The sequence below is a fragment of the Rhinoraja longicauda genome, chromosome 17 (assembly GCF_053455715.1).
Source record: "Rhinoraja longicauda isolate Sanriku21f chromosome 17, sRhiLon1.1, whole genome shotgun sequence".
In the NCBI taxonomy this organism is placed as follows: Eukaryota; Metazoa; Chordata; class Chondrichthyes; order Rajiformes; family Arhynchobatidae; genus Rhinoraja; species Rhinoraja longicauda.
In genome coordinates, this window is record NC_135969.1 from 14,319,005 (window position 1) to 14,463,183 (window position 144,179).

General features: G+C 41.4%; 3 protein-coding genes across 14 annotated transcripts; 1 reads left to right on the forward strand and 2 right to left on the reverse strand.

Annotated features, from left to right (window-relative positions):
- Nucleotides 1-10,024: 10,024 nt before the first annotated feature.
- LOC144601774 (RNA-binding protein 5-like) lies at nucleotides 10,025-40,529 on the reverse strand. Of its 4 annotated transcripts, none has more exons than XM_078414173.1 (25): nucleotides 40,427-40,529; nucleotides 38,725-38,799; nucleotides 35,686-35,857; nucleotides 32,625-32,777; nucleotides 31,454-31,526; nucleotides 30,623-30,696; nucleotides 26,640-26,726; nucleotides 26,186-26,246; nucleotides 25,260-25,322; nucleotides 24,408-24,568; nucleotides 23,282-23,379; nucleotides 22,391-22,478; nucleotides 21,355-21,441; nucleotides 18,848-18,938; nucleotides 16,728-16,810; nucleotides 16,010-16,085; nucleotides 15,777-15,868; nucleotides 14,938-15,102; nucleotides 13,789-13,938; nucleotides 13,615-13,692; nucleotides 12,402-12,596; nucleotides 12,224-12,298; nucleotides 12,035-12,132; nucleotides 11,438-11,570; nucleotides 10,025-10,503 (listed from the first exon to the last, which is right to left on the reverse strand). In XM_078414173.1, exons 2-25 carry the CDS (start codon nucleotides 38,739-38,741, stop codon nucleotides 10,378-10,380), a joined length of 2,496 nt encoding a protein of 831 aa, XP_078270299.1. In that variant the 5' UTR covers nucleotides 38,742-38,799; nucleotides 40,427-40,529; the 3' UTR covers nucleotides 10,025-10,377. The 4 variants fall into 4 exon arrangements, with proteins under 4 accessions (XP_078270299.1, XP_078270300.1, XP_078270297.1 ...); XM_078414174.1 differs by having other exon boundaries at nucleotides 16,770-16,810; nucleotides 35,686-35,866; XM_078414171.1 differs by having other exon boundaries at nucleotides 35,686-35,866.
- A 6,926-nt stretch (nucleotides 40,530-47,455) lies between these two features.
- Nucleotides 47,456-83,808, reverse strand: LOC144601775 (RNA-binding protein 5-like). Of its 5 annotated transcripts, none has more exons than XM_078414178.1 (25): nucleotides 83,726-83,808; nucleotides 77,848-77,924; nucleotides 76,160-76,373; nucleotides 75,148-75,303; nucleotides 73,650-73,722; nucleotides 70,582-70,655; nucleotides 69,087-69,167; nucleotides 66,848-66,908; nucleotides 66,324-66,386; nucleotides 65,289-65,449; nucleotides 64,548-64,645; nucleotides 63,839-63,926; nucleotides 63,313-63,393; nucleotides 62,644-62,737; nucleotides 60,866-60,939; nucleotides 58,681-58,759; nucleotides 58,498-58,589; nucleotides 56,625-56,795; nucleotides 56,172-56,318; nucleotides 53,052-53,138; nucleotides 51,087-51,278; nucleotides 50,543-50,617; nucleotides 50,050-50,147; nucleotides 48,864-48,993; nucleotides 47,456-47,720 (listed from the first exon to the last, which is right to left on the reverse strand). In XM_078414178.1, exons 2-25 carry the CDS (start codon nucleotides 77,871-77,873, stop codon nucleotides 47,595-47,597), a joined length of 2,541 nt encoding a protein of 846 aa, XP_078270304.1. In that variant the 5' UTR covers nucleotides 77,874-77,924; nucleotides 83,726-83,808; the 3' UTR covers nucleotides 47,456-47,594. The 5 variants fall into 5 exon arrangements, with proteins under 5 accessions (XP_078270304.1, XP_078270305.1, XP_078270303.1 ...); XM_078414179.1 differs by lacking the exon at nucleotides 83,726-83,808 and adding an exon at nucleotides 83,322-83,454; XM_078414177.1 differs by lacking the exon at nucleotides 83,726-83,808 and adding an exon at nucleotides 83,202-83,421.
- Nucleotides 83,809-91,944: 8,136 nt separating this feature from the next.
- On the forward strand, nucleotides 91,945-115,199 carry mon1a (MON1 secretory trafficking family member A). Of its 5 annotated transcripts, none has more exons than XM_078414181.1 (7): nucleotides 91,945-92,129; nucleotides 101,976-102,121; nucleotides 103,326-103,388; nucleotides 104,373-104,825; nucleotides 106,729-107,497; nucleotides 110,017-110,164; nucleotides 111,592-115,199. In XM_078414181.1, the coding sequence occupies exons 2-7, from the start codon at nucleotides 101,995-101,997 to the stop codon at nucleotides 111,730-111,732; spliced, it is 1,701 nt and encodes a 566-aa protein (XP_078270307.1). In that variant the 5' UTR covers nucleotides 91,945-92,129; nucleotides 101,976-101,994; the 3' UTR covers nucleotides 111,733-115,199. The 5 variants fall into 5 exon arrangements, with proteins under 5 accessions (XP_078270307.1, XP_078270309.1, XP_078270310.1 ...); XM_078414183.1 differs by having other exon boundaries at nucleotides 106,732-107,497; XM_078414184.1 differs by lacking the exon at nucleotides 103,326-103,388.
- The last annotated feature ends 28,980 nt before the right edge of the window (nucleotides 115,200-144,179 follow it).

Consider the following 144,179-nt stretch of genomic DNA (forward strand, 5'->3'; position numbering starts at 1 on the left):
TTGCTCCAAATGTAAGCGGGTTTCTACTGAAACCTAACCTGCATCTGTGCTGAGTGCTAGGCATATCAATCAGGTCTAAATATGGGCTTGAACTGTTGAAAAGGATAATTGGGTAGCTGGAACAAGCTGCCAGAGGAAGTAGTTGAGGCCAGGACTATCCCAATGTTTAAGAAACAGTTAGACAGGTACACAGATAGGACAAGTTTGGAGGGGTATGGATCAAGCGTAGGCAGGTGGGACTAGTGTAGCTGGGACATATTGGCCGGTGTGGGCAAGTTGGGCTGAAGGGCCTGTTTCCACATTGTATCACTCTATGACTCTAATGCTTCTGAGCCTAAAACTTAAAAACAAACTGCAAAATCTTGAGGAGAATAGACAGGGTGAATGCACAGAGTATTTTACCCAGGGTTGGGGAATCAAGAACCAGAGGACATAGGTTTAAGGTGAGAGGGGCAAGATTTAATAAGAACCTGAGGGGCAACCTTTTGATTCAGAGGGTGGTGGGTATATGGAACAAGCTGCTACAGGGGGTAGTTGAGGCAGGTACTATATTAGCATTTAAAAGATACTCGGGCAGGTACATGGATAGAAACGGTATAGAGGGATATGGGCCAAACATGGGCAAATGGCACAATGGCAAATGGGGCATTTTGGTCAGCCTGGATAAATTGGGCCAAAGGGCCTGCTTCCATGTTGTATGTCTCTATGACTAGAATAGCACAATGAGGCAATTTGGTCCCTCATGCTTAAATTGCCATTCAATAAGATGAAGTCAATCATCGACCTCAGCTCTACATTCCATCACTAACACCAAATCCTTTATTCTTGTTATCATTCTGGAAGCAACTACGATTGCTATGTTTGAGAGGCATTTAGGCCAGGAGGTAAATAATCAAAACATAGAAGGGTTTAATGCTGGCAAATAGGATTGGTGAAGATGGGGAAAAGATTGTCATGGATGCCGTAGACAGAGGAGCTCATTTCTGTGCTCTACAACCCCATGAGAACCCATCATCATAGAGTTGAACATAGATTTAAGGTAGTCGATTTAAAACCAAGTAGACGATGAGAATGTTTTGTGCACTGCGAGTTGTTATAAACTGGAATGCAATGCCTGAAAGGAAAGTGGAAGCAGATTGAGTAGCTTCCAAAGGAGCATGTATCAGTACTTGGTGTAGGGTCAGGATGAAAGATTAGGGAAAATGGAGGATGGAAGTTTAGTTTAGAGATTCTGTGCGGAAACAGGCCCTTCGGCCCACCGGGTCTGTGCCGACCAGTGATCCCCGCACAATAACACTATCCTACACACACTAGGGGCAATTTTTACATTTACCAAGCCAATTATCCTACAAACCTGTACGTCTTTGGAGTGTGGGAGGAAACCGAAGATCTCGGAGAAAGCCCACGCAGGTCACGGGGAGAACGTACAAACTCCGTACAGACAGCAGCCGTAGTCGGGATCGAACCCGGGTCTCCGGCGCTGCATTTGCTGTAAAGCAGCAACTCTACCTCGGCGCCACTCACAGTTCCACCCTCTCACTACATGCAGAGTTCACACACAGGCTTCACCACCTCACCCCATCTGGTTGGTTCCACCAGTCATTCGCGTGACCCCAACCTCCATCATTCCTCCACCTGCCGGTCTCCCGACTCTACCACCATCCCCCCTACCCCCACTTCTCATAACCTGCCCCCACTTCTCATAACCTGCCCATTATCACAACTCTATTCGCCGCTCACCTCTGGCCCTCTCTTATCACTCTCCCTCTCCTCTTCATACTGAGCACACTGCGGGAGCACACTGCAGCACAGCGCCAGAGACCCGGGTTCGATCCCGACTACAGGTGCCGTCTGTACAGAGTTTGGACGTTCTTCCTGTGACCACACGGGTTTTCTCCGGGTGCTCCGGTTTCCTCCCACACTCCAAAGACGTACAAGTTTGTGGGTGAATTGGCTTCAGTAAAAATTGTAAATTGTCCCTAGTGTGTGTAGGATAGTGTTAATGTGCGTGGATCGCTGGTTGGCCTGGACTCGGAGGGCTGAAGGATCTGTTTCCGCGCTGTATCTCTAAACTAAACCAAACTAAAATCTACCACCGCCACTCTGAGTCCTAATGCAGAGTCTTGACCTGAAACACTGACCTGTCCTTTCACCCCAAACCCCTGCTCCTCCTCCTACCATGAGGACCTCCAGCAGATTGTTGCTTTAAAAAGCCTGTGTTGTTCTTTTTGGAGATAACTCTCTTTCTGATGATCGCAATGTACTCTATTCCTGATCATGTTTCTCAATTTAGTTGTTTTCCTTTGCTTCCTTTTATACAAAAATTACATTTCTTGAACAACTTGTTCTGTACTCAAAGGTCAAGTGGAACATTGCTAATGGAAAACCATCTCAGGCTGACGCAAGTGTTGACACGGATCACTCTTTCATTAGTGCGTCATCGATGCTGAAAAAAAAACGTCTTTAGATTAACCCCATCAATAAATGAAGCTCTCTGATGTCTGTAGAAAAGTCATAACTTTGGTAGCCAGGACAGTGGAACCCCCCCCCCCCCCCCCTGTTCTTCAACTGCAATCATAGCAGCGTTCCCTCCTCCCATTCTACCCAACCTCCAGGCCTGATACAAGGCAGTATTGTATGGTAGGAATGCAGTTACCGAGTCATCCAAGTCTCTCTCTGTTGGATGCTTCCTAATAGTATCAACAGCTCCAATGCTTGGGGAACTATCTGCAGGTGGGCCTATGGATAGACTTTGGATTCTTGCAGCAGCACCACAGATATGATAAACAATATCCATTGTGCCATAACTGCCAGAGGTTTATCTTGCTCAAAATGAATCTCAACACCTATTTATAACATCAATGTTTGTACAATGAGGAATAAATAGAGCTATTGAAATGTTCAGATGTACAGATGTACAAGGGCAGCAGAGTGGCGCAGCAGCAGACTTACTGCCATTACAGCGCCAGAGACTTGGGTTTGATCCTGCACAAAGTTTATATGTTCTCCGTGACCGCGTGGGTTTGCTCCCACATTCCAAAGACATACAGGTTCGTAAGTTGATTGGCTTCAGTAAGAATTGTAAATTGTCCCTAGTGTGTAGGATGGTGCTAGTGTACGGCGATCGCAGGTCGGCATGGACTCGGTGGGCTGAAGGGTCTGTTTCCGTGCTGTATCTCTAAAGTCTAAAATTGGGCACTGCGGGCATCCTGCTATTGCCGCATGTTTTGAGATCACAGAGGTATGCTGGTGTGAAAACAGAAGTCATGGCAGTATGATTTTTTTAAAGATTCTGCTGAGTAATTCAGTCGAGCATTACTCTACCACCACAGACTAGACTTTCCATTGATGCACCACCCATTGTCAAAGATTTTGAGGACTTGTACTTTGGTTGATATATTAGAAATAAAAACTAATAATAGGTTAATAATAATATTGGAATACAAGGGAATAGGACATTTTCCTTTTATTGGTGTACAGAGGAACTGCAGATGTTGGTTTACACCAAAGATAGACACAAAATGCTGGGGTAACTCAGTAGGTCAGGCAGCATCTCTGGATAGAAGTGATGGGTGACGTTTCAGGTCGAGACCCTTCTTCAGACACATTTTGTATCTATTTTCCTTTTATTGGTTTTTATTCCAAAGATATCTACCACAGTACAAATCCTCCCACATGTACACTATTCACTCGTATTTAGAGATTTCTTTTAAATTTTACAGTTTAGGCTTGTCTCACTGTCAACAATGGACTTCAAACATGCTGTAAACCTTGTGCTTTTATCTCTTTACCAAGCCTCTATTCAACTCAACACGCTTGTATACGATTTCTCATCCACACTTCTGATTCACCATTCCCCCAGTCACCAGCCCTTCATCAATACAAGCCGGATGTTCCATTTTTCTTTTCAAAGATGCAGAGGAAAACAACTAAATTATCACTGCTCAAGATGAAACATGTCCATAATTTACTTGGCGCTTGTACCCGACATGGATGTAGTTTATCAAAGTATCACAACATCTATTTATAGTGCTGATAATGGCACAATGGGGAATAAAAGGGGAGAGATATTGTGCACTGGAAAGTGAATTGTCAACGTCAACATCAACTCACCAGCAACAGCCTCAGATGCACCTCACGAATAATACTAAGCATCAGAGGCAACAATCAATATTTTCACTTCATAGCCCTTTAACATTACAGAACAACAGACAAGAAGTATTATTCTTCAAGCACAATTTGCACACCTAATAAATGGGTAGGAAGGAACTGCAGATGCTGGTTTAAACCAAAGATAGACACAAAAAGCTGGAGTAACCCTTTGGGACAGGCGGCATCTCTGGAGAAAAGGAATGGGTGACGTTTTGGGTCGAGACCCTTCTTCTTCAGACCCCTCTGAAGGGTCTCAACCCAAAACGTGTCTATCTTCACCCAAAGAATGTGCCAGTGAGTCCATTTTTTGATCATTGGTGGGATACTGAAAGGAATGAGCTTGCTACTTGGAGCATAATCTTTTATACATTAAATTGCAAAGGTTTTATATTGGGGAAATTGCAGAAACAAAGAATACTGTTCATTTTTTCTGTATTTAGGGCTGTAATTCTCTTCATGAAATATTATTTTTGATACAATATTACCCTTTTCCCGAAGGTCAGATAGGACACTGAGAGCTGTGTATTTTTAAACTGTTTACTTTGTTTCCTGCTCCTAACAGCAGATATTCAAGGTTATTCTGTAGAGAATAGGCACTTTTCTGGGGAAATGCCAGAGTCTGCACATGCTGTGAACTTTCCAATGTTTCTCCGTGTTCAGTTCCTGCTAACCACCTCTCCATGCCCTGCTTAAAGAATTCTTAATTGCCACAACCATTTACTATTGCCAGCAATGACAACCCAATCTAATCACCATTGTAGCATTCACAAATTACTTAGATGTTGCAAATGCTATCAGCCATACTTGGGGGAAGATATCTAGACTCTTTCTTACTGAAGCACCCAGTCTCAAAACTGACAATGGTACACTGTATAATGCATCATGATTATAACACAGTGTATACTCAGATCTTAAAGTACATTAACATTCTTGTAAACAAAAGTAATGGTTATGCTATTGCCATTTACATTTCTGCCAAACATTCTGCTATATCAATTCTTGCATCCTTTTTGGTGTGCAATATCACCTCTTGTCATTTTATCCCCCATCCCCAACATGGTCCCTCTAATTCTTTCTTGCTGTACCACCGCCCATCCTTCCCAGCCTCTGTACACCCTTTATCATTAAGCCTCCAACTTTTATATCCAAGAGAGTTAAACTCTGCCTCTCTGCAGGTACTGCCAGATCTTCTGAATATTTTCAGCCATGTTAATATTTATTTCCACTATGCACATTCTGCTTTAATGTTCAAACATGGAATGCACTACATGAAACTAGAATCCGTAATTCCATCTGGATATATGGGGAAAAAAAACTGACATTGGGAATAAGACTGTATACATCGCCTGCAGGCGGCTGGTACTACTTGTGAAATAACGGCAACACAATGTGGAAACTCATTTTAAGTACTTATATTTGCATTTGTTCAACTGCTCTCCAGTCCAATTCATTATTTTAAAGAGTTTGTAATCCTACTTCCCTCAGAAGAGAAATATGTATATTCTTTTTGCACCTATTTAAAAATTCTCTCAACATTGGGATGGCACAGAGTGCACAGCACTGGAGTTGCTGCCTTACAACGTCAAAGATCTGGAATCTGACTACGGGTACTGTCTGTACGAAGCTTGCACGATCTCCCAGTGACCGCGTGAATTTTCTCTGGGTGCACTCCAAAGACGTGCAGGTTTGTCGGTTAATTGGCTTCTGTAAATTGTCCCTAGTGTGTAGGAGGCAAAACTGGGATAACAGAACTAGCGTATGGGTGATCGATGGTCAGTGCAGACACGGTGGGATGAAGGTCCTGTTGTCATGCTGTATCTCTAAGTTAAACTAATTAGAAATGACAAGAGTGAAATTTGAGGAATGAAGCACTGTGAATAAAGCTTGTTTCTGTAACCTAAAGAATTACACCTATCCTTAATAGCTCACAATCCCAACTACCTTTTAAAAAAATATTTTAAAGTTGGAGCACAAATTGTTCCTTACTAACACAAGTGCATTGGAAATGGCAAAGCACTGTGACTAGAGGTGACATTGCACCTGCAGTCAGATCTTTGTGAAAATTACTGTAAGTGTACAGTATTGTCTTCAAACCCTTGAAATCAATACTAACCTAATTTAAAAGGAATGCCTGCTGTGTAATGGGTAATTTATGAAAGCTGCAGCTGATATACTTCAAGCGAGAGGAATAATGTCAGGTTAGTAAACAGAGCACCACAATCTTATTAATATTCCATTTAATAAAATATTGACCATACGTTACTCAACAGGAAGACCACAGCAAGAGACATTGGGTGCTGGAGTAACTCAGTGGGTCGGGCATCTCAAGAGAACATGGATAGACGATGTTTCAGGTCGAGACTCTTCTTCAGGCTGATAGTAGGAAAGTTAGAAGAATGGAGGAGTAGCATTACAATTGAAGCACAGATTGCTACAGTAGCTCATTGAGTCAGGTAGCTTCTCAGGCGATCAAGGGTAGGCAATAATTTGGGTCGGGACCCTTCTTCAGACTGATTGTAAGGGGGAAGAAAGCTGGAAGAGGGGAAGGGCAGGATTACAAAAGATGACACAGTGCTGGAGTAACTCAGCAGGTCAGGCAGCATCTCAAGAGAACATGGATAGTTGACGTTGAGTCGGGACCCTTCTTCCAACTTTCTTCTGTTTCTTCTAGTCAGAAACATTATCTTTGGGTTAGGGGACAAGGAGAAAGGGTGTTCATCCAAATGCTATGCTTGTTGAGATCAGTGTCATAACCTCAGTGCAAATAACGAGTTTAATTATTTTAAGGTTACAAAGGAGAGTGCCTTATGCAGCTAACCACCAAGTCTTTCAAAAATTTTAAGATAATGAAAAGGAACAGCAGATGTCCTTTTGACCTGAGCTAGCAGGGAAAATGACACAGGTTCTGATTGGAAGTTTAGTTTAGTTTAGTGTGTAAAGAGGCCCTTCAGCCCACCGAGTCCATGGCGACCAGCGATCCACGCACTTCCGACAAACTATCCGACACACATTAGGGACAATTTACAATTTTACCAAGCCAATTAGCCTACAAACCTGTACATCATTGGAATGTGGGTGGAAACCGGAGCTCCTGGTGAAAACCCATGCAGATCACGGGGAGAGCGTGCAAACTCCATACAGACAGCACCTGTGGTAAGGATCGAACCTGGGTCTCCGGCGCTAAGGCAGCACTCTACCGCTGCACCACTGAGCCGTCCCAAAAGTAGTTACTACATCTATTATTTCATTAATTTGAAACTTGTATTTCCAAGATTGAAGATGATTCATTAAGGGTATCCTTTGCTATTTCCTCCTTTGGCAGCTATTCAGGGACAAGGACAATATGTTTCCACTCCAGATTTGAGCAGTGATAAACAGCCTTATATGAATTGCTATAGTTTGGGATGGGCATTGCTCCTAGCTATCGCATGGTCTTGATGAAACAAGAGCTTGGTCCAGTCATAAGGTCCAAGACATCATAAAGCTTCACCTTTATGACCTTCTGAACGATATCTTCCATTCACGAACCCAAGTCTGAAGTTCAGCCGTCAACACAAACTTGAAGAGCGTGGACAGATTAACGATGGCAAAAAGGTCAATATGGGCAAGTAGTTAATCCTATTTTAAATCCAAAAATAAGTGACAAGAGTGAGACCGTAAAAAAAGGGCTAATTGAAGTTAATGCATTTTATACTGTCCAAATATTCAGTATATATTTTCCCTCTTTACGTGATTTCTAGACCAGCTGAATTTACACTTCACTTTCAATGGAAATGAACATCCAGAATAGTCTGTAGCAACAAAGAACTGCAGATGCTGGTTTATTCCAAATATAGACACAAAATGCTGGAGTAACACAGGTCTAAAGAAAAAGGATGGGTAATGGTTTGGGTTGTGACCCTTCTTCAGACTGAAAGTAGGGGGAGGGGGAAGAGCTGGAGGCGAGAAAAGACCAGGACCAATCAGGGCCAGGTCTTTTCTCGCCTCCAGCTCTTCACCTGCTCCATACTTTCACTCTGAAGGGTCCCAACCTGAAATGTCACCCATCCTTTTTCTAAAGTAATCCTGCCTGACCTAATGCGTTACTCCTGTACTTTGTCTATCCAAAAAGTTTGTACAAATACTAACAGCTAAAAAAAGCCTAATTACGCTAACTATGAATAGAAAAGCAGATTGATAAAATTTCAAGCTCCATATCCAATGTGTTTCATAAAATAATGCTGTTGCCATACGATTGTAGATCAACAGGTCCATAATTTACATCACTTCTTTCTATTGTAAGTGGGTCCTTTGTGCTACAAATTGGATAGCAACTGAGTAAGCGACATATACATCAAGCTGTAACTCCATAGATAGGAGCAGCTCACAGTATTTGGTTCCTCATGTGCTGCGCCCAACAAGTTCATATTCCATGAACAAATTAATAAATTACATCTCTTCCATGTCATGGTACAACTAGGATCAAACCAGAAGAATAACATGACGACTAAATTCTTTGACACAAAGCAGATGATATTAAGGAGCTACTTGAATGCTACGTTTAAGTTGTGACTTTGCAACCGCTTTGAAATGCACTCTGCATAATGTTCAGTGCAAATAGTGATTTACTAATCTCATTGTTTTTCCATGTTGTGCATATTTTAAACCCAAAACCATTTGCTTTCCCTTTTATCTCCTCTTCCAGTTATATCAAAAGTTGAACATTGCTCATTTATCTGGAAGATTTCTTCCATGTCGTTTACTGGCCTGACATCAGTCAGATGTCCCACTCAAATGCAAAATTTTCACATTCCCTGACAATACAGGTATTATTTGCGCCATGCTTATATCTATTATATCTATACCAGCTCAGACCCATCCTATCAGTTCCATCCCCGCATCCATTTCCCTGAATACATATTTGCACACACATGCCCATTAGCACCCCACCTCATACCAATCATTTTATCACTCACCAACACTAGGCAATTCATCTACCAACCTCTTTGGTGTGGGGGAAACCAGACCACCCAGTCACAGGGAGAATGTGCAAACTCTAGAGCACTGGAGGGCAGAATGAAACCCAGGTCACAGGAGCCCTGAGGCAGCTACACTAACTGTAGCATCACTGTGTCCGAAAGCATGGCCATGCAAATGACTCCATAAGAGCTTCCACAAGTACCAAGTGGTTCACCACTGTGCTTACTCCAAGGAGATTCAAAGTTGTTCTTAGTACCACGCAGCTCAAAATTATATTTTTTATTAGCTGAAATATTTTAAGCTATAAATTTATTCAATTATCCATCGCACTCCCACACTAATCCCTATGCTTCTAACTACATTGAACATGACCCCAATGTTATTCCTTTTGTAACACCCACAAACATCCATTTTATCCTGCCTCTATATATGTGCATAGACAAATCTCAAATTCATTCCCATACTGATGATCAATCTGAAATGCAAGTGGTAAAAATCTCTAAACAAATGTTGCATGGCCTGTGGGAATAAAAATTTGAACTGCTTTTTTCAAGTTTCTCTTGTCTCTCTCTGATCCTTTGTTATCTCTTTACCCAACCCCTCACATTTCGCAACTCTGCAGGAACTATTTGTCCTAGAATCTATGCCAGCTCTGACGTATCCTATCAACTGCACTTTCACATCATTCCCCTGACAAATATTCTCAAGCACATCCCCATTAACACCCCACCTCATATCAAACCTCTTACCACCCTTCAACAATAGAGACTTTACATCGGCTAATTCACCTACAAACCCACACGTGCTTAGGATGTGTTAGGGAACTTGGACTTAAAAATCAATCCTGCAATTTAAGGCTGTGTTTCTCTCTTATTCAGAACTCCAAAATAAACCAGCAGTTTTATTAGCACCGAGGAATTTATTTAGGGAACAAGAGAAAAGTAGAAAGAATTATTCAAAATAATCGGGTTTACAGCTACTATCTCAGAATCTGTACAAAGGCAGATGATTATAATACAGAATGTACAATTAGCCGATTTTGTATCAAAATCCATAACGCAACAAATCTTCCCCTCGTATGTCATGCCCACCAGCATTTCATAATCTCCAGTTTTACAAGGTCATAATTTAAAAGACTAAATTGCGGATTTTTTTGTTGGAACTTAGAAATATAACAAAAGCAGGAAGTGAAAAAAATGACACATATTCTTCCTTGGTACAACAAAACAGTAACAATATTTATAATATTTACACCACCAAGAAATATTATTCCATTTCCGAGAATCTGGCAAACATGGCTTTTCGAACAGCATCTTTGTAGGTGTCTGCAGTGTTGACTCCATAAGAGCCTCCACGTGTTCCAAGTCCGGCTCCTTTCATTCGCAACTGAGCCTGTTCCAAGGAGATTCAAAATTGTTCTTAGTACCATGCAGCTCAAAAAGGCACAAAATTATAATCTTAAGTGGCAGAAATATTTTAAGCTGTATAGACAGTTCTATTTTAAAATAATATTCATGCTGCTATTGGCTCAGTGCCTTCCTTGCCATTGGTCAGGTCACTGGGCTGGAAGCTTTTCACTCTATCATATCATATCATATATATACAGCGCGGAAACAGGCCTTTTCGGCCCACCAAGTCCGCGCCGCCCAGCGATCCCCGCACACTAACATTATCCTACACACTAGGGACAATTTTTACATTTACCCAGCCAATTTACCTACATACCTGTACGTCTTTGGAGTATATTTGGAGTATACGTCTACCTCAGTATATTTGACAATAACCTAAACTAAGAGCAGCGGATATTCCTCTGACAGCATAATAAGCTAACTTAGTACAATGGAGCAACTTGGTTAGAAATGATCTCTCAATGTCTTGCACTTGTTCTCCACTTCCTCCTCCCCAATTACATCATGGCTGCCAGCCATACAAGTATTTGCAACCTAATCTGTAGTCTCTTTTTTGCTCTGGTTTATTTTCACCCACATGTTTAGACCGTAATGTTGTATCCTTATTGTTTTGATGTGTTTATGCTTTATTCTTAATTGTTAACTGTATGGTTGTGTTGTCATTTGAGAGCAGAGCACCAAGGCACATTCCTTGTATTGCACATACTTGTCCAATAAACTTATTCATTCATTAATACCCTGTCTGCTTCACAACGAACCCACTGAAGTCAATGCACTGTACTGCCTTTTAGAATTATTTTAATTCTTAAAATCAAAATGTAGTCCTATATCAAACTCAATCCGTCCTCCAATAATGTAGTTGTTGAAGTTCAAGCTTCTACGTGGCTAAGTTCATGAATAGTCAAAAACAAACAAACCTCGATTGGTGCAACAATGCCTTGTTGATTTCGACCAAGTCCTGAACCTTCTTTCCAGCCCATGGCTTGTAACATTCTGCTTCCAATATTATCACTACCGATGCCATCTTTGGTTGGTTGTTCAAAATCACTGCTAAAAAAGACATTCACAGCACAAGAAAACTTATTTTCTACTTTTCATGCTGCTATTTGTACAGAGAACGTTTTTCAAATATCAAAAAGGTTGAAACGTGACACAAGGTCAGCATAGGAAACAGAAAGTTGTAAGATCATTGATCTATAGGAAACTAGATTCCCCAGTGAAGAATAAGAATGAGCAAGCTAGCAGAGTAGCTGCAGTTAGTGGGAATCTAATGACAAATACCCTAACAGCGAGGATGCACATGGCATCAAGTAACCATCACTAATGGCATAGCGGAAGTATTGGAACAATTGATATTGTCTATCACTGTGGATGGTGGGAGAAGTGCATAGGCCCAATGATATCCAATGGATCATAGCAAAGTATAACTGACCAAAAAATGCTAAACAAATCAAGTTTCAGTGATATGGGAGTGATGGAAATGGCTTCATACATGGAGGAACATCATCACTCACACAACTTGTGGTGCAAATAACTTCTTCCTCTTGGGCTCGGGAGGCTCTGGGATCCCATATTTCTCTCTCCTTTCTGCTGCCCTGTCTCTGTACTTCATCTGTGGAAAGAGTTAAGATTCAGTGATACCAAATTTTCAAAATAAAAGTACTACAGGCAAATGCTCCAATTTGTAGAAAAGAAGATCATACCTCTCTCTCTGTCTTCTCCAAAGCTTCAAGATCCATATCACTCATCTTTGCTCTTTTGTGAATCTCTAAATTTTGCTTTATGGTAAAAAGAAACAAATTGTAATTGCATAATTTAAGGAAGGGCTATTGTAAAAAATTTCAAATGTACACTAATTTTTCTTTTGCTAGATCTATATACCTTGTGCAATTCTGAGAGCTGCTGGTGTCTGATGAGTGTCTCTTTACTTGGAAACTGTCGTCGACATAAAAGGCAGGCCATTTTCTTCCAATCTGTCAGCTTCTCCTCTCCATCCTCGGCCTTTTCCTGCTCTTCTTCTGTATCACTTTCTCCGCTGTAAGCTGCCACAAGTCCTTGCGGAGGACTTGCTTTTCTCTGAATTAAAGAAACAAAGGTTTATGTAGGTATCACAAGCTAAACAGTACATGTACATGCACGATCCTTGTAAATATAGTTGCCTCTTAAATTGGTAATTCAGTGTACAAATAATTCTTAGCAATTCTGCATCTCTTGTTTCTTTTACAGTGGATACAATCATTCTACCATAAATTATGTTCAATTAATAAAGAGACAAAGTGCTGGAACAACTCAACGGATCCAGTAAATCCAGCACTTTGCGTCTCTTTATGTAAACCAGCATGTCCAGTGCCTTGCTTCTTCAATTAACCTAAAATTTATATCAGACTGGACATTGCTGGTAAACCATTTAATGGTTGGTATCTTTAAAAGAATTCAAAATAATTTTTAAAAACTACCCAATATTGCCCAGGCTGCTTCAAAGGAACGAAAAGAAATAGTTCCTTCAGACTCAATATTCTGAAGTTACTTTAAGGAATGCATGATTCTACTTTGACTTGCTGCAGTAATGTCCGCTAGAATGCACTCTTAAGTAGCAAACTACAATAATTTCACTCTAATGTCATATGTAGAGTAAGAAAGTACAACACATTACAATTGAGCAAAATGAATCCCTTTGCAAAGATTTTGGAATTCTCAAACAAGCCCTAAAACAAACTGTGGTCAGGCAGAGTATGCAGAAATGCTAGTGCCAGCAACCAATTCAAATGGGGCTTTTCATGCCCACATGTTCATCTGATTTTCAATGTGCAAATTCAGTGTGTGCCACATCAAGTTGCACATGAAAACAATATTCAGTAACGAAGAGTTACCAAAAGCCACATGTCAATCTTGACATTTGCAAACATGTTTACACATAAACGCTGGAAATATTCATCAGGCAGCATCTGTGACACAAGAACATCATGTTTAAGTTCGTGACCTTTCATTAAAACTACACAGATGCTACCTGACCTGATAATTTCAAGCATTTTTTGTTGGTTGGTTTATATTTCCATCGCTTGCAGTATTTACACGCATCAGTTTACAGTCTAACCTTCAGCGTGTAGTCCTCTTCATCAGCAGACCTCTTCAGCATCTCTATTCTTGTTGGCGACCTCTCTGCTGACATAGCCTGTAATAGCAGTGCCACACAGAATTAAAGTGATATATTCCTGTATAAGATCTTTTGAACAACAAACTTGTACTCAAAGTCAATGAAAATTTGCACCTTTTTCTCAAACAAAGCAAAGCCCGCATCTGCTGCTGCAGATTCCTTCTTCTCATCTTCTCTTTGTGTACCAAAAGGCTGAAAGCTGGTTTTGACATTTTCTTTCTGTTTGTTCAAACTCTTGGCCCATCGTTCCATGTCCTTGGCAATCTAAAGGGCCATAATCACATTATTGGTTATTTGGGAGTAACACAACAACTCAACCTAAAACGTCACTCACTCCTTCGCTCCAGAGATGCCCCCTGTCCCGCTGAGTTGCTCCAGCATTTTGTGTCTATCTTCGATTTAAACCAACATCTGCAGTTCTTTCCCACACAAAACCTGATTTGAAACATACTAAGTAGTGAGTGTTAATAAAATATATATTGAACCCACTTGTAGAGTGAACTGAAAGTTTGAGGATGGCATGGGACAATACTTTGTCTTTGTATTTTCAAATCCTCTTTCTGCCCAGAAGTACACTCAATTTCATAGAAAGACAATGGAGATGAAAGGAAAAAAGCAGCGGGCATGTCAAAATGGCCCATGGTTGATAAAAGAGTTGGTTTAGAAAAAGGGAAGTTACAATTGTACAAGGTACTGGTGAAGCCACACCTCAACTACGGTACACAATTTAGATCCCCTTAAAAATATATAGACATTGGAGACAGTTCAAAGGAGATTCACCAGGCAAATTCCCAGGCTCTTGTCACTGGCAGTGAGAAAAAAAACGAACATTATTCTTTGCAGTCTCGAAAACTGAGGAATGTTCCGATTGAACCATAAAATCCTGAGTGGGCACAATAACATAGATGCTGAGATGTTTCAACTGGAATTGAATCTTAAATATGGGAGAGAAAAAAAAAAAATTACAGACCTATTATTTAAAAGAGGTCTGTTGGAACTTTTCATAGAGTGCCAATTCCCGACCCAGCAAGTTTGTGGAGATTATATCATAACGTTTTGAAAGGTCAAGCAATTGAGGGTTATGGGAACAGGCACCAGATACAAGGCAGATCAGCCGTGATCACATTGAATGACGGGGATAGGCTTGAGAAGGGTGGCGTTCTAGGTAGTATTGATACCCATTTGCACATGGATATCAATACTACCTAGAAAATAGATCTATTTTAACAATACTTTGTATGAAGCATTCGTTTTCCTTTTTACCTGTTGTGCTGTTTTGCTCTTTGGTTTCTCTTTCTTCTCTTTGCCATCTTTATTAGATGCACTAGCAGCAGAGTTCTGCTGTGCAGTATATTCTGACGCAGGCAAGTACTTCTGCTTCTCTCCATCCCAGTACAGATATTGCTGAGTTTGTGCATTGTAGTAGTACTGGAATGAATTTTTTTAAAAGTTAGTCTTCAATACACTTTGGATTCTAAAGGAATAGCAATAAGCAAGCTACTGGAAAAGTGACAGTAAACCAAATGAAAGATGTGGGAATATTCCATTAACGACAATTTATCTACTATGTTTTGCCGAGGGAGTGGGGTATAGCCGAGGGAGTGGGGTATTGCCAAGGGAGTGATTACCGAGGGTGGAGTGATTACCGAGGGTGTGGAGTGATTACCGAGGGAGCGGGGTGATTACTGAGGGAGTGGGTTATTACTGAGGGAGTGGGTTATTACTGAGGGAGTGGGGTATTACTGAAGGAGTGTGGTATTACTGAGGGAGTGGGGTATTACTGAGGGAGTGGGTATTACTGAGGGAGTGGGGTATTACTGGAGCCTGGTCTGTCAGGCGAACCCAGATAAATATATCAATACATCATGAAGCTCTTTCTGCTTCCAAGCCAATAATTATTCCTGTGAAACATCAATAAAGAAAATCATTTGGTCATTTATCTCATTGACATATGTGGGAACATGCTCTATTGAAACCATACTTCTGAAGTAATTTTGCAAACTGCTTTGAAACAAACTAATAATTTATTAAGTAATGGATACGTTAACTTGCTCTTTCTTACAATATATTTGCACAGCTAACGATTTCAAGAGTCTTCGTACCTGAGAATTAGGATCATAGTAAAGTCCAGACTGCTGATCATAGTAAAATCCGGAAGAATCGTCATACTGGTAATTGGAAACATCAGGTACAGCTGCAAACAAGCATCAATACATTTAAAGAGATCACGATTCTTATCAACATGTATAAACCAAACAGCTAGCTGGACTTCAGTTTCTAAAGGCATCTAAATTACAATACTAGGTATGTATTTATTTTAATCTAAACCACTTACAGAATTTGGAGTCTGTAGATGCAGCATTTGAACTTGTACTCTGTTGACTTGTTGATGTTTGCTGTGCAGCATCTCCCTGTAGCGTACAAAAAAAGCCACATCACTTTGGTAATTTAAATATGCACCCAGTTCAATAGATTAATATATATTCACATAACACCTCGACAAATAGTCAAATATCATGGTGAACAAGGCATCCAAGAATGTGGGGAGGTCTCTGGGACTAGATCCACTCTTTAAAGTCAATAAACGATTTTAGACAAATGGCCTAACTGGGAGGAAAGGGAAATAATGCTCTCTAAAAACTAAATGGATTTTTTTTTGCATTTATTTGCAGAAATCTGAGAAAGGAATTAGGTATTACTTTGTCATGGCCATCTTGGAAATGCACATTAAGTAGATACAAGTTAAAGTCTATAGATACAGGAGTGGGGTGAAGCTTTTTTTTTTAGGCAAATTTACATAAGATGTACTGGGAGAACAAGATCTGTGCACTGAAGTTTACTTTCATCAATTTAAAGAATCATCGACCCACGTTCACAATCAGGAAAAAAAGACAGCTTTATCAACATAAATACCAAGAGTGCATGATTCAACATTCAGAATACCCCAAAAATACCAAATGGGTCTCTGAAACAGCCAATAAACTTAATGCTAATCTTTCGATATGACAAAGTAACTTTGAAAGAACCATCAGTTCCAGATAAAATAATGTTACCCGAGTATTTTGCGTGTAGGTTTGAGCATGACTTGAATATACCTGGGATGCAGGTGTGTTTAATGAAGTGCTGACAGGAGGACCTGCAAAAAAATAAAATTGTTTTTGTTTTAAAAGCTGTACACATTAACACATCAATTAAAAAAATGAAACATTGGGTCTAAAATAGTTGCTTAATTCAAACTTATATAGATTTTTTTTAATTGCCCTTTGGGATTACATACGATTTTGCCATTTTATAATTTGGATTCCATATTCCACCTAACATTCAATCTGCTGCTCATCTGATGGAAGTGCAAAAAAAGCATAATGTAAATCTGTTCCCTATTGGCAAATTAAATCCTCAAACTTCCTCTGTAAGAGAGCAATGGCTTAAGGCGGTGGCACACCAGCATCTTTTGACAATAAATTCTGGCCTTCCCAGCAATGTACACATTCCATCAATAAAGAAAAGGCACCAACTACATTCTGTAAAGCTTTAAACTGGCCCTTTGCTTTAATTTGGCTTCCACTACAGAATAAATTACAAATGCCAAATAGGGATGCAATTAAAATGTCAAACCTAACTCAATGTAACATTTTGGCGCAATTTCAACTACCAAACATAAGAAATACAATTTTAAGTTAGGAAAGATCACAATCTGCACTAAATTCACTCTTGTAAATTAGTTAATATAAATGAAATTCTAACCATTTCCTAGCTTTTAATTTTCCAATGCTCAAGTCTGCATTACACAGTAACCAACGTTTAAACCTGGATAAAATTCAACTTTTAAAACTGGATAAAACAGGCCACTGCTCGCTCTTTGCACATAACCACAAGACTTAATTTAACCCAAATTTTGATTTAGGAGCCAACTTTAAAAGTATGGTTCAAAATTAAGATTAATGAACTATGAATCCAATGATTCTACAATAAAACATGCCAAAAGATAGCAGAGCTGAATACTTGACAACCTCATCTGGAGCTAATCAATTCAACATTATTTATCCAGACAAGATTACTGTGTATTGTTCTACTGTGTATTCTTCTAGTCAAGTGAACACAGTACAACAATTACAAGCATCGACCACTGGGTCTCCCAAAATACTGACGGCATTAAAACTATAACAGAAAAACTTATTTTACAAAGCAACATATATACACAACCCTGAATGTGTGGGGAGTACATAATACCACGGGAATGCATTTCAATGTTTCATTGCCAAACTACAGGCGACCACTGCCTTACAGCCATTCGGGTTACGGAAATTCACCCTTGAATAGTTCACAAATCACTTCCCAAAAATTAAAGATATAGAATAAAATTTAAGCTAATAAATTTATGTGGAGATAAACAAACACAAAAGAAACACATTTTGTCAATTTTCATTTTTAGTCAGTACTGTGGGGCAACGAGATTTGGAGACGATGTCACTGCATCGATTAGGCTGTCAGTCACAGCCAAATCCCTCATCACCCATAGGTGAAGAGCACGGCAACTCTCTAATTTGAGACATCTGTTCATGTTATCGGACAGGAGAGGCCATGGCAAAGGAGTGTCCCGGCTGCAATTGATAACACAATCAAAGTCACGCCATGTCCAAACCCTATTGCTCTACAGCATTGAGTAAAAATAGACATTTGTTGTTTCTTTCATGAGCCTTGTTCATTCTCTCCCCCCCCACCAACAGTCTAATTTAGTTCTCAGCTGTCATCGCCAATAAAATGGTTTACTATAAGGGGAAAACATCCCATTAGAATGCATCATCGCATATAACAGTGGGAAAAGGAGGTTTGCATTTGAGAAAATCTCAATACTGTTAAGTTTTCCAGGAATGCAACTCCTCTGTAATGCGAGGTCGCCTGTATGGCATAAGTGATGTAACTTTTACTAGTTAGGCTTGAGCTGATATTTAGATACTGTTGAATTGCTGTAGATGAATGGAGACTGACAAGTTGGCAAGTTTAAAACTGAAGTTTACATAAAAAATGACCTGTGCATTTCCGAGGATATAAAGTAACCACACGCGTAATTTGTTCTTCTGCTAAACCTGATTGACTGGTTTAGTAAAGGAATAACTTTGCACCAACCTCTCAATTCAGTCTTTCTTTCTGAAAGAGAACGCTGACACCCTACCTGTGAGAGTAGCTGCTGCCTGGTATGTGACAGGAGGCTGTTGACTGGGGTCCACAGAGCCTTGTTGAAAGTACTGGTATTCCTGCGAGTACTGTGCCGATTGCACATATTTCATAGTTAGTGTGGTGCACACAGAAGAACTAATTAAGACTGCACTTTAGAATATCCGTACAAAAAATACATACAAGGCACGGTCCTGTGTTTCCAACTGAAGTAAAACTCAAAATGTTGCGGCAGTTAGGAATGCGTAGGTTTATTTTCTATTTCCGTTTCCTTCTTTAATGGGGCACATATGGCAGCTGCCAATTCTTGGACAAGCCAACCAAACAATAACCTGTTTCCAGGTTTTTGTTAGTGTTGCTCTGTAGCTGGCAACTAAGCCCACAAGTGCAGACCAGATGTACATTTTCCTTTTTGCAAGGAAGCAGCTGAATTCTACAACTGCTCCACTACTCTGCTCCTCATCCTCACCCCCCCCCGTTGAAAATGCAAGTGTCTGCTAAAACTATACTTCATGCATTACAAATGCCTCAAATTTCCAAGATTGCATATCCCAGAATTGCAGACACATCCATAAAATATTGAAGTACTGCTTTTGCAGACCAAGGATTAGGATCCCAGAAATATTCAGACACATTGGTCTGATACTTGCATGTTATTATTAACACTGGAGAATATGCAAAGTTTATAGTACATCTTGCATGTTTATATACATCAATTCATGAAGCAAATGCTGTCATTTCTATGCATGCGAGAAGAATTATAAATGGCAGGCTGTGAAGTGGAACACAAAGCATGCTATGTATTTATAAATTAAGACCAATATACTTGGTGGTGCGTTGGTACAGCATTATATGTTACGATTAAAATCGTGGCTCAGATTGAGTAAATAACCATGTTTTCATTGGGAGGGGATGAAAAAAATAATGCATGAGCAGCATAATCCCTCGCCTGATTGGCAGGAGCCTAGAAATCTAGGAGCGAGGGAATCTGATTCACATCCTACAACTAAACGATCCTGCTCAATATGGCAGACATAGTGTTAACAGAAACCTATTCGAAAATCCCTCACCATTGCCATACCTCACTTTCAACAAAGAAAATGCATATTTTTATTTAATAAAGTCCCAGATGAGGCTAAGCATATAATCTATTGGAGATCTTACACACATCAAGGTTGCATCTCAAGAGTTCCTCAAACAGTGCAAACATGTGCTGTTCTCTAAATGACAAATTCATGAATATTCCTATAGGAAATAGTGCAGTTGGGCTACAAGCCACCAGCCACATTAAAATATAACTACTGTTGAGTAATTATACCAATATAAACTGTAACACTAATCAATTCAGGATAAATTCTTGATCAGGGAAGTAGCTTGGAAGCTTCTGCTAAAAACGAAATTAAGCATGTTTTGAAATATGCTTTTTGGATAATACCATGGCACAACATGCTCACTTTTCATTCTTGTTTTCAGGAAATGGTGGGAAAAGTGGGTGTCTCCTAAACTTTTTTACACCACTCCCTACACCATAATCAAAACACCTCCAGTAAGGTAATGAAATTTTGGTTATGTCATAATGATACGTGTTCACATTTTAGTACAGGAGCAGGAGAAACTTGCTCCACAGGACTGCTGATTTGTACTCTAGTATAGATACAAGCATGGTTGCCTGTTTTAAAACCTTGACAGTTGGCAGTGAGGTGGGAAATATTCCAAATCTTGGACAAATGTAATATTTTATCAATAAAACATTAATGCAGAATTGCTCTTCCAGGTCTACTAAAGCTCTCTGTAATAGTTACTTGAGACAATACTTCAAACATTCCTGGTACAATACTTCTCCAACTTAACATCTTCCATTGCAGGTTTAATCAAGGTAAAAAAAAATACTGGGAAGGCGACAGGCCAAGCAAATGGGGAAGGATGTGAAACTAGACTAAGCACAATTAAAACTATACAATATATCTAAAATTATAAACTTTTGCTTTTAAAATGAGAATGCAAGATTCATGGCAGTCATTACAAATATGGCATCCTTTCCAGATACCAACTTCAACACTCTCAACATTACTGATTTATAAGATGCAAGTAATGAATCAGTTTATTGGACCAGGAATGATTTCACAGGCAGAATGGACTATCTGATGTTGCATTTGAAAAAGTGCTTTCATTCTTAAGGCAACTTAACAGTAGGATTAATTACCAGAATTAGAACAAAGTTTAAATATATAGAACAAAAATGATGTAAAATAACTAACTTTACATGGATTTGATAATTACGGGCAACACAGATTACGCATATAAGCTCGATCCTTTAAAATGTGCTTTGTGAGACGTTTACTTAAACAGTTACACATATTCCCCTCTGCCATATGACTCTTCAGCATAACGTCAAGTTTAACACCTGACACTTTGTTCGAGGAATAGACATCTACCTTTGCTGTTCTGCTAAATCTACTATAAAATTACTTAGTGTATTCTTATTGCCGCTGATCAACTACCAACCTGTGAATAGTGCTGATTGTAGTTATCTGAACCAGACTGTGAAGGGTAACCGTAATCCTGGTTCACTGGATCCGAAATTTGTTGAGACTTTATAAAAGGGAAGTAGATAACAGTTCAAGAATTAAAATTTAAAATCTAAAATACAAATTTACAGTTACAGCCACATTATGCAACTGTGCAATCATGGTTCTATACTTGGAGGGGGGGGGATCTGAAAACTAGAAGTGTCTCCCCACCCCATCACAATAAGTCTGAAGAAGGGTTCCGACACAAAATGTCACTTATCCACATTCTCCAAAGATGCTGCTTGACCGGCTGAGTTACTCCAGCACTTTATGACTTTTTTTGTAAACAGGCCTCTGCAGTTTCATGTATCTAAGGTACTTAAATGCGCTCCTCCAATCTACAATTTTAGCTATGGGAAACAATTCTGATGGACATTTCAGCATTCACAATTCTGGGACAGGAATTGCTATATTTCAAATGTCTCCATTTTTTCCCCCCATACACATATAGATATCCCCATACACATATAGATAGCTATATAACAATTTGAGAACCAAATTAATGACCGTATATAAATACCAATCACAACAGTTATATCTACTATGTATTAGCAAGATGTCCAAAAATAACCAACAGAATGAACAAAAGCAGCTTAGTATAATTTATTCACCCACTTCTCTTCAAGGGATAGCAAAACTATTAGCTCACTTATGTGTGCAAGATATCATAGCTAACCTTAAAGCAATTACAACTTTCTTTAAAATCTCAGGCTATTAATCATATACCAACATTAATATGAATGAATACTTTATGAATTAATGAATTCATTCATTTCAAATATGCTATTAATCATATATCAACATTAATATGAAAGTCAGTCATTTACTTTCAACTGGACTGTCACATTCCAATTTCACAGCACATTATTGATTTGTCATTTGTTTCTCAAAGTTTGTAATTATTCAATTGGAGAAAATCCTTAAAGAATTTTACAGTGCAAAATGTTTTACTTGAAACCATATGGCTTTACCTGACTTGATGACCACTGAGCTGCAGCAATGGCTGTACTTGCAACAGTCATTGCATTGATCCGATTTCCATCACCAAGAAAGAGATCCCTAACAGGAAAGCAAATTGACCATTAATAGTTCAAATTAAACCACATTATCATATTTCAGCCAAAGGCACTGAAAATCAAGTCCAAGTCCAAAGGTCTTGTAGCGTTTATTGTCATACACTAATAAGCCACCTTTCTCATAAATTTGTATACTTAGTGCTCAAAATGTGCTAAATCGGTCAGGGTGATCAAGTGACCTCGCAGACAGAAATGGATGCTGCAGTTCACTAACACAATGAAACAGTAATTCATTTCAGCTAGATTGTGGAGATGATGCCAACAAAATTTCCAAAATAAAAAGGAAGAAATGATGGAGGACAATAACAACTTCCATTGTTGTGCTCTTATCTTACTGCTTTTGTTCAAGGTAGATATAGCTTTAAAAGTCATTCTCAAAAAGCTAGAATGTTTACATGTAGCTCCACATAGTGGCAGGATGTGAAATTGACTTGGGAATTTCCCAAGTCTTCAAATGTGCAATCATAGGAAGGAGTAGAAATTATAAGGAGACAGGAAAGGTCCGTGCCTATTATTCCATCGTGTTTCTCCAATGCTATCTCCAACACTTGGCAAAGAGCTGCAACATAGGCTTTCTGTTTATCATTTCAGGTTTAGACATAAAGACTAAATTTCGCAGAGAGAAAACTTACAATTTACAGTCACCTGGTTTCCCAAATTAATAACTGATCCATAGCAACCCAGTAGAAATCTGAAATAGATTTACAAACTCAAAATGTCTTTAGTGGAAGCATTTTTTGCTGTAAATCTGTGCCAGTCATAAAATTTAACAGTTCAGTTACTTACTTCCTTGCACTCTTTGCAAAATCAACACCAATAGTTTTGCCATCAACGCTTAGTGGTGGATGTAAGGACTGCAGGATCTGAAGAAGTTGAGATGCCTCCTGTGAATTTCAGAAGACAGTGAGTGGTCAATTTAATAACTAACATATTTTCAACTGCATTCATCAAATGTAGCATGACTTTTTAAGACAGTGGTGGGCTGCACGCAAGATTTCAGTTTAATTGTAATTTACATTCAGAGGTTGCAATTGGAAACTAAACATTTTGCAGTTCATCATTTAAACTTAATTGGCACCAATACACCTTGTGTTGTGCAGAACCTGTTGTTAATATTGTTCCATTAAAAATTAATTATGGTTCCTTCAGAAGTAGAACGTTGGGCTAATTCTGGAATGTTGAGAGCCAACTTCAATTTGCCTGGTTTTATAAAATTAAATCTAGTCCAAATTCAAGTAAACTTAAAAGCGCTTGAAAATTGTCATGTGCTCAAAGAAAATGTACAATAAATCATTCTGCCTACAACAGTGGCAGCCCTTCTTCCCTTGCATATGTAAAAGCTATGTTTTCATAGCTTTTATCTGTTTTCCAAGAACCAAGACTAGTGACAAAATTAACTCAGTGACTGGTGGGATAAAAACATTTGTACTAGAAAGGTCAGAGAAATTTTTGTTCAGTTCCTGTTGTGCACAAGCCCAAAGCTGTCAATTTATTAAATTCGGCTGGAGTAACTTAGCAGGTCAGGCAGCATCTCTGGAGAAATGGAGTAGGTGACATTTCAGGTAGAGACCCTTCAAACTAAGTGTAAGAGGAAAAGGGCAGTTTGTTATTTGCACGGGTATGCAAAAGGAAATATGATGTGCAGTGGGGCATTTTAGAAGTGGGGTTTTTACATTATCGGACACTAGCATACTCTTCTCCATCCAAACATCCCTCAATTCGATAACATTTGATTTGTAAAATCTCTGTTCAGATTGTGGATTGTTTTCCTGCAAACAATGTATTATGGGCCTGTCCGAGCCCAATACCCTTCAGTTTAAGAAAACATACGGTATGTAATTTAAAAAGAAATCAAAGAGCACTAGATGCACTTTATCACTAATATTGTAATAAATGCTTAACTAAAACTCACCACAATAGAAGCTAGCTGCACAAAAGCAAAGCCCCTGTTCAGCTGGGTCTGCTTGTCCTTAATCAGCCGGATATTGGAGAGAGCCAATGCAGCATATGGAGATAGAGCACTTAAGATGGACTCCACCGAGGTGTGAGAACTAATATTTCTTAAAATGATAGCTGTTAAAATATAATGAAGATGTTTGTAAATCTGCTGAACATTTAGAAAGCATAGACCAACAAGACTTGCATCCAATTCGTGCATCCGATCCCACTTATAAGAGAAGGTATAAACTGACCCCACTGCTGCAGAATAATTTTAGGGAAGTATTTAGAGTAGATTACCATTATTCAATGACTGTCGCTATAAACATTCACAGGTTGGGATTAAAATATTACAAAACAGTTATGGGACTTAACTGATGGAACAGACTATAGGCTTCACTCAAATTCAGCTTGAGTGTTCTTGTATTTGGCATTTGTTACTCTAGTCTGTTACCCATAACTAATACCTCAATTTCATATTTCCACATGGAAAAAAACAATTCACCTAGCAATACCTCTACAGCCGATATACAATACCTATTGCCATATTGCAATCGCATTCAATGACAAATGCAGCACAAAGTGCATTTACCCTCTGCATGACTCCTCTGCTTTTATACTCTGTCTGTTGTATTATTATTATTCCTAGAATTACGCATGCATTCGCATAAACAGAGCATCATTGTGCAAAGTTACTGGAAAATTACTTCAAAATTAAACTGCAAAAATTGATGGGATTTTCAGCATTCACTGTAAAACTGATAGTATATTATAGAAATGTTGTTAACAGACCACAGAATGCAAGTAGAAATTTAATTTAACTTACTATCGCTGTAGTAATCAGGTGACTGTTGAACCTCCATTGCAGGTTGCTGATCCTGTTCTGACTCTGAGCATAAGAAAAATGGACAATACACATTATTAAATAGGGAAACCAGTGATGGAATTATTTTAGTAAACAAAATTATTCAAAATTTAGAAAGATCATTCAAGGTTTTAGGTATAGAAACCATTTTCTTCCTTTATGCATATATTTGTGAAGTTTGCAGTGTCAACTATGTTCACAGGGTAAACTCTATATAGGCCAAATGCAACTTATCGGGTCGAAACATTTTAAACTAATACAGGTACTCCTCAGCTTCCGATGGGGTTCTGTTCCGAGAAACCCATCGGAAATCGAAAGTATTGTACGTCGAAGTGCCCGGAAGAGAGCGGCAGCTAGCTGCCATTTGCACCATCACAAAGTCGAACTATCGCAAGTCAAACCATCGTAACCTGGGGAGTACCTGTACAACAATGGAAGTCTTTGCATTGAAGTTACCTTTGGATACAGTTGTGTCAACCTGTGGGATTTGTGTATGCAGGAATTGGTGCAAGAGAAAAATTAACAAGTGAAAGGGATGGAGAAAAATGGGTGAATGATAACTTTAATTTTAAAATAACAGAGTCGAAAATTAGGGCTTTGCCTGTAGAGGTTGCACGCCAAAAACAGAAGACTTGACAAAGTAAGCATTAGACCTGTACGTAATTCCAGAAATAGCCTTAAAGGGAAAAATTAATGTGATACAAGGCATCGGAGTTAGAACCATAAAACCATATAGCCAGAATTTAGTAGGGTGTTGTATGCACATGTGGCGATTGGCCTCGTTGGTAAATAATAATGAGAACGAGTCTGCGCCACAATGCATGCAGGCATGGACCGAGGGCTCAACTCTTTAGCAACAGTGAAGCCAAACTGCAATATCTCCTTACCAGACTTTGAAGCACCACACTTGAAACATTTTTCTCGCCTCTTGAAATTATAAATGCCGCACTGTATTTGAGTTTATAAAATATAAAGTCAGCAAAATATCAAATTGATTTACACATGTTCAAAAGCTTAATTTAGATACATTTAAAAAGTGCTGGCAACATTTTATTAAGACATTAAGTTGTCCAAGTACACAATCTTTCATATTTTCCATTATAAAGTGAACCATAAATATTCAGTGTTTTCAGTTAACATGCAAGAGAACATTTAACTATATGGATATGAGGTTTACTGAAAAATATTCCAACAATTATTCTAAAATGTAATTACAGATCCAATTATATACACGCTCCAAATAAAATAGCAAACTTAAATCCACCACATTTTCAAATGTGATTCATAAAGCTACCCAACACAATAAAAATCTTTTACATACTCAGTGTGAAATCAAAATACCTTGCCACAAAGCCAATCTTCATAAGCCTTTGGACGTGGATTACTGTAATGCATGGTGACATACTTCCCCTGTATAGTCAGATATTTCTGTAAAAAATAAACCATCATTTAGTATTATTTCAAGACAAAATATCAATTATTCCCATGGCAGTGTGCTCAAGTAGGAAGGGAGTAGTTTCTCCCAAATTAGTGCATGGATATATGCATATATATGGGAACAGGGACCTTAGGGGACTAGGTTACCTACGCTTAGTCCATCCTAGTCTTCAGTAAGATGGAAGCAGGCCAAGTGACAAACGGTCCAATAAGAAGAGCAATATCAGAAGCAGTCTGGAGTGAGACACACCCTAAGTGTTAATGCTTGCAGAAAAAAAATTATGCTTTAAAATTAGAAGAGATTTCCTTTTAAGTCATGCTTTAGCAATAGGAATATTCTCTTTTTCCATTTTTATATGTGCTGACTTTAGTGGAATCTGCCACAGGATCTAGCATCAATAATAGATACATAATTTTCTGACCCATGAATTTGAACAAAGTTCAGGAAGCAGCATATAAAGGTGCTGCAAAAATGCTCTACAATCTGTAACTGCTTTGTGCTGGTCCAGGTACTTCTTCCTATATACTAGCATTTAAAAAAAAAAAATCAACATGCACCCCCATAATTTTTGAAAATTCATCTGTACTGTGAAGCTTGTGTGTATATGTATATATATATATATATAGATGTATGGAGTACAATAAAATTGGTAATGCATGTTTCGTTCTTGGCAATAAAACGGAAGGAAAACAAACCCTACATTTCGTAAAAGTTTGTTGCCATTACTGAAAGCCGATGTTACTGAATAGAAACACCACGAGCATAAAATTAATTTGATGTGCAAAGGATTTATAAATTTTATATTAAAACACAAGTTTTGATCTATGGACTTCACAATCTAAATGAGTCATCTAAATCAGAATCAGGAACAGCAAGTACTATCATCAATTTCTCAATTTGGGCTGCCATCCTAACAGATAACATATGCCAGGATACTAGAAGGTGTTTAACCACATGCCAAAATATCATTGCAACACAAAAGTCAAAAATAGACTTTAGCGATTAAATATCATACCATCATAAATTCTGGGGTATTCAATTTCAATTAAAAATTGTATTTCTATGCACTTTCAAATCTAATGAATTCACAACTATACACTAACATGCTTAGTTGGTCGAACAACGGAAAGTTACCTGAAAACAAGTCGCAATTTCTGAAACATTTCAAAGTGTCAGGTCAACAGCAGTTTTAAGGAATCAAATTATTAAATTCAAGTAAAATCAACTGATTTTGTTTTCTTTTTGGATTTATCATCACTACTTCAAACTGCACCCAGTAAAAACACAAATGCTACAAGAAATCGTCAAATTAGATATGTGCATAGCAAACTCCCTGAACTCTGAAGGCTTCTCTCTGAACATTGTGCTCACACTCCAATTAGGGAAAGGCCCAACAATAACAAAAAATTAGAAAAAGTGAGAAAAAACTGGGAGGTAAAATTGGATAAACATGCCACCTTTTCACTTCTGATGAAAGTTCCTGCTCTGCATCTTAAACAAAGTATCTAAGTTGACTCAATTTATTTCCCAAGCACGGTAAATGTCATGTGTAAACTTGGTATTTTGATACCTCTGCTAGACAATATTTAAGTCTCCATTTGTATAAATGCCACCATTTCCAGTGCAAATGAGGTGTAAAGTGCTTGCTGTCAATTCCTTTCAGAAATCATAAATATGAATTAAAGTGAGAGAAACTAATATTTCTGTGATAATCAATCTGGGGTAAAAAGAGAGCAAAATAGCATTGCTATTAGACGGTCAACTTCCCTGAACACTATCAATTGTTTTCTACACAATATCAAAAGTCCTTTTAGACCAGACTTAGGATGCCTTCTTATCAAACATACTACAGAAAAGTAAGATCTGGAGCCATCTAATGTAACTCAATGTAATCCACCAAGATTGCAATTTATGCTAGAAAGGAAATTCTGAAAACTGACTAATTTGGCCAACTGTCAATGTCCCTTTTGGTACACCACCATCAACATTCCTACTTGTCACACAACCATACATGCACTCCAACAAACCTGAATAGAACAGTTATCAAAAGTCTGATAACAAACAAAAACCTAGCAGCTATCAACAAAATGTGACAACAGTACTTCACCACCTGTAGTTGCATTAGCTGGAATCAAACAATGGGCAAACTATAATGCAAGTAATGCAGTTTAGCACTACTACACTGCCACACAACACTGCCACACAAATTAAGAGATGTAACAATTTTAAATGCACCATTGTTCAAATTGTAATATTTTGCACTCCTCACAGACATTTGACAGGTTGCATCTGAATATCGTCAATATATTTAATTCCCAAATCACAAGCATCAATTTCCTACAATGTCTTTCCTTTTATCATCTCAAACACCTCAAAACCATGAGAAATTTACTGTTACAAATACACATCTATTTTGTGCTGGATTCCACCTAGCCAAATACATCTTATTATATTTGTTACAAGAGGCACTCATTCAAAATGCTGGCCAAGTCATAAATGTGAAGAGACTCTGCTAAAATATAAACCACCCAACCCTGCCAGGATACATGAAATACAATTTCAGGTAGCAAATAAAACTTAACTTGTGTCGGAACTGATCTCACATGGTGACTGGTTTTACAGCAGGTGAATGAGGCCAGAGAGTGAATCACTCCGTTGCCTCCATCAATGGTAGAATGCGAAAATGGAATAGGATAGAAACTGGTAAATAAAACTTCTCTAATTTCAGGCTAATACCTTATTCCTACCAATGCTTGTTCCTGACATTCTGATACTCAGTAATGATTTTCTTGGCGCTTTGCTCATTGGGGTGGGGTGTTCATGACCTTGACTGGATGTTAAAATCAACTTGTATTTTAATAAAAACACCTTTAGCACACTATATCTTCTGCATAAAGAACAAACACACGGAGTTGATAACTAGCACAAAATGTAGTAACTTAGAACCCAGTAAGTGCAAAGTATCACCCTGGGCAATGGGCTTCAGCTTCTGTTGCTCTTTCCCAGGAAGATCTAGTCCCAATTAGATTACAAAATGCAATGGCATTTTAGCAGTGTTAACACTTCAATATGTGAATCTGGTTTTCCCTGCTTGATCTGTACAAGCACAAAAATCCAACAGTAAAGCAAACAATGTCTTTGCCCTGTACCTTCCAGCAAATGGTTCAGAAGCACTGGGCATCTGGATCAGGTTATTTCCTCATCTCTTGATAGGGAAACAATGTGCAAATTAAAAGACACTGCACAATCATTGCTATGCCTGTATGTGGTAAACCACTTTCCTATGCTCAAGTTACTCACCACATACAACTCAGCAGTTTTACATTGTTGCCGTACATTGCTGTCTTACATTGTCACTTTTAAGAAAAAGCACAATTAAGCAACCTGGTCGCTCAAGCATGCTCCAAAGTTCATGGTCGATCTACTATCCCAGTCCCACTTTCCTTGTCTTTTGATTCCCACAAAATTTAAAAATCATTGTCATAAGAAAATTAGCTTGTTTTCTGGCCATTGAAGAATATTATACAGATTAAGGATATTACCAAAACATATTATTGAATTGAATGAAAAAGTTTCTCCAAAGTGAACAAATTATTTTGCTAGGAACTGATGGGAAATACATTTAGATTTCATTACTGCTCTTTTCAATTATTTTCACCATTATCTTTGATGCCCCATGCCATTTGAAACAATGCTCTAGCAGCTGTTTCTATTTATAAACATGTTGTACTTGTAATCATCTGTTGCAGTTTGTAGTTTATGCAGAATCCTGCAAAAAATCCACTTATTTTGGGGAAAGCCCTCGTGTCTCGTTGCATCAGTTTTCAATACAGACAACTTGACCCTTTTTTTTTCTCCAAGAAATCTAGACTTGTGATGAAGCAACCTGATTGGCTTCCATCCATCTTGTTGCGTCCTGCAAGTGATTAAACTCCACGAAGGCGAAACCACGGCTTTGACCTAGAGACAGCATTCGGATATAGACGGGATTGTGTTAGTCAATGGGTTTTAAAGCAGCCATTCTCAGATGAATCTCTCATGTCACCCTCCTGCTTCAAAGCGTCTCCATTTACAATTTTGTGAAGCAATGTTTCAGTGTGATCTCACTTTGTCCTTTACTTTGCCATGGCAAGGAACTGAACAGTGCAAAATGTCAATGCCTAGGAGTAACAATCTCTCTACAAAAAAAACAAAGGTTCCAATAAAAAGCTTCTTTCATGCAGACCATGACAAATTGGAAATAAGAGATTTATTTTGTAGTACCCACCTGTAATCGAGTTTTCAATGGCATTACATTTTTTTTTGTATATCACATACCACTACCATTCTTGTGTATAACACATGAAGAAAGTGCAGTGGAAATAGTGTACAATGTTAAAGAAAAATAAAATTGACAAATAAATGAAGTTGGATATTATATTTTGGGAATGAAATATGGCTTTGCTCACTCAACTATTAAATCATGGGACTGTATTTGAATCCTGGACCTTTACCATTAGTCTACGACATTCAAAAGGGAGAAAATACAATGATTGGTGCTGTCACTGCATTGTTGAGGGGTTACATTTTGCTTTCCATTAAACTATCAATGTTACTTTTCACATTCCTCAGCCATGGCAAATTCTTGTGCTCTATTTCTGACCGCTCGGCCACTGGGTAAACCAGCTGTGTTCTTTCTTTGTTTTGGGGAAGCAGTGAGCTGGAACACAAATCTCACCTGACATTTTGCTCCTCATTAGTCGCACATCTCTAGGCTGAACCCCATCATAAGTTTCTAAAACAGTTCGAATCTAGAAGAAAAAAATAACGATTACAATTTAAACTCAAATCTATCTCAAAGCAAACTTGATCAAATTACACTGTTCAAAAACAGCTTTCCACTTGTTCCATAGGGTTTGCAGGTTGCAAAATGCAATCACACCTGTACCAGAAACATCAACAGCATTATGCACCTCAGGATAAATAATTAAACAAAAAGGTTTGTTTAAAATGAATGAATCATGTAATGAAGCCAGGTTCATACTTCAATTATTCTTTACAGACATACTTTGTCCCATAATTCTTAGCAGTTTTAAGAAAGATGCCTAGACTGCCCTAATTCTCTTTTGTATACCTTTCCTTCATAATCAGGCACAATTTCATTTCCAGTCATGGTTAATCTACTGCCATCTAATGTCTTAGATTACATTTCACCTCCTCCCCAAATTTCTTTCAGATTACAGTACATACAAATTATGAATCCAGATAACTTATTTAATACACAAAGTAACAATGTCCCATCACCCTACAATATCCCAAAACCCAAATATTGTGGAGACAAGTGAACATTTTCTTTTTCTGAGCTGCAACGTATTATGATTTTGAAAGTCAAATATGTTTTTAAAATATACATACACTTCATGACCATAGAGCATCCTGAAATACATTAACTGCAATGAAAACTTGTGGGCAATCAATGGGATAATCTGTGCAGGTATTTCTGCTATAATATAGTTGCACTCCAAAGAAACACTACATTATAGAAGATTATGTTATAAAATAGTATCAGTGGGGAAAAGAGGTTAGGGGCTAGAAATTTCAGACTTGTAACAACCATGTTATTTTCCCCATATGATCTTCAATAATAAACATATTTGAACTTTGTTCATTTTTTGTTACTTCAAGCTAAAAATACTAAAGACTGTATGTTAAATTATTTAATAGAGTATTTTTGCACAATTGTCAACTGGAATGGCCACTTGCGGTGAAACTGTGATCTTATGATGTCTTATTACTGCAAGGAGGTTACGTGGAAGCATTTATTTTTCCCAGACTGTTCTTTTGCCAGACAGCAAGAATCATAGTCATTTCCACAATGCAAATATTGAGGGAGAACGTAAAAGACTTACATCATCCTCTGTCGATGATGAGGGAAGTCCTCGTAACATAATAGTTTTACTTTCTTGCTCATTATTTAGGTCATTCCGGTCTGTATCCCTGTAGTCACCATCAGAATGGTAACCACCATCTGATCTGTCACTGTTTCTTCTTTCCTGATATCTCTAAAGTAAAAAAAAGTACCAAAATCATGAGCGCATTAAAACCAAAGAATATTCTCAGAACTAAAGTTTTAAACATGGTCTCGAAAGATACTGACTAAATTGTACTGAGAAGACATTGCACCAAGGAGAATGCAGGTTTTCAGGTATGATTAATTGACCATGCTTAGCAGAGGCTACGTAACTTCCAGATAATGAATACAAATTAATTATTAGCACCCTTTACTTGGAAAAGAACACTTTCTAGGTGAAAAATGTCTCATTCCCTTGAGCCCATGCATGATCAGAGTGAAGATTCCATTTTAATATATTGCAGTAATCACAATCAGTCTCTCACTTTGTTTGCGAATGTAACCATGCAAACTGGCTTTAGATGGCCGAGTTTAATACCAAAAATAAGCAAGATGTTAAGGGCACAGTTAGGGAAACATTATGAAATAATGGATAAACACGGTGAAAAAGTTAAGAGGTAACAGGTGGGTAATTTAATTAAATGATTTCTCAAAAACAACAGCTTTTACCAAAGATGATAGGAAGTGATCAAAACGTCAATAAGACCCCATTGACTGTAATATTCTCCAGAGTAATCTGCCATCCTTAAAGTGTCTGGCTCCAGAGCACTGGGAGCCCTCTGCTTTGATCTAACCAACCACATTAAGGCTTATATCATAAATAGAACATTCGGCCCATCAAGTCTACTCCGTCATTCAATCATGGCTGATCTATCTCTCCCTCCTAACCCCATTCTCCTGCCTTCTCCCCATAACCTGACAGCTGCACTAATCAAAAATCTATCTCTGCCGTAACATTATCCACTGATTCACCACCCCCTGATTAAAGAAATTTCTCATCTCCTTCCCAAAATAACGTTCTTTAATTCTGAGGCTATGACCTCTAGTGCTAGATTCTCCCACTAGTGGAAACATCCTCTCCACATCGAAGCGTTTCACTATTCTGTATGTTTTAATTAGATCCCCCCTCATTCTTCTAACTCCAGCGAGTACAGGTCCAGTACCAACAAACGCTCATCATAGGTTCCTGAGATCATTCTTGTAAACTTCTCTGGACCCTGTCCAGAGCCAGTACATCCTTCCTCAGATACGGTGCCCATAATTGCTCACAATATCTCAAATGTGGCCTTTACCAGCATCTTATAGAGCCTCAGCACTACATCCCTGTTTTTGTGCACAAGTCCTCTTGAAATAAACGCTAGCATTTAGTTTGCTTTCTTTACTACCGATTCGACTTGCAGATTAGCTTTTTGGGAATCTTGCACCAGCACTCCCAAGTCCCTTTGCACTGCCGATTTCTGGATTCTCACCCCATTTAGAAAATAGCCCATGCCTTTATTCCTACTACCAAAATGCATGAATCCACTTTGCTACACAATATGCCATCTGCCACTTCTCTGCCCACTCTGTCCAAATCCTTCTGCAGTGTCCCTGGTTTCTCTACTCTACCTGCCCCTCCACCTATTTTCGTATCATCCGCAAACTTTACCACAAAGCCTTCAATCCCCTCATTAATATACAACGTGAAGAGTAGCGGCCCCAGCACAGACACTTGCGGAACTCAATTAGTCACTGGCAGCCGACCAGAAAAAGCCCTTTATTGCCAATCTTTGTCTTCTGCCATCCAGCCAACCTGCTATCCATGCTAGTTTCTACCCTTTGATACCATGGGCTCTCATAGGCAGCCTAACGTGTGGCACCTCATCAAAGGCTTTCAGAAAATCTAAGTAAACAACATCTACTGCCTCTCCTTTGTCCGTCCTGCTATTTACTTCTTCAAAGAATTCCAGCAAATTTGTCAAGCAAGACTTCCCCTTCACAAAGCCATGCTGACTTTGGCCAATTTTGTTGCGATTGAATTTCACAACATTTCTTTAAAGTGTATTTTCTGTGGAAAACTGAGCTTATTAACAGCTCATCTAATGCACTGATCATTTTGGAGGAAAAGGCGCATTTACTGAAGAGAGTGGGCCCTGCATTAAATATTGAACACATGAAAAGTTCAAAGGTTTATTTATTGTCATGTGCACCAATTAAGGTACAGTGAAACTCGGATTACCGTACAGCCATACTAAAAAAAGCAACAAGACACACAACCACATTAAATTAACATAAACATCCAACACAGCGGATTCCCTACATTCCTCACTGTGATGGAAGGCAATAAAGTCTAATGTTCTTCCTCTTTATTCTCCCGCGCACGGGGCAGTCGAACCATCCGCAGTCAGGGCAGTCAAAGCTCCCGCGTCGGGGAGCTCCTGCGGCCTGGAGCTCCCGAAGTCAGTCTCTAACCAGGGACCACGAGCTCTACGATGTTAAAGTCCGCATGCTCCCGCGGTTGGAGCTTCAAAGTCGATCTCCGACGGGGTTCCTGACCCCCATGATGTTAAGTCCTGCAAGCTCCCGCGCGCGGCCAGAGCTCCCGAAGTCGGTCTCCAGCAGAGGCCGCCAACTCCACGATGTTAGGCCGCAGTGGAGACGGGTTATGATACAGGAAAAAAATCGCATCTCCATCGAGGTAAGAGATTAAAGTCCGTCCCCCCACCCCCCACATAAAACAAGCTAAAGAACATACATTCAACAGACTATAAAACAACAAAGGAAGGGACAAGGCTGACTGTTGGCAAGGTGGCCATTGCAGGCACCACCCGGTGGTCAGGAAAAGTAAAACAAATGTGGTATCTCACCAAATAAATCAGAATATTTTCAATACCAATTCTGATTTATGGTATAAGCAGTATTTAGCCGAGTTCATGAGTACATTATTTGATTCATTAATAAAGTACAAAAGAGCCAATACACAAGAATTTCATAAAAGCACCAAGTCATCAAATTGACGAAGTATCATAACACATCTTCTCTGAAGATTAAAAATCAAAATCCATTAAATGTACACTTACACCAATTTCAGAATTCTCAGAATTCCAGTGGTCTTGATGTCGCCGCCGCCGATCATCACCAGAACTTCGGTGATCATAGTCTCGATCACCTCTTGAACTTCGTTCCCGCCGATCTCTCAGATCAACCCTGTCTTTAATCTGATCAGATCCATATCTGCCATTCCTTTCAGTTCTGCTTACTCTGCAAACACAGAGAGAAATAAAAGCATACCCATACATAACAATCCTTTGTAAACCCTGCACTGATCACCGGAGAAATAGGAACAATTAGTCAACAGCATCATTCTGTTTCTTGGGGAAAAACTATGTTTATCCCATCTAAACTAACAGATGATAAAGTATAATGCATCCAAGTTACACAAACCAAGATGTTCAAGGCTTATTTTCTATATCTTGTCCTAGTTAATAAAAAAATATGGCCATGAGGAATAGTAGAATTAGACCATTCGGCCCATCAATCATGGCTGATCTATCTCTCCCTCCTAACCCCATCCTCCTGCCTTCTCCCCATAACCTCTAACACCTGTACTAATCAAGAATCTATCTATCTCTGCCACAGATACTGTCTTTGCACTCATTTACACCATTTGTGTTTAACCTGCATACTTAAACCCCTTGATGACTTTGGCAGCTTCCTGTGTGATTGAGATAAATCAATTAAAAAGAAAAAAGATACAATCTAAACTTACTGCAATCAGGGAAAAGACACAACTGCAGTAGAGCTAGGGGCTTTCTGTCAGATGCAAAAAGACAAGATACAAAACTAAGCTCATGAATGCCACATGAAGAAATATGGAAAATATCCTTCAGTAATGATGACGTGGGAATTTTTAAACAGGTAGGTGGCATCAGATAAGAAAATAATACGAATACAATAAACATTAATATTAGAAAACTGAACAAAAATAGCAGTGGTTCAGTGGTCTGCTTAGAACCAAATTTAACTTCCCACTATATTCGTGACTTTCTTTTAACCTATCCCCCAGAATAAAATAACCTCCATGCATTTCAAACAGTCAACCTCGTCAAAAGGTAACAAACATCAATAGTTAGGTAAAACCAGAAAGCCCTAATGATTACTATAATTTAAAAGTTAATTTTGAAGGCAACTTTTCCCATGTGCTGGGAAATAGAACTCATCTCCATCTCACATCCAACCTCCACATTTGGTTTAGGTTTATTATTGCCACGTGTACCGAGGTACGGTGATAAGCTTTGTTTTTGCATGATATCCAAACATATCAGATACACCATACATAAATACGATCAGTCAAACTCAAGTACTAAGGGAAAGATACTGTGCAGAATACAGCAGTATACATTGGAGGCCCTTACCTTGCATGATACTCTACCTATCTATATCTATATAAACATAGCACAAAAAGTAAGGAAATTTGTGTTTGGTAGATTGTTTCTTTGTTGTAACAATGCTTCTTGGCAATAAATCTTATACCTTTGGAAAGCCTGTTTATTTCCCTTTTAAATGGTGCCACATTTGTAAGGAACATGCATTTGTGGGATGAGCAGCAGAGCTGAGTATATGGGTTGCGCCCATGAAAAATGTGCCAAATCTTCTCTGCCAAGGCCAAACAGCTTATTCTGCTGTTGCTATTGACTCTTGTTTTGAGCTTCTGGTACCCCCAGGTGCTGACAATCAGGTGCCTCGTTGGCTGACTTGCGACAAATGCTGGTTGAAGAATGGGATGCCATCCCACAACAGTGTGTGGCCAGGCTGGTGACCGGCATGAGGAGGTGCCAGGCTGTTGTGGCTGTGTATGGTTCTTCCACACGCTACTAAGGCTCCTGTTTATTAAATGAATAAATTGTTAAATTGCCAATATGTCTTGTTTCTTCAGACTTCAATCATCCAATCCACCAAACAACACCGAACAAGAGTCAATGGCAGAATAAGCTGTTTGGCATTGGCAGAGAAGATTTGGCAGATTTTTCATGGGTGCAACCCACATACTCAGCTCTGCTGCTCATCCCACAAATGCATGTTCCTTACAAATGTGGCACCATTTAAAAGGGAAATAAACAGGCTTTCCAACGGTATAAGATTTATTGCCAAGAAGCATTGTTACAACAAAGAAATAATCTACCAAACACAAATTTCCTTACTTTTTGTGCTATGTTTATATATATATTACTAAAACTCTCATCTTTATATTTGTGGGTTTGTGGATATACTGGTTCCCGAAATGCAGCCAAAACAGTATACGACAGCGCAACAATTTTAGGTCCACCCTACTCACCATTCACATGTGGTCTCAATTGAGTTTTCTTACATTTTAAACGCGATTAACTTAATAAACTTTAATAAATGTGTTCCCCCCGCACCTGACCTTCCTCCAGTGGTGCAGTGCGGCGGCAGAGGGTCAAAGGAGATGGCCGTTGCCGTTGAGCTGCCACTGCAGGAGGCAGTGGAGGCCAATTCTCTGAATGCATTCAAGAGAGAGCTGGATAGAGCTCTTAACGATAGCGGAGTCAGGGGGTATGGGGAGAAGGCAGGAACGGGGTACTGATTGAGAATGATCAGCCATGATCACATTGAATGGCGGTGCTGGCTCGAAGGGCCGAATGGCCTCCTCCTGCACCTATTGTCTATTGTTTGCACCCAACGGGTCCACGGGTCGCTCTGGCCGCCGCAATGGCCGTCCGGGGCCAGGGTGAGTGGCTCCCTCTCCAGCCCACGGTCCCGGGGGAGACTCCCCAGCCGTCAATGGGTCCATGGGTTGTCAGTTGGGGGAGGGTTGCCAGGCCCACAGGAGGTTTGGACCCTTTATTATGTATCCGTACACTGTGGACGGTTCGATTGTAATCATGTATTGTCATTCTTGCTGACTGGTTAACATGCAACAAAAGCTTTTCACTGTACACGTACACGCGACAATAAACTAAAGTATAGTAAAAGCAGTCTCTTACTCCCACCCTCAAACTGGATATTAAAGTCCTTGGAACATTGTTCAAATGTTAGAACCGTCACCGCACTTCTACATGTTCTATTTTCCACATAAAGTATTAGGAAAATTGACTCACCGTTTATTAGAACCCATACTTCAAAAGGATTTGCTTGCGAGGATTATTCAAAATTAAGACCTTGATTTATAACGCCTAGGAAAAATACATCAGGCCTGATATTACATTATGATAAACTGATTTCTAACATGAAAAACATTATTGGTTTGCACATAGAACACACTGTTAATGATCATTGCCGTTTCTTTAATAAAAGTAAAAATAATCCATGGGAAGGTTCTTTCCATTCTCTGATTTCGCAGGTCGAATTATCCATAATTTAAAATTTCACCCACAGTTGTAATTCTAGCTTGCTGTTTTCTTTTAGTTTTGACATGGCTTATTTTGGCAATTAGCTCTCACCTATAATGGATATAAATCAGAAATTTGTTTCTTTTTCATCTTCCCACAGATCTTTTTGTTTTATTAAAATAACTGGCAATCCCATTACAATTGGTTTTGAATCAAGGTACAGAATCTCATGTATTCACACACCATCAATCAGTTAATTAAAAGAACAATTGTTTACAATCCTCAAGGTTCAGAAAACATGCAACTGATGCTTCATATTCGTGCAAATTGAAAACAATCAGCCCACAGTTTTTAACATCACCCAAGGAGAACTTGGAAGATAAATTTGGCCTTCAGACCACACATAGGATTCTCAGAAGATAAATAACTTCTGAGACGTTAAGCTTTATTCTGCTCCAAAAAAGGATATCTGGTCATGCGAAAAGCCATTAAAACATGGGATCTCACCTCCCCAACCACACCAAAAAAAATCATAGGAACAATCTGAAAACAGAGTTTGATTTTTTGGGCAGCAGTTTAACGTCAGTTTCCTCCCCCCACGCACTCTGGCCCCTCCACTTTCACCCTCCCACTCCCCCCCATCTGCCGCCTCCCCCCCCCCCCCCCCCCCATCTGCACTCCCTCTCCGCCCGCCATCTGCCTTCCCTCTCCCCGCCTCCCCCCAATCTGTACTCCCTCTCCCCACCTCCCCCCCCATCTGCACTCCCTCCCCGCCATCTGCCTTCCCTCTCCCCGCCTCCCCCCAATCTGTACTCCCTCTCCCCACGTCCCCCCATCCGCCTTCCCTCTCCCCGCCTCCCCCCCATCTGCACTCCCTTCCCCCCCCCCATCTGCACTCCCTCTCCCCGTCTCCCCCTCCATCTGCACTCCCTCTCCCCGCCTTCCCCCCCCCCCATCTGCCCTCCCTCTCCCCATCTCCCCCCCCCCCCATCTGCACTCCTTCACCCCGAACCCATCCGTGCCCCTTTCACCTCCACCCCCTCCCTCCCCACACCTTCACCCACCGGACCCCTTGCACCCCCCCCCCTCTCCTCCCGGCCCCATTTACCCCCACCACTCTCCCCGAATCCAATCACCACCACCCACCCCTCTCGGCTCCCTTCACCCCACCGCCTTCAACCCCGTCATCCCCATAAGGTCCCTCCACCCTGCCCCCGTCACCACCTCCCGGCCGCGTTCACCCCCCACCCCACTGCTCCCCTCCTCTGACCCCCCCCCCCCTCTTCATCGTCCTCCCCCCACCCCTCCCTTCTCCCTGTCCGCAGGCTCTCCAGATCCGCCGCTGCGCTGTATCCGGGCGGGCCTCCGCTGCCACCTCACCGTCGGACTCGCTCTCTCAAAACGGATGCGGCTAATCCCAACCCGTCAGTCTGACACTCGGACCACGTTGCATGATCGTCAGCGCACTTACCGTTCGGTAGCAAAGACACCGCGCTATTCGGGGAGAACCCGCTTCCCCTAAAATCCTTCTCCGCCACCTGTCAAGAACCAACCGCCATTACAGACACACACACACAAGATGGCGCCGGGCTCGGAGACTACCCAGCGAGCTCCGCGCAGATCCGCCGTCTCTGATTGGTTGAAAGTGCAATTCACCCCCAACGGCATTCTGGGAGTTGTAGGCTCTTCCCACCCCCATCGTCCCACTCAACACAACAATGGCGCTGAAGCCAGAACAAGATCATAAGTGATAAGAGCAGAATTAGGCCGTTCGTCCCATCGAGTCTACTCCACAATTTAATCATGTCTGTCTTTCCCTTTCAACCCCATTCTTCTCCCCATAACGTAAATACTAATCAAGAATTAGTCAATCTTTGCCTTAAAAAGATCCAGTGACATGGTCTCCACAGCGGTCTGTGGCAATGGATCCACCCTCTATCGTTAGAAATTCCTCCACATCCCCTTCCAAAAAGTACGTTCTTTTATTCTGAGGCTGTGGCCTATGGTCTGAGACTCTTCCACGACTAGTGGAAACATCCGCTCCACATCCACTCTATACATGGATCCTGCGCTGTTACTGTGATAAAATCTCATATGGGAAGCTTCAGTCAATGGGTAAATCAATTTAACCTCTGCGTTTGAAGATTTCAGAAAAATATCACTCCAAGGCTTTTGGGAATTATTGTAGTGCGACAGTGGTTGACAAGTACTCAATGGGTCCCTTCAGGGCCATAAGAGTGCTATTGTAGTAGGTCTGGACGCAGTAGGAATCAGGCAAGACGCCAGGTAAGTATTAACAGTAATTTAATCCAGCAACAGAACACCCACACTCTCTGCAGTCTCACGCACGAGTTAACTCTCTAGCCCCTTCAGGTAAACCCCGTAGCACTAGTCCCTTCCCCAGCCCTGTCCAACCCGTGCTGAGGGGGATGATCCAGGGAGTGGCCTAATCCCCGGGTACCGCCACACTATCATCAATCGTTACATTTGGAAAGCTTCAAGTCAATCTTAAGAGATTTTTAAATCAACCTCACAGTTTCACTTAGTGTAAGAAAATAACTGCAGATGCTGGTACAAATCAAAGGTATTTATTTCACAAAATGCTGGGGTAACTCAGCAGGTCAGGCAGCATCTCAGGAGAGAAGGAATGGGTGACGTTTCGGGTGGAGAGCCTTCTTCAGACTGAAGTTTCAGAGTGAAACTTCAGTTTCACTTAATTTTTTTTAAAATGTGTCATAAAACAAGAGTAGGGTAATCGATCCCTTGAATCCATTCCAATATTTAATCAGATCAGGTGTAGGAAGGAACTGCAGATGCTGGTTTCTACCCAAAATAGACACGCACAAAATGCTGGAGTAACCCAGTGGGTCAGGCAGCATCTATAGAGAAGAGGAATAGGTGGTGTTAAGTCGGAACCCTTCTTCAACCTAATCAGATCATGGCTGATCTAAAAAGGGCACTAAATGCTATAGAACATGGATAGGTGTTGTTTTGCATTTTTTTCTGTAAACTGGTCTCTGCGGTTCCTTGTTTCTACATGGCTAATTTAATTGTGGCTTCAACACCACAATAACACTATTCAAAATCTGCCTCTCTTGTAGTCTTAAAGACCGCAAATTGCACCTGGAATTTATTCAATGAGTGCCTATACAGCACTTATGAATGGAGAACTCCAAAGTCACATCCCCTTGAGAGACTAAATTCTCCACATCCCCACCGTGAATTGGCAACCCCTTATTCTAAAACTATGCTTGCTAATTCCAGATACCTGTGCAATGTCCTCTCAGCAATTTGGCCCATCAATAAATACTCCTCCGAATCCAGTATGTGTCACTCATATCACCTCCCATTCTTTTAAAATGCAGTGAGTAAAGGCTCAACTTTTCTTTATAAAACAACACCTTCAATCCAGGAATCAGGTCATTCAAATTGCTTCTTCCAATACAAATATGCAATTCCTTAAATATGGGGACTATATCTCCACATCTATTATAGACTTTGATTTGGTTGTACTACACTTTGATTTCACACTATTCTGAGCAGGTTACCTGGTCTTACCGACTTTTAATTTATTAAGTATTTGTGTGCTATTGCGATAATGGGCTTGCAGCAATTAGAAATGTCATTGCTCCATTGCTGGTACATACGATTCCATATCATAAGTTTGTGATAATAGAATTAGGCCATACAGCCTATCAAGTCTACGCCATTCAATCATGGCTGATCTATCTCTTCCTCCTAACCCCATTCTCCTGCCTTCTCCCCGCAACCTCTGACACCCGTACTATATCTGTATACAGTACTCTAGAACCAGCCTCACCAGCAGCCTGCAGTTACATCAAATATCCCTACTTTTTTTAAATGCCATACTCCTTGAAGTAGAGGCCAATATTCCATTAACCTTCCAAGAGTCCAAGTAAATGAAAAACACCAGGGCTTTAATGAGCATGGTGCTCCCGATTACAAGACTTGTGTTTCATGTACGAGGAGCCATAAATCCCTTTGTGCTGCCAGTTAATAATCTAAATCTTTCAAATAATTTTCATATTATTTACTTTCTCAATTCTGCACAAAAAGAAACAAGGATATTAACTCTACAATTTATATGCAACAAAACTGGTCAACACCAACATTTTGCAGAACTTCCTCTTTGCTCTTTCCACATATTCTGCCTCTCACATAACTTGTACATATCACTTTTCAAATGCCTTGCTATCCTTAATACTAACTTTCCCCACTTGGCAGTGTAGTCAGCAAACACATATATAATGACACTTGGTCCCTTTCCGAAATCATAGATATTTTTATTGCGCAAGAGGTGGCCATCTGGGTCATTTAGTATATCATTAGCTCCAGGTACACTACCTTGCAGATTACCTGATATATCAAGTGCATTTGCCACACATTATTTGTGCACAAATATTAATACACCCTTCTGCAAATATACCATTCCCTATGCAAGGAGATAGGAAAGTTTACATTTCCTTTTAGGTACCGAGTTCCAGACTTTTATGACTCAATTTCCCTCTTACCTTAGTCACGTTTCTTAACTACTTTTCTTAGGAAAATAGTTTTTATTTTCACCACTTCTAGGTGTCTATTTATCAGTCTCAGTTAAATTTTCCCTTGGCCTCCTCATAACTTTTCAGTAATCTCATCATACTTTTCCTGTTTGTAGTGACAAAATAATGCAGTACTCTAGTTGTCACCTACTGTTTACTCATCAAAATCAGGTTATAAATAGCAGAGGCCCACAGACTTTTTACCATGGAATTTAAAAACACATTTAAGAAGATCTCACCTCAGGTTTCTATCAGATAACAGTGATGTGGAGTTTTAACAATGAAGACATCACAATGTAAAATGACATCATAAAGAATTTGTAACTGATTTTGCTGAAAAAGTGAAAACCAAGGTTGGATATGCAGCTCAAGGACCCCAGTAAAGCATCTTTGAAAAGGATATCTTGCTTGTGTAAACAAAGAACTGCAAATGCTATTTATACGCAAAGTGCTGGGGTATCTCAGCAGGTCTTCAACATCTCTGGAGAACACGGATAGGTGAAGGTTTGCGTTGAGACCCTTCTTCAGACTGACTCAACCCAAAATGTCACCCATCCATGTTCTTCAGAAATATTGCCTGACCTGCTGAGTTACTCCAGCATTCTGTGTCCTTTGATAACATCTTGCATATTGGATAGATTTTAAAAATTTGCCTAACTATGAAGCGACCTGCAGCTTGCAAACATTGATCTGAAAAATTACAGTAGTGCCAATGACTGGTGTGCATATAACCTCAAAGGGGGCCGACAAAGGCTTACTCTATTTTTGATGCATCTTTGATCTGTAGGGATTCCAAATCATTGGAATCGGTTGTCGGACGGAAGAAAGCTGAGGTTGGGCAGGCTAGGACTTTATTCCTTGTAGTGCAGGAGGCTGATGTGTGATCTTGAGATGTATAAAATTACGAGGGGAATAGATAAAGTGAATGCAGTCTTTTACCCCAAGGTAGGATAACCACCAACTAGAGGGTGTTTGTTTATGGTGAGGGGGGGGAGAAAGATTTAATAGTAAGCCAAGGGGCAACTTTTTCCACTCAGAAGGTGAGAGGTATATAGAATGAGCTGCCAGAGAATGTAGTTGAGGCAGGTAAAATAACATTTAAAAGATATTTAGACAGGTACATGGATAGGAAACGTTTAGAGTGACATAGGTGAAATGGGATGAGCTCACTTCATGAACAAATTCTTGATCGTCATGAACAAATTCAGATATTCACCAGCAAGAGAATATGGATGTGTGGTCCTACAAAGAAAGATTAAATAACTTGGGACAGAAGAAAACACATGCTGAGCAAAAATACAAGTGCTAGCTAAACGTAGCCGGCCCCCCAAATTCCTTCAGCACTTTAAATTCGGACTGTATTGTGAAGTTTGTGTTTCTTAGTGAAACACATGTCTTCAGGGATATAAAAAGGAAAAATAAGAGAATGAGAATCGGTGTGGTCTCAGAATAAGGGGGTGCCCACATAAATCTGGGATGAAGAATTTCTTCTGAAGCTTGAGTGTCTTTGGAATTCCTTGCCACAGAATTATGGGAACATCCCTGCTATTGTGTCATTGTTAGATCAGTTTGGAACTTTCTCTGGCTATAAACTAAATCTCCAAAAAAGTGAATGCTTCCCCATCAACCCAGCCCTACAGATCCGACAGGAATCCTTGCCTTTTCCCTTATCTCAAGATGGTTTTGTATATCTAGGAATACGCATTACCCGCTCTTTTACATCTCTGTTTGAAGCTAATTATACGCCTCAAGTTAGCCAAATGAAGGCTGACTTTGAGAAATGGCGTAGTCTACCACTTACTATGGCTGGGAGAGTAGTCGGTGAAGATGACTGTACTTCCCAGATTTCTTTATTTGTTCCAGTGTTTGCCGGTCTTCCTATCGAAGTCATTTTTTAACAAAGTTAACCATTTTATAACCTCCTTTATATGGGGCAATAAGGTTCCAAGGGTTAATAAGTGTACTCTCCAAAGAGGTCGTGAAGTAGGTGGACTGGGCCTTCCCAGTTTTATTCATTATTATTGGGCATCTAATATCCAAAAGATATTATTCTGGCTCCACCGACCAGATGCAGACTGGTGTCTGCTTGAGTCACAGTCTTGTTAGTCCTCGTCACTTCCAGCTTTAGTATATTCCTCCCTGCCATTGAAATCCTCTCGATTCACATCCTATCCTGTCGTACTATCCACCCTCAAAATTTTTATTCAATTTCGCTGTCACTATAAGTTCACATCAGCTTCAGTTCTGGGTCCCGTTCACAGTAACCATTTATTCCCCCCTTCTACACTTGACTCAACCTTTAGACAATGGGGTTTGAATGGTCTTAAGTGCATTAAGGATTTATACACACAACATATTTGATAGTTTTGAAAACCTGTGCAGAAAATATGACCTCCCACATAATCATTTCTTTAAATATCTTCAGATCCGCCACTTTGCCATGAAAACATTTCCTTCTTTTCCTGATCTCCCGTCTGTCACAGGGTTGGATAAACTCACTCTTACCTTTGCAAATAAAGGACTGATCTCTGCATTATATTCTCAATTGATGTCGTTAGGGGATCAAAACCTGAACAAAATTAAAACTAGGTGGGAGGATGACCTTGGTATGGATCTGTCTGAGGAACGCTGGACAGAAGCACTGAAAAGAGTTAATTCCTCGTCATCATGTGCAAAATTGGGGCTCATACAATTCAAAGTTTTACACAGGGCTCATTTAAGCAAAGCTAGGCTTGCCGACATATATCCGGGGACAGACGCTGGCTGTGACAGGTGCTCCTTCTCTCCAGCCAATCTAGCTCACGCATTCTGGTCATGCCCCAAACTTGGTGACTACTGGACAGTGGTTTTTAAAACCATCAGTGAAGTCCTTGGAGTGACAGTGAGGCTTTGCCCACTTGTAGCTGTATTCGGCGTAACGGATGGAACTTTGGGTTTAAATGCATACCAATCTGACATCATTGCATTCACATCACTTTTGGCCCGTAGGAGAATTTTGCTGGTCTGGAAATTTACAACTCCTCCATCTGCTGCCACTTGGCTAGAGGACGTAATGTTTTTTCTAAAACTAGAAAAGATCAAATTTACACTGTGTCTGTGAAAAAGTTTTATTCAGAATGGGAACCTTTTCTGTCATACTTTGAGAATCTAAAAGAACTACCCACTGACTGAGGGCACTTCATTGCAGTTGGGGATCTGCCTTTAATTATGTTTTACTTTTATTTATTTACTTATTTTTGTTTACACAATTGCCGATTACCTCACAGGATGGCTGATGCATAATGAATGAGAGAATCCTGAACCATCTGACATGTTGTAGATATGTATGGGCCTGCGCCTTGGAAGAATGTAGAGGTTTTGCTGTCAAATTGTGCATTTGCATTTGTGATATGATATATTGTGAACACATCAGCTGCAAAGGGGTGTCCAGGGAGGGTGGGTGAGGGTTATTTTTGTTATTATATATAAAGAACAAAATGGAGGGGAATGTAATGCATTACGTTTTTTCGTATTGTATCTTTCCTTCAATAAAAATATTTTAAAAAAAAGAATTATGGGAACAGAATCCTCCAGTATGTTTAAGTCTGAGATAGTTTTCTAATTGATAACGTGATCAAGCATTATGGGAAAAGAGCAAGAAAGTAAATTTGAAGGCTGGATTAACCGTATTGAATGGCAGAGTAGCCTCAATGGACTGACTCCTGTACTTAAGGCTTATACAAATATTTGCAGGATTCCTCCAGATGAGTCTCTGTAACGTTCCTTATATTTCCATTTATAATCAGCAAAAAACAAAACATATAATCTACATAAGACTTGGTATTGTACATTTCAGAACATAACAGATTTAAAGAAAAACTCATTCTTTTCAAAATTTATTCTGAAAAAAGAAACAGTAGATACATTATTGTACACTTGATTGACAATACAAAATGTACATTGTACATTTAACATAAATAAAATTTAACCAAAGTGTCAAAAAATTACATTTCCTACAGACAAATTACACTGTTTACTTAAGTATATACCCGGTAGCAAAAATTAGGAAAAATTATTTACATATTTACAACCGTTAAGTTACTCCAATTCATTAAACCTTGTAAACATTGCCTTTTTAACCGCGTCTTTGTAGGAATCAGAAGTAGTGACACCATATGAACTTCCTCGGGCGCCTAAACCAGCACCTTTCATCCTTGTTTGAGCCTGAAATAAAAAATTGTTAGAACACTGAATCATGCAGCATTTACATTGGCACGAAACATAAATATGTCTTGTTACATTACCCACATTAAAAATCAAAAAGTACAACATGCACCTAGCATTCTAATGCTAATGGAATTAATCATCAATATAACTCCCAGATTCAGAATAAAGGATCACTAATTTAAGCAGACCAGAAATAATTGAACTGTGGCCCATTTCTACTCGAGAGCTATGGAAGCTGAATCACTGATAGACAATTCACTTTTGTGAAATTGCACAATTACCTCTAAATAATTATTTCACTCTATTTGATAAGGCCAGAAATTACCTAGAATTTACAAGATTCCAAAAACTGTTTAGTCTTTTCCTTGATGCCATGGGTTAGTCAATCCTATGTTTCCATCCTTTCACCTTATAACAAAGTAATTGGGACAACTAAAAGCTACGTTCTCTGATCATCTTGATTAAAGGCTATTGGCTCCCTGGCCTATATGTGCCATTCGTAAGCTGGCAATCATGAAGTGTACCAGGGAATCCTTTGCAGCTTGTGTCCAGAATAAAGTAGCTAACTTCCACAATCAGTCGCCAAAATATACCATATTCAGTGTGCAGTATATTTATTACCACTTGAAGATGCGGCAGAAAGCAGTGAGCAAATACCATGTTATACAAAGCAATAAATGGCTGCAGATAATATTCCATGTCCTAAAAGAAAAATCGAACTGAAACTCCAGTTGGATTTATACTAATGTAATAATTTTAGTGATTTTAATGACAGCACTTAGATTCAGTCCTTGAATTAAATTTTCAGGGAAACAGTTTTAGATTTCTTATTCCTTCCCTAAAGCATGAAGTGAATGATTGGCAGGCATCTTTATGATATGTTAAATGCTGGCCTATTCTTATCAGCACGCAAAACAAATGTGGCACTTGGAGCAATAATCAAAAGTAGCACCTCTGAATTCCTCCGTGTAATTATAGAAATGCCAAAATAAAAGCAAATTTAAGACTAAGAAAAGCACTGTTTAACAAGGGATCAATTGAGAAACTACTTTATTGAAATCAGGTTATCAATATCCAAATCAAATTAATTGTGAATTCGATAGTGACAGCCAAATTGGGAAAATGCATTGAATACCATACCTGTATAGGTGCTGTAATGCCTTGCCGATTTCTTCCCAATCCTGAGCCTTCCTTCCAGCCCATCGCCTGAAGCATTCGACTCCCAATATTATCACTGTTAATACCGTTCTTTGTTGGTTGCTCAAAATCACTGTTGCAAGGAAAATATCTTATCTTATTTTCTAATTAAAAAAATTAGAAATGCCAAACACTTTACTGCAATGGCAAGGATATTAGAGATCAATTCAATTTGTCCCAGAGAAAACATGGAGATTCACAAAGGATTTCATTGAGCTTGTTTGGGTAAGTTTAAGTTGATACTTTCAACCACTGATGATGCTCATCAGATCCATAACAATAATGTAACTTCACCATACTGTGATCTAGTCTGTGATGGAGGAACAAGGGCTGACACTGTTACAATCAATATTGATTTCAATTTTGTGCATCAAGAAGAAATCACCACAGAATATCAGACATAGAATAAAAAGCTCAATGGGTCAATAGAAGTCATTCTTTTCACTACGTAATCCACGTTATTAAATGGACAGAATCTAATTATTCTTGCATTCCTAAACATTGCTCCTCTCAATTAGCATCATTTACCGAGAGGATTTGCTGTAGTTTAAATTGTTTTAGAAAAAGCTACTGCAATTATTCTTTCTTTGAAGCTTAAACGAGGAAAAATAAGTTGATCACTCATCCCAGCTGGGTGTAGAATAGATCATAACTAATCATTTGTGTCACCATTATTTAAGCCTCCTTCATATTTATTTAATATCCAATATTCTATTGATTTAAACTGCATGTTTAACAACGGAACATAAATGACTTTTTGGGGCAGAGATTTTTAAAGATTTGTTAGGTGAATAAATTTCTCAGATCTAACGGCTAGCCTCACAGTTCTGGTTCAACAGCCAGATTCACTATCCATTTTACACATCAACAGAATGTTTCAATTATCACATTTTACTCTAGGGAAAATAAATTAATGTTTTATAGACTTAAAAGCTTCAACTGAATCAATATCTGTAGTTAACCCAGAAAAAGATATTGATAGATCGTTAACTGAAGATATTGCGGGAATGTGGGAAACTGTATGCAATTAGATCATATCAGTTACGAGTCATAATTTCACTTCATGATAAGAATGTATTTGAGGGGTAAATGGCCTAATCAAGTTCCCTTGTTTATTGCTTGCACTTACATCACTGCAGCATTATTAAATCTCTTCCTTTTGGGTTCTGGAGGCTCTGGGATCCCATACTTTTCTCTTCTTTCTGCTGCCCTGTCTCTGTACTTCATCTGTGAGGGGAGGAAGGCATAATTAAAGTACAAAACCATGCAAACCATGAAATGCTAATAAAATAATTTGGTCTAAAACTAGATCTCTTATCCATTAATGTACAGCCCTATCACTAACGACAGGTTCTACCTTTTAAAATGATATTTGAGCAAGCCATAGAGACACGATTAAAGGCAAGTAAAAGTTTGATCCGTGATCCAAAGTTTAATCCAAAATTGTAATTTTTCAAATCAGATGCAGCGAAGGGTCCTAGAGAAGTTAGTGGAGTAACTTTTATTCCAGTGTATACACGCTCAGTGTATATATTGAGGCCAAGCTGAAGACCAAAAGATTGCTGAGAAACAGAAGAGCCCTTATAACTAACTTTACAATTATACCATTTAAATTAGCTTACCTCTATTTCTGTTTTTTCTAATGCTTCAAGTTCACGGTCGGACATTCTTGATCGTCTCCTGATCTCTAAATTTTGCTGCAATGATACATAAATATAATTACTATGTTCGCCATAAAGCACACACCATCCTCACCATGCAGAAGGTACGCATCCAGTTATTTTAACTGGAGTACCTACTGAATAATTTGTCACAAAATGAACTAATCAACCCAACAGTTACAAGAAATATTTAGCCAAAAGCATCACTGCATCTTCACATTTTGTGTGGCAAGCATTTCCGCACTTATAAATATTAATTTTATTGCAGATGGACACAAAAACTGGAGTAACTCAGCAAGCCAGATAGCATCTCTGGAGAAAAGGAATAGGTGACGTTTCGAATCAAGACCCTTCATCAGACGTAGTCTGAAACCAAAACGTCACCTATTCCTTTTCTCCAGAGATGCTGTCTGACCAGCTGAGTTACTCCAGCTTTTTGTGCTCATCTTCGGTATAAACCAGCATCTGCAGTTCCTACTACGCATATTAATTTTACTGCAGTTACCCTGTGCAGGTCAGACAGTTGCTGATGGCGAGTAAGGGCCTCTTTATTAGGAAACTGTCTTCTGCACAGCAGACAGGCCATTTTGCTCCAATCTGTCATTTTTTCTTCCAGATCTTGAGATGTTTCTTGTTCTTCGTCATCACTCTCTCCACTATAGGATGCCACAAGACCCTGGAGCGGACTCGACTTTCTCTGCAAAGACGACAAAGTTCAGTTTAATCAATGTATTTTGAGGTGAGCAGCTCCAACTTTTAATATAAACCTCTATTATTCACCTTAGAGATGTACGAATTGTCAAAATAAACAATTGTTACCAGATTATCATTTTACAAATATAGCACAGAGGTGCTTTAGTCGTAGAAATGAAAACAAGGTTCAAAAGTATAATTTTCACTACTGTGAAGCAGATCAAATATAAGATAATGATGAAGTTTATACCTCACCTAAAATGTATTGAAGAAATGGGCGGCACAGTGGTGCAGAGGTAGAACTGCTGCCTCACAGTGCCAGAGACCAGGGTTCAATCCTGACCCCGGGTGGTGTCTGTGTGGAGTTTGCATGTTCTCCCTGTGACCGCTTGGGTTTCCTTTGAGTGCTCTGGATTCCTCCCCCATCCCAAAGAAGTGCAAGTTTCTCGGTTAATTGGCCACTGTAACTTGCCCCCAGTACGTAATGGGATAGCCAGTGTGAACTGGTAATCAATGGTCAGCGTCGACAGTGGGCTAAAGGGCCTGCTTCCATGCAGTGTCTCTAAACTAAACGTCTGAGAGATAACTGAATGTCCATTTATTAAATTCGGGACAGAAACCTCAATAAAATCAGCCAAGTTGATTTCACAATCAAATGTTCAGATTTGTTCAAAAATGTTTTTCCTTAATTTGGCATAACTTCATACTTAAAGTTAAACTATTATCCTTCTGCACTCACTTGCAATGTGGAGCCAACTATTCAACAGTGTCTCCACATTCAGTAAAGTAACAAGTTTGACGGCAGTATTAAAAGGAATAGGAATAAAACCAGACTTTTTAATCTGTTGCTGCTTATTTTTATTTCTAAATTTCAGTTTGCATTCATTGCATCAAATCTATATGACCATTTTCATGCAAGCCACTTAAAGCGGTGGGACGAAAGATAGAAAATAGGTGCAGGAGTAGGCCATATGGCGCTTGGAGCCAGCACCGCCATTCAATATGATCATGGCTGATCATCCAAAATCAGTATCCCGTTCCTGATTTTTCCCATATCCCATGATTACGTTAGCCCTAAGAGCTAAATCTAACTCTCTTGAAAATGACCAGTGAATTGGCCTCCACTGCCTTATGTACCAGAGAATTCCAGATTCACAACTCTCTGGGTGAAAAAGCTTTTCCTCACCTCAGTCCTAAATGGCCTACCCCTTATTCTGAAACTGTCACCCCTGGTTCTGGACTCCACCAACATGGGGAACATTTTTCCTGCATCTAGCCTGTCCAAAAAATTACGTTTCTATAAGATCCCCTCTCATCCTTCTAAACTCTAGTGAATACAAGCCCAGTCGACCCATTCTTTCATCATATCAGTCCTGCCATCCCGGGAATTAACATGGTGAATCGATGCTGCACTCCCTCAATAGCAATAATGCCCTTCCTCAAATTAAGACACTGCACACAATACTCAGGTGTGGTCTCACCAGGGCCCTGTACAACTGCAGTAGGACCTCCTTGCTTCTAAACTCAAATCCTCTCGCAATGAAGGCCAACATGCCATTAGCTTTCTTCACTGCCTGCTGTACCTGCATGCTTGAAGTCTGCAGTTCTGTACAACACATTTACAGTTATGAAAACGCTTTCCCATTTCCATTGTTGAAAAGTAGTGGGAATTCACCTGATCTAAACGTGGCAACACTGCAAGTTCCTCAACCCATAATATTTGAGGTAAATGAAAATACACCAAAAAAAAGCAAGCTTGAAAGAAAGACATTCAAACCTTCAGTGGACTTTCATCATCATCTCGCAATTGTTCCGACAGACCACTAAATGGTTCCAATACCATTGGCTGGCGCTCAACCATCCCCTATAACAGATGTGTTCAATATCCATTAATTTAATGCACATTTAAATAACACAAACCATTTGAGAGGCGACAGATGCGAGGAAATGCAAAGACAAATGCAGCAACTAAGATAAATATGGGGTTTCCAGAGAACGAGGCTGGTGTAAATTAATTAGAGCAAACGAAAAATTGGCAGATGTATTGAATACATTTTTTACATCAGTCTTCACCATGGAAGACGTTGCTAATATTCCAGATATCAGACGGGATAAAGTATTGGAGAAACTCGGGGGGTGGGGGGCTAGAGGCAGATAAGTCGCCAGTGCCCCATGAACAACATGTTGGGATTTTAAAGGAAATGGGTGCAGAGATATAGTGGAACCAGTGGTTACATTTTTGACAACTCACTAAATTCCCGGAGGGTACCAGGAAATTCCAGAAGATCGGAAAACAGTCAATGCTGTTCAAATAAGGAGAAAGGCAGGGGACTACAGGTCAGTCTGGTTATCAGCTATTATTGACAAATACAAGAGTCAACCAAAGAAATAGCTAATCATTTGGGAATCTTGTTGCATTGGTTTTATTATAGAGATTATGGGGCAATGACACAGAAGAGTAGAGGCCAGCATGGATAGCCATGGTTGGGCAGGCATGAGGAGCCCGATGGCCTACTTCTGCTCCTATTTTCTGATGTATTTTTCCAATTTAATGTACTGCAATGTTCATAACATAGTCTACATTTGTAACCCCAAGTGCAGAAAGTGCCAAGTTTACAAAATATGTGATCAATCTGCAAGGGCGACGGGATTCTAATTTCCTTCAAAAACTATCCCACGCTGACCTGTCTTTGACCTCTTACATTGTTTCCTATAATACCCAACATCTCCATTGGGTTCGGATCGGGTGATTGACTTGGCCACTCAAGAATTGACCATTTTTTAGCTTTGAAAAACTCCTTTGTTGCTTTAGCAGTATGTTTGGGATCATTGTCTTGCTGTAGAATGAACCGCCGGCCAATGCGTTTTGAGGCATTTGTTTGAACTTGAGCAGATAGGATGTGTCCAGACACTTCAGAATTCATTATGCTACTACAATCATCAGTTGTATCATCAATGACGACAAATGAGCCAGTACCTTTAGCAGCAATATAAGCCCAGGCCATAACACTCCCACCACTGTGTTTCACAGATGAGGTGGTATGCTTTGGATCTTGGGCAGTTCCTTCTCTCCTCCATACTTTGCTCTTGCCATCACTCAGATACAAGTTAATCTTCGTCTCATCTGTCCACAAGACCTTTTTCCAGAACTGTGGTTGCTCTTTGAAGTACTTATTGGCAAATTGTAATCTGGCCATCCTATTTTTTCAGTTAACCAGTGGTTTGTATCTTGCAGTGCAGCCTCTGTATTTCTGTTCATGAAGTCTTCTGCAGACAGTGGTCATTGACAAACCCACATCTGACTCCTGAAGAGTGTTTCTGATCTGTCGGACAAGTGTTTGGGGATTTTTCTTTATTATAGAGAGAATTCTTGTCATCAGCTGTGGAGGTCTTCCTTGGCCTGCCAGTCCCTTTGCGATTAGGAAGCTCACCAGTGCTCTCCTTCTTCTTAATGATGTTCTAAACAGTTGATTTTGGTAAGCCCAAGGTTTGGCTGATGTCTCTAACAGTTTTATTCTTGTTTCTCAGTCTCATAATGGCTTCTTTGACTTTCATTGGCACAACTTTGGTCCTCATGTTGATAAACAGCAATAAAAGTTTCCAAAGGTGATAGAAAGGCTGAAAGCTCTCATACCTGCCTGAAGGAGGCATTTAGCTTGAGCAATGAGCAATTACAAATACCCGTGAAGCCATGTGTCCCAAACATTATGGTGCCCTGAAATGGGGGATTATGTATAATAAACACAGCTGTAACTTCTACATGGTGAAACCAAAATGTATAAAAATGGCCTTTAATAAAATCTGACAATGTGCACTTTAACCATGCGATTTTTTCTATTAAAAATCTCAATTTATTTTTCTATTACAAATCTCAAATTGTATACTGTCCTCATTCTAGATGCCTCAACTACAGAAAAGCTTATTTTTATCTTGTCACACAGATTTTTAAACTAATGGACCCAGCTTAACCAAGGTATATTCTCAAGTTTCCACCGTCTATCATTGCCCAATTTCGATTTGTTTTATTTCCAATATTTATTTTTAAATTTTAATTATGGATTTAAAAACCTCGATTGTTTACAAAATATTCCTTAATTCATTTGTCCCTTAAAGTTCACATTTCACCTAATTATCCTTGTGCACCCAAAATTGTAGACAACCTTAATACTTGTTAACATGAGCTTCTGCTCACAATCATTCCTGTAACTCTTGAATTTAACTCCTCCAACCTCATCTACTGTATCCGCTGTTCCAGGTGTCAACTTTTCTACATCAGCGAGACCAAGTGCAGGCTTGGCGATTGTTTCGCTGAACACCTCCGCTCAGTCCGTCTTAACCTACCTGATTTCCCAGTGGCTCTGCACTTCAACTCCCCCTCCCATTCCCAATCTGACCTTTCTGTCCTGGGCCTCCTCCATTGTCAGAGTGACGCCCAGTGCAAATTGGAGGAACAGCACCTCATATTTCCCTTGGGTAGGTTCCACCCTACAGTTTAAATTCCATTTGGAATATTTTGGAGGATCAAGAACCAAGAACCCCAGCGGTATGAACATTGATTTCTCTAACTTCAGATAGTCCTTGCTTTCCCTCTCTATCCCGTCCCCCTTCCCAGTTCGCCCACTAGTCCTCCTGTCTCCGACAACATTCTATCTTTGTCCCGCCCCCTCCCGACATCAGTCTGAAGAAGGGTCTCGACCCGAAACGTCACCCATTTCTTCTCTCCAGAGATGCTGCCTGACCCGCTGAGTTACTCCAGCATTTTGTGTCTATCTTGAATCCTTTCCTCATTTAGCTAATATCTTCTCCATTTCAATATAAAATTAGTGTCCTTTTGAAAGTCCACATAATTCAAGTGCTCCACTACACCCAATAAGACCTTTTGACTGCATTAACATACCCTTTTCTCAAATAGAGCAAATCCTGCATCTGCAGCAGCAGACTCTCTCCTCTCCTCTTCTTTAGCAGCTATCATCTGCATGGTAGTTTTGACATTATCTTTCTGTTTATTTAGACTTTTAGCCCACCGCTCCATGTCCTTGGCAATCTATGGAGAAAAAAAAATTCACATTAAGTTCCCATGTACCCAATATAGAATGGAACATGATCACTGACAATAGATCGGCTTTTTTTAAATGTCCAACAGGCAATGAATTGTCAACATGAAATGATATCCAAACAGAAAACCTCAAAGGAGAAGTAAAAATCATACAATACATTCTCATGCACCTTAAGAATGTCCATAATATTTATCTAACAACAATCCACTTGCAGGTTTCAGCTGCAAAGGTTCATTAATGGGGCAATGGAAGCCAAACCACTTGCGTTTAGTAAATCATGCCATAATTCTCACTTGTTGTGCTGTCCTGCTCTTTGGTTTCTCCTTTTTCTCCTTCCCATCTTTGTTTTTTGCTCCAGTGGCTGATTTCATATTTTGCTGCATAGATTGATCTGGAGCAGGCAAGTAAGTTTGTTTTTCTCCATCCCAATACATGTACTGCTGAGTCTGTGCATTGAAATAGTACTGAAACAACATTTTGAAACGCATTATTGTTTTATAACACAATAAGTCAAGAGTTTAAACATTTATCACAGGACCTCTTAAATTATTCGATGATGGGTAAGAAAAGTGTAATCGATATCTTTAACTCAAGTATGGATCAAGAAGGGCAGAATCACTTAATGTGGATTCATTCAATTGCCTCCTTAAGTTTTCATATATCCAACTTGACAAGTATCTTATACAAGGAAAACAAAAATATATCAGTAGATTAACTACTTATCAGTACATTCTTGACTTCTTTATCACATCTTAACCTTCAGTCTCAGATTTATTCCATTTTATCCATCAAATGTTTATCAGAGTGGTGCATGGTACTTTTCATCACAGACCAAGGTTGTGATAATGTCAATTTGCTTAAAATCAAAATATATACCTTTTAAAACGCATGTTTCTCTTCGTACTATGGAATACCTACTATAAGAGCAGGACCTAATTTCTTGAGCCCTCACAACAGTTGTGCTCAGGACTGCAACGTGGCATAGCTGGTAGTGTCTCGCACAAGGCAAGAGACCCAGGTTCAATTCTAACCTCGGACACTATGTGAAGTTTGCATGTCCTCCCTGTGACCACATGGGTTTCCTTCCACATCTCAAAGAGGTGTAGGTTTGTAAGTTAAATGGCCACTGCAAATTGCCACTGAGTGGATGCAATAGTGGGATAACATGGAGAATGTTGAACAGACAATCGATGGTTGGCATGGACAGTGGGCCAAACAGCCATTTTTTAAATGCTATATCTTTTAATCAAATAGCCCAGCATTACATTACACTAGTTCAGAGCATAGCAACAATTCAGATTTTCCTCTTTTGGATGAAAAACACAGAAGTCCCTTCTGAATAGTATCGTTTGAAATAGGCATATTATTTACACCCACTACCTGTTCAGCACTGCCTTCAACCACCACTGAAGGTCACCTCACCTTCTGTCTAACTTTTTCTGTTCTGTACTTATTTATCTATTTATTCACTTCTCTATGTTCTAGAAATCCCTGTAAAGCGTCTTTGAGTGTTTGAAAAGCGCTATATAAATGTAATGCGTTATTATTATTATTATTATTACATGTTGTTTATCCACAGAGCAACACACTGGGCATGAGACTTCAGGGAAAATAATTTTAACTTCATGTACTGCTGGCAACCCAATTAAAAGTGGGCTGTGGCATTAATAAGAGGAATGCCGCATAGATTGGAAAATCCAGTTTTACCTGAAAAACAAACTTGTCTGTTTAAGAATGCTGAAATTTTCAGGGAAAGTTTGGCTACATCTTAATGGAACAGGCAAGTATAACTGCAACAGATTAAAAATCTCCCTGGATTCAGAAACCATCATTGTTAATTTCATAAGTTACTACAGTAATGAGACTTTTGATCAAGCTACCCAAGGTTCTGATAATATAAATTTGTTTTAAAACAAAAAATATCCCTTTTGAAGGATGTAGTTGAGGTAGGTACAACAACAATATTTAAAATACATTTGATCAGATACATGGATAGGTACGGGATGACGGGCCAAATGAAGAGAACGAGCTTAGATGGGGCATCTTGATCAGCACGGACAAGCTGGGCCAATGTGCCTGCTTTCGTACTGTATGACCATGTGAAGATACCCAAGCAAATCAGTACATAGCAAGCTTTTAAAATGTGCACTGTTGATAAGTGAGTACCTGCGAATTTGGGTCATAGTAGAATCCAGTCTGCGCATCATAGTAATATCCTGATGATTCATCATATTGGTAAGTGGACACATCTGGTACAGCTGGAACAGAAAAACAAAATGACTTCTCAGCAACATCTAAATAGAGTGCATCTGGGTAAAGCACAAAGAAACACCTGGGTAAAACACTCACGATAGTTTGAATCCTTTGAATCTGAAGAACCATTAGGTGGGGAAGAATCTGTGTGCTGAGATTGACCTGACTGTAATGCCTGGGAAAAAAAGTTACCTTTTGTTAAAATACTCCAAAGTAAATCATTAAATGTCCACCATGCCAACTATTAATATGTAGACAATTTCTCAAAACTGATTGATGCAACATGTAACCAATAACTGCACAATGCAGATGAAAACAATCCTGCACAGCACTTTATTTTATAGAGGGTATATAGTCTGTGTCCTTTGTCTTAATCAAGGTGTAACAAAAAAGAATGCACATTCGAGACATCTGAAAGGCAAATAAAATCACTCAACAGGTCAGACAGGGCCTGTGCAGAAAGATGATCAGATCTATGTTCTTTCATCTGACTTAACTCTACCTCTTCAGAGTGAAATTAATCATTTTTACATATATGTCCTTTCATCTGAATGTTAACTTACTATCTGCACAGATCCTGCCTGACCTGCTGAGTGTTCGATTTAATTGCTTTACAGATGTCTCAAGCATCTACATTTCTTTTTATACCTTGATTAAGACAAATGACTCAGACTGCAACATGCCATAAAATATGCTGAACAAAATATTTTTTCTCATCTGCATTATCCAGACTTCTGCCTAGACAAATGCTGTCTACTCTTGCCTTACGAGATTTTTCTGCATTTTATTTTTATTTCAACCAAGATCTAACTGAATGCTGGAGTAAGTCTGTAGCTGAAGATCTGCAACCATTCCTAAATATCCCCAGGTCAAAATCCATATCCAAGACATGCTTTGAGAGCCATTACAAACTAACTAGCAGTGAATTGATAAGTGCATAATAAACAGTCAAACACATTGAAAGTATTTTAGAAACAGAAAATTGATGCAGGAGTAAGCCATTCGGCCCTTCGAGCCAGCACCACCATTCAATATGATCATGGCTGATCATCCAGTTCCTGTTTTCTTCCCATATCCCTTGATTCTGTTAGCCCTAAGAACTATATAATTTCTCTTGAATACATCCAGTGAATTGGCCTCCACTGCCTTTGGTGGCAGAGAATTCCAGATTCAAAACTGTCTGGCTGAAAATGTTTTTTCTCATCTCAGTCCTAAATGGCCTACCCCTCAACATCAGGAACATTTTTCCTACATCTAACCTGTCCAATCCCTTAAGAATTTTATGTTTCTATAAGATCCCCTCTCATCCTAAATTCCAGTGAATATAAGCCCAGTCGATCCATTCTTTCATCATATGTCAGTCCCGCCATCCTGGGAATTAACCTGGTGAACCTACGCTGCACTACCTCAATAGCACGAATGTCCATCCTCAAAACTGCACACAATACTCCAGGGACAGTTTGGCATCAAAACACATCACTATCTCAAAAATAAAACGGATGCATCGAAATTACAGTATGGAATGAAAAGGGGAACTGTTCAAGACTGTTCATGCCAGCTGTATTAATGCAAAATGTTTAAGCTCAATAAACTTAGTTTTTCTGAATGCAGTAACAAAGAGGCTCCACAAGGCCCTCTGCCACCATCCGATTGCCCAAGATGTCAAATTAAAACTTTTACTCTTTCCCCCCCCCCCCCCCGAGATATCAAAGAATATTTGGAAATTGATTTTTTTCCTCTTAATCAACAAGCTCTTCAGTTTCCTAATGGAAACTATTCCACTAACACCTGCAACAAACCACCTTCATATATTTTGTAATCTGCTGCCAGAAGTCAACTAACATAAATGGAGTCTGCAAAAAAAAATCAGTGCTTTCAGCTTAATGCCAATATGTAGATGTAGTTCAAAGCTACAAAATGCAGCAAGCAGGTGTCTAATTTTATTTTCTTGTTTTTGCGTCTTACTGGCAGGTTCAGCTTCAACATTTGGCAGAAAGGTTGCTGCAACATTTACATTTTTTAAAAATTGTACAGCAAATAATTCGTAGCGTTATTTTGGATTTCTGGAATGACCCTTGAGAGAGTATATTTCTGTAATCTAACTCAAGGGGGTGAACAATTCTGAAGAAGGGTTTCGACCCAAAACATCACGCACTCCTTCTCTCCAGAGATGCTGCCTCTCCCGTTGAGTTACTCCAGCATTTTGCATCTATCTTCGGGCTGAACAATTCAGTACTCTCAAAAATCTCAAACGTGAGCATACTGAAAAGTCCCCACATACCTCAGGTTGATTCTGTAACTGGTAGGTTTGACCATCTTGGGAAACTGTTGCAGGTTTAGAAACCGTTGGAGGAGCTATCAATGAGAAAATATAAACTTGAGAAATATAGCAAGGGAGGGACCAATAAACAAGTAGTATAGTCCAGGAGGATCCACATTTACATAGGTTAATGTACTATGCATTAGTCAAGCCAACATTACAAATGACCTGTTTTAAAGTCACACAAGTTTACTACCCAAGTTTCACCCGCAACTATTGCAGGACGACGACCGGTTTTATTCTTATAGAGATATAGTTTACAAATATTCTGTGAGTAGTGAACTGTGATGCAATTCATTATGGAATCCATCATCAATCCATGAGCACAGTCTTCATCAACTGGAAATAACCTACTCTACTGGTAATATGGAAAGAAAACAAACAAAACTGTCAGGAATAGAAATAATGAAAAGTATCAGTACTGCAGTGACATCAGAACCATTTTCTTGGCCAACCCCTCAGAATCTAGTGCAACTTGTATTGACTTTAGTTTTATGGATCCCAAATTGGCATAATTGGCTGCCACAGATGGATGACAGTGGCTATCAGTGCCCGCTGATTGGTAGTTTGTGCAAGATGGTCTGCTGTTTCTGTAAGGCCAAGATGTGCTCAAAATGCATGGTACTGAGGTTGACTGATTCCGAGGCGTAATTTAGGGATGAAGCATGTCTTCATAGAACCTTTGAACATGTCTTTGATAATTTTCCTCTGTCCACTTGGTAATCTCTCATGCCAGCGTTAAAAAAAGTGATGTGATACAGCAGTAGAAACAACCATCCCAGAACAGACAGCACTTCCAGTTTGAAGTATTTGGAGCTTACCACATCCAGAGTGGCATAAAATTCTCCAAGAACATTAAAAATATGTAAAGAAATAGAGATGTAAGAAAATGTAAAATTGATGGAATAAATCTCCAGTATTAATTTGAGTACAGAATTATAAGCCAGGAATTGTTTTGAGATGTCATCCATAGAAACATTTAAAAAATAGGTGCAGGAGTAGGCCACTCGGACCTTCAAGCCAGCACCGCCATTCAATATGATCATGGCTGATCATCTAAAATCAGTACTCCGTTTCTGGTTTTTCCCCATGTCCCTTGATTCCTTTAGCCCCAAGAGCTAAATCTAACTCTCTTGAAAACATCCAGTGAATTGGCCTCCACTGCCTTCTGTGGCTGAGAAATCCACAGATTCACAACTCTGTTGGAATTAAACCATGAAATTAACATAATTAGTGACTGAATTTAGAACAGAATGATTCGAGGGACAGTATAGAAATGTTACATTCTAATCAAACAGCAATGATAAATTAGGATGTTAGCACAGTCCATTAAGACTAAAGGTCTCAGATACTAATACATTAGAAGCCACATAGTTGGGGCATTGTTTTACTCTTAAAACACCTCCAATAGCATCCAAAGCCTCAATGGCAGGCAGAAAAGCCAACTAATAACCCCCGGATAACAAATTCCATATGGAATACTAATAATGGGCCACACGTTGTAAGATTCAGGTCCCCACCCATATCTCATCAGAGAATGCTCATTTCTTCATTAAATTTAGAGCAGCAAATTTCCTATTAAGGGAACAAGGAAATTTTCAGGATTTTTCAGTTATTATAGAGTATATTCTCAGGTACAGATGTAATTCTTTAACAAATAATCTGTGCAGTTACAAAGACCAGCAGTTAAGTAATAAACAGTATTAATAAAATAATCTGTGAAAATCTAGACACCCCACCTGTGATTACAGCAGGTGCCTGGTAAGTTGCCACACCTTGTTGTGTGGAATCCAAAGAGCCACTTTGGTGACCATAATCTTGTGAATACGACACCTGAAGCAGATATAACAGTAAAATCACTAATATGTTTCTTATCTGGGCATTACTCTATCACAATGCAGCATTATATTGCAACTTCACATAGAAATATGTGTAGGCTGGTGCAGGCTGCGATTTACTGAAACCACATCTGACATCCAGGATCAAATTGAAGATTGTCAAAAGCTATTTACTATTTTTAAAAATAACTAATGGAACAAGCCCACTCAACTGCCCTGGAGAATATGATGGCAAGCTGCCTTCTTGAACTGCTGCAGTTCATGTGAAATTACTTCCACAGAGCTTTTAAAATCATTTGGATCTTGTTAAAAAAGGCAATTGGATTACATTTCTAGAAACACGGAAAATGTAGCAATCAGGAGAATATACTCGGAATAAATATCCTTTAACCGAATTCATTCCATGGATTAACGGCCATCAGTGGTGATGCTCAAAGGAGAGTCCTTAAAATCAATGCATTGCTAAGCAGCACAAAATAAAAGTGGTCTTAACTTTTGCCTTTTCCCATCTCCACATTAAGCACAAAAAATGCCTACAACTAGGCACTGCAATCATTTTTCTAAACATACTTGATCATATTGATTGTAGCCATCTTGTCCTGGCTGGAAGAAGTTATAGTCAATATTTCCATCTTCTGATCCTTGTTGCACCTACAGCAGGTAAAAATACATGCGACTGAAGCAACAGTAATACCATTTTCAAACGTTTACAATTACACAGGAGCTGGTTCAAGTTTGTTGCAGCGAAGTAGCCAGTTGGCACTCAAGGCTCACACTGAAGAACCCCTATGGTCAAGAGAGCAGAAGAGCAATGCCTGTTTGGAACTGTAACCTAAATCAGGATTAGTACTCAAGGAAAATAGAGAAAACATTGTAAAATGCAGCAACCTTGACAGCCTACAGCTTTTGACTGGTCCACATTTATGACCAACTCAGGCAAATTGCATCCACATTATGCAGGATTAATATGGATTATAAGTAGACGAGTACTTTTAAGCGAGGTGACGATCATCATCTTAAATGTAAATAATACTAAATAACTAAATAGACAGTACAACTAACATATGTAGGAAAACCACATAAAAGAGACCATTACCTGGCTCGACGACCACTGGGCAGCAGCTATAGCTGTGATTGCAACAGCTGATGAACTGATCTTATTGCCATCAGAAAGGATATGGTCCCTAAGATAAACAGTCAATTACGGATTGATGAGGACATCAAAATGAGTACAGGAGCAACCAGTTTTTATTTAGAAAGGGGAATCTATGTCAGAGTCCACACCCAATTTTCAGGGCACAACAGGTGTGCTTTTCCATTTAATAAACCAAACCTTCCTATTACTCTGGAAATGTGCTATTATCAGAATCGGTAAAGTATCCATTAAGCGAGTTGCCAAAAAAGAATTGGCACTATGGACAGGACGCAACATTGGAGAGTTATGTGATTCCAAAGTATCTTCCAGCCAGTTAACCACTTTAGCCACACTGTTCTAGCTTGTGGCATGCACGTTTCTAGACAGCAAACGACATTTTTTTCGGTGCAATGTGCATGGGAGAGACACACTGTTCAATCTTAAAATGTAAAACATGGGAAAGGAAAAACAAAATGAGAAGTGTAGCTTCAACCCATTTCCCATCAGTTCAAATTGACCATGATGGAATGGAGTACTTCATCACGTATGCAATTAGGTACAGATAACACATTTTAGGTTTGCAAGCTTTAGAAAACCTTTCAGAAAAAGGAATCTATATCAAAATATTGCAGCCATACTTAAAAGGTTTTTACATTCGGAGACAACCTACTTTTTTAAAGATTTGGCAAAATCAACATTAATAGTCCGACCATCAATATTTAATGGAGGTTGTAGTGCAAGTAGTATCTGAATAAGATGAGAAGCTTCCTGTAAAAGGAAAAAAGAAATCACAATTTTCAAGAATACATTCCATTTTTTTTTTAAAGTATCTCCTGGCTCAGTAGGGCAGAATGAACAGCTTCCTAAAAACAAACTACAAGAATCTAATAAGTTGACAAAACTAGTAAAATAAGGCTTAGGACATAATGGAACTTGGTAGCCCACCAAGTATTATACTTAATATTGCAAATTCCATTGTCTTGTGAAAGCTGAGCCATGACATCAATGAATAGGCGTCAATGTGCATGTAGATCAGTGAACAATTACATAAAAGATCAAGTTTTCTATGAAATCCTTCAAAAAAATTGCATCTCTATTGAGCACATCATCCATAAAATTGACTTTAAATTCCTTCAGAAGACGTGATCTCCAAAATTTCTCCACCCCACTAATAATAAACTGGCTTCTTAATAAACATGCCAATGCTCATCATATCCCAAATTACTTCCTGCAGAGCAATAATTACTTGAACGTCTTGCTATCTCTATTTACATAAAACATTCAAGCAAAAGGTTGGTTACAATGCTTTCACAGAGCATGAATTGACTCAATATCTTAGTCACAATAACCCTGTGCCAATATGATCACTTTATGATATTAGTCATTATGTAAGAGGGAATATAAAACTTACAAAAGACGAATCCAGCTGAACAAAGGCGAACCCCCTGTTTAATTGGGTCTGTTTGTCCTTGATCAACCTTACATTTGCAGTGGAAAGCACAGCATATGGAGCCAATGCACTCAGGATAGATTCCATTGGCGTGTGTGGGCCTATGTTTCTTAAAATAATGGCTGTTGACAATTAAAATGATATTAGAATACAATGGCAACTTTTATATGTAAGGTCAAATGACTACGGTTTCAATCTTGCTCCATACATAATTTAAGTTGTAACCTGGTCATTGGAATATTGACCAAATTAGTTTGGAGCCAATCAGATAAAAAAAATTAGATAGCAGCCAGTTCACACAAAATCCCAGTCCAAAAATGTAAAAATATTCTGTTGTGATTGGAATGTAGAAGCAGTTCTACCAAGCAACAGATGACGAACGTGAAAAGCATCATATTCTGCTATCAATATATCCCACCTCTAACAAAATTAAAATGAACACGCAACTTCCATTTAAAAACAGAAGATGACTGTACAATACCTTTCCTCCCTTGGTTTCAAATACCCAAATGTACAAGGATTTTATTTCCTTTACTCTCGTTTCCTTTACTGACACCTAGCAGGATATTGAAATTTTGGTTTTAACAGCCAACTGCTTTGATCAAGTTTCCTTCACATAGAAAGGCAGTCCTAAGTCATTTCAACGAAACAACACTGGCTTCAAAGTTCCAAGTGCCTTCAATGTTTTTAACAACCATAGCTTTAAATTTAGAACTAAAGGCGCTCTGCTAGTTAATTCCAAATTTCCCCAATGAATTCCTGTAAATAAATTAAAGATGTTTGAAACCATATACAATTTAACAGACACACTGACATCAGTTTGTCATATATATTGGCTAGTGAGTGGATACAAAGACAAAACCACTTTACCATATCAAGATTGAATCTTATGTTGATAAGATTAATACATATTAATACACCTTGTGGGGGCAAATAAAGCCAACTTCAAAATATTATACTAAGCAATAAATTTGCTTTTTTATTAAAAAAACTTACTGTCATTTGCATAGTCAGACATAAATGGCTCTCCTTGCACACGAACTTGTTCTTCTTCAGTTTCTGGAAGAAATTAAGAAATACCATTCATCCAAAGAATGATAGAACAAGGTGAATAAGAAGAGGTAAGATGGCGAGAACCAAGGCACTTGCTAATTATTTTCAGATGCAATATCCTCAACATGAAAAGAACAGAACTATTAAAAATTGTGTTTGCTCATTGAGATTAAACTGTCAATAAATAATATAGTTACTAACAGGTCATACTGCAAAGATACAGAATGTTCACAGTTTTACCAATATCAAAAACCTTATGAACAACACCTATTCTTTAGCACTCAACAACATCACTTCATGTTAATTTTGATGGGCAAATCAAAATGTGATCACCCCTCCGATTCCCTCCACATATTTCTTTAGGAGGTGCACTGAAAGAGCAGAAACAACTTCAAGCCCACTGTGGTGTGAAATAACATTTTTTAAACCATACCAACCAAATGTTGTAATCTCTCAGCACTGCTTACCAGGCTTCTGAGCATCACATTTAAAGCATCTTTCACGTCGCTTGAAATTAGTCACTCCACACTAGTAAACAAAATAGAAAGATGTATGTAGCAACATTATCTATACAATAATCCTTGTTTTCTTTATCTCTTCAACATGAAATATAGGACAGATTGCAAACAAAAATCCAAATTTTGGGATTGGCAGCTAGATTCAAAATTTGTAAAACAGACAAAACTTAAAAACTGTGGTAAAACACGAAGTGCTTGAGGAACCCTGCAAGTCAGGCAACATCTGTAGAGGGAATTTGAAAGAGGACTGATCAGTTGGAGGTCATCTATCCATCCCGCTGAGTTCCTCCAGCAATATATTCTTCCACAGTTTTTAGATTATTTTCTCAAGATTCCAGCATTTGCAGCTTCTTGTGCAAAACATTACAGCTTGTCACCGCCAACTAATAAGTTCTAAAAGGGATGTGTTTTCTCATAATAGTAGTATAACACAGTCCCTTGCTACCATCCCTAATTTACCTGCCGATTTAAACTTTCCAAAGGGAAATCATGAGATGGTATAAGCACGTAATATTACACAATTAACAGAACTTTCACAACACAGTAACTTTGCAATCTTAGCAAAGTTATATGGTGAAAGAGAAACACACGGAATAAATTTTGTGTTTGTGCATAAATTGTTAAGCCTTTCCAAGACAACAAATTAATGAAAAGAGCAAACTACATAATCCCTCACTGTCCTACCATTCATTTAAAGCACGACAGATCCAAATCTCAAATTCATTTATTCCATGGTCACATCTCTGTCAATTAATCTGCATCTTGGCCCTAAACCCCCAAATACCCCCAACATCCATAACTATTGTTCAATGAGAACAAGAATTTCTTCTTTTTTTTTTGTTGTTTTCCAAATTCTCTATAGACCCAGCATTCATGTTAAGAATGTGTTATAATAGACAGAGAGACAAGTTTAGTTTAACATTAAAAAACTTAAATAGCTCAATCCAAACACCCAACTTTCTATTTTAACAAAATACAAAGTGGGAAGGAAGGCAAAACTACACCCTCAACACAATTGCTCTACTCATGCACCTCACCTGCTCCAAAAGGAACAACACTTTGACACAGTGCATGCACTTTCTGAAGCTCATGGCCAGTTGAAACAAAATAAACAAACAATTGACCTAGGCACAAAATGCTGGAGTAACTCAGCAGGTCAGGCAGCAACTCTGGAGAGAAGGAATGGGCGACGTTTCGGGTCGAGATCCTTCTTCAGACTAAAGGGTCTCGACCCGAAACGTCATCTGTTCCTTCTCTCCAGAGATGCTGCCTGACCCGCTGAGTTACTCCAGTATTTTGTCTCTACCTTCGATTTAAACCAGCATCTGCAGTTTTCTTTCCTAAACTATTGACTTTCTCCATTGATGTATACTGATTTATTAGAAATGGCCCACAGATAATCTGTTAATGGCTAAAGGGTAAAATTCCAGATCACAAGTAAACAGAGCGAAAAGACTTTCTCAAACTCTGCTCCACTAATCGATACCACAATGCCCAGGTGCAACAATAAATCAGTAACGGTTCTAAATGCTTGCATCCAAAATAACTAGTTTTGAGTAACAGTTTTCATAACACAGTTTTGAGTAACATTTTCATAACACAAATTGGATAAAGTGCAACTGATGAATTAGGAACACTATTTATGTTATGCAAGCCAAATTGGTTATAACTCGATTTCAGACTAGAGCACCACTTAAATGTTCCCTTGGAAATCGAAAAGCAAAGAACCAAAAGCTATCTTGGGAAAAATAGCCGTTACAGGAAAAAAACTTTCCATATAATCTCGCCGCAGTATTCACACACCGTCTCTTAAGAACACAGCAGCTACTTCAACTTGTGGCCACTGAAATTGACAAGCAATCACATCAATTGACAGATATGCAATGATAGTATAACATGCTGCCATTAGTGTTTTTAGCTCGCAGGAACTAAAATAAATGTAGTTATTTAAAAAGATTTAGTTTCAAAAGAGCAGCAGGAAAAATAACTTTGTTATGGCAAGTTTGAAACTCTCTAGCCCCTAACCCCCTTTTTTGCATTGACAGAAATGTCTTTGTGGTATTCTACAATGTGAGATTTCTTCAGAATTCATCTATTGGGTTTTTGCAGACAACTTTCAAATTTAATTTGTTCACGCACGAGACAAAATTTCAATAAGCATGAGTTTGCTGCAGTTAATTTTTACTACCTTGTTGCAGCCCCAGTCTTCAAAAGGCTTTGTGCTGTAATGCATCGAGACGGACTTCCCAAGAATTGTAAGATACCGCTGCTATAAACGAAAAGGCAAGTCAAAATCTACATAAAGTAACAGATTTCCTTTAGACACAGATCACACCGGTTGCGAGTTCAAGAAATTTGAGTCGCCTGGAAGCAGATGGTTTAGTCTCCTAGATAATGTTCTACTTCAGAGCTGAAAGTGGGTCACAACTCTTGAAAATAGAGGGACACATATGATTTCCATCCCCCCTCCCCCTTACCAGCTAAAATGCCAATCTAATGCTGGTTTGAAGGTAAATTGTTGATTCTTCACTGATACAACAAACATTAATTGTTGCATTTTGTTTGCCTTCTACGCATTCTTCACTTACTCTGCAAAATTAAACTTCACCCTGAGACTATTGCTTTAATTTACAATATGACTTAACACTCCCTCAAATCAAGTATTGTGTTATCTAAGTTATTAGAAATATAGATTTTGTCATCTGAAAAAATTAGGACATTTCCACAAAACATGCAGCTTCTTGTTTACAGTACAGAAGCTGGACGTTCGATTCAACAAGATACTGTACCTGCAAGTATGCTGCCAATTGTCATCAACCTTTCGTGACATGACACAATTAATTACACCTAATTCCATGACTAGCACATGTCTCAAGCTTCAAATGAACAGCAGCCAAGAAATGCTTACTCAGCTGCTCAGATGTCATCACTAATTTTAAGGTATCTGAGGTTCTCGAAAACAGCTTAGTGTATGAAAAACAAAGCGTATTGAACATTTGTTCCCCCTTAGTTCCAGAACGTGTATATACATTTCAGGCCTTGACTATGTATACAACAAGCTACAAACACAGAGCACTAACAAATCAGTGCCTCCCCTTAAATACAAGCTGGTTTGAATGGACTGTAAATGATCGCGGCTCCAATTTCCTTCTCCCTCCCAATATTTTTTTTTTTTAAACAGAAACTAGAAGTCACATTCATGAAAATCAGACCAACAAAGCAAGCATGAACTGCATTTTACTGGAATTTAAAACAGAACATAGCACTGAAGACTCTGCATCACTGGAGTTCGTTTGCATGTGGAAGAGGGAAAGACCCAAAAAGCAAGCACTTATGACGTACAACGTTTGCACATGTACGAGGACAACAAAATAAATGGTGCAGTATTGTATAATACAGGCATCCTTAAAATGTACTTGGGAACGTGTTGTATGATACAGGGCATTAAAATGAGCAACTAATCACAACTAGTTTATCCTTTTTACTGCAAGCAGTTAAGCCCATGACCACAAAAGCTGATAAAAATATAACCACCCATAAAATAACTTGTGTCTGTTCGATTAATGTAATAGAAGGGCAATGGTATTTGAGGGAAAGGGTAGTATTTGGTGCCTCTAGGTCTTTTCTGCAGCATAAATACTTGATCTTTCCCCCTCCAATAAAGCTAGACGTGATGAAGCAACCTGGTTGGCTTCCATCCATCTTGTTGCGTCCTGCAAGTGATTAAACTCCACGAAGGCGAAACCACGGCTTTGACCTAGAGACAGCATTCAGATATAGACGGGATTGTGTTAGTCAGTGGGTTTAAAGCAGCCATTCATCATGTCGCCACGTGTTATGTAAAAATGTCTATATTTGTGTGGCTTCATAAGTAGGCTTATTGGTTTTTGTTGTCATAAAAGTAAACAAATACATTTAAAGACATTTTCAAGAATGTACTTGAAATTTTACACATTCTGTAGCATTTTTATGTCCCATTAACAGCCTGTCCTCTTCCAACTTTAGATTTAGACGCAGTTATAATTTAAAATTAAACACTCTTAGTTATAACCTACCTGCATTAAAATACTTCACCATTCAAACAAATTAGCTAACTTCCTATATCTCAGTATTTTGCAATGTTCCTCCCAACTAGATTAAAACTTGGGCACCCAGTAATGCACCATTTCATGGTTGGACCAATCTCCACCAGGATATAATCAACAACCGTCAAGTGCTTTGCTGCAAATTCACACCCTCAAAAGACCCAACTCATGATGTCTCAATTCCAGAAATTCTTCACAAATGAAGAATCTTTTTGGTGCTGCAAAATTCATTCTACTTTATACAATGCAGGGCTATGCATCATGATATCAAATTTAAATGTTTTTCTCAAGGCAGTTTAACAAACAAATATGCTTGTAGATAAATCAAATTACTGTCACAATACTTTGCTATGGGCAGCCAGGATATAACGTTTTATCCACAAACCTTCCTCACTCTCCTGTCTTAATTATGTCAAGGAAGATCAGTCTAATGACAAAAAGAACGTTTACAGCCCACAATTTAAAGTAGAACAAACACATCAATAGACAACACTGCAGCCACTAGGCAAAAGGCTAGTTCTAAATGTTTAGGTCTCAGTGGTAGTATTTCTAAATACAATTCTCACCACTCCCAAAGAAATGTATCAGAAAACACTTGCCATGTGCAAGCGGTCATGTAAATGCGGTGCTTGAAGGGTCAATAACATTCCCATGGTCTAAATTGCACAAACTCTCTGAGCAATGCCCTTTCAAGGTGAAGTACAATAGGCTGCCTTCCTAACAATAATACTGCTCAAGAACATCTCATGGGAATTGCACAATTTGACATTATAAATCAGGAAAAATTTGTAATTGATTGTAGCTCTCAGCACTTAATAGGAATTACTCGAGATTAAGGAAATTTGACAATTTCATTGCCTGGGTGTCATTACAACATCATTTAATTATTTCTCTACTTGTTCGACAGAATCTTTATGGAGAATATTCAGATTATGTTAACATTAACAAATTTGTAACATGTGCAAAGTCCAAAATTGATTTTACCTGTAATCAAATGTATAAATGCCAAATGAAAAGGGACAGCTAATTAAGTGTCACTTCTTAATTATTATATTCTGACCATAACTGTACACTTCTATACTTCCAAAGACTCTACGGGGATAATTTTTGAATATTTAATACAGCAGATATAGATGAGAAATTTGGAGTGGGTTTTTATTTTAGAATTCTGCTTGTGTGATCAACCATTAAGAATGTGAAATTCTGAACTTCTGCTTTTTCCATGATTGTTTAAGAGTAGTTAGAATGGCACACATACCTCAAATATACCATAGGCACATCTAATTTCCCTGTTGTCACAATATAACATATAAACAACTGGCACACTTTCACAGCAAAGCTCACACAGACCTAGTTTTAATATGAATTGGGAGGGCACCCAGAGCGAATGCTTATATACTACATAGTTCTGTTCCTATCAGAGCTCTGATCAAAGTTGCTTCAGCTCATTTTTCAAAACAAAAGCAATGCCTTGCTATCACTACCAGACCCCGCCTCTCCATTTTTACAAAGAAAATATTTAGTCAAAAGGTATTTTTCATAACAAATAGAAATGCTTATTATTGCGCTTGGCAAACATGCATTACAAGAAAATACTAGTCTGTTTAGATTGGTTTCTCCCCAAAGAGTATAGCATAATGTTTGTAATTTTTCCCAGGTATTCCTTAATACCGTCTGTCAAGACTCACTGGTAGCAGAAAAAAATATTTAAATGCAAGAAGCTTTTAATAAAATGTGTGCAGATAGGAAACAGCACAGATTTTTGGCAAAAAAGGAAAAAGTATTATTCAAAAAGATTTTGCTGCACTTCATGAATTTCTGACAATTAAATTCCTCACTGTCCTCACTACTTTCCTTCCATCTTCCGTGCCATAAACTTAGTCCTGCTTAATTTCGGCCAGAATACAAAATATACAATGATCATACTGGACTGATATTATGTGGCAATTAAAGGGTTGCCAAGTCAACTCCCCCAACCCCCACCACTTATTGCATTAGTGGATATTGCATTATCCATGTAGTTCGTCTGTTGGCCTCTACAGGAAATTGTCTTAAAACCAGTTCAGCAAACAGGTAATAAAACTCCTTAAGGCATTGAAAGGAAAGGACCAAAACCTATTTGTAGATGATGTATTATCGAAAATGAGTAATACACTTGATACTTCAGAATAATTTTTCTTCTTCTCTTCTAAAAGTAACATTAAATTGCTTTGGAATTCATCAAGAGTTGAAGGGAAATCAGAATTAATATGATCCAACTTTTTGCAGTTTAAAAGGTTATGAAAATAATTGAAATGGCTTGAGAAATCGAAAAAGGTAATCCAGTAAACATGAGTGAAGATTGTGTGGAACATACTAATGTTTGAAGAGTGAGTCACTGGCAGAAACACAACCTCAGTGCCGACGTAGTTAAAACATTTATCAGTTTGCTCAAGAGACGTTTCTTGGGAAATAGTTAGGGACTGCTTTTGTTCTAATGACAATTTCAAATAGTTTCAACAAATTTCATTCAAGTTACCCTTATCTGCCCGATGCACTAATAACATTTGCATGAACTCAATTTTATAGCATGTGTTCCCCAGTCAAAATCTGTGCTTTTCTCATTAAAAACAGGAGTACAATATTTATATTTTCATGTACACCTGCAAAACCTGCGAAAATCTCACCTGAAACTTTACATTTCATCACTCGCACATCCTTGGGCTGAAACTCATCACTATCCTGAAATATTTCAAGAATCTGAAAGGAATATTTTAAAATTTGTTGTTTTAATTTCTTGAATTTTTAAAAACAGCTTCTGAAAATATTCTAGTTTATATTTATTTTTAATTAGTTCATAAAAACATTCATTGTTAACTGATACAGGGAAGTCACAGTTTCAACTGTTCCACTGTCAGGATGGCAGATGAGTATATCATAATATCTTAAACCAGCTCTGGCTTCCATTCCTTGGTTGGTTGTACACTGGAACAACACAGATTCTGGCACTCAAATGACATAAATGAACACCATTAGAAAGGCAGGAAAAACAATTGTGGACAAGAGATTTTAGATCTTGCATTACATCTAACTTTGCAAGGTAATCTATATCTAACCTTACTAAAAATTCAAACTGACAGCACAAAATTGGTGTATATCAGAAATATCTCATTTAATCATGGATGGTGAGAAAAAAGTGGAATGACCATAGTCATAGTGAGAGCTGCCCATCCATCTCATCATATTTGACTCACTTCCCTTGGGATTCAGATCCAATGACAATGCAGGAAGAACAAATCCTTCAGACAACAGAGAGGAACCTGCATTCCCAAGTGCCCTAAGTTGCCTTCCTTCTTAGCAATTGAAGTTGCATCTTTTTGGCACTCAAAGAAAATAACTAGTCCATTTTGTGCATAGTACACAATTGAACCACTGGGTATTAGTATTGGAAAGAATCAATGTTTGGAACTTTGATTAAAATAGCAAACTGCTTCGTCCTTGAGAGTACTAAGCATTAATATTGTTGGAGTTGTGCTCATTAACAGAGATAATGAACAAACTCTCATGCTTCCGATAGTTGTCTTGTAGATCACGGAAAGGATCAAGACGTTGGTCACCAACTGCAGAATGCCAACACTGTTCTAAGACCACAATACTTATGTGGTTGATCAATGTGTTTCGAGTCAATGGCAGTTAAAAATGAAAATACTATTGTAAGTCAAGAATAGGTTTGTGCAAGTTTACACCATTGAATTACCATTTGGTTATTCATTCACAATCAAACGCAAACTTCACCATTCTGACTAAAGTCTTGTATTAGCGCAAGTTTGCATCTCTCAACTTCTTGCATTTTGCAAATTACTTTGATATGCCAATTACCCATAGGTTTACTGCTTACTTTCTTGCTTCCTGGTGATCATATCCTGGATATGAATATATCCTGGATGGGCAAAGACCAATACAATAGCTCTTCCAGATTATCTTAACATTCCCATTCTATCCTCCCAAATCATATGAAGTTATTTGATACCATTTCACACCAGATCATCCACTGTTACACAAAGTTTCAACTAGTTACATATACAGTAATTTTATATTTTGTTTCCAATCTCTCCCCAAATAATTCAATGGTTCTTTCGTACCCTATCAAATGACAATAAACCAAAATTTTAACAATATACGTACATCTTCCCTCGTTGTTGATGGTAAAAGACCTCTTAACATAATTGTTTTGTTCTCCCTCTCTTCAGAACCATCATTTCTATAATCATGGTCCTTGTAGTCACCATCACAGTACTGGTTTCCCTCGGGTCTCTCATATCTGCCATCATCGTCATAATTCTGGAAGCAAAGACATTGTTAATGTTCCAAACATCGATTCCCAATTCAAATTTCACTCCATTTAGGTGCTGATTTTCTAGTACTATAATGCCTAATGGCGGGCAGAACAATTTGTTTACAATGGAAGGCATGAAGCAGAAGTTGCAGTTGCTTCCTCGCAATAGCTTCAATTCATAACACGCACTTTTAGAACGACTATGGGTGGCATAGAAGTGCTGTTGTTGCCTCATAGCCTCAGCAACCCAAGATATGCTATTCGGCAGATGAACTCATTCCCAGGGTAAGTCGATGGGAGGAGAATCAGGGGGATGAATAGTTAAAGGGAATAAGCAGGGCAATGAAGGATTAATTATGACCTGTCATTCATATGGTACCAATTTTTAAACAATTTGAACACTTGGCGGGCCAAAGGGTCTGTCTCCACGCTGCACTTCTAAATGGAGTTTTTACAGTACAATGCAAAAAACTGAGGCACACAAAATACATTGCTCTAGAAATGCCTCCAAGAAATGTGCTTGACCTTTGTGCTTCTTCTCAGATACCAGCTTTACAAGCTTTTAATTAATGACCTGTGTTTAGCTCCATTAATCTTTATAATTAACCCAAGAGAACTTGATAATTGAATTTTAAGGCCTAACTAACATGGTAATTTTTTGCAACAAAAATGTCAGACAACTACCATCCTGAATAAGGCTCAGCACTTTCCTCTCATCCATGACTATTCCATCCACCTAGTCTTCTATTGACAAGAGATGGGGAGCAGCCATATTCCATTCTTTTGGACTCCAAAAAAACAGCCGCAGCAAAAAGCTAATGGGAGTGATATTAAATATTGCGGCTAAGGAAGGGCGCATACCTCAGAATTTTCATAGTTCCTATAGTCTTGATGGCGTTCATTATTTCGATAATCACCGCGACGTCTATCACGATCGTAGTCCCTGCCGTGATTTGGTGGAGCACGATAGTCAACGTCTTTATAGTCGTAGTCTCGTCTACCTCGCGATTCTCTGTGCTCATCTCTGTTCCATTCAGAACCATAACGTCCACTTCGTTCACTTCGACTAGTTTCACTGAAGAGAGTGGAGAAAATGAAATTGATTACATTGTGGATTTTGCATTATCCTAATAATCGCCCCATGAAGGAAATGTACTTTCCAATATATCCCCAGCACCATAAAAGTATACAAATTATGGGACAAAATTGTTGTTCCCCATTGTCAAGACATTAAAGGCTCGACCATCATAATCAGTGAATGATTGAGCTAAACCAGCAACGAAAGCCCCAGGTTCACGTTAGCCAAGTCTGGCACTAGATGTGGAATAGACCACTTAGCTATTATCTCCTTAAATGTTTGGAACCACAGATTCAACAGGTTTCAAATTGCCTCATGCAGTATTAAGCCTGCTGAAAAAATTCTATGCACAAATTATCTGGTCACTGTCCATAATTTTAAAATGATTTCAATTCGACTTTGAATATTAGCAACTTCACCAATTTCCAAGAGAATAAGATACATTTTACAACCCTTTTTATATTTATATTTAAAATGCAAACACACACGCCATAAAATTAAATTTAACTTTGAATCTCATTTCTCCAAGGTGGTACTATTTTATATAACTCAAACATCCTCCCCTTTTCACCCATATACCAATGATGTGCAGGTTTCTAGATTAATTGATCTCTTTAAAATTGCCCCTAGTGTGTTGGGAAGTCAATGAGAAGTTGGTATTGTAAAGAACTAACGTATATGGGTGAGCAGTGGTCGGCGAGGGATAAGATGGGCCTAAGGGGCTGTTTCCATGCGATATTTCTAAACTAAACTAATACCAGGTAAGATTGTGCACAACATTGGGCTCACTGATTTTGTGTTAATTTTGACAATGTAGGTGTCTTAATGTGCACTTTCAATGTTAAAACACGTAATCTCTAAAAAGAGACAGCAAAATTATATAACTGACAAGCAAATTATTTTCAATTTGAAGAATACGATCATTGGCAAGAAAATACTACATTTTAACAACGGGAAAAGACTAAAGTCAAACCGAGGGATCTAAATGTTTTAAATGAACAAAGACTGCTCAGTAAACGTGATGGGATAAGAAAAATCAAAATTACTTTTCTATTAATGCCATCAGAAGAACCATTTCCAAAAGATGTTTTAAAGATTTTAAATTATGTTTTAACAGAACAGGCGCAAAGTCAAGAAAGTTCATTAGCAAATGTATCCCCTTTTGAAGTCAATATATCAAAATCTCAAAACAGCCTCCTTCATGTGACTGCAATAACAGTAAAAAGCCCAAAATTAAATTCTTAAAAACATAAACTGAAAATACATGGGCATCTGTGGTGAAAGAAACTAAGTCAATGTATCTGTGAAATGACTATAACATAGCATTCTGCCAATTCTGAATAAGAATTTAGATCTGAATGTAATCACTGCTTCACACTCTGAAAACTACCTGACCATTTGAGTACTTCCAGAATGTTGTTTTTGTATCAGATTTACAGCAGTATTTTAGTTATCTCTAAAAATGTCTTACCGTTTGTCATATTTATCGTAGCCCATTGTTACTGATTATCCTGAAGTCAGTTTTTCCAAACCGTTTTGAGTAACAATCTTCAATAAAAAAGAAAAATATTCTGAATGCAAGCATGGAAATTAACAAAGTAAACAATGATTTTTTGAAACTTACAGCTCCATTTCTTCCCAATCCAGTCTCCCAAGAGCAATGTCTTTTAAACACCTCAAGATCTTAAACTGCAAAAGTCCAGACAAAATCTCAATGTCTCCAATATGGCAGAAACAAGACGTGGATCAGACATGCCACAAAGGGAAGAGCATGAATAAGTTGAATTCCAATCTAAATTTCTCATCTGTAACTTAACTCAGCTAAATCGTGTGAAGTTGCCAGTGGATTCACATAATTACAATACTGCCCCCCAAAAATTGTTAAATAATAAAACTAATTATTCTGCATTAGTATTGCATGTTCTGAAGAAAATTGTGGTACTTTCTAATCATGACCAGTAGTCAGTCTGCAACACTTTGGGGACTCCCATTTTAACAGCTGTAATGCAGTAACTATACAAAGTTGCTGTGCGTGTGTTTCCAAGAAAAGTGACAATTCATACAACTCTGAAATACTGTTGTGCATTACTGAGACCGAGAAAAAAATGTTACTGCCTGTCATTCTAAAATGTAAATGTGAAACATTCAAGAACATGCCACAATTCAGGCAGAGTTATTAAATGACACAAAGGCACGACAACGTCATTCTCCCTCGTAACATCATTCTTTGGGTTTGGAAGCTGTCAACTTGAACGACCAAAAGTTACAAGAATTGATCCAAGGAAATCCAAATTCCAGCATAATAAATGCAGTGCAATCAGTAGTGAGGACATTTATGATAATTTTCCTTTTGAATAGACTCTTAACAATTTTAAGCTACTGGGTACAATTTGCACTCTTCACATTAAGTTGGAAAGAGCGCAGAAAAGATTTACGAGGATGTGGCCAGAACTCGTGTGCCTCAGTGATGGGAAGAGGTTGGGCAGACTTGGACTTTATTCTCTGGAATGTAGGAGGCCAAGGGTAATCATATAATTGTGTATAAAATCACAAGAACCATAGATCGAGTGAATAAAATATTTTCCCCCCAGGATTGGCCAAAAAAAGAACTAGAGGGTATTGGTTTATGGTGAGAGGGGAGGAGGAAGTGGAGGTGATGGAGGTGGAGAGGGTGCTGCACCAATGCAGATGTTTTGGCCCAATGGGTCCACTTGTAACTCAAACTCTCAGACCTGGTAACATTCTCAAATTTCTTTTTGCACCCTTTCCAGGTCAATATCCTTCCTCTTGCAGTGTGACCAGGAATGACTATAAATGTTGCCTTAGTGTTATCTTAATTAGCTGTAACATGACATCATCTACTCAATACACTCACGAATGTACACACAACTGTTTCGCTATGCATTGGCATTGTTATAGAACAACGAACTTCCACCCTTGGAATTCTGTTCATCATTAATCTGGAATGTCCTACCATTTTACTGTGCAAGTCCTGCCCTGTTTTATTTCACCAAAATGCACACTACACATTTATGGAAAACTTCCATTTCCCATAACTCAGCCTATTTGATCAAGATCCAATATGTAATCTTAGATAACCTTCTTCACTGCCCACTATATCTGCAGGGTCATCTGCAAATTTACCAATATGCCACTTGCGCTCACATCCAAACTTTTAATATAGTGAACAGCACACCACTTGGTTGAGACTTCCGTCCAGTCTGAAAAACTAAACCACTACCACCCTTACCTTCAAATTAATATTGTATTTAATTGGCTAGCTCACACCAGATCCCAAGTGATCTAACCTAGACCGATCACCCATACTGTACCTCATCAGGGAAATTGAGATAATAGAATCTGAAAGTAAGTAGGGTGGGATGAGACATAAGCAAGAACTATGTCGTCCTGTGGGCGTGTAAAGGGCTGACATCACTAACATACGAGCATGGACAACAAAAAATTCCTTCCAGCTCTTTCTTCCCCCCAACCCCCCCCCCCACAATCAGTCTGAAGGGTCTCAACCTAACACCGCCTATCCATGTTCTCCACAGTCACTGAGTTAGTCCATCAGTGTTTTTTTGTAAATCAGTATCTGCAGTACTTTGTTTCAATTACATTTAAGCAACCTTTAAGTGTTTGAAGAACAAGCACACGCGGAGATGTACTTTCAAATAAAACCTCTACCAAGGTGTCACAGAAGACACCTTGTTAGATGTTTTATTTGAAACTGGCACAGTGGCATTACTAGCAGAGCCAGTGCCTCACATTGCAAGAAACCCAGGTTCAATCCTGACCTCTGGTGCTGCATAGAATCTGCATGTTCCTTCTACAACAGTCTGCATGTCCTCTGCATATTCCCACATCCCAAAGACTTGCAGATTAGCTGGCTAAATGCCCACTGTATATTGTCCCTCATGTGTAGGTGAGTAATAGAATCTGGGGGAATGAGAATATTGTAGAGAATAAAAATGGGATTGATGTGGGATTAATGTAAATATGTGGTTGATTTTCAGTGCAAACTGAGTGGGTAAAGGTCCTACTTAAAAGATCTATAACTCAGAAGAAATCTCAAGGCAAAATCGGATTATTTGGAAACCAAGGACCAAGCAGGAGACTTCTTAGAGATGCAAAATGAAAAGATCACTGCTGTTTATTAAATTTATAAACGACCCATGGTATTTAAATATTCAGTTGATACCTAACCAGAAAAAGATTTGGGTTTTGACTGTTTTTTCAGTACATTTCATGATGAACCCAAATACTTCACTGCCAATGAAGCACTTATTCACAAAGGGTGGTGAATCTGTGGAATTCTTTGCCACAGAAGGCCGTCAGTGGATATTTTTAAGGCAGAGATAGATTCTTGATTAGTGCAGGTGTCAGAGGTTATGGGGAGAAGGCAGGAGAATGGGGTTAAGAGGGAGAGATAGATCAGCAATGATTGAATGGCAGAGTAGACTCAATGGGTCGAATGGCCTAATTCTACTCTTATCACATATGGCCTTACCAAAGCAATAACAATGTTGCAACAAGGGGAACGCAGCCAACAATGTGGGCGCAACTAACTCCAACAGTGGGAAATTTTCAGATAATCTGTTTCAGCAACAATCCTTTAAAGAACTCATGAGACATAAGAGACCACACATACTGGAATCACGAGGGGGGAAAAAAAACTGCTTGAGGAACCCAGCGGGTCAGGCAGCATTTATGGAGGGAAATGGACAGATGACATTTCAAAGCAGCCCCATGTGAAAATATCATCTGTCCACGGTGCTGTCTGACCCACTCAGTTATTTCAGCTGTCCATGCTCTCTTTATGCTGCTATCATCAGGTAGGAGGTATGGAAGCCAGAAATTGCACACCTCTAGGTTTAGTTTCTTCCAACTACCAGGATCTTGAACCAATCTACAACCCTAATTCTACCTTGACAACAGAAAGCACAGACCACCTCTTACACTGACATAGACTAGATTTTTATCCTAATTGTATTTTGGACTGATGTGTTTTTGTCTTTTTACTGTCATGCTGATTTTTGTATGCAATTTATATTTGTGTATTTGTCCAGATCAATGCGCCTGCGGTAAGCTGTAAGAATTTCATTGTACCTTTACCTCGCTGTACTTGTGGACGTGGCAATAAACTCAAATTGACCTGACCCAAAGTTTCTCCAACAGCTTTTTTGCTGAAGGAATGTATATTCCTTGGCAATAGCACTTCTTTTTTGCTGTACTTCAAAATAGTGTCTGACATCCATTTGAAGGATGGCACTTTTGAAGAGCAGTACTCCCTCACTGCCTGGAAATCTTAACTTTCGTGCTCAAGTAGTTACAATGGGTTTTAGCTAATATATCAAAAGATATATAATCTTTCAAAAAAGCTTAATATTGTATATACGAGGTTCCTCATTTTGAGAGAAGAAAGAAGAAAGACACGGTCCAAGAAAGTAGTAAACGAAGGCAGAGATCTAGGAATACAAATACATAAATGGTTAAATATAGAAAAACAAATTGAATACAAGTCAAAAGGATGTTTATAGGCAAAGAACACAAAGGCTGAGAGGCAATGTTCAATATAGGTACACAATGTTGGAATAATTGGTCAGACAGCATCCCTGGAGAGTATGGATAGGTGACGTTTCTGGTCGCACCCATCTTGACTGATGGAGGGTCCTGACCCGAAATGTCACCTATCCATTTTCTCCACGGATGCTGCCTGACCTGCTAAATTATGCCAGCATTTTTTGTCTTTGCTTGGTAAACCAGCATCTGCAGTCCCTTGTTTCAATGATTCAAGTCTTGGTTAAGCTGTTCCTGCCACAGACCATGCAGAAAATACTGAATAAAATGCATAAGACAATATTTTAATTTGATTTTGTAGGATGTAACCAATGAAATAAAGTCTGTAGTTCTCAGATGAAGAAACCCAAAAGACGACATTTAAAACATAGACGGCTGGAGGCCGGGTCAATGGATATTTGAAGGCAGAGATTGATAAGATTCTTGATTAGTACAGGTGTAAGGGGTTATGGGGAGGAGGCAGAAGGGTTGCGAGGGAAATGTAGTGTAAGAAAATTACTGCAGATGCTGGTACAAATCGAAGGTATTTATTCACAAAATGTTGGAGTAACTCAGCAGGTCAGGCAGCATCTCATGAGAGAAGGAATGAGTGACGTTTCGGGTAGAGACCCTTCTTCAGACATGAAGTTCAACATGGTGGATTTGGAAGTTATACATTCGAAAGTTTAAAACCAGGCTGAATATGTACTAACATAAATAATATAGGACATTTGAGGAAAATGGGGAAAATGTACAATTACTACTGACAGATGAAAGTGGTAAGAGAGGCCCAGATTCAAAAGGTTAATTGTATTTTCAGCTGGGAGGGTTGTGAAGTATTGCAGACCAGTTGTGCCAAATCGCCCGGCTGTTATGTTACAGCCTTTATATAATTCACAGCTTTCGGTTGATAAAACATGGGCATATACTTTATTTTTACAAAAAAAACTATTTTATAACGTCTTTTAACATGTTTACAAAATATATATCAGGTGTTTTTGGACAACACAAAGAAAATTCGAACAGGAAAATAAAATTTGAACGTTAAAAACATACAATTGTGTACACGTGTAGTATTAAAATCTTCTCACCCCCGTCCCCGTACCGATTTAAAGCACTAAGCGTGTGGGCCTGGTTTCTGGGAATCGCTGCCCTGGGCTTGACGCTGTGCCCCAGGCTCTGCCTCGGCGGCCTCCAACTGGCTACACCTACAGTCGCCAACCTCACACTCCCACCTCGCCGAAAACACTTACTTTATTCCCTCACCAGAATATACCCGACAGACGCCAGGAAATACACTCTGCTATCCGATGTCGTCGACGCCGCGTCGCAACGGCCGGGGTTTTATCCAACAGAGCGGACAAGCACCTCTGGCTTCTGCTCTACCTTTTCCCCCTTGCAGCCAACGCCGACAAAATGGCGCCGGTTCTCTTTCGCCGTCGGACAGGAACCGAAGCGGGCGCGCAGCACGCTGGGAGAGAGAAGGTCCGCCCACAGGCTTCAACGCATCGTCAGCCAAGCGGCCATCACGTGACAGACCGGGGGAGGGGGAGCGATCGCTCCGCCTTTCGCTTCAATGCGTGGACGCCGCGTGGCACGCCGGGAGAGAGAAGGTCTCTTCTCCTCTCTCCGACCCCTCATCTGAGTCACAGGACTCCGCTGCGTCGCACTCCAGGATAAAAGGCCATCCCCATTAAATTCAACCCAGTGTGACCGAATGAACGGCAGAGGCTGGTTGACACAGAAGATTAAGACAAAAAAAATAAAAATGGAGAAAAGGAATAGGTGACCTTTCAGGTCGAGACCTTCCTTCAGTCTGAGAAAGGGCTTTTCAACCCAGTATTGAGTAAGGGGACGCCTCGAGGAAGAAAGTAATTCCCACTCCTGCAGTCTTCAACGCAGTATTGAGTGGGGCCGGCGCGGCACGCCGGGAGAAAGAAGGTTTTCTTCTCCCACCCATGGCATTCAACGCTTTATTGTGCAAAGATAATAGAGGAGCAAGATAGACCACTCGACCCTAAAAACCGTAGTAGGTTATGGGTAAATTTCAGCGCCATTTTAGTAAGCAGATTCTGTGTGTTAGACTGGGCAGTGTTCACAACTGCTATTTCTTCGTATATAAAATGTTTGCAAACTTCTTGGGATAAGTTGACATTTATAACTATTTCGCGAAGAGTTGCTGCTTCGTGATCTTTGAACTTTGGATGTTACTGATTGAATATTTGCACTAGCTATCTCATGTATCTCGTTCTGTCTGCATCAGGCCAATTGATTTATCGATGCCTGTTTCTCCAATTGCAAGAAGCAAATGTAAAGCTGCACCACTGCGTAAGCAAGTGTTGCATCCTTACAATATTGGTTCTTTGATCATATTTAATGAACTGTTCTTTTTTGTTTTACCTGTCTTCTGCATCTTTCTTTGCTTTCTCTGTTCATTTTAATTTCTCCTCCACGAGCTGTATCTCTTTTTGTTTATCGTACATTTTAAAAAGTCATGGAAGCAGAGATTAGGCATTTGCAAACAATAGAATTCTACTGTATCCAAAATATAATTGAAAAGACATTTAACTTTATACTTGGAGCCAAGACATTTTGAATTGGTGAATTGATTAGTTAAAAACCCTTGACAGCCACTAAAATGACCAATGCTGCCTGATGTGGTCGAGAAGCATGAATCCAATTCAAATAGACACAGTGGTGGAGAAAATCACCAGGTCAGGCAGCATCTCTGGAGAAAAAGGTTGGGGTGATGTTTCAGGTAGGGACCCTTCTTCAGACAAGGGGGAGGTGAAGGTGAAGAGCTGGTATAAATCAGGACCTGATCTTTTCATTGGTTAGCTGATATGCGAAACAATGCAACCCTGTATATCTCGCACACAAAATGATGTAAATCTTACCATGAATGACAGAAATAAAAAGTTATCCTTGTTTATGAAGTTCACTTTTGAATTATTTAAAATTGAGGGGGTTGGTGCAATATACTGCTAACCCACAAATGTGTCGTTGTGAGATATTCACATTTGAAAAATCCACAAATCACAAAAAAATAAGGTGCCTATGTTATTTGACCAACTTATCGGTTGAATTTAAATATGAAATGTTTACAGGTTGTAGGGTAGTGGGTAAGGATTGTGTTAATGCATGTAACTCATTTTTCACAAAAGTGAGGAAGTGAGGGTGAGCACTATATTGCTCCAACCCCCTCAATTATATGTTAAATTCAAAATTAAACTGCGGTAGCAATGTACATTATGCATATCTAAAGCTAGCATTTCTGTATCAGTGTAGGTATGTATGCATTACATTTTATTACGCTAATATAGAATGAAAAGAATGAAAAAAATATCTTGACATGTGTTCATAGTTATTTTATTCACAATATTAGGATTTCAGGAAATAAGTTTGATGTCACTGATTGCAAGTGTGTATGTGTAGGCCCTAATGAAATGTATGTGAGAAAACAGTGATCATGATAGGGAGAACAATGTGCTGAGAAGTGTGTACATGACTGATGATTGATAGAGAGATTGAAAGAAAAAGGTTGCTAAACAAATAATTAGAGGAAATCACAAGAAAGAAACTAGAGCTATATATATATATGTGTGTGTGTGTGTGTGTATGTATGTGTGTGTGTATAATATATATACAAACCATAAAGGTTGAATCGCCTTTATGGTTTATGTACATCATGTGAAAAATAAGATAAAGAGAGAAATAGTGTGTTGCTTTAAATCAAAGTTGCTTCTGATCCATGAGAAGGAACTTTGAGATCTATTTATCACTATCTTGCCTCACACACATTTATTTATATATATCTAAAGTTAAATTTGTGCAGAGTGTGTGTTAGAGCAATACAAGGGAAACTGCACAAAAGAGGGGGCTGGGGAGGATGGATGGGAGGGAAATGGGCAGAAATAATAAGAAATAAAATCAGATTAAACAGGGGAAAAAAATTTAAAAGAAAAAGAATAAAAAACTGTGAATTGATAGATAAGATATATCACACATACTGTTCCCCTACAACACTGATTACTCTGCGAGAGATAATGAATGGCGAGTTTTGCTTCCTAAAATGGCGGACATTCCGCTCCATTGCGTACTACATTTCAGTATATGTGATTTTGCAGGAGTGGTCTATCTTGCTCCTCTTTTATCCTTGATTGTGTGAGATGATTCTGCGGTGCATGCTGGGAGAGAGAATGTAATTTGCAATTAGTCTGACGCAATGTTGACTGAGGGGACGCCGGGGGAGAGAAGGTCAACCTCCCTATTGGCATCAAGGCAGCACTGAGGAACGGAGATGAAGAAGAATGATAGGCCCTGTAAATCAGGCAGCATCTGTGGAAGGAGACACAGAGTTGATATTTCATTTTAAGTTTTAAAGAGAGTGGAGGATGGATAGAGAGAGTTATTCCCATGGATGATTGCCAGGAAGGTCATCTGGTTAATGCGAGTGAAAGAGGGAAATGAACAAGTCATGAAATAAGGGCAGTTTTTGTGAAAGAAAAAGCAAAAGTTGCAAAATGTAGGACTATGGCCATGGGTACCAAGCCAGGTATCCAGTGTACTTGTATTTTACGTTAAGGATGTGATCCTCTCACCAGTGGCAAAAACAAATGTAGATTGGGTGACCACTTGTCTGCCACTTTAATTCTCCATCCCACCTCCCTGGCCTATCTGTGATGTGGAATGAGTTTTGGTGGAAATATTGAGGTGCAGGGAAAAGGAGACGATAATATGCACTGTACATTTGTTAATATTCTCGTATGGCACTTGTTAAAAAGCTTTCTGAGAGTCCATTTACACCACATCAATGGAATCCCACTTATCTATTTTGTTATCTATTAATCCAACCTCAAAAACTACCCGATTAGTTGTTTCCCAATGACAAATCCATTGATTTTGCCCAATCCTGTTATTTCTATGTGTTTTGATACCAGTTCCTTAATAGATTCCAGCATTTTCCCTATTGCTGATGTCCGGCTTCATGGTCCACCTTATTTTCTCGTAAATCATGAAATTATATTTGCTTCCTTCCCATTTATGGAAGCAATACAAGAGTTTATGAAATTTTGGAAGATGCCAAACACACATAACCATCTCCAACAAAGTCCACGGATGCAGATCATCAGATCCATTGAATCAATCACCTTTCTATCCATTCATTTTGCCAGGTTATTCAACTGCATCATTCCAAATTCTCCACCTCCATCCATGTTGAGCAGCTGTGGTTCAATTATTCCCATGTGTGGCTGTTTTGTTATTCTCTATCAAGGAAACTTTGAAGCCATCTATTTTCTCTGCCCACTGAGTAATCTGTTGCCATGGCAGAGCTCATATTAGAGTGCCTGTTTCAGGAATCTGTTGTCAAGCATGTAACATATGTGGCCGACCTAACAACTCATTGAGTGCAATTAGGGTCCAGAGGCTGGCATGGGAGAGGATACTGATATTGGTTTGCTTTGCCAATAGAGGTGATGCAGATTGAATAGTCTCCCATATGTCATGTGGGTTAGTTCCATTGTAGAAAGAAACTTGTTGGAGGTGAGTTGCAGCATTGTGCCAAACAGACTGAGAAAAGCATTGGGGCATTGGGACACTGACTTGTTTGACATTACTCTGCAGTGAGACTGGTTCTTTCGTGGACTGGGTTAAGATAATAACATCGTGCAGGAAATGGGGATGAATTTCTGAGGGCTGCCAATTTTGAGAAGCCCTCTCATTTGACAGAGTCAAAGCATCTGTACGGTCATGAAGAGTTGTTCATGCTTCCTGGATTGACGGAATCCACACTGCGATTCAAGGAGCAATTTTTCAGTCACTGCGGGTATTGAGGAGGACTCTACCGATGTTCAGATGTAGGAAAACCCTTCTGCAGTTATCGCAGTTGGCTTGGCATCCTTTCTTAAAGGATTCAGAGGAAGAAATATTGGTCAGAACAAGGATTGTTCTCAAAATAGAGCCAGGGAATTTTCTAGAGCCTCCTTGAAAGCAAACTGCGAGAATAGACCTTGGTTTGATGTCTCGCCTGAGAGATGGCACTGGAGACAGCTCAGCACTTCATCACTATTGCACATGACTGGAAGCTACGATTTCTGTCACGTCTCCAGAACGTGATTAGGTCCAAAAATGTTCTGGTGATCTACTTTGTTCTACTCTTCTCTGTCAACATGCTCAAGGGTCTTCCGTAGGACAGTGAGTTTGGAGGTGGTTTTCCCATCTTTGGGCTTTAGACTTAGGAGATACAGCATGGAAATGGTCCACTGAGTCTGCACCGATCAGCAATCACCCTGTACACTAGCTCTATCCTACACAAGAGACAATTTACATTTTTCTTTACCAGAGCCAATCAACCTACAAACCTATACATCTTTGGAGTGTGGAAGGAAACCGAAGCACCAGGAGCAAACCCACGCGGTCACACGGAGAATGTACAAACTCTGTACAGACAGCACCGGTAGCCATGTCTCTGTAAGGCAGCAACTTTACCGCTGTGCGACTGTGCTGCCCATCTGCAATGACAGTGAATCATGTGTATATTGAGGGGCGGGCAAAAAGGTAATGGTGAGAAACAATACCTGAAGGAATATTTTGAACAAAAGCTGGTACGGTAAGATGGCTGGTCAGAATTTTACTAGGCTTGGATTTAAATGTCAAGTTGGTCATTGTTTTAGTTCACTGGGATGAATCAAACTTGAAGGTTTTTAACAGAGGATTGTGCCTGTAACATCCTAATGTAAAAAGATAGAGGTTGAGTTGTTTAGAAAGTATGTTTTTTTCAAACCATCAATATCTGGCCTTACAGAAATCAACCAAACTGAACTCTACCAAACATTAAAAAGCTGTTTTGAGAAGTCTATTCATGGCACAGGAACTTTAGACTTTAGAGATACAGTGCAGAAACTTCTGCAATCCACCGACGAGCGATCACACCGTACACTAACCTACACATTAGGGACAATTTTACAACTTACCGAAGCCAATTAACCTGCAAACATGTACATCTTTGGAGAGTGGAAGGAAACTGGAGCACCCGGAGAAAACCCACATGGTCACAGGGAGAACATACAAACTGTACAGACAGCACCCGTAGTCAGGATCGAACCCGAGTCTGGCGCTGTGGGACAGCAACTGTCGCGTTGCCCCACTATGCCGCCCTAACTGATTTCAATTCATTGAACGGGATTGCTAGGGGTTTGTGGATCAGTGTAAATGCTGAAGTGACATCTATAAATGCACTTATATAAATGCAAAGTGAACTCTTTACTCTGCTGTTGTCAATGTTCTGGACGTAACCCCTCCTGTTATTTCTGACCCATCTTCTGATTAATGGGACACCTGAGCAATAATACCATAAGGTAATGTATCACAAGATCATATTACCTCTGTTCAACGGACCAGCATATCAGCAGACAGTTACAATGATTGAAATGCACAAAAGAATGTTCATGAGTTTCGCCCCCCACCTCACTTCCTTTTGTAGCAATTTGTGCAATGGACGTAAGAATATTGCTATATTTAGCAAGAATTTATCACGTCCGTTCAACTTCACGTTCTGTGCCAAGGAAGTACACTCCTAAAAAGCTAAGCAGAGCGGGAAAGGTAGGCCAACACTTCCAAACTCCGCAGGTATTTGCCTACCAAGCCTATCATAATTAGGATATTATCTGAGTATGCAGAAACCCTGGGAACACCTTAGAGCAACAGCTCCATTGTAGTTATCTGAAAGGCAACAAGTGCAAGCGAAGCTGCAAAAGCCAGTTGGTGAAACATGAACAAGCCCTTGTATGTAATCTTGTAGACTGTCCCTCCAACGGTTTCTGTTGTCATCCAACTGAGTGCACTGCTGCTGTCCAGCCAAAACTGCAAATATGTCATCATTGGGATACAGTTGCAATGGGATACAGATTCAGGAAAGAAACTCAAACTCAAGTGTACATCTCTGTCACTGAGACCTTTATGAATTCAAAGGAAAACCATTTAATGCACTGATTTCATTGTAAACTCTACCTCTCTATCACCATTTTTACATGCTTCCTTCACTTGGTGAGAGAAGTGAAAACTTCAGAAAATTTTGAGTGCCTTTCTTTAATTTCTTACTTTCATTTTGTTTGCTCAGTGCACCTCCATGTTGATGCCAACTGGCTCTGGTAATGTGGCCTTTTAAATCACATCCGTCTGAACCGGCATTCTGAGGGCATATGTTTCGCCCCACAGTGTTAACTACATTTATGAGTTCATAAGTTATAGGAGCAGAATTATCATTGAACTATATCAAGGGAGTCCCATCACATTAATATGAATAGTCCTCAATTTATCTTCATCAATGTTGTTTGTGATGAACAAATACATTTCTCATTATTCTCCCCTATATCTTGATTTTAAAAGCACTTTGCCTATTATCGCACATAGGGCCTATTTCATTTTCCTGATTTTATTTGCAAACAATTGCTAGATGTGCTTTCAATTTTTTTGTGCAAGAAATAAGTTTCCTCTTTGGTTGAAACTGAGTTTGGAAACAATTTTCTTCATTGGCAATGGTAAATCTTAACAGTGATATTATTCACTGAAAGGAATCATCTTTTATTATCGCTTCAATTCATGTTTTTTACAGGAAATATTTATACGCACGGGAACCTTTAACCACACAGAGTGGTGAACTCTGCCCAGTCCATCACGGACACAGCCCTCCCCAACATCGACAACATCAATATGAGGCACTTCCACAAGCCTGCAGCATCTATCAAACAAACCCACCATCCAGGCCATGTCCTGCTACTGCTGGACAAGAGGTATAGAGGTCTGAAGTCCCACACCACCAGGTGTAGTAAACAGATAATTTCCTAAAAACATCAGGTTCTTGAACCAAACTGCACAACCGTAATCCTATCTAGGCAACAGAACACTACAAACCACCTCTTGCATAACGATAGGCTTGTTCTCTCTAATTGTGTCTTGTTTTTGGCTGTCTTTTTCTTTTCACTGTCTTATAGAATTTATGACAAATGGATATGTATGTTTTTGGGTCTGACAAGGTTCTAAGAAAGCCAATGATCTGAAGGGTCAATGTGCTGTTTCCGTACTGATACTGTTGAGAGATTGGCTTGCATTTGCACCAGGAACTTCCAGCCATTTCAGGTATAGAAAGGGTTGTGACCTGAACAAATGTTATTTTGCTTTACGTGCTGCAAGTGAGAAAACTACCCTCAAGTCGTCAGGTATTATGTGACTACAATGTTTCATTTGTCGAACAGTGTGCTCCATTAAAGGTGTCAAATCAATGGACTTTACGGGACTATCGTAGGTATGGGATAGATTGCAGAACAGATTAAAGAAAATAATCCCTCCAGCAGTTTGTTCTTCGGTCACGATTTCCAACATCTGCAGTCACTTACTTGTGTGTCTCTTTCTTAAAAAAAACCAACAATGTCTGGGTTCAGAAAGCCAGAAATATGGGCTGTCAATTAGATTTGAAATGATCGGACTGTGAGAAAATTAGGAATAGAGCTGATTAGCTCGTTGGCATCTCAATTCTCTTTCCTAATTTTATTTCGTATCCGTGTTCAACCAGAAGCCCATTTAGGCTCAGAGCTTTTGGAGAAGGGATTTCCCAATTTTCAAACATTGTTTGTGCGAAGAAGCTTTTATATGACACGGGGTCAATGCAGTGATATATTAAACCTACAGTGCAAGAAAATAACTGCAGATGCTGGTACAAATTGAAGGTATTTATTTCACAAAATGCTGGAGTAACTAATGCAGGTCAGGCAGCATCTCAGGAGAGAGGGGATGGGTGACGTTTGGGGTCGAGACCCTCCTTTAGACTGGGCGGTGGAGAACAGAACGCCCCTTGATGTTCCGAGTGAATGGCGTGCGGTTGTGAACTACAAGTCCCAGCTAACCGCTGCTGCAGAGGGAGGGAGGGAGGGAGGGAGGAGAGGCTCTTGGTGGTGTTGACCTCTGATGCAAGGAGGAAGTTTCCCGACGGTGGGGTGGGAGGGAGGAAAGATACGTCACTCTGGACGCATTGCAAAGGAAGGAGCGAGGAGGTGCAATAAACAGCCCGAGTAACCGCAGCAAGGCGAGGAAGGGGCAACATTGTACTGCACTGCACAGCACAGGAGCAGAGCGAATAGCAACAGCAACACTCTCTGCCCTTCGCAGCACAAAGCGAGAGGCCTGAAGATTGAGCAGGTTAGTGTATCGTCTAATTAAATGCTCTCATCAGGAATTAATGGGGACGGAGGAGGTAGGGACTTCCTTTAAAAACATAATTACCGTGTGTGCTTTTTGTTGTTTCCTGTTCTGAAATCGATTCGTCACTCACTGAAGATATAATCCCATCAGCACAAATCACCAAAACAACAAAAAAACGAACCCTAATAATTATCCGCATGCTTTGAATAAAATGTGATTCTGCACGTGTGGTGAGAAGCCAAAGAGGGGAGGAATTGGTGAAGTCAGAGAACCAGGCAGTGATTGTACATCTACCCACCAGCCTGATTGTGCTTCTTGTATGGAGGTGAGAACCAATGTTGGCCATTGTCAGGTTTAGGGGGACAGATTGGATAGAGGGGGGAATAGATAGAGAGCAACGATAACCTTCAAACAAAAGTTATGCGTGGGTGATTCAGCTCTAACCTTACATTTTTCACTCACTGGCTTCCTGCGTGTGAGGGAAATACCCAAATTGAAAATTTGGCTAGACAGCTGAAGTCGAGATAGGTTCTTAATCCAGTAACCCCATGTAGTAATCCATTAGAGGGTAGAATTGAATCCTTACACCAGTGTGTAGGATCTTGAACACATTACTGGTATGGGATTGGTCTGATTTCCCCATCCACTGATCAGGGAAGCATCATGTTCAGCACAGACATTGTGGGTTGAAGGGCCCGATCCTGATGATAGACACATGGTGCTGGAGTAATTTGAGGAAGGACATCCTTGTAATTGAGGCAGTGCAGCGTAGGTTCATGAGATTGATCCCTGGGATGGCGGGACTGTCATATGAGGAAAGACTGAAAAGACTAGGCTTGTATTCATTGGAGTTTAGAAGGATGAGAGGGGATCTTATAGAAACTTATAAAAGGACTGGACATGCTAGATGCAGGAAAAATGTTCCCAATGTTGGGGAGTCCAGAACCAGGGGCCACAGTCTTAGAATAAACGGGAGGCCATTTAAAACTGAGGTGAGAAAAAACTTTTTCACCCAGAGAGTTGTAAATTTGTGGAATTCTCTGCCACAGAGGGCAGTGGAAGCCAAATCACTGGATGGATTTAAGAGAGTTAGATAGAGCTCTAGGGGCTAGTGGAATCAAGGTATATGGGGAGAAGGCAGGCACGGGGTATTGATTGGGGATGATCAGCCATGATCACAATGAATGGCGGTGCTGGCTCAAAGGGCTGAATGGCCTCCTCCTGCACCTATTTTCTGTTTCTATGTAACTCAGCGAGATGGGCAACATCTCTGGATAGAAGTAATGGGTGATGTTTCAGGCTGAGACCCTTCAGGCCTGATCCTGATGGGCTGTCCTGTTGTTCTATGCTCTTTGGCTTGGCACCATTTCTCCTTTTCATTGGACCTCCCCTCCCACCTCTTGCCTACAGTTATGAAAATCTTTTTGAAAGTTACAATTGGTTCTGCCCTTTTTCTGGCAGTGTATTCTAAATCACACCAACTTACTATGCTTTTAAAGTAAAATTCCCCTTCCTCCCCATTCCACTTTTATCTGCCAATGAATGTAAATGTGTGACTTCTATTGATGGACTTGGGTGCCTATGGAAACGGGTTTTTCCTGTCAAAATGATAAACTTTACATTGGTGTATTTTATTTTTTTAAAGTAATGTGTGCTCAAAATAACAAGTTGGTTATATGCTAATTTAAGCAGGTGTTGATCTTTATATAATCCATGTACACTACTCCTTTCATGCTCTCAATTCCTGCTACCACCAAGGTTTTTGTCTGTATGAGGTGGTATTTTTAATGACATGGGAAGAGCATGGCAAGCAGGGCATTAAATTGAGAGTATTAATACGCTTCCATTGATAGCAACACAAGAAAGTGTGCAAGAGTGTCGGAGTGTTAAGTAAAACACACAGTGCAGGAGTAACTCAATGGATCAATAGCACATGTGGACGGAATGGATAGGCGACATTTTGGGTTGGGACCCTTTTACATTATTCTCCAAATCTGAAGAAGGGTGTCGACCTGAAATGCAGCCTCTCCATTCCTTTCTCAGATTCTGTCTGATCTGCTGAGTTCCACCAGCATTTTGTGTACTAGTATATTTTGAGTCCTGTCTTGCATGTTGTTTTGGTAGACTTCAGGCACTATGATTCTGTGGCCCTGCAGGGTAGAGATTGCCTTTTACTTTTTATAGACGTGGTTATGGGACCTCCTATACATTGCTGTCTTTGCAACTAACTTGGGAAAGAAGAGTGAAGTTGGAATAAATAGATTTTATTTGATTTATTCAAAATTAATTCATTACGTGAGGTACAGTGAAAAGCTTTTTGTTGCATGCTATCCAATCAGCATAAAGATTATACATGATTTCATTGCACAGATACAGGATAAAGGGAATAACGTATAGTGCAAAATAAAGTCCAGGGTAGCATCAGTGGAGAGAACCAGTTAATGTTTTGAACCAATTAAATTTTTGTCAGAATGCTGTATAATCACCATAGTTAGCTGGAAATAGACACAAAAAGCTGGAGCAACTCAGCAGGTCAGACAGCATCTCTGGAGAAAGGGAATAGGTGACGTTTCGGGTCAAGACCCTTCTTCAGACTAAGAGTCAGGGCTAACTCTCTGAAGAAAGGTATTGACCCGAAACGTCTGCTATTCCTTTTCTCCAGAGATGCTGTCTGACCTGCTGAGTTGCTCCAGCTTTTTGTATCTATCTTCAGTTTAAACCAGCATCTGCAGTTCCTTCATATATAGTTAGCTGGAAAGGCAAGAGATTGGTCGCAATAATAAAGGTGCTAGAAATAAAGTGACCTGTGGTGGAATTTCGCCAAAATGTAATATTGGGGATTTATATTACGTTATATAATAATGTAATTATTATATTAGATATTATATTATATATATATATGAGCAATACAGATCCACTACCGATTTTTCGGCAACTGATGAACCGGCACCACCTTTAATCCGGACAAATTTACGAGAGCATTACATGTGGCACACGTTCTTTCAGAACGTGTGCTTCCACCCTGAAGGAGTTAATTGTTTACTTTTTTGTTCATTGTTAATTCTTTATTTAGGTTTCTAGCAGTCCATGGTGCTTTCAAGACACGGGAGGGGGATAATTCGTGGGGAATTCTCTGCCTCAGAAGGCAGTGGAGGCCAATTCTCTGAATGCATTCAAGTGAGAGCTGGCTAGAGCTCTTAAGGATAGCGGAGTCAGGGGTATGGGGAGAAGGCAGGAACGGGGTACTGATTGAGAATGATCAGCCATGATCACATTGAATGATGGTGCTGGCTCAAAGGGCCGAATGGCCTCCTCCTGCACCTATTGTCTATTGTCAGAGGTGTATTGTTGAATTATTATTACATGACTTCTCTTGGTCCGTCTAAATGGATAATCCGGCAAGGCTCTGGAACCAAGGGTGTCGGAAAATCAATGTTGTACCTGTCATTTCCTTACGCAAATGCCAAGCTGAGGTGATGTATACCTTTCAAATGAGAAGACATAGCCTCATGGAGTGGGATGATTAGCTCTGAGATGAAGTGGAAATTTATTTAGTCAATGGATTTTGAATGTTTGGCTTTTAGTCCTTTAGTCAGAATGTTAGAGCTGAGAAACAGGCCCTTTGGCTCACTATATCTGTGTCGATCGTCCTACACCAATCTACATTAATCTCACCCCCACCCACCTCCACCCAAACACTTATTCCCATCCACCCCACAGCAGCAATTAACCTGCCAACCAGCATTTTGTGGTGTGGGAGAAAACCTGAGCGCTGAAGAAAACCCATTCAGTCACAGGGAAAAGATGCCAACTCCACGCAGCCGGTCCCCAAGATCAGTGTTAAATCCAGCTGTCTGAAGTAGCAACACTAATCATTGCCCATCTGTGCTGTGGGCTATCGTGATCAGTCATGGAGGGCTTTCAAGGCCAAACCTTTGGACTTGAAGGGATATAAATCAGGTGGAAAAAAAAAAATTGGTGTACTGGGAAATTTATGACACTTGTTCTATTGTGTCCGAGTCAGCAGAAAAAGAGCTTTGTGTTGTAATCCAACCTTTCTGCACTTGATCCATAATCCTGCAAGTCACGGCTCTTTGTGTTTGTATTCAGCCGCTTTTAAAATGTTGTGAACATTTCTGTTTCTCCCACCTTTCCAGGCAGTGTTCTAGACCCCAACCATCCTCATCTAACCCTCTTCGTCACAACGTCAAAACTATGGAAATAAAATAAAATACGGCAGATTCTAGAAATCTAAAATAAAAACAGAAAATGCTTGAAGTACTCAGCAGCTTGGGCTGCATCTGTGGGAAGGGAAGCAGAGTGAACATTTCACCCATTTAGTTTCAGTTTAGAGATACAGTGGGGAAACAGGCTCATCGGCCCACTTGAATCTGTGCGATCAGCGACCCTCCCCCTCCCAAACACTAACACTATCCTACACACTAGGGACTATTTACAATTTTACTGGCCAATTAACCGACAAGCCATTGCGTCTTTGGGGTGTGAGAGGAAACTGCCGTTTCCGGGAAAACCCACGCGGGTCACAGGGAGAACGTACAAACTCCATACAGAGAGCATTCTTCAGAACCGGGAAGGAGACAAAAGTAGCTTGTTAAACACCAGGGAGGGTGGGGATAGAATAGGGTGTCTTATAGAGTAAAGCTGGGTGACCAGAGGGATAAGCTGCAAAACAGTATTATCTGGTCAGTGAGTGAATTGGAGCAGTTAGAGAGTGAGAACAAAGATAAAAGAACATAGATAAATGACTGGAAACTCATGAAACCGCAGATACTGGAACCCTGAGCAAAAAAGATAAGACTTGTGGAGTTCCAAACTGCAGAGCAGGAAGCTATGCAGAGCAGGTTAGGCTGAGCACGGCATCTACTCCCAGAGGGGGAAGAAAGCTGAGCCAATATCATAGATGGTCATCCAACACAGACAATTAAATTAACTTTCTATGCTGTTAACGTTTCTGTGCTGCACAACTCTGTGACCCACCACAATGTGGCATTGGTCCCTATTGATTAATGTCTCAATGGACAGAGTATAAGTGATCTTGCTGTACCTAACCTCATCAACATTTACTTATCAATCACGATAAAACTCATTGTAATAATTGATTCATTTCTCTTTTAGTAATCCAAAAAATCCCTTATCGCATCCAAAGGTCAAAAGTTTGCACCCTTTACTTCCTTGTAACACTTCTTTGTAACAGAGGTCTTCTCAACAGTTAGTGACATTGACTGTTTTTCACCTGTGAGTAATATCAAAGACTAGACCAAGAGGACCCATTGGGCCCAAACCTCTCCTGCATTGGTGCAGCACTCTCCCCCTCCCCCCTCCCCCCCCCCCCCCCCCACTCCATCCCCCTCAACCCCCCTTATCCTCCCTCCCTCCTTCCGAGATAGATTTAAACTTTAAAATGTGAATAACTTTTAAAATTTAACACCGATTTCAATGAAACTTCTTCCATTAGCACCAAAGGGACGACAGTGAGTAAGGTGGGCCTAAAATTATCGTGTACTGTTTTGGTTGTAGTTCAGGAACAAACAAACAAACAAACAAACAAGAGTTTTAGTATATAGATATCTCCTCAGTTACAGCTGAGGGTGTTCTCGCAAGCAAACATTTCTTGGATGCCAATATCTTTAAATGATTGGGCCAAAAGCAACTTTCTGGTACCGTCACAACACTGTGGAAAACGTCCATGGGACAAGACCAGGATTACATTGACTGCATCGTGTAGATAGTAGAAAAGTAGCATTGCCATCACTCATCCATCTGCTTTCTGTAAATCGCAATTTATAACCCTGTGGATGGAAATGACTTCAGCTGGCTTTAACATCTATTAATTGAAATGAATAGATGCTAAATGAAATGTGTATGTGTCATACGAGTCGTACAGCAGGGAAACAGGCCCATCGGCCCAACTCATTCATGCCGACCAAGCCCATCTAAGCTAGTCCCACTGACCTGTGTTTGGCCCAGATGCATGTTAACCTTTGCTATTCATGTACCTGTCCAAATGTCTTTTAAAGGTTGTTGTTATAAAATTAACACACCTTCTTGTCTTTTGTATCTATGTCTTTTGTTTAATCATCTTTTCTATTTTTAACACAGATTCCATTTCAAGTGAACTTGTTTCATCCTTTGTCCATCTGAGTGAATGTTGCCTGCAAATAAATCCCGCTTTCTGTCCAGAATTACAAATGCAGGAACATATCCTCCATCAATAGATAATAATAACACTGCCCATGTTGAAGTATCTACAGAATTTTGTCGCTATTGTTTTGTTATTAGCTTTTCAATTTGAAAAGAGGCCCTTCTGCATTTGTACAGGGCCTTAGTGAGACCACACCTGCAGTACTGTGTGCAGTTTTGGTCTCCAATTTTGAGGAAGGACATTCTTGCTATTGAGGGAGTGCAGCATAGGTTCACTGGGTTAATTCCCAGAATGGCAGGACTGTCGTATGTTGAAAGACTAGAAGGATGAAAGGGGATCTTATTGAAACATATAAGATTATTAAGAGATTGGGCACGCTAGAAGCAGGAAACATGTTCCCAATGTTGGGGGAGTCCAGAACCAGGGGCTACAGTTTAAGAATAAGGGGTAGGCCATTTAGAACGGAGATGAGGAAAAACTTTTTCGCTCAGAGAGTTGTAAATCTGTGGAATTCTCTGCCTCAGAAGGCAGTGGAGGCCAATTCTCTGGATGCTTTCAAGAGAAAGTTAGATAGAGCTCTAACTAATGATAGCGGAGTCAGGGGGTTTGGGGAGAAGGCAGGAACGGGGTACTGATTGAGAATGATCAGCCATGATCACATTGAATGGCGGTGCTGGCTCGAAGGGCCGAATGGCCTACTCCCACATCTATTGTCTATTAAAATTATTTATTAAAAGTGCACACAAAATACACATAAATAGAAGTTATGCCATGGGAACAGTGAGATGTGATAACAGCTTGTCAGAAGCAAGCTCTGCCTTTCCTGAGTGGCTCTGCATTGTTCAGGGAGTGATCTGGGATTTATCTGCAGAGTTTAGTTTAGAGGTGCAGCGCAGAAACATGCCCATCGGCCCACCAAGTCTGTGCCGACCATCGATCCCTGTTCACTAACACTACCCTACATCAGGATTGAACCCGGGTCTCCAGCGCTGTAAGGCAGCAAATCTACCGCTGGGCCACCATGCCGCGTCTCAAAGTCAACATTCTCAAAAGCACCAGTTAGTGTTGTATTTTGTTAATCAACCTAGGAACTTATCACCTCCAATCTCTGGCTGGTGTTAAGATCCTGATCTTAGATGTAACACACCTTGAATGTTCTTGCATTCTGGAGCAGGAAGGGACAAATCAATTAGTGTCCCTGGTGGAGGCCACAATCCAGGGAGAGTTGGAACCTGAGATTGCGTTCTCCGGATTGCTTGTCTTCTTCATTATATGGGCAACTTATTCAACTACATTGCAATACCAAAGATAGACACAAAATGCTGGAGTAAATCAGTGGGAGGAGGCAGCATCTCTGGAGAGAAGGAATGGGTGATGCTTTGGATCGAGAGCATTCAGTCTCTGAAGAAGGGTTTCGATCTGAAACGTCACCCATTCCTTCTCTCCAGAGATGCTGCCTGTCCCGCTGAGTTACTCCAGCATTTTGTGTCTGTCTTCAATGTAAACCAGCATCTGCAGTTCCTTTCTGCACATCACAATAACACACTACAGATATCTCGTGTTTATATAATCCAGATCAAAAAAATTATTTAAAATGCAATAGGAACCAGTTTAATAGTTTCACTTTGTGGTAATATTATGGCACTAATTGTCCTTCTCAAGCAAGATGTAACTAGAGTCAATTATTCACTAACCAAAATTTAAGCAGATGTATTTTCCTAAGTGAATGTGAGGTACATTAATGTTTTACAAAGGAAGTATGGTGGCTACCGAATATTCTTAATTTCTCCCACAAATGAGCATCTTCAAATCAAAACTCTAACTTATTTGAGGTTCTCCAATTAACATAGCTGATGGGATAACCTCTTGGAATTGTGGAAAATTTACAAGACAGATGGAGACCAATCGGCCAATTGTTTTTGTGCTCATTATTTATTTTGGTTTATTGAATTTTGTGTATTTTTATCTGTGTGTGTTACATTTACAAGCCTGTTTCGCTGCAGCTAGTAAGAATGTTATTGTTTTGTTGGCAGTTTGTATGACTATTAAACTATGAAATAATTTACAGCGCTATTAGTGTAGATATACAGCATGGAAACAGGCCCTTCGGCCCACTGAGTCCATGCCGACCATTGATCACCCGCACATTATTTCCATGTCATCCCACTTTCGCATCCTACACACCAGGGACATTTTACAGAAGCCAATGAACCTACAAACCTTCACATCTTTGGAATGTGGGAGCGCCCGGAAATAACCCATGCGGTCATAGGGAGAATGTACAAACTCTGCACAGACAGCACCCATAGTCAGGATTGAACCCGGGTCTCTGACGGTGTGAGTCAGCAGCTCTACCGCTGTCATGCCAAATCTGGCCATCCTAATTTAACATCGCAGAACTGGGTCATAACTTGCTCTGTTTTCTCAAGTTCCAGTTGATACAAGCCTAGAATGGTCCAACCTTTTCTCGTAAACAAACGGTCCATTCCCGTTTTAGTTGTGTAACACTTCTTTCACCGGAGCACCTATGTGAGAAAACTATGAGGTTGCCGGGGGAAACGTCCAAAACTCCACATGGACAGCATCCTAGGCCAGAATTGAACTGGGGTCTCTGAAGCTGTGAGGCAGCAGCACCACTAGCTGTGCCACTGTGCCATCCTGATTCAATTTCCCTCTTAATAACTACCATTCTGTTATACCATTCATTTTCTTACAGCTTAAATCTTTTGTTCTCACGAACAAAAACATGTCAAGAAAGATTCTTTATCGTACCCCCTACATTTAAGTTTAAATCATCATTATTTTTATCACAAAAAACAATGGTGTGATTACTGAGCCCTATGGAACTCTACGGTTAGCTGCCTATTTGTCATAAATTGCCCATCAACAATGATCCGTTACTTCAGCTAAGGAGCCAGTTTTGGATCTACTCTCCTTGGATCCCATGGGATTTAACTTCATTGATCAGTCTGTCATACCTAATTTTGTCAAAAAAAAGCCTTGTTATAATCCACAGAGGGCATCAAGCACATACTCCTCATCAATTCTTGTTACTGTAGGAGTTAATTAAATGTTTGTCTATTAACATAACTAATGTAATACCCAATCTCAATGAAAACTAATGTAAAGCCAGACATTAGTTATTGGGGCCTTGTATCTCAATACCCCAAGGCATTTAAATGGAAATGAGGAGAAATTTCTTTAGCCAGAGGGTGGCAAATTTATTCCCACAGGCGGCTGTGAAGGGCAAGTCATTGGGTATTTTTAAAGCAGAGATTGTTCGAATCTTGATTAGTGAGGGTGTCACAGTTTACGGGCAAAAGACAGGAGAATGGGATTGAAAGGGAAAGACTGATCGGCCATGATTGAATGGTGGAGCAGACTCGATGGGCCGAATGGCCTAATTCTCCTCCTATGTCTTATGGTATTTAACCTCCAATTAATTACATTGGATTGCATTTGCCAGGCTCAGGAGGAAATGTATCAGAAAATCTACACAGCAAATTTAATCTCTGGTATAATGCTGAGTTATAGTGAAGTTTAAAGTGGTATAAGATGCTCTTCAGTCATTTCCATGGTCCATTGTGCTAATCTTCCAACTCAGGAGGCCTGACTTCTCCATTATTTCGTTTGAATAGATTCTTCCCTTAACACCTAATTGTCTATTTGCATACTTACAGTCATCCAAGGAGTGAGAATATGGAGGCCGATGTTCACAACCGGAAAGTGTCTTGGGAGGTCAATGGCCCCTTGGTCCCAGTTGAGCTGCAACATGGTAACAGATCGGAGAGTCCCACCCCAGGGCTGGTGGAAGGCACGGAGCCAGGTAAGAACAATGGTTCAATGGTACTTTATTTGTTCCATGTGCCAGGGTACAGTGAAATTTGCTTTTATATAAAGTTCACAGTACAAGTATTACTATACATAAGCACTTAGATACATCTTAGATAAGCATCTCAGCTACGGTATAAATATACAGCAGTAGTGCACTGATACAGTATACAGAGTCGCTAGTTTTTGGCGCCATTTTCAGGTCCCATTTGTTGTAAGTGCAGGGTTTTTGACCTGACCACAAAGGCCTCTTATCCTGGCAACGTTGCAGGGTCAGCCTGGCCTAGTGCACCCATGGTGTCCTCTCCCGCTGTTGGCCACGTGCTATTCACACGTTCAGCCTCTTGGAGCGAAGTCCGGTCCAGCCGAGCCCCAGGTTGTTGCAGGGCCTCCAGCGGCCCACTCCACGTTGAGGCCGTGCACTCCCTCCCACAGACGGTCTGTTTACTGGCCCTCCGTCCGATTCCTTCAACTCTGGGTGGGCCGGTGGGCCTCCTGGGCTGGTCCCGTCCTCCTTAGCTGGAGTTAGGAAAAGGTGTGAAACGGAGAATTTACAAGTGGGTAGAGTTAAAAATCTGTTTTTCAACTATGGAAACTGTCTAGCAACTGAAAACTCTCCACATGTTGTGGTGCAATAATCCCTGATTCTTAAGGCTATGTTGATTTATGCCATGCTGTGCTGCCACCTCATCAAAGGCCAATGAAACAATCTGTGGTTGAGTTGTGAATCCGGGTGAACCATTCTTACCTCCAGCTGCTGGTATGTCATGGACTTTTATGCTTTGATGCAGGTTTTAAAATGGCCAAAGGCCAAAACACCTTAAACTTTACCTCTTTCCCTTTATAGCTGTACCCTATAGTCTTTGACAATTCCACCGTGAGGAAATAGGTTCTGACTTACGACCCTGTTTAGTTTAGTTGAGAGATACAGCGATCCCCGTACACTAGCACTATCCCACACACTAAGGCCAATTTACGATCATTACCAAAACTTACAAACCTGTAAGTCTTTGGAGTGTGGAAGGAAACCAGAGGACCTGGGGAAAACCCACACGGACACAGGGAGAACGTACCAACTCTGTACAGACAGCACCTGTACTTGGGACGGAGAACGGGTCTCTGGTGCTGTAAGACAACCACTCTACAGCTGCGCCACCTTGCCGCCTCATTAATGCCTCTCATAATTTTATATATTTCAGGACTCCCCTCAACCTCCGATGCTCCAGAGAAACCAATCCAAGTTTGGAGGACAAACAATCCAAGTTTGTCCAACCTCTCTTTATAGCTGTAAGGGGAGGGTCTCGACCCGAAACGTCACCCATTCCTTCTCTCCCGAGATGCTGCCTGACCTGCTGAGTTACTCCAGCATTTTGTGAATAAATCGATTTGTACCAGCATCTGCAGTTATTTTCTTATACTCTCTTTATAGCTAACTCCTTCCAATCTGAGCAGCAATCTGGAAAACCCCTTCTGCGCCTTCACCAAGCCTCCACATCCTTCCTGTAGTGGGGCGATCAGAACTGCACACAATACTCCAAATGTGACCTAACAAAAGTCCTCTAAATTTGCAACAGACTTCCTGACTTTTATACTCAATGGCCTGACCTAGGCTTAAGTTAATTTTTCCACAATCCCTTGCAAAGCACCTTACAACCTCCCCATCAACACGTTTTCTCTTCATTTAAAAAAAATACAGGTGCATCAAATTGTGATGGATGAGGCTCCTGTGAAATGCCCTGGGCACTAACGGCACTATGTAAATGCAGGATGTTGTTGTTAATGTGAAGTCCCCTTTAACAGGAGCTTTTCTCCAGCCATGGAACTTACTCCAAAACATTCAGTAGCAGTCAAATCCACAGTTGCATTGCAAATTATTAACTTAATCCTACATACACTTAGATTTTTGATGCATATGCATTGCTGCATTATTTTATGCATTGTTTCCTGGGCCCTGCTTTTAGGATCTAAACAAGACGTGTAGAATCATGCGAGTGTCTGGTGGGCCGAAGGGCCTTTATCTCTGGTCTAAAGTCTAGAGACTTATCAATGCATTATTATGAAACAATTTCTTGTTCCATGTGTCTATTTTTCTATACAAATCATATAAACCATGATAAGATCACTATCATTCCTGGGGAGGTTATTCTATAGTTAACAAACCTTTGAACCGTCTCATGCGGTCATTATTCATGCTGTCACGTGTCATCGGTGATAGGAGAATGGTTCATTTTCATATACTTATCTAGGTGCAGGACAGGAGAGTGCAATGTTTGTCCACACAAGGTCCTACGAAGACCTAACGGCGGACGGTGAGGTGAAGGGGTGCCTGGACAGCACCGACCAGGGAGGCGCTGAGCAATCCCAAATCGAAGAGATCAGCAAAGATTTCAACGAGCTGAGCACGCAGCTGACGGGCGTGGCGATGGACGTCAACAAGGAGATGAGCGAGAATGATGCAGAGGGCGAGGTTTCGTCTGGGCCACCGCGCAGAGAGCCGGTGCTGAGTGACAAAGAGGAGGACATAACGAGCGACTCGTGGAAGCAGCACCGCAAACACATCTTCGTCTTCAGCGACGCTGGAAAGCCAATCTATACCCGTTATGGGACAGAGGAAGCTCTTTCTTCCTTGACAGGAGTGATGATGGCTCTTGTGGCTTTCATTGAGGCAAGCAAAGACATGATCAAGTCCATCCATGCAGGTGAGTTTGGTTTCATTCATCTTTATGTTAGTTTTGCCTTGTCCAGGTGAAGTCATATCCCACCCATAGCAACGGGGATGACTGGGAATTTGGTTTTGATATGTATTCATTCGTGAGGTGCGGCTGTTTAATTTTTGTAGGTTAATTGGCTTATCTAGATTGCCTCTAATGTGCAGGATGCAAAAATGGGATAACATGGGATTTGTGTACGGGTGATCGATGGTCAGCGTGGATTCGGTGGGCTGAAGGGCCTGTTTCCACGCTGTATCTCTAAACTAAAACTAAAAAAAACGGACTTGCCAATGAAATGATTGTTGTAGAGAATGTTCTCTAATCTTTGAGTCATATAACTGTCGAAACAAAAAACTGCAGATGCTGGTTTACACAAATGACACAAAGTGCTGGAGTAACTCAGGTAGCATGTCTAGAGAACATGGAAAGGTAATGTTTCGAGTCAGGATCATTCTTCCGACAGATTATAGTTGGGGTGGAGGAGAAAGCTGAAAGAGGTAAGGGCTGGGCAAAATGATAGGTGGATACAGTTGAGGGGGAGCAGTTTGACTGCAGGAGGATGGTTGGACAAAGATCAGAGACAAAAAGCCAAACGGTATGAGATGAGGAGAAAAGAGGCATGTAATGTGAAGCCACAGGAAGAAATACAGGTGGAAGGGGATGGGGGGGATGAAGGGGAATGTGTACACAGAAGAGAGGGGTGAAATAAAGGGGGGGGCTGGTGGTTGTAAGTTAGTTGCCTAAAATAGGAGAATTCAATGTTCATACCGTTGGGTTGAAAATAATAGGATTGTTATTGTGTAGGAGGCCAGTCAGCCCATTGAGATTATGCCAACTCCTGGTAGAGCAATCCCAACCCCCAGTTTTTTCCCCCGCAGCGCTCAAATTCTCTCTTGTGCCGCCCTTTCAAAAAGCAGTTGTTGCTTCTTTTTGCATTGCCCTCACAGGCAATGAAATCAGACCGTAACCACTCTCCGAGTAAAAACAGTTTCTCCTCGTATCTCCAGTTGTCCTCTCTGTGTTCCCAGTCCTTGAGCCATCTGTTAATGGGAGCACCTCAGCCAAGGTGCTATCAGCTCCCGGATCCTTGGAGTTTTTCTACTGCCACGTCTCAAAGACGTGCAGGATTGGTAGTTTAGTTTATTGTCACGTGTACCGAGGTACCGCAAAAAGCTTTTCTTGTGTGCTAACCAGTCAGCGGAAAGACTGTACATGATTACAATCGAGCCATCCACAGGTACAGATTCCTGATGAAGGGAATAACATTTAGTGCAAGATAAAGTCCAGTAAAATTTGATTAAAGATAGTTCGAGGGTCTCCAATGAGGTAGATAGTAGCTCAGGAACTATTGTTGATAGAATGTTTCAGTTGCCTGATAACAGCTGGGAAGAAACTGTTCCTGATTCTGGAGGTGTGCGTTTTCACACTTCTACACCTCTTGCCCCGATGGGAGAGGGGAGAAGAGGGAGTGACCGGGGTTGAGACTGGTCCTTGATTATGCTGGTGGCCTTGCCGAAGCAGCGTGAGGTGTAGATGTCAGGGAGTCAATGGAAGGGAGGTTGGTTTGTGTGAAGGTGACTATGGAAATCTGGGATTGTTCTTGTGAATCTAGAGAGAATAAAAAAAGAATGGGGTTAAAGTAGGATTGATGTGTTTGAGCGGTTGATGGTGAGCGATGATTCAGTGGGCCGAAAGACTTGTTTCTGTGCTGTATCTCTCCAGGACTCGATGACTAAGTGTTTTAGTTATGGGCAGCTGGTAAACAGTTGGGATGATGGTGAGCAGTCTTTTTAATCCATCTGACATATTTATACTATGGCCCTGGACTGATAATCCTCCTCTTCCTTTGACTTTCTCAGAAGGTGTTGACTAAGTCTATCTTTCCCTTTAGCAGAGGGCTACAAGGTGGTTTTTATCCGTCGAAGTCCTCTGATCCTGGTGGCAGTCACACACACCCGCCAATCAGAGCAGGAAGTGGCCAAAGAACTTCTGTACGTTTACTACCAAATAGTCAGTCTCCTGACTTTAACACAGCTCAACAGAATCTTTGAGCAGAAGATGAACTACGATCTGCGCCGCTTGCTCTCGGGGTCAGAGAGGATAACGGATAACCTCCTCAATCTGATGGACAAGGATCCCAGCTTCCTTATGTGTGCCGTGCGATGTCTACCATTGAGTTCTTCTGTGAGGGACATGATCAGCAGCAGCCTCCAGCAAGCCAAAGACAAAAGCCTTGTCTTCTCCATTCTGGTTGCCCAGAACCAACTTGTATCGTTGGTGAGGAAAAAGGACCAGTTTCTACATCCCATCGATCTCCATCTTCTGTTCAACCTCATCAGTGCATCTACCTCCTTCCGAGATGGGGAGGTCTGGACACCGATATGTCTACCCAAGTTCAACTCCAATGGTTTCTTTCATGTCCACATCTCCTACCTTGATCAGGCCAACAGCCTGTGCTTGCTCCTCATCTCCACAGACAGGGAGCACTTTTTTCCCATCTCAAACTGCAAAAGTAAATTCCTGGAGCGGCTGAAGAAGAGGAATACTTTCCAGATGCTGCTGGAGGAGCTGCAGACTCCATCTTATAGCATTTCTCAAGTGGGGATACCAGACCTGAGGCACTTCATCTACAAGTCAAGAAGCTCGGGTTTATTCACGAGGTAAGAATGCTCTGAGCTTATGCACTATTCACCCAGTTATTCAAGTTGTAAAAGACTAACTTGGAATTATACAGTGCCTTTTGTGATCTCAAATGCTTTACAGCCATGGAAACAGATTCTCTTGTAATGTATGCATTGTGACCACCAGCTTGATGGTCTAAGGCTTCTAATTTATAGGGCGGCACAGTGGTGCAGCTGGTAGAGCCGCTGCCTCACGGTGAACTTTAGGTTCAAGGCAAGGCTGCTGACTAATTGTGTATTGAGGTGTAAAAGAGAGAATAGCGGACACTTTCACACTGTTGCACACTGGCACAGCTGTGGAGCCGCTGCCTTGCAGTGCCAAAGACCAGAGTTCAATCCTGACTTCTGGTGCTGTCTGTGTGGAGTTTGCACATTCTCCCTGTGTAGCCCTGATTGTAAGATGCGATTGTACGGGATAAATATTGGTTAGACAATGGATAACAAGGCACACAGGATCTTTGGGGGTGTATGTCAGTTCGTGAATTACTCTCAAGTCCCTGTGCAATTCTCTTTTACGGTCACTGACTGAATCTGTCTCAATCACTCCTCCTTGCATTCAATTTTAAATCTCTTTTCCTTGGTCATTGTATCACCATCTGATGAGAAACCTTTCCTCTGTTTACTCCAGTTAAACCAGTAACAATTCTGTGCACCAATCAAACCTCATTTCAACCATACAAAATCAAAATACTGTAAATGCTGCAAATCTAAAATAAAGGCAAAACAGCAATTTATTAATTTTAAACATAATGTCTGGTTCTGCCTCCACTGATCACCACTGATCTGCTGAGTGGTTCCAGCATTAGCTGTTCGGATTTGGTCACGGTGGAATTTTAACCCAGAGCTCTGGCCAGAGATGTGATGTCTACCTATTGAACCATTGTTTATTGTGAAGGAAGGAACTGCAGATGCTGGTTTAAACTGAAGATTGACTCAAAAAGCTGGAGTAACTCAGCGGGACAGGCAGCATCTCTGGAGAGAAGGAATGGATGACATTTCGGGTCGAGACCCTTCTTCTTTCTATCCAGAGATGCTGCCTGTCCCGCTGAGTTACTCCAGCTTTTTGTGTCCATCTGCCATTATTTATTGGTTGGCCCAATGACACAGCTAGTAGAGCTGCTTCCTTCCATCTGCTCCTAACTGAGCAGCCCTACTCAACTTTCCTGCTGTTTCCTCATAGCACTGCAAATTATTCTCAAGTGCCTGTGCATTTTTCTTTTATGGCACTGACTGAGTCTCTCCCCATCACTTCTCCTTGCATTCAATTTTACATCTGTTTTCCCCGGCCTCTGTATCACCCTCTGAGAAGTAATTCCTCTGTTTACTCCAGTTAAACCAGTACAATTGTTTACACTGATCAAACGTAGCCTCAAAATGCTGGAGTAACTCAGCGGGACAGGCAGCATCTCTGGAGAGAAGGAATGGGTGACGTTTCGGGTCGAGACCCCTCTTTAGTCTTGACCCGAAACGTCACCCATTCCTTCTAAACAGAGATGCTGCCTGACCCGCTGAGTTACTCCAGCATTGTGTGTCCACCATCAATTTAAACCAGCATCTGCAGTTCCATCTTACACCCATGCACACTGATCAAACCTCATATGGGCCGTACAAAAGCAAAATACTGTAGGTGCTGGAGATCCAAAATTAAAGCAATTTACCAACTTTAGATCACTGTCTGCCTCCACAGATGCTGCCTGACCCGCTGAGCATTCCCAGTATTGTCCAAACTCCCCTGAACCTTCTTTACCCCAATAAGAACAACCTAATTTTATCCAGTCTAAACTTAAAGCTCAAGGCCATCATTCCTGCAGCTATTTGAATAGATATTTTTGTATGTAATGGGAAGGAACAAAGATTAAATAACCATTCCACACAAATGGATGGGACGCAAAATTGTCCAGTAAAGGGAAGATGCTGAAATTTGTCGGAAAAAAGAATTGGTCTTCAACTTCAGTATGCTGCCTGGATTAGAGGGTTTCAGGAGAGGGGAGAGGTTGGATAGATTTGGATTGTTTTCTCTGGAACGTCACAGGTTGAGAGGAGATTTGATGGAAGTATATAAAATTATAAGAGGCATGGATGGAGTAGACAGTCAGAACCTTTTTTCCCGGGGGGGGAAATGTCCAACACTAGAGGGCATACCCAGAAGGTGAGAGGGGGAACGTTTAATGGAGATGTGTGGGGCAAGTTTTATACACACGAGTGGTGGGGGCCTGGAACGCATTGCCAGGGGTGGTGGTGGAAGCAGATACAATCGTGGCGTTTAAGAGGCTTTTAGATAGGCACATGGAATTGCAGGGAATAGAGGGATAAGGATCATATATCGGCAGATAAGATCAGTTTAATTTGGCACCATGTTCAGCACAAACATGTTCAGCAGTGCTGTTCTATGGTCAGACAGACCAAGAGAAATCTCATTGTTTCCCATCCTGATCTTAATCTAGCTCAATGATTTTATATATTTAGCGATGACATCTGTTTTTTGTTTCCTCTTCCAGTCCTGAAGTAGAGGCTCCTTACACAAGTGAGCAGCAGCAGGAACGTCTCCTGGAGCTGTATCAGTATTTGTACAGCCGCATCCACAACTCTGCAAGGCCTCTGAAGTACATCTATTACGCAGGCGAGCGGGAGAATCTCTTGGCGTGGGTAAGAAATGAAACATCCCTCGGAGAGAAGCAGATGACTTGCCACAGCGCTTCACAAGATACTCATCCCCACTTAAATAAGACCATCCCTCCAGATACCTGTTGGAATCTCCTAATTGTGCTGGACAACAGTAATCCAAATAGTAATTAAATGAAGTGATGGGTCAGGGAGCAACAGAGCAGTCCAACAGGATAACATCAGTCCTCCCTGGTCCTAGAGATTATTGAACTGTCCAAGAAACTGTTCTGTTATTTCCAGACCTCTGGCATTATCAACATTTTTTAAGGTGCTGGATCTAGACCCCTTAAAAACATATTGATAATGCCAAAGATTTGGAAATAACAAATGGAGATTTAACCATCATTCCGCATAAATGGATGACGCACAAGATTGTCGAGTAAAGATATTTTACTGAAATTTGTCCGGCTGTTAATTGAAATAACTTTTCTTAAACTTCAGGCAAAGCAAGAGAAATCCCATTCTTTCCCCACCTGATCTCAAGGATTTTGTATTTAACAATGACACAAGTTTTGTTTCCCGTAAGTAGTGCAACTATTGCCACACCAGACCTTCTGCCAAATAGCTTTAAGCATCTCTTGAGTGGCTACATGAATTTCTGATGAATGCAGTGTTTGACGTTGGATGGATACTGCAATTGTCTATCGCACATCTTGAATCCACGGGAAAGATTTAAGTTACATCTGAAGTTCCGTGCGACGCAGTGACAGGGCGGTAGTGCGGCTGCCTCACAGTGCCAGAGACTTGGGTTCAATCCTGTCCTCGGGTGCTGTTTGTGTGGAGTTTGCATGTTCTCCCTGTGACTGCGTGGGTTTCTTTCGGGTACTCCAGTTTCCTCTCACATCCCAAAGACGTGTGGGTTTGTAGGTTAATTGGCCTCTGTGACTTGTCCCAAGTGTGTAGTGGAATAACCAGTGTAAATGGGTGATCAGTGGTCGTCGTGGATTCAGTGGGCCGAAGTGCCTGTTTCCATGCTGTATCTCTAAACTGAAAGTTTTCTGGCAACTGGTGGAATCTGACATCTCCTATTATCCAGACCAATTTACGAGAGCGCACTTGAAACTCCCCTCTGAAAATGTTGCACCTAAGTCGAGTGAGGCGGCCCGGCAAAATGGATTTTGGGACTTCGGGACTTCCGCAGCGTATCGGCAGTTCTATTTGCCCCCTGCTGCCAGCGCTGTGGAGCTGTGGAAACCGACTTCCGAGGCTGGTATCTCAGCTCCTGGGTGGCCTAAACGGACCGTTCAGGCACCGCTCAACTCCTCTCGGAGGCCATGACCTCTGTCGACCTGGCAAAATGGATAATTCAGAAAGGCTGTGGAACCAAGGGTGCCGGAAAATCGGTGGTGGAAATGTATTGAGAAAAGTTTGTATTCTAACTCCGACCTTGTGTTTTGCTCACTGTACAGGTGACGAATGGATTTGAACTCTACATGTGTTTTACCCCAATGGGAACCAAAGTAGCTGCGGTCAATGCTATCACCAAACTCATGAAATGGATTAGGAAGGAAGAGGACAAGCTTTTCATCCTCAACCCAGTGACATACTGACACTGGCTGACCTTGTGTCTCTCTCACTCCCCACAGTGAAAGACAGACTAACTACTGACATCATGTGTGGCAGGTGATTGAAAGCCTACAGACCGTCACGATCGACTTGATACCAAGGGTGAGAAACGTGCCGGTAACCCTTTGTAAAAACACCATTTCATTTAAAAACCAACCTTAGATTCCCCCTTTCACATGTCGCAAACCTCTGTCTTCTTGTCCAGTGTTGAATTCCGGACGTATGTTTGTATTATAGGAACAATAAATAAACCTATAGGATCCAACGCACTGAGATAAAATGGTCACTGCTGGAAACTGGTGAGGGGTTCCCCGGGATAGTGCACCTCGCCAGCAATGAGAAATCTCATATTGAATCTTAATTCATTTATCCCGAATAGGAGTTTCCATTTTTTTTTAAACAAATTGTATAAACTGTTGTTCAAATGTCACACTGGTCTTACCTTCGGATGGAAGGTCCTGCTTCTTCACCAGAGTGTTGAGTGCAAAGATCCTGACTGTCACTCCTCTTGAGCACTGCCCGCTCTGATCTCAAGGCCCTTGGGAGGTGAGGGGTTCTCCTCAGTGTCGCCAATTTACCCTATGGTCTGCATCACAGTACCACAGTTGATCCGATCTTTTGCTGTTCACAAGGGTTTGCGATCCAAGTTGGCTGCCACGTTACCTGCAAGATACCAGTGTTTGCTTATAGGACATGTATTCCAAAGGCAGACACAAAGTGCAGGAATAACTCAGCAGGTCAGGCAGCATCTCTGGAGAAAAAGGATGGGTGATGTTTCAGGTCGCGGGACCCTTCTTCAGACTCGATCTTCAGCCTGAAGAAGGGTCCTGTCCCGAAACGTCATCCATCCTTTTTCTCCAGATATGCTGACTGACCATTGATTTACTCCTGACGTGTAGGAAAGAACTGCAGATGCTGGTTTAAAATGAAGGTGGACACGAAATACTGGAGTAACTCAGCGGGACAGGTAGCATCTCTGGAGAGAAGGAATGGGTGACGTTTTGGGTCGAGAACCTTCTTCAGACCCATTCCTTCTCTCCAGATGTGCTGCCTGTCCCACTGATTTACTCCAGCACTTTGTGCCAATCTTTTGGTATAAGCCACCATCTGCAGTTGTTTCTATATTCCAAAAGTATTTTGGGGTATCCTTCAATTATCCGACATAGAAAGTATCTATTTTTTATTTGTTGCATAAACTGTCATGCATCTGACATGATTTTGGAATCTGGTTGGTCATAATCTTCGGGGACTCCCGGACAGACTGAGCAGACACATCCTGCTTGAAGAAGAGTTCCCACCTGAAACGTCACCTATTCCTTTCCTGCAGAGATTTTACAGCGAAGGTTCATTTGCAAGATAAATTATGGGTTGTGCTGTATATAGAAGCCTGACTTTTGTCTTTCAGCTGCCTCTGATGGAGGTAGACATTTGGTGGAAATTGTTTTTCGGTAGCAAGTAGATTGCTAATAAGCATTGTAATTTTATCCAGTTCTACAGCTTCCCTGGCAGCTCCTCTATATACCCACCCCTCTCTGTGTGGATATGCCCCACATATCCTTTTTTAATCTTCCCTATCTCACCTTAACTCTACGCCCTCTAATTTTGGACTCCCATTCCCTTAGAAAAATACCATGACCATCCACCCTATCTTTCTCCCTCATTATCTTAGAAATGTCTTATAAGGTCACCTTTGGGGGGGCGCCACGATGATGTAGTGGTAAAGTTGCTGCCTCACAGCGCCAGAGACCCAGGTTTGATCCTGACCACGGATGCTGTCTGTACTGAGTTTGTACGTTCACCTCGTGACCACGCAGGTTTTCCCTGGATCCTCCGGTTTCCTCCCATATTCTAAAGATGTACAGGTTTGTAAGCTAAGTGGCTTCGGTAAAGATTAAGTTGTCCCTAGCATGTAGGATAGTGCTAGCGTACAGGGATCGCTGGTTGGTGCAGACTCGGTGGGCCGAAGAGCCTGTTTCTGCGCTATATCTCTAAACTAAACTAAACCCCTCAGCTCAGCGATCAGAACTGTGCACAATAATTCCCAGTGTGGTCTCACCAGCAACCAGTATAGTTGTTACACGACATCCCAGCACATGTTCTGAGTTCCCTGACAGATGAGGACAAGCTTGCCGAACACCAACATCACCACCCTGTCTACCTGAGTGTGATAAGTTGAAATAAAGTTTGCAACAAACTTCATGCCTCCAACTCTGTTTACCTCACGGTAGAAGCAGGTCTTAAAACATCCATCCTGTCGCACTCTAGGCTGGCTCATTGTATAAGTGATATTTTTTCATGCAGAGTAGCTGTGTGAGAAGCTTACATGGGGTGACAAGGTTGTGCAGCGGTAGAGTTGCTGCCTTACTGCGCCAGAGACCCGGGTTCAATCCTGACTACGGGTGCTGTCTGCACAGAGTTTTTACGTTCACCCCATGACCTGCGTGGGTTTTCTCCGGGTGCTCCGGTTTCCTCCCACATCCGAATGACATACAGGTTTATAGGTTAAATTATAAATTGTCCCCAGTGTGTCGGGGATCGCTGGTCGGCACGGACTCAGTGGGCCGAAGGACCTGTTTCCTCACTGTACCTCTAAACTAAACTGCCTAAAAGTGTTTGTGAAACGGAACCAATCGGTACCTTCAACTGGACTGCGGGAACTGGGCTTGAGGAGTCTCTCAGTTTGAGGAACAGCTGCTCGAGTGGGAGGAAATCGTCAAATGGAAAGACAATATTTAAGGATGAACAAAATGTTCCTTCGGAGGATTTCAATTTTTATTGCATTGATTTTTCAAGCCAATAAGCATTGATGGAAAATGTGAAGCTTCGAAACTATGGCGTTGGATTTGGTTTAACCAGAGATGCTGCCTGAGTTACTCCAGCTTTTTGAGTTACTCCCGCTGAGTTACTCCAGCTTTTTGTGCCTATCTTCGGTTTCAACCAGTACCTGCAGTTTCTTCACATTGTATCAGGGGTTTCCCTGCTCTCTACTGCCACACGATGAGGAAAGTTGGCATTACAGCATCACGGCAGCTTCATTTTTAAACTCAAAAACTAGAGCTGGTGGGGGTGGGGGACGACGATGACGAATTTAACACTGACTGTTAACTGACAACTTATTTTATCTTCAATTATAAACGTCTGTGAAATCGATTGATGTAGAACCGATCCAGGCAGCATGTGTTGTGGTGGTGGGCAATGGGACCAGAACCTAATCTGTTCGTAGGCTATTAAAATACACATTGTTGTTGTTGTACACATTGCCTCCGGATTAATACAAAATAACTGAGTGGCATCTTACTCTGAGGCAGTTTGTCTGCTACTGGAGTCACCTCCCTCAAGTGGCAGGTGAGTTTAAAGAGAATGAAAATACTTAAATGTTGAAAATCACTGAAATTAAACAACATGGAAATAAATTTACAATTTTCCTTGAATTTGCATAATTAATACTTTTCGGCGGAAAAATGTGAAAACACATGTAATTCAAATAAAAGATTATAAGAAATTTTAATTTTACCATATATTCTTTTGCAAATATTTTATAGTTCAACTTCAATCGTGCACAAAATCATGAGAGGAATAGATCGAGTAGACACACACAGTCTCTTGCCCAGAGTAGGGGAATCAAGGACCAGAGGACAACAGTTTAAGGTGAGGGGGGAAAGATTTAATTGGAACCTGAGGGGTAACGTTTTCACGCACAGGGTGGTGGGTGTATGGAATGAGCTTTGCGACTCTAATTGAGTTGCTACGAGTACCGTGTATTCGTTTACAGAAGCATTACCTGCCTGATTAAATTAAGTTCTTTCTCAGGTACCGAGGTAAAGTGAAACGCTTTTTTAATGCATACTATCCAGTCAGCGGGACTATACATGATTACAATCGAGCTGTCCACAGTGTACAGATACGTTAAAGCGAATAACTTTTAGTGCAAGTGAAAGTCCAGTAAAGTCCAAATAAAGATAGTCCAAGGGTCTCCAATGACTGAGAAGGTAGCTCAGGACCGCTCTCTAGTTGGTGTTGCCTGATAACAGCCGGAAAGAAACTGTCCCTGAATCTGAAGGTGTGAATTTTCACACTTCTGCACCTCTTGCCTGATGGGAGAGGGAAGAGGAGGGAATGACCGAGGTGAGACTGGCCCTTGATTAAGCTGCTGGCCTTGCCAAGGCTGCATGGTGTCGTTGGAGTCAATGGAAAGGTGTTGGTTTGTGTGATGGTCTGGTCTGTCGTGTTTGTGAGCTGATGCTGGTTCCTAGTTAAGCAGATAATAAAGTTTTAAGTCTCGCCCTTGGAATGAAGTTTGCCTCTTGGCCTTGCTCCTTTTTCAGTCCTTGACTCTCTGAGATTTCTACGTTCCTCCAATTCTAAACCAAAACTTACACAGTCCTCCTCTGTTCCAACCCTTGCATCTCCTAAGCTATAGACACTCTCTATGCCTCTATTTTTGGTATTCCATAATACCTACTTTTCTGACCAAGCTTTTCATCAACTGTCCGCTCATTTGCACAGTCTTTTACCCAGAGGAGGGGAATCATGAAACAGAGGGCACAGGTTTATAGTGAGTGAGGAAAGATTTAATAGGAACCTGAGGGACAACGTTTTCTCTCAACGGCTGGTGGGTGTATGGAATGAGCTGCTCGAGGAAGTAATTGAGGCAGGTACAAGAACAGCATTTAAAAACCACTTGGAATGGTACGATTTAGCGGGTTAAGGAACAAATATGGGCAATTGGGACTAGCTTAGATAGGGCATCTTGTTTGGCAAGGAGGAGTTCATCTAAAGAGCCTGTATCCATGTTGTATGACTCCATGACTCTATTTGCCTGATGATCTCCAACCTAACCACACTGCTCCTTGGGATTCCCTGGAGTATCTTTAAAGCAACTCACCGAGGTGGTACTGCAATGGGTTCAGGTCCTGAGTGAATGAAAGGTTCTCCACAAAGGCTTGGAGCCACCTCACCCTACCCCCTGCTTCCAGGGCACAGGTTGACTGCATCTTCTTCTTACTCCCCTCAACACTGTTCTCGAGCTGTTTCACCTGCTGTAATCTCTATGACTTAAGAGATACAGCGCGGAACCAGGCCCTTTGGCCCAACGAATCCATGCTGACCAGCAATCATCTGGTACACTAGCACTACCTTACACACTAGGGGCAGTTTACAATTTTATCCAAGCCAATTAGCCCACAAACCTGTACGTCTTTGGAGTGGGAAACCGGAGCACCCAGAGAAACCCCACGCGGTCATCGTGGGGTCATCCTTGTATTCACAGAATTTAGAAGGATGAGAGGGGATCTTATAGAAACATATAAAAATCTTAGAGGATTGGACAGGGTAGATGTAGGAAAAATGTTCCTATGTTGGGGGAGTCCAGAACCAGGGGTCACAGTCTAAGAATAAGGGATAGGCCATTTAGGACTGAGATGAGAAAAACGTTTTCGCCCAGAGAGTTGTGAATCTGTGGAATTCTCTGCCACAGAAGGCAATGAAGGCCAATTCACTGGATGTTTTCAAGGGAGAGTTAGATTTAGCTCTTAGGGCTAAGGGAATCAAGGGATATGGGGAAAAAAGCCGGAACGGGGTACTGATTTTGGATGCTCAGCCATCATCATATTGAATGGCGGTACTGGCTCGAAGGGCCGAATGGCCTACTCTTGCACCTATTTTCTATGTTTCTATGACACAGAAGATATACTGTGCACAAGGGGAAACTGTGCCACAATGGTTCAGTGCCAATATGGTGGACAGCTGACATGAATTGAACTGAATAGAAAGATACAGCGTGGAAACGGGGCCTTCGCCCCACCAAGTCCACACCAAACATCAATCATCCATTCACGCTAGTTCTACGTTATCCTCACTTTTGTATCCACTCCCTACATACTAAAGGCAATTTTACAGAGGTCAAGTGGCCTTTAAACCCGCCTGTCTTTGGGATGTGGGAGGAAACAGGAGCGCAAGGCAGCACAGTGGCACAGCGGTAGAGTTGCTGACTTACAGTGCCATAGGGGTTCAATCCTGACTACGGGTGCTGTCTGTACGGAGTTTGTCCATATTCTCTGTGACCTCGTGGGTTTTCTCTGGGTGCTCGGTTTTCCTCCCACACTCCATAGACGTGCGGGTTTGTCGATTAATTGGTGTCAGTAAAAATAGTAAATTGCCCATCGTGTAGGATGGTGCTATTGTCTAGAAACGGCTGGGTAGAGGCGGACTCGTTGCCTGTTTCCGTGCTCTATCGCTGAACTAAAACTAAACTAAAACACCCAGCGGAATTGGAGGGGGTCACATGGAGAATGTAGGGAATCTGCAGACAGCACCCGAGGTCAGGTTCGAACCGGGGCCTCTGGCGCTGTGAGGCAGCAGCTCCACCAGCTCTGCCACCGTGCCACTCTATCAGTAGCTCAATCTTTCTATCAAAAGACATTCTGCTGAACCAGATAACGCCAAAGATAGCACAGATAACAAAAGATTATTCCTGAAACCGCCACTCGTTTCAGCGATGACATCGCCACGATACCAGAATACTTGACTAAACTAGTGAGTCACAAAACCACGTTCCTATCTGCAAGTCATGTAAGCCAGTACAGATAAAATAGCATCGTCTGGGATGACTCATACCAGTGCAACGGAGCATCAAACATCTCATTTCTTCCTTGGATCTAAATCATTTCCTACAGACATGTATTTCAACCATTAAAAGATAATTGTAGTCTCCTTTGAATGAACTGCAGCATAAAACACATCTGTACCTAGATGAGTCTTCATGTCTCTAATTTCAAGTAACCCTAAATGTACTGTAAATGGGTGTTAAATATACTCAAACACAAAGTGCTGGAGGAGCTCAGTGGGTCCGGCAACATCTCTGGAAGACATGGACAGGTGACGTTTTGGGTCAGGATCCTTCTGCCAACAGACTGGTGTAGGCAAGAGAAAACTGGAAACGAGGTGGGGGCAGGACAAAGCCTGATAAAGCCAACTGCAGTAGGGTCACAACCCGAAACGTCACATATCCATGTTCTCCAGAGATGCTGTCTGACCCGCTGAGTTACTCCAGCGCTTTGTGTCTTTTAAATGCTGTTATTCATGGTTATGATCTCAATGCTCCAAACAATATGTATAAATGTAAGTAATTACTTAAGTAATTTTATTTCTGGCAAATGATAGGTAAATTCAGGGGTTTTGAGTGTGGACAAAGGCTAGAGATGAAAGGGGATAAAGGGAGACAAACAGTTGTCAGATATGGAGAGAGGAGGAGTGAAGTAAAGCCAGAGGGGGATATAGGTGGAAGGGGACGGGTTGTGGACAGGTGGTTGAAACAGGGCCGTTTTTACAGCATTATGGGCCCCCGGGCAAAGCAGTGTACTGGGGCCCCTACCGTTACTCTCCCCCACCCCCCTTTCCCTACCAGCCCCCCCCGTCATGCCGGCGAAAAGCACTTAGCGATGGACTTAGGGTGCTACATTGTTGCGAAAAGCACTTACAGATCGCTGTGAGAAGCACTTAGTGACTGAAAATGTTGCGAAAAAAGCACTTATTGCACCTACATTTTTAAAGTAGTATTTATTGCAAGTCACTTAACATACACAGATCAGCATGGGGCCCCTATGCTCGTGGGCCCCCGGGCAAGTGCCCATCAGGCCCATGCGTTAAGACGGCCCTGGGTTGAAAGCAGGTCATTGATAGGAAGTAGACAGTGTCTATTTGGACAAGGTATTAGGAGCAAGATACAGTTAAGAATTAAAATATTTGGTACCTTAGTAATGTATAAACCTAGCGCGGCCTGCTGTTTACAATTTATGCAATGCCTGAAATGGCCATGGTCACATTTGGTGGGCTATCAATCTCCTGTCACACCTTGTCATGGTGGCCAATGTGTATAAAACACTACCTGTTTTAATTCTTGGGGATTCTCTCCTGCTTGTATTGAGATTAAATGAAGGCCATAGGAAGGAACTGCAGCTGCTGGTTTACACTGAAGATAGACACAAAAAGCTGGAGTAACTCAGCGCGACAGGCAGCATCTCTGGAGAGAAAGGAATGGGTGGCGTTTCGGGTCGAGACCCTTCTTCAGACTAAATGAAGGCCGGTTGCATCGACTGCTCCAGTTTCCAAGTACCTCTTCACTCTCAGCATGAGGCTGCTTACTCCTGTTTGTCGGATGTCCATCGCATTTCAGCTCATCTCGTAACTATCAGGAAGAGTTGAAAAATTGAAATTGAGGCTCAAGGAACTGCAGATGTTGGAATCTTGCGTAAAACAAAGGCCTGAGTAACTCAGTGGGGCATTGGCACTGACGGCTGTGGAGGACAATGACATTGGGTATTTTTAAGGCAGAGATTGATAGGTTTTTGATTAGAGTGGGCATCAAAGTTTACAGGGAGGAGGCAGGAGAATGGTGTTGAGAGGGAAAAGTAGATTGGCCATGGTGGTGTAGACTCGATGGGCCGAATGGCCAAGTTTTGCTCCTATGTCTTATGGTCTGAAAGGTCAGTCTGCACCTGCACAGGACATGGATAGGCAACGTTACGGTTTCTCTAGCTCTCTTTGCATCATCTGTCTCAGTGCTGAAGAAGGATCCCGAACCGAAACGCTGCCTATCCACATTCTCCAGAGAAGCAGCCTGACTCACTGAGTAACTCCAGCACTGTGTGCTTGACTCAAGGGTCAAAAATCACCTGGCATAAAGAAGCAATTGTGTTTGCTTAGAACAAGTACAGTGTGCTACCCTGTTCAGATTGTTTAAGATTAATGTTACGTCAGAGAGTAAATGAACCGAATCATTGGGCGGGATTGTTCTGTTCAAGTCTGAGAACCAACTTGAGTCCTGAGCTCAGGTATGCAGCACTTGCTCATTCTCCCTGTGACAGTGTGGGTTTCCTCGAGGTGTTCTCTCTCCCCCCCATGTCAATAGGTTAACTGGCCCTCTGTGGTAGAATCTAGTGGAGGAGGGAGGGTAGCTGAAGACAAGGAGGGAATAAAAAGATAATCAGTGGCTTCTCAGCTACGGGTCCATCACCGATTTTCCGGCACCCGTGGTTACAGAGCCCTGCCAGATTATCCATTTTGCCAGATCAACAGAGGGCACGTAATAACAATACACCCTTACAACAGCAGGGACCCGGGTTCAATCCTGACTACGGGTGCTGTCTGTACGGAGTTTGTACATTCTCCCCTCATGGGTTTTCTTTGAGAGCTCCGGTTTCCTCCCACACTCCAAAGACGCACAGGTTTGTAGGTTAATTGGCTTCAGTAAAAATTGTAAATTGTCCCATAGTGAACAAGGATCACTGGTCAGCACGGACTCAGTGGGCTGAAGGGCCTGTTTCCGTGCTGTATATCTAAACTAAACTAATCCCTGACCCACTAATTACACCCCTCCCATGTCTCTAAAGCACAGTGGACTGCTAAAAACTTCAAGAAAATGAATATTAAATGTAAAATAAATTTGCTTATGCTTGAAACCATGATTGTCACTTCGACCTTGCTGAGAAGCCAGAGCTAGGGGTAAATGTATGCAAAATGTTCCCGATGTTGGGGGAGTCCAGAACCAGGGGCCACAGTTTAAGAATAAGGGGTAGTCCATTTAGAACTGAGATGAGGAAAAACCTTTTCACACAGAGTTGTGAATTTGTGGAATTCTCTGCCTCGGAAGGCAGTGGAGGCCGATTCACTGGATGCATTCAAAAGAATATATAGCTCTTCTGGCTAGCTCTTAGATATAGCTCTTAGGGTTAGTGGAATCAAGGGATATGGGGAGAAGGCTGGAACGGGTACTGATTGTGGATGATCAGCCATGATCACATTGAATGGCGGTGCTGGCTCGAAGGGCCAAATGGCCTGTTCCTGCACCTATTGTCTATGTATCTATGTATTTATGTAAAATAAGCTAAGAATTGCACAAAACCAAGGTATCACCACCTACAACTGCAGATGTAAACATATAACTGGGACAGAGGGACATGCCCCTAAAGATGGTTCGCCACATGCAGCGCCCTCTATGGCCGCCCAGCAAACTTCAAAGGTTTCAAAGAGCTTTTATTGTCACATGTACCAAGTAAGGTGATACAGAGCGAATTATCATACAACCATATGAAAACAAATTCAACAAGACACACAACTACATAAAAGTTAACATTGGTATACACCACAGCGGATTCCCCATATTCCTCACTGTGATGGAAGGCAATAAAGTCCAATCTAATTCCTCTTTATTCTCCCGCGGTCGGGCAGTCGAAGCATCCGTCAGGGCGGACGAAGCTCCCGCAACCGGCAGTCGAAGCCTCCACGTCGGGGCGATCGAAACTCCCGCATCGAGGCACTCGATGCTCCTGCGGCCTGGAGTTCCTGAAGTCAGTCTCTGCCCAGAGACCACCAGCTCCATGATGTTAAGTCCACAAGCACCCACGGTTGGAGCTCCGAGATCGATCCCTGGCAAAGGGATCGCGAACTCCGCGATGGTAAGTCCGCAGGCGACCGCAGTGGAGCTCTCAAAAGTCGGTCTCCAGCAAAGGCCGCCAACTCCTCGATGTTAGGCCGCAGTGCAGACAGAGATACAATACGGAAAAAAATTGCATCTCCGTCGAGGTAAGAGATCAGAAAATGTTTCCTCTAACCCCTTACCCCACCCCCCACATAAAACAAGCTAAAGAACACTAAAAACATATATTTAACACATACTATAAAAACACAAAAAGGAAGGGATAGACATACTGTTGGTGAGGCAGCCATTGCTGGCGCCACCCGGTGGTGAATTTCAAGTGCGTTCTCGTAATTTTGTCCAGATAAAAGGAAGTGCCGTACCATCAGTTGCTGGAAAATCAGTGGTGGACCTGTATAGTTTATAGGCTTTCCAGTAATTGGAATCTGGAACATACTGCCTTAGTGATAGTGGAAGAGAATAGCCTCTCAATATTCAAGATGTATTAATACTAACACTTGATTGCCAAAGCAGAGAGGACAACGGAACAAATGGCAGTAAATGAGATGAGTGTGGGTCTGTTATTGATGGTCAATATGGGCTTGGTTGGCTGAAGGGCCTATTCCTGTGCATATGATTCTATGACGAAAAATGGTGCTTTTTAATTTTAGTTTATTATTGCCACATGTACCGAAGCACAGGGAAAAGCTTTTAAGTTGCGTGCTATCCAGTCAGCGAAAAGACAATACATGACTACAATCAAGCCATCCACAGTGTACAAATAAATACAGGATAAAAGGAATAGGGCAAGATAAAGTCCAGTAGTCCAATTAAAAATAGTACGAGGTTGAGGATAGGTCAGGACCACTCTCTAGTTGATGATAGGATGGTTCAGTGCTTGATAACAGGTGGGAAGAAACTGCCCCTGAATCTAAGAGGAATGCATTTTCAAACTTCTATACGTCATGACTGGTGTGAGAGGGGAGATAAGGGAGTGACTGGGGTGAGATGGAATCAATGGAAAGAAGTTGGGTTGAGGGCAAAGGAAACTGATGATCTTTCTCTACTAGGAGCTTACCTGAGGAAACAAATGTTTTTCTACTGTGCTGTTACAATTGTATGATACTATTATCAATAGTTATCTCTGAGGGAATTGTTGAGTGGGGCTGTAAGGAACGCAAGAAAATAGAGCCCAAATCACTTAGATTTTAGAATTACAGTGTGGGAACAGGCCCTTCAGCCCACCGAGTGCACCGACCAGTGATACAGAGTACACTAGCACTATCCTACACACTACGGACAATTTACAATTTTGAAGCCAATTAACCTGCAAACCTGCACGTCTTTGGAGTGTAGGAGGAAACCGGAGCACTCAGAGAAAATTCACGTGGTCACAGAGGGAATGCACAAACTCCATACAGGCAGCACCCATAGTCAGTATCGAACCCGGGTCTCTGGCGATGTAAGGCAGCAACTCTACCGCTGCGCCACCGTGCTGCCTCATTATGTTTTACTTGCAGCGATCGAAATTGAAAGCAATTTATTCACAAAATACTGGAGTAACTCAGCAGGTCAGGCAGCATCTTAGGAGAGAAGGAATGGGTGACGTTTCGGGTCGAGACCCCAAGCTTTCAGTAAACAAACAGAAGAAATAGCAAAGGAGTTACAAAGTGAGGTAATGTGACTGGATAGGGAAAATTAAATTGAAAATCTCCAGTCACAACTTAATTTTATAACATTGCTTAGAGCATTGAGATCATCATAATAAATTACAACATGCGGGTAAATGGGACTGGCTTAAATGGGGTATCTTGGTCAACTTAGAAGAGTTGGGCAACTCTCACCAACTTCTACAGATGCGCCGTGGAAAGCATTCTATCGGGATGCATCACGGCACGGTTTGGGAACAGCTGCATCCAAGGCGGCAAGAAACTGCAGAGAGTTGTGGACGCAGCCCAGACCATCACACAAACCAAGCTTCCTTCCATTGATTCCATTTATACCTCACGCTGCCTCGGCTTAATCAAGGACAAGTCACATCCCAGCAACTCCTCCCCTCTCCCATCAGGAAAAAGGTATAAAAGTCTGCTAACGCACACCTCCAGATTCAGGGACAGTTTCTTCCCAGCTGTTATCAGGCAACTGAACCAGCCTACCACCAACTAGACAGTCCTGAGCTACTATCTACCTCATTGGAGGCCCTCGGACTATCTTTGATCGGACTTTACTGGCTTTATCTTGCACTAAACGTTATTCACATTATTCCCTTCATAATGTATCTGTACACTATGGATGGCTCGATTGTAATCATGTATTGTCTTTCCACTGACTGGTTAGCGTGCAATAAAAGCTTTTCACTACCTCAGCACACATGACAGTAAACTAAGCAGACTCAGAATAGCCTATTTCTGTGCTGTGTGATTCTGTTACTACCATCACTTAGTCAGCCACACTCAAAATCGCTGCTGTCACCCCCATTCTGAAAAAACCTGGTCTCAACCCTGACACTCCAAACAACTTCAGACCAATCTCCAACCTACCCTTTCTGTCCAAAGTTTTGGAACGTGCTGTAGCTTCCCAACTCAAATACCACCTCTCTACCAATAACCTGTATGAAACTTTCCAATCCGGATTCCGCTCCAACCACTGTACTGAAACTGCGCTCCTCAAAATCACAAACTACCTTTTCCTCTCCTCCGACGCTGGCAACCTCAACATCCTCATCCTACTTGACCTCAGCGCCGCCTTTGACACCATAAATCACTCCATTCTCCTCACCCAACTTGAAACCTCCTTTAACATCACCGGCACAGCCCTATCCTGGTTCAAATCTTACCTCTCTGACAGGCACCAGTTCATCTCCATTAACAACTGTAAATCCCCCACCGCTCCCCTCCCCCAAGGTGTCCCCCAAGGCTCAGTCCTTGGCCCCCTCCTCTTCATCCTCTACCTGTTCCCCCTTGGTCAATTAATCCGCCGTCATGGTCTCAACTTCCACTGCTTCGCCGATGATATCCAGCTCCTCATCTCCACCAAGCCAATCTCCACCACCACACACTCTACACTGACAAACTGCATCACTGAAATAAAATCTTGGCTTCAATCAAATTTCCTCAAACTCAACTGCAACAAATCTGAAATCATCATCATTGGTCCAAAAACGCTCACCAAATCCACCCAAAACTTCATCCTCAATATTGATGGTCTCCCAGTATCCACCTCCCCTCACATCCGGAATCTTGGAATCATCTTTGATCAAACCCTCTCCTTCGACAAACACATCAAACACATCACAAAGACAGCCTTCCACCTCAAAAACATTGCCCGTCTCCGTCCATCCCTCTCCTCCACAGCTGCAGAAACCCTCATCCACGCCTTCATCACCTCCCGTCTGGACTACTGCAACAGCCTCCTCTATGGCGCACCCTCAAAAATCATCAGTAAACTTCAATACATTCAAAACTCCGCTGCCCGTCTACTCACCCACACCCCGATCCGTGACCATATCACCCCCGTCCTTTACAAACTCCACTGGCTCCCCATCCCCCAGAGAATCCAGTACAAAATCCTCCTCATGACCTACAAAGCCCTCCATAACCTGGCCCCATCCTACCTGACCGACCTTCTCCACAGGCACACTCCCACCTGCACCCTCCGCTCTGCTGCTGCCAATCTCCTATCCCCCCACATCCGGACCAAACTCAGATCCTGGGGGGACAGGGCTTTCTCCATCGCTGCTCCCACCCTATGGAACTCACTACCCCAAACCGTCAGAGACTCCTCCACACTCACCACATTCAAAACATCACTGAAGTCTCACCTGTTCAGTACTGCCTTCAACCACTGAAGGTCACCTCACCTTCTGTCTCCTTTCTCTGTTCGTTTACTTATTTATCTATTTATTCACTTCCCTATGTTCTCTAAATCCCTGTAAAGCGTCTTTGACTATATGAAAAGCGCTATATAAATGTAATGCATTATTATTATTATTATTATGTTTAATAACAGGGTGACTGGGGGAAAGAGCTGGAGAACTTAGTCACAACATTTGACCATTGCACTGTGATGCAAAAATAAACATGCAGAAGAATCGGATGTACAACCAAAACGTCATTATAATAGTCATTCAGGGAATTTCCAATGCATTGGTCAAATTCCAGTGGGAGGGTTGTTTAATCATTCAGAAAAAAAACATTGGCAAACTAAGGCATATGCAATTCCCACACCGCTCTTCAAGCCAATTCTATATTTTGCAGTGTTAACATCATCCGTTATGTCCAAAAATATAATTTTATGGTGAACTTGTTAAATTCAGCTTTTATTTTGTCAATAAATTTTTATTGCTTTGGATAGAAGGCAAAATGCCACAGGAGATCCTTCACCCCAGTGGCTATCAAACTTTACAACTCCTACCCCTTCTGTCGTGGAGTACATTGAGACTGACTCCCCTCCCCCTCCCAATCTTTGCACATCCCCCAAGCCTTTCCTACTCGTCACTTTAATTTCATGTTTCGTGTGTTTTTTTTGTTGGTTTTTTAATTTTAATTTTTTTATTTTGTTCTTAAACCCCCCACCCCCCCCCCCCCCCCCCAACCGCCTGCAACTCGAACCCAGCCGCTCCCGCCATGTATTTTGTATTTTTATGACTGTTGGCAGATCAATTTCCCTCCAGGGATAGATAAAGCTCTATCGCATCGTATTGTACTGAATTCTGACCGTTTTCCCACGAAAGCAAGACCTCTAGTTTTGGTTTTGTCATTATATTTAGCAAGTATTAATCTAAATACAGCCATTTTAATCAAAGTTTCATGAATAGAGGAGACAATGTTTACCAGTTACATTGCCCCCTCCCCCTCAGTTTCTTCCCAGCTGTTATCAGGCAACTGAACCATCCTACCAACTACTAGACAGCAGTCCTGAGCTACAGCCAACCTTATTGAAGACCCTCAAACTATCATTAATTGGGCTTTACTGAACGTGGTCTTGCACTAAATGTTATTCCATTTCTCATGTATCTGCACACTGTGGACGACTCGATTGTTATCAGATGTAGTATAGTTTAGAGATGCAGTGCAGAAACAGGCCCTTCAGCCCACTGAGTCCGTGCCTCATTACATGAACATTATCCTACACACTAGGGACAATTTACGATCTTTACCGCGGCAAATTAACCTACAAACCTGTGCGTCTTTGGAGTGTGGGAGGAAACCGGAGCACCCGGAGAAAACCAGCATGGTCACAGGGAGAAAGTACAAACTCTGTACAGATAGCAGCCCGAAGTCAGGATTGAACCCGGGTCTCTGGTGCTGTAAGGCAGCAACTCTACCGCTGCGCCACCGTGCCGTCCTTTCCGCTGACTAATTAGCACTCAACAAAAAGACAAAAGGCTTTTTGCTGTACCTCAATACACGTGACAATAAACTAAACGAAACTAAGCTCAACGTAACTCTCTGTTTCCTGTGCCCCCATTAAATCCCGGTGCACAGCTACTTCTCCCACTATCCTGCTCCTGCTCCCCTTCAACCCCCCCCCCCCCATTCCCCCATCATCCCTTTCCACCTATATCCCTTCCTCTGATTTTAAATTTCACTCTTCGCTACTTATCTAACACCCTTTTGTCTCCTCTTCATCTCTAGGAACAGTCACTGTCGAACAGTCAACACCCACCCCACCCCCACCCGCCCCACCCCCACCCCACCCCCCACCCCCCACCCCCCACCCGCCCTGCTTCCTTTTATCAGTTGCCAGGCAGTTTTTTTCTGGCTAGATGACAGAGAAATAGCAATGGAAGAGTGAGATGTCTCCCTAGCTGTTGACTAAATATATCCCGCAATTAATGTTGGTTAAAAAAACGAGTTGGTTCTTTTCCTTTTTTTGGGAGCCTGCTGGTTAGTTTAGTTTAATTTACTTATTGTCACGTGTACCGAGGTACAGTGAAAAGCTTTTGCGTTGTGTGCTATCCAGTCAGCCAAAAGACTGTACAGTGTACAGAGACAGGATAAAGGAAATAACGTTTGTCCACGGTGGACTTGCTGCCTGGCAGTGCCAGAGACCCGGGTTTGATCCCAACGATGGGAGTTTGTACCTTCTCCCCATGACCTGCGTGCATTTTCTCCGGGAGCTCCGGTTTCCTCCCACACTCCAAAGATGTAAAGATTTGTAGGCTAATTGACTTGGTAAAATTGTAAAGTGCCCCTAGTGTGCGTAGGATAGTGTTAATGTGCGGGGACGTTGGTGGGCCGAAGGGCCTGTTTCCACACTGTGTCTCTAAACAAAACCAAAATACTAAAATAAAATTCAGTAATGTCTGATTAAAGATAGTCTGAGGGTCTTCAATGGGGTAGATGGTAGGTCAGAGCCACTCTCTAGTTGGTGATGGGATGGTTCAGTTGCCAGATTCCCAGAAACCCACCACTTTCTATGTAAAAAAAACATGCACATCTCCTTTAAACCTTCCCCCACTCACCTTAAAGCTATGCACTTTAGTCTTAGACATCTCCACCCTGGGGAAAACGTCTACCCTATTTAAGCCTCTTCCAATTTTCTATTCTTCTCTTCCATCTCCCCTCAACCTCTGATGTTCCAGAGTAAACAATCTATTATGTCCAAAAAATAAAACACAAAGTATTGTAGTAACTCGATGGGTTAGGCAGCAGCATCCCTGGTGAACATGGTAACGTTTTGGGGTCTGAAGAAGGGTCCTGACCTATCCGTGTTGTCTAGAGTTGCTGCCTGACCATCTGAGTTTGTAAACCAGCATCTGCAGCTCCTTGTTTCCCCAAGTTTGTCTGATCTCCCCTTGCAGCAAAGACCCCTAATCCAGGCAGGATTCGTAAACGATAGTAGAGATGATGTAAAAATAAAACCCCTGAGACTATTTCAATGATGACTTGGAACGTTTCTCCCCATTTTCCTGTGACTATTAATCCCTTAAAGGAAAACAAGATAATCTTCTGTTGAGTTTCATTGTCTGGTATAACTCGTTATCATCTAGCCCACAGCCAACAACGGACCATTGTGGGCTCCCTCTTTCCTTGATCATCGTTACTTGTTTGCATGTCTTTCATTCATTTGTCCTGTATCTCTCTCTGTATCACAGGTCTATCTCTCGTTTCCCCTTTACCCTGACTCTCAGTCTGCAGAAGGGTCTCGACAGTTAGAAACATAGAAAATATGGCCCTGTTGAATCCTGTAGTCAGCATTGTTGCCAATAATGTGTCCTCCTGACCCATTCGACACTTAAAGCAGAGCTTTCTGTAAATTCGCTTTGTTCCTTTCCTTTTCTCCTCCTGTCCCGCCAGGTTACTCCAGCTATTTGTGTCCGCCTTCGGTGGAAACCAACTTCCTTCCCACACATCTATTTTTAAAAAAATATATGATTGATGGTTGCACAAGCTGTCATACTTCTTACATCTGCGGCAATGACTGTACTCCAAAACCAAGTGTTCAAAACCAAGTGGCGACGTGAAGGGCGTGAGTGAATGCATTGCAAATATGAGTCTGATTGCAGTATTTGCTTGTGGAGGGGGCGTGGAGCTCTCGGGGACTGGGGTTGTGGACGCGGTGAAGGGCGAGGTGGGACAGCAGAGGGCGAGCGCCGCTAGATGTTTAGAGGCAGAGAGCTATGCCTGGCCCTGGGTGGGAAAGTTGTGGAGTTGAGTCAGTGGGGCGGTGCGAGTAGGACGTCCGGTCTTACCAGCCTGTCCCCCCTCTCCCCTCCTCTCCCCTCCCTCCCCTCTACCGCTCCAGGGCTCAGGGATTAAGCTCAGGTGAACGTGCTGCACACAGCAGGCTGGGAACCAGTCCACCGAGTGAGTCCCCAGTGTTGAAGCGACGAGAGAGAGAGAGAGAGAGAGAGAGAGAGGCACCTTTCAGGAGCTCCGCCACTCGACACACTGGCTGACTGGAGACAGCCTTACCTGCGCCAGGTAGGTGAAGCTCGGGCGCCTATACTCCTCCTTAACTTCCTTCCCCACCTTCACTCTTTGGAAATCGCCGATCAAAGGGGTGCAACATCAGGGAGGGCGCCTTCACAAACCACCTCTTGATAATCAGCTGAGAATATCCTTCACGTAACATCAGGATAGTTAGGAATCCGTTCGTTACCGACTGACTCGTGGACCTAAAGGGCCCAATTACAACGGGTTCTACTGCAGGGGCTGTGAAGAGTGAATATTGTTAGATTTTGTGAGATTTAAGCGAGAACTTAATAGTGATTTTAATTGTATGTCGCAATTATGTGCTCACCGCCCATAAAATGAGTAGAAAGACCTGTCCACTAACCGTGGACAGTGAAATGCCCAAGAAGGAATCAATCAGGTAGAAACCAGATACCAGTTTCACCACCAGGGAATATTGGTGTGCATAGGCGAGACCAAGAGAGAAATAGAGAGGTTGCATGTGTTTTATTGTGGGGGCTGGAGGGAAAGAGAGAGATTAAGGATGTAGATTGACATATAACATATAACAACTACAGCATGGAAACAGGCCTGTCCGGCCCTACCAGTCCACGCCGACCATTCTCCCTGACCTAGTCTCATCTACCTGCACTCAGACCATAACCCTCCAATCCCCTCCTATCCATATACCTATCCAATTTACTCTTAAATAATAAAATCGAGCCAGCCTCCCCCACTTCCACCGGAAGCCCATTCCATACAGCCACAACCCTCTGAGTAAAGAAGTTCCCCCTCATGTTACCCCTAAACCTTTGTCCCTCAATTCTGAAGCTATGTCCCCTTGTTGGAATCTTCCCCACTCTCAAAGGGAAAAGCCTACCCACGTCAACTCTGTCCGTCCCTCTCATAATTTTAAAAACCTCTATCAAGTCCCCCCTCAACCTTCTACGCTCCAAAGAATAAAGACCCAACCTGTTCAACCTCTCTCTGTAGCCTAAGTGCTGAAACCCAGGCAACATTCTAGTAAATCTCCTCTGTACCCTCTCCATTTTGTCGACATAGATTGTATGGTACTGGATTTTTCTGACACGGACCCTGCAATTAGTCCGAAAAAGGGTCTCAAGACCAAACGTCACCCATTCCTTCTCTCCAGAGATGCTGCCTGTCCCACTGAGTTACTCCAGCATTTTGTGTCTATGATATCAGTTTCTGTGTCTATCTATAATTAACAGGTATTTGTGAAAATGTTTAAGTTCCTCCCAAGACAGCAATGAAAATGCGGTTAGATAGACACAAAGTGCTGTAGTAACTCAGTGGGTCAGGCACTGTCACTGGGGGAAAAAAAGAATAGGTGACGTTTCGGTCCCAACCCAAGAGTCCGTCTACTCCAAGAGAGGCTGCCTGACCCGCTGAGTTACTCCAACACTTTGTGTCTGCCTTTGGTATAAACCAGCATCTGCAGCTCTTTGTTTGTACATTATGAACACACGATTGTTTGGAACAGTCAGGATCTCCTTGTAACACTAAAATGAAAATAAAAGCAAAGCACTCAATGCCAGAAACTGGAAATGAAAACAGAAAATGCTGGAAATACGCAGCAGGTCAGGCAGCATCTATGGGACGGGAAACAGAGTTATGTATTCAGGCTACAGGGAAAGGTGTGTGGGGAGCGGGTTTCCTCTGGAAGGGTAAAACTAGGTTGACCATGGAAGGGGGGGGGGGGGGGGGGGGTTCCCTCAGGCATGGGGCTCCATATCCGAGGAATGATGTGCTGTCATTGGAGAGGGTCCAGAGGAGGTTTACGAGAATGATCCCGGGGACGAATGAGTTAACGCACGATGAGCATTTGACGGCACTGGGCCTGTACAGGCTGGAGATTACTGCCGCAGGCGACAGTGAACGCCAAATCATTGGGTATTTGTAAAGCTGAGGTTGGTTGATTCTTGATTTGTAAGAGTGGCAAAGGTGATTGGGAGAAGGCAGGAGGATGAGGTTGAGAGGGAAAGATAGATTAGCCAAGATTCAATGGCGGAGTAGACTCAATGGGCCGAATGGCCTAATTCTGCTATGACTTATGAACATGAGGTTTAAACAAGGTTATGCAGTCAATGAGTGAATTGGAGCAGTTAGAGAGGGAGAACATAGACAAAGTAACGCAGGAGTTGGGAAAGGGAGAGCAGGCAATTGTGTTCTGAATGTCAGGCTGGGCATGCCTTTGCAGAGATTTTAGTTTAGAGATACAGCATGGAAACAGGCCCTTCGGCCCACCAAGTCCACACTGACCATCGATCACCCGTTCACACTGGTTTTACACTATCCCACTTTCTCATCTACTCCTGACACACTGGGAGTGATTTTGCAGAGGCCAATTAACCTACAAACCTGCACGTCTTTAGGATGTGGGAGGAAAACGGAAGAAACCCACGCGGTCACGGGGAGAACGTGCAAACTCCACACAGGCAGCACCCGTAGTCAGGACCGAACCTGGGTCTCTGGCGTTGTAAGGCAGCAACTCTGCGACTGTACCACTGTGTCCTTTCCCAGAGAGACAAAAAGGAGAAACGGAAAGAAATTGACTGAACTAATATTGCCTAATATTATAATAATATTATAATAATAATATAATATTAATATTATAATAATATTATAATAATATTATAATATTATAATAATGAACTAATATTGCCTGACCTGCTGAGTTACTCCAGCATTTTGTGAACTAATATTGTAGATGGGTGACTAATACAGAGGGAGAAATGAAGTTATCTGGAACCGTAGAATTCACCATTCAGCCCACTGTGTCCATGTTGACTTCTCTGCCCACTACGCTAATTTCATTTATCTGTATTAGGTCTGCATCCATCTATACCTTGCCTATGTAAGTACCTGTCGAAATATCTCTTAAACATAGTGATTCTATCTGACTCCATCACCACCATGATATTGGCATTGGTTTATTGTTTCCATGTGCACCTCCGGCAGAGTTTCCAGACATCAATCACTCTCTGTCTGACAAAATCACTTTCCACTCAGATCCCCTTTTAAAACGTCTTCCTCTAAATTTAGACCTATGCCCTGTTGTTTATGATACCCCTATCAAGAGAAGAAAAAAAAGATGGTGGACATCTATCTACCTTATCTGTGTCAGTTATAATTGTATATACCTCTATCAGGTAACCCTTCCAACCCCTTTGCTCTCAGGAAAATAAGCCCAATCTATCAAATCTTTCCCATAACTAAATTTCTCCAAATCCATGTAACATCCTGGTGAATCTCCCCTGTGCTCCCTCCAGCATAACTGCGTACTTCCTCGAGTGTGCGACAGGAGTGGGGCAGCGGTAGTGCTGCTGCATGACAACGCCAGAGTCGCTGGTTCGATCCTGACGACGGGTGTTGTCTGCATGGAGTTTGTATGTGATCTATGTGATGGAATAGATGCATGATCTGTGCATCCCGAGGAAGAAGGACAGCCAGCCCCCTTCCCCTGACTCTCAGTCTGAAGAAGGGTCTCGACCCGAAATGTCACCTATTCCTTTCCTCCAGAGAGGCTGTTTGACCCGCTGAGTTACTCCAGGATTTTGTGTCTATCTTCGGTTTAAACCAGCGTCTGCAGTTCTGACACATGATCAAAGATCTATTCCACCACGGTCATTCCTTCTTCTCCCTGCTCCCATCTGGCAGAAGATACTGAAGCTTGAAAGCGTGCACCACCAGGCTCAGGAACAGCTTCTTCCCCTCCATTCCCCCAACGAGCAAAGAATTGGTTGAATTTTGCATCTTTCTTTCTGCTTTATGTCAACCATAGTTAGTGCATTCATTCGTGTTCCAACATGTTCCTTCGAGTTGGCCAAGTGTTTAGTTTATTTTTCTTAATTTGATTGTATAGTTGTAGATGTAGTCCAGTCCATCACACAGACTAGATGTCCCACCATTGACTCAGAATAGCAGCCAACATAATCAAAGACGTCCCACCCTGGACATTCCTCCTTCTCCCTGCTCCCATCCGGCAGAAGATACAGAAGCCTGAAAGCGCGCACCGCCAGACTCAGGAACAGCTTCTTCCCCTCCATTATCAGGCCTCTGACTTGTCCTTCCATGAGCTAGGGTATTGTCCAATTCGCCTCTACCCCACTGAGGACATTGCACTTTGGATTATTGCGTGCTGTTCCAGTCGGCCCATTACAGGAAGGTTGTGGAGGCTTTGGAAAGGGTGCAGAGGAGTTTGCACCTCAGTATGATGCCTGGACAGACTTGGATTATTTTCTCTGGAACACCAGAGCTTGTGGGGAGACCCGATAGAGCTACTTTAAACGAAGAGAGGTGTTGAGAGGGATGACAGAATGGAATAATCAAATACCAGGGCATATATTTTTGTGGGGAGAGGGGCAAAGGGCATATTTGTTTGTAGGGAGAGGGGCAAAGTTTAAAGGTGTTGCGCAGGACAGGTTTTTTTACAGGGAGGGTGGTGAGTGTCTGGAATGTGCTGCTGGGGGTGGTGGTTGAAGCAGATACATCAGTGTAATTTTAAAGTCTCTGTTGCCTTTTGAGTACGCAAATAGACGTGCAAGGAATAGAGGGACATGGGGTCTGTGCAAGTAGACAAGTTATGGCTTCAGGTTTGGCACAGACATTGTTGGTGAGAGGGCCCGCTCTTGTTCTATGTTGTCTATGAAACTGATGCGCTACAATGCAGGGAACTATATTCTGCACTCCATCTGCTCGACCTATTGTACATTGTATCGTGCTGTCTTTGACGTGATTGTTTTTATGTATTGTGTATCTAATCTGTTTTGATAACATGCAAAGTTTTTTCACTTTACCGCAGTACACATGACAATAATAAACCTGAACCTAGACATAGATGGGGACTATGGCAGCGGGTCTGAGGCAGGCATTCAGACACTTGCCAGGGATATCGACGGGAGGGTGAAGGCAACAGAGACTGCAAACGCTGGAACCGATAGCACTGCTGGAATCACTCAGCAGGTCAGGCAGGATCTGTGGATGCAAAAAGTATAAGATTACATCTGACTCTGCATCAGGATAGGTGCAGTGTCCCGACATGAAACGTTGTTGACTTGCACTTTCTGCCCCCACACGGTGGCGCAGCGGTAGAGTTGCTGTCTTACAACGCCAGAGACCCGGGTTCGATCCTGACCATGGGGGCTGGCTTGTATGGAGTTTGTACGTTCTCCCACTGACCACCTGGGTTTTCCCCGGGTGCTCCGGTTTCCTCCCACACTCCGAAGATGTACAGGCTTGTAGGTTAACTGGCTTCTGTAAATTGTAAATTATCCGTAGTGTGTGCTCGTGTAAGGGGATCACTATAGGTTAGTGCGGGATCGCTGGTTGGCATGCACTCGGTGGGCCGAAGGGCCTGTTCCCGTTCTGTATCTCTAAACTAAACTGAAGATGCTGCTTGATGATGCTGCGATCCAGCCTTCTGATTCTTGGGAGAGGTGTAGTTGGTTGGTAAAGGATGGAGTTTGTGCAGAGGCTTCTGGGCCCACCATTCAGTCCTGGTGTGTTCTGTGAGTGGATGAGTAAAGGGACTGGGTGCACTTTGCATCTTTGTTTCCGCTTTATGTCAATCATAGTCGGTGCATTCATTAGTGTTCCAACATGTTCCTTAGAGTTAGCTAAATGTTTAGTTTATTTCTCTTAATTTGATTGTGTAGTTGTAGATGTAGTCCAGTCGATCACACAGACTAGATTTCCCACCATTGACTTAGAAAAACAGCCAACATAATCAAAGACGCCCCACCCTGGTTATTCCTCATTCTCCCTGCTCCCCTTCAGCAGAAGATACAGAAGCTTGAAAGCGTGCACCACCAGACTCAGGAACAACTTTTACCCCTCTGTTATCAGGCTTCTGTTCTGAATGGTTCTTCCATAAACTAGGATACTGTCTGATTCACCTCTACCTCTTGATGACATTGGATGATATTTTGCATTTCCCATCTTCCATTTTGCTCTATCTAGTGTATTTGAGTTTGACTTGATTGTATATACAGGAGATCTTATCTCTTTAGATAGCATGCAAAATAAAGCTTTTCACTGTACACATGCCAAGAATAGACCTAAACCTATTTATGTCTTGAACTAATAATTTGTGTTTTTGAATGCACGTTTTAAAAACAATTTTTAATTATTTAAATACATTTCAACGACCTATAAAATTCTCTGATTATCAGAGATATCTGAAAGGGGTTGCTCAGTGTGGGCAAGTTGGGCCGAGGGTCTGTTTCCATTCGGTATGACGCAATGGATGAAGCAGACCATTGAGTGAGTGAGCTCGCAACCCTGGCCTGGGTCTGGTTTCCACTCATGAGCTGGTCTGCTCTTTGGACTTTAGACTTTAGAGATACAGCGCTGAAACAGGCCCTTCGACCCACCGAGTCCGCGCCGACCAGCGATCTCCCTGTCCACGAGCACTATCCCATACACTAGGGACAATTTACAATTTTACCGAAGCCAATTAACCTACAAACCTGTATATCTTTGGAGGAGTGTGGGAGGAAACCAGAGTACTTGGAGAAAACCCACGTGGTCACAGGGAGAACGTGCAAACTCCACACAGACATCACCCGTACTCAGGGCAGAGCCCGGATCTCTGGCACTGCAAGGCAGCAACTCTGATGCTGTGCCACCGTGCCGCCCCGGTATGCCCCCTGGTGGTACCAAGAACTTACCATCATTGAGAGTCTTGGTGTTGAGTGAGGCTGGATTGAGTACCAACTGGCTTGATGACGTTGGTTTTCCCAATATGTAGCAAGAGAGTATTTCTGCTCATCCAGTACTGAACGGTACAACAGAATAGTAACAGCAAAGGGGTCGAGAGAGAGGAGGTAGCCCGTACGAGTGTGTATGTGGAAGCTGACTATGAATTTGGATGCATTAGCTGAGGAACAGACTGTGTATGGGAAATAGACTAAGATGTGCGCACATCCCTTTAAGTCCAGAGATCCATAACAGCTACAGCATTAGTTTAGTTTATTATTGTCACGTGTACCGAGGTTCACTGTAAAGCTTTTTTGTTGCATGCTATCCAGTCTGCGGAAAGACTATACATGATTATAATCAAGCCATCCACAAGTGTACAATACAGGATAAAGCTCCTGTAAATAAAGGAGAGCTCCCCCTCCCCTCCCTCCACTCACCATCAACAACACCACAGTCTGTGGAGTCATTTAAGTTCCTTGGAACCATCATCTCCAGGGACCTTAAATGGGGGGCCACCATCGACTCCACAGTCAAAAAGGCCCAATAGACAATAGAAAATAGGTGCAGGAGAAGGCCATTCGGCCCTTCGAGCCAGCACCGCCATTCAATGTGATCATGCCTGATCATTCTCAATCAGAACCCCGTTCCTGCCTTCTCCCCATACCCCCTGACTCTGCTATCCTTAAGAGCTCTATCTAGCTCTCTCTTGAATGTATTCAGAGAATTGGCCTCCACTGCCCTCTGAGGCAGAGAATTCCACAGATTCACAACTCTCTGACTGAAAACGTTTTTCCTCATCTCTGTTCTAAATGGCCTACCCCTTATTCTTAAACTGTGGCCCCTGGTTCTGGACTCCCCCAACATTGGGAACATGTTTCCTGCCTCTAACGTGTCCAACCCCTTAATAATTTTATACGTTTCGATAAGATCCCCTCTCATCCTTCTAAATTCCAGTGTATACAAACCTAGTCGCTCCAGTCTTTCAACATATGACAGTCCCGCCGTTCCGGGAATTAACCTAGTAAACCTACGCTGCACGCCCTCAATAGCAACAGAGGATGTACTTCCTGCGGCCGCTGAGAAAACACAATCTGCCACAGGCAATCATGGTCTAGTTTTATACTGCCATCGTAGAGTCTGTCCTAACCTTCTGCACCATGGTCTGGTTTGGCTCAGCCACCAAGCACGACATCTGGAGGCTGCAGCGCATCGTTCGATCAGCTGAGAAGGTTGTCGGCTGCAACCTTCCCCTCATTGATGAACTGTACACTGCAGACGCAGGATAAAGGGACAAAACTATAGAGTCTTAACTTGGCTAAGAGTTCAGTGCCAGGTAAAGTCCATCGCTAGCCTGACCCTTGCAACACCGACCCAGTGCCCCTGCCAGCACAACGCGCCTTTACGGCCAAGTTAAAACTTTATCATTTTAATAACTTTGAAACTTGTAGGATGCAAGATGGCACCAGAAGCATGGCGACTCTTGTGTACTGCCTCAGTGATATCTACTATTCTTACCGAAGGTATTTATTCACAAAATGCTGGAGTAACTCAGCAGGTCAGGCAGCATCTCAGGAGAGAAGGAATGGGTGACGTTTCGGGTCGAGACCCTTCTTCAGACTGATTCTTACACTTCTGTACTTGGGCATGGTTGTGCTTATGTATAGCTTTTCTAAATTGTACGTAAAAGAATTTCACTGTGCCTAGCTTCATGTGGTAGTGAAGTACCATTGAATCTGTGGCCTCATAGGAATGGGTAGTACCATGGATGTGAACACACCCTTCCCCTTTCCGTTCCCTGCAATTCACTTTCCTTTACCTTCTCAACTGCATGTCAAAGATCTTGTACTATGTAACGTCCTTTGAGACCTCGAATACTCTTGGTTTTGCGTGAGATGGACTAATCCTGCAGGTGACCTCTTCGAGACTTGGGGTGCCTTTAACTGCCTCTGCTGCTCCCCTGCTGACTGTTAGCACTAACCACCAGCTGGCCATTACCTCCACTGCTCACGGATGAGGAAAAACGTGTGGGAAAATGATTCTTGGCAGAAATAATTTTTGGGTTGAAAACAAGGTTTTTATCAAGATTACAGGAATCGGTATTTGGTAAGGAAATTACTTGCACAATTCCTGAAATAATATCGTAGGATATGGTAGGGGAAATTGTTGCAATGCTTGTCCTTTCCTTTATTGAATGCATTTGAGTGAGCAACTTATTTTTTGCCTTGTGTTGCATCATTGAAATGTTTTGCAAGTTTTTTTGCTCTTCAAAGGTCTTTTATTGTCACATGTGCCAATTACAGTACGGTGATATGCAAATTACCATACAGCCATACTTTAAAAAAAGCAACAAGACACACAACTACATAAAAGTTAACATAAACATCCACCACAGCGGAGTCCCACATTCCTCTGTGCTGGAGGCAAATATGTCCAATCTCCTTCCTCTTTATTCTCCTGCAGTCGAGGCAGTCGAACCATCCGTCAGGGCGATCGAAGCTCCCGCATCAGGGCGATCGAAGCTCCCGTGTCGGGGTGGTCGAAGCTCCCGCGTTGGGGCGATCAAAGGTCCTGTGTCGGGGCGGTCAAAGCTCCTGCGGCTTGGAGCTCCTAAAGTCGGTCTCTAACTAGAGACTACGAGCTCCACGACGTTAAAGTCCACAGGCCCCTGCTGTTGGAGCTCAGAGGTCGATCCCTGGCAAAGGGGTCGCGAGCTCCACGATGTTAAGTCCGCGATTGGAGCTCCTGAAGTCGGTCCCCAGCAAAGGCCGCCAACTCCTCGATGTTAGGCCGCAGTGCAGAAGGAGATACGATGCAGAAAAAAAATCGCATCTCTGTCGAGGTAAGAGATTAAAGAAAGTTTCTGCCAAACCCCACATAAAACAACTAAAGAACACTAAAAACATACATTTAACACATACTATTAAAACAACAAAGAAAGAAGGGACAGGCAGACTGTTGGCGAAGTCCTGTTTACCTCGACGGAGATGCGATTTTATTAAAGATGTATTGTTACAGCACCGATGGTTGGTGAGGCTGTGTGTGGTATTTATAGGCTTTCCTGATGAATTCTCATTTAATTTATTGTTGGGGTCTTGGAATATCAGGCAGAGGTCAATGATAAAAATGGCGCCACACGGCACATTCCTGAAGCCAGGATTCACAGAGACGATTCTGCAGATGCTGGTTTATCAAGGAAAGACAAAAGAAATTGCTGGAGCAACTCAGCAGGGCAGGCAGCATCCCGGGAGCACATGTGTAGGGAGGAACTGCAGGTGCTGGTTTACACTGAAGATAGACACAAAATGGTGGAGTAACTCAGCGGGTCAGGCAGCATCTCTGGAGAAAAGGAATAGGTGACCTCTCAGGTCGAGACCCTTCCTCAGACTGAAGAAGTCTGAAGAAGGGTCTCGACCCGAAACGTAACCTATTTCTTTTCTCCAGAGATGCTGCCTGACCCGCTGAGTTACTCCACCATTTTGCATCTATCCTCGAGAATGTGGATAGGTGACTTTTCGGGTTGGGACCCTTCTTCAGACCTGTATCCTTGTTCTCCTGGGATGCTGCCTGACCTGTTGAGTTACTCCAGCATTTTGTGTCTTCAGGGAGACGATTATTCTTTTCTTTTGGCGGCCTGATGAGAAGGCATGATTGTTCATTTGCTTTAAGTACCTTTATCTGCCAACTCTTGGCTGCCTTCCCACTGGGACTGCTCACTCCTTGTTAAGCTACTGTTTCACAGCTAGAAATGTGGCGTCAGATGGGTCTAATCTACAGCTCTTCGTCATTAACAATCGAATGATGGTGGACTTAAGAAAGGGGAGGTTAGCTCTGTTAACACTAGGGGATGCCTGACTAATCAAAGTCTCTTTTTGTCATAACAGGGCCATTAGTAACAAGGTAAATAAAGGAGCGGCTTTGAATGTAATCTATGTGAATTTGCAGATGGCAATCTGAGGTTCCCACCAAATACCTTCTGGCAAAAATGAGAGGCTGGGGGATCAGAGGTCATTGATGAGACAACACAAAGAGTACTGTCTGCTGTTCTAATCGCCCAATTATAGTAAACATAGAAAACATGTGCAGGAGTAGGCCATTGGGCCCTTCGAGCCAGCACCGCCATTCAATGTGATCATGACTGACCATCCAAAATCAGTGCCCCGTTCCGGCTTTTCTCCCATACCCCTTGATTCCCTTAGCCCAGACATGTCCAAAGTCCGGCCCGGGGGCTAATCGCGGCCCGAGGTCAGATTTTATACGGCCCGCAGCTTCCATCTTAAAAATGTATTATTTATGGCCCGCCAGCACTGTCTAACAGAATGAAGGTAGGGGAATGTATTATTTATGGCCCGCCAGCACTGTCTAACAGAATGAAGGTAGGGGGAGAGGGGGAGAGGGGAGGGGGCGACTACACCTCCCGGCGGTCAGCGCTGCCTGACCACCTCCCCCCGCCCCGAGCGGGAGAGGCGACGGCGACTACACTTCCCGGCGGCGGGGTTGAGCGGGTGCGGGGGGGAGATGGGAGAGCAGCAGCTGAGCTCTCCTCACCCCGCACGCTCATTGGCAGGCGCTCCCGTCAGTCGGGCTGGTGACGCATCCCCCTCCCCCCCAGCGGGAGAGGCGACGGCGACTACACCTCCCGGCGGTCAGTGCTGCCCGATCTGCAGATTGTCAGACGCGAGGTCTGGGGGGGGGAGGGGGGGGTGCGCATTAGTTAAAGGTCCGGGGGAGGGGGGGGGGGGTGGGGGAGCGCAATAGTTAAAGGTCCGGGGGGGGGAGCGCATTAGTTAAAGGTCCGGGGGAGGGGGGGGGGGGGGTGGGGGAGCGCAATAGTTAAAGGTCCGGGGGGGGGAGCGCATTAGTTAAAGGTTCGGGGGGGGGGGGGCATTGGCCCTTGGGTATTTTCACATTATCAAATCTGGCCCTCTTTGAAAAAAGTTTGGACACCACTGCCTTAGCCCTAAGAGCTAAATCTAACCCTCTCTTGAAAACATCCAGTGAATGGCCTCTGTGGCAGCGAATTCCACAGATTCACCCCTCTCTGGGTGAAAACGTTTTTCCTCATCTCAGTCCTAAATGACCAACCACTTATTCTTCAACTGTGACCCCTGGATCTGGACTCCCCCAACACCGGGAACATTTTTCTTGCATCTACCCTGTCCAATCCTCTAAGAATTTTATATGTTTCTGTAAGATCCCCTCTCATCCAAATTTCCAGCGAATAGAAGCCCAGTCAACCCATTCTTTCATCATACGTCAGTCCCGCCATCATGGGAATTAACCTGTGTAGGAAAATAACTGCAAGTGCTGGTAATGTAATAATAATAATAATAATAATAATAATAATAATAATAATAATAATAATAATAATAATAATAATAATAATAATAATAATAATAATAATAATAATAATAATAATAATTTTTATTTGTCATATGTAGGTTGGCACAGGGTCAACGATACAATGAAATGTATTTGACAAGACAACGGGTCACCTCAGCAGTAATATTCCAATGATAAATAAGATAAAAATGACATTAGTAAGGTAAAAAGGCAATATTAAAATAATCAACATATATGATGTGAAATGTGTTTATGAGTTCAGAAGCCTGATGGCCTGATGGTAGAAACTGTTCTTAAGTCTGGTGGTACGTGCAGCCATACTCCTGTATCGTCTGCCTGACGGTAACAAGGAGAACAGCCTGCGTGCTGGGTGGCTGTGGTCCTTGATGATGCTGCGTGCCTTCCGCAGGCACCGCCGGTAGAAAATGTCCTGAATGGCCGGGAGACGGTTGCCAGTGATGTGCTGTGCCAGCTTCACCACTCTCTGTAGTGATTTGTGGCTGTGGGCAGAACAGTTCCCGTACCAGACTGTAATGCAGCCCGTCAGCAGGCTCTCGATGGTGCATCTGTAGAGGTTTGCGAGGATGCTGGCGTTCATGCCAAACTTCCTCAGTCTTCTCAGGAAAAAGAACCGCTGGCGTTCTTTGTTATTGTGGTCTGTGTGCAGTGTCCAGGAAAGGTCCTCAGTGATGTGCACACCGAGGCACTTAAAGCTGCTGACCCTTTCAACCTCAGCATCACCGATGTGGATGGGGAGGTGTCCACTCCCCTGCTGTCGAATCGAAGGTATCACAAAATGCTGGAGTAACTCAGCTGGTCAGGCAGCATCTAGGAGAGGGAATGGGTGACGTTTCGGGTCGAGACCCTTCTTCAGACCTGAGTTTTGTGATACCTGGGAATTAACCTGGTGAACCTACGCTGCACTCCCTCAATAGCAATAATGTCCTTCCTCAAATTGCACACAATACTCCAGATGCGGTCTCACCAGGGCCCTGTACATCTGCAGTAGGACCTCCTTGCTCCTAAACTCAAATCCTCTCGCAATGAAGGCCAACATGCCATTGGCTTTCTTCACTGCCTGCTAGACCTGCGTGCTTACTTTCAGTGACTGATGTACAAGGACACCCAGGTCTCGTTGTACCTCCCCTTCTAATGTGACACCATTCAGATAATAATCTGCCTTTCTGTTATTGCCACCAGTGGATAACCTCGCATTTATCCACATTATACTGCATCTGCCATGCTTCTGCCCACTCATCCAACCTATCCAAGTCACCCTGCAGTCTGATCGCATCCTCCTCGCAGCTCACACTGCCACTCAGCTTTGTGTCATCCGCAAACTTAGAGATGTTACATTTAATTCCCTCGTCTAAATTGCTAAAATATATTGTAAACAACTGGGGTCCCAGCACCGAGCCTTATGGCACCCCACTAGTCACTGCCTGCCATTCTGAAAAGGACCCGTTAATTCCTACCCTTTGCTTCCTGTCTGCCAACCAGTTCTCTAACCATGTCAATACCCTACCCCCAATACTATGTGCACTAATTTTGCACACTAATCTCTTGTGTGGGACCTTGTCAAAGGCTTTTTGAAAGTCCAGATACACCACATCTACTGGCCCTCCCTTACTTGTTGCATCCTCAAAAAATTCCAAAAGATTATTCAGGCATGATTGCCCCTTCATAAATCCATGCTGACTTTGACTGATCCCGTCACTGCTTTCCAAATGCGCTGCTATAACATCTTTAACAATCAACCAGCATCTTCCCCACTACCGATGTAAGGCTAACTGGTCTATAATTCTCCGTTTTCTCTCTCCCTCCTTTCTTAAAAAGTGGAGTTACATTGGCTACCCTCCAGTCCACAGGAACTGATCCAGAGTTGAGAGAACATTGGAAAATTATCACCAATGCATCCTCGAAGGTATTTATTCACAAAATGCTGGGGTAACTCAGCAGGTCAGGCAGCATCTCAGGAAAGAAGGAATGGGTGATGTTTTAGGTCGAGACCCTTCTTCAGATCTCGACCCGAAACGTCACCCATTCCTTCTCTCCT

Bases quoted from the DNA above. Each gene is read 5' to 3' on its own strand.
- LOC144601775 (XM_078414178.1), bottom strand. From the start codon at position 77,873: ATGGGCTACGATAAATATGACAAACG. The intron at 76,374-77,847 runs GTAAGACATTTT...CACTCTCTTCAG, and splicing joins TACGATAAATATGACAAACG to TGAAACTAGTCGAAGTGAAC. The intron at 53,139-56,171 runs GTATGTTAATGC...CATCTGTTATAG, and splicing joins TTGCTCTATTTGAGAAAAGG to GGGATGGTTGAGCGCCAGCC.
- mon1a (XM_078414181.1), top strand. From the start codon at position 101,995: ATGGAGGCCGATGTTCACAACCGGAAAGTGTCTTGGGAGGTCAATGGC. The intron at 103,389-104,372 runs GTTTGTCCAACC...ATACTTATCTAG, and splicing joins TTGGAGGACAAACAATCCAA to GTGCAGGACAGGAGAGTGCA. The intron at 104,826-106,728 runs GTGAGTTTGGTT...CTTTCCCTTTAG, and splicing joins GATCAAGTCCATCCATGCAG to CAGAGGGCTACAAGGTGGTT.
- LOC144601774 (XM_078414171.1), bottom strand. The intron at 13,693-13,788 runs GTGCAAATTTTC...CTGCTATTACAG, and splicing joins TTGCTTTGTTTGAGAAAAAG to GCTATGTCAGCAGAGAGGTC. The intron at 10,504-11,437 runs GTTTGTTTGTTT...TCCTTGGAACAG, and splicing joins GCATTGTTGCACCAATCGAG to GCTCAGTTGCGAATGAAAGG.